The sequence below is a fragment of the Rhea pennata genome, chromosome 23 (assembly GCF_028389875.1).
Source record: "Rhea pennata isolate bPtePen1 chromosome 23, bPtePen1.pri, whole genome shotgun sequence".
Lineage (NCBI taxonomy): Eukaryota > Metazoa > Chordata > Aves > Rheiformes > Rheidae > Rhea > Rhea pennata.
This window is the reverse complement of record NC_084685.1, coordinates 4,874,761-5,010,381: the sequence shown is the minus strand read 5'-3', so window position 1 is coordinate 5,010,381 and position 135,621 is coordinate 4,874,761. Positions and strand designations below refer to the sequence as shown.

At 54.0% G+C, this 135,621-nt stretch overlaps 7 protein-coding genes and 4 long non-coding RNA genes across 16 annotated transcripts in view; 5 read left to right on the top strand and 6 right to left on the bottom strand.

Annotated features, from left to right (window-relative positions):
* The window catches only part of GPATCH3 (G-patch domain containing 3), a 4,881-nt gene extending 133 nt beyond the window's left edge, over positions 1–4,748 (bottom strand). Inside the window, exons 1-7 of the mRNA XM_062594267.1 lie at positions 4,382–4,748; positions 3,626–4,044; positions 2,066–2,240; positions 1,619–1,678; positions 1,229–1,350; positions 836–963; positions 1–216 (exon numbers count right to left, since the gene is read on the bottom strand). The exon at positions 1–216 is cut by the window's left edge and continues 133 nt beyond it. Of these exons, the coding sequence (XP_062450251.1) occupies positions 1–216; positions 836–963; positions 1,229–1,350; positions 1,619–1,678; positions 2,066–2,240; positions 3,626–4,044; positions 4,382–4,742 (1,481 nt within the window). The 5' untranslated portion in view covers positions 4,743–4,748. The remainder of the gene's footprint in view (positions 217–835; positions 964–1,228; positions 1,351–1,618; positions 1,679–2,065; positions 2,241–3,625; positions 4,045–4,381) is intronic.
* A 2,924-nt stretch (positions 4,749–7,672) lies between these two features.
* On the bottom strand, positions 7,673–8,963 carry NR0B2 (nuclear receptor subfamily 0 group B member 2). The gene is made up of 2 exons (XM_062594311.1): positions 8,432–8,963; positions 7,673–7,953 (listed from the first exon to the last, which is right to left on the bottom strand). The coding sequence occupies exons 1-2, from the start codon at positions 8,958–8,960 to the stop codon at positions 7,673–7,675; spliced, it is 810 nt and encodes a 269-aa protein (XP_062450295.1). The 5' UTR covers positions 8,961–8,963.
* A 1,732-nt stretch (positions 8,964–10,695) lies between these two features.
* On the top strand, positions 10,696–21,125 carry NUDC (nuclear distribution C, dynein complex regulator). Its single transcript, XM_062594268.1, has 9 exons — positions 10,696–10,840; positions 12,230–12,307; positions 15,163–15,366; positions 15,811–15,894; positions 16,239–16,352; positions 16,814–17,008; positions 17,610–17,693; positions 18,017–18,135; positions 19,965–21,125. Exons 1-9 carry the CDS (start codon positions 10,745–10,747, stop codon positions 20,014–20,016), a joined length of 1,026 nt encoding a protein of 341 aa, XP_062450252.1. The 5' UTR covers positions 10,696–10,744; the 3' UTR covers positions 20,017–21,125.
* A 7,474-nt stretch (positions 21,126–28,599) lies between these two features.
* KDF1 (keratinocyte differentiation factor 1) lies at positions 28,600–31,480 on the bottom strand. Its single transcript, XM_062594292.1, has 3 exons — positions 30,385–31,480; positions 29,391–29,465; positions 28,600–28,682 (listed from the first exon to the last, which is right to left on the bottom strand). Exons 1-3 carry the CDS (start codon positions 31,478–31,480, stop codon positions 28,600–28,602), a joined length of 1,254 nt encoding a protein of 417 aa, XP_062450276.1.
* Positions 31,481–41,114: 9,634 nt separating this feature from the next.
* LOC134150372 (uncharacterized) lies at positions 41,115–42,591 on the top strand. Its single transcript, XR_009960631.1, has 2 exons — positions 41,115–41,894; positions 42,055–42,591. It is a non-coding gene; the product is annotated as an uncharacterized LOC134150372 (long non-coding RNA).
* Positions 42,592–44,671: 2,080 nt separating this feature from the next.
* Positions 44,672–48,527, top strand: LOC134150373 (uncharacterized). The gene is made up of 2 exons (XR_009960632.1): positions 44,672–44,723; positions 47,703–48,527. It is a non-coding gene; the product is annotated as an uncharacterized LOC134150373 (long non-coding RNA).
* LOC134150374 (uncharacterized) lies at positions 45,812–55,733 on the bottom strand. Of its 2 annotated transcripts, none has more exons than XR_009960634.1 (2): positions 54,383–55,733; positions 45,812–46,299 (listed from the first exon to the last, which is right to left on the bottom strand). It is a non-coding gene; the product is annotated as an uncharacterized LOC134150374 (long non-coding RNA). The 2 variants fall into 2 exon arrangements; XR_009960633.1 differs by lacking the exon at positions 54,383–55,733 and adding an exon at positions 46,529–46,722.
* A 1,777-nt stretch (positions 55,734–57,510) lies between these two features.
* On the bottom strand, positions 57,511–66,435 carry TENT5B (terminal nucleotidyltransferase 5B). 2 transcript variants are annotated; one of them, XM_062594310.1, is made up of 3 exons: positions 66,008–66,435; positions 61,317–62,368; positions 57,511–59,540 (listed from the first exon to the last, which is right to left on the bottom strand). In XM_062594310.1, the coding sequence occupies exons 1-2, from the start codon at positions 66,182–66,184 to the stop codon at positions 61,349–61,351; spliced, it is 1,197 nt and encodes a 398-aa protein (XP_062450294.1). In that variant the 5' UTR covers positions 66,185–66,435; the 3' UTR covers positions 57,511–59,540; positions 61,317–61,348. The 2 variants fall into 2 exon arrangements, with proteins under 2 accessions (XP_062450294.1, XP_062450293.1); XM_062594309.1 differs by having other exon boundaries at positions 57,511–62,368.
* A 5,465-nt stretch (positions 66,436–71,900) lies between these two features.
* On the bottom strand, positions 71,901–98,050 carry SLC9A1 (solute carrier family 9 member A1). 2 transcript variants are annotated; one of them, XM_062594308.1, is made up of 13 exons: positions 97,726–98,050; positions 80,159–80,619; positions 78,387–78,637; positions 77,477–77,694; positions 76,893–77,095; positions 76,503–76,592; positions 76,015–76,085; positions 75,482–75,655; positions 75,222–75,336; positions 74,568–74,669; positions 74,189–74,261; positions 73,200–73,539; positions 71,901–72,306 (listed from the first exon to the last, which is right to left on the bottom strand). In XM_062594308.1, the coding sequence occupies exons 1-12, from the start codon at positions 98,048–98,050 to the stop codon at positions 73,217–73,219; spliced, it is 2,406 nt and encodes an 801-aa protein (XP_062450292.1). In that variant the 3' UTR covers positions 71,901–72,306; positions 73,200–73,216. The 2 variants fall into 2 exon arrangements, with proteins under 2 accessions (XP_062450292.1, XP_062450291.1); XM_062594307.1 differs by having other exon boundaries at positions 71,901–73,539.
* Positions 98,051–98,410: 360 nt separating this feature from the next.
* On the top strand, positions 98,411–103,206 carry LOC134150319 (uncharacterized). 2 transcript variants are annotated; one of them, XR_009960625.1, is made up of 4 exons: positions 98,411–98,492; positions 100,125–100,310; positions 101,600–101,738; positions 102,969–103,206. It is a non-coding gene; the product is annotated as an uncharacterized LOC134150319 (long non-coding RNA). The 2 variants fall into 2 exon arrangements; XR_009960626.1 differs by lacking the exon at positions 98,411–98,492 and adding an exon at positions 98,974–99,263.
* Positions 103,207–104,219: 1,013 nt separating this feature from the next.
* Positions 104,220–132,380, top strand: WDTC1 (WD and tetratricopeptide repeats 1). Of its 2 annotated transcripts, none has more exons than XM_062593955.1 (16): positions 104,220–104,458; positions 112,361–112,437; positions 114,683–114,766; positions 115,695–115,741; positions 116,972–117,083; positions 117,328–117,515; positions 118,361–118,543; positions 118,860–118,954; positions 120,003–120,118; positions 121,241–121,316; positions 123,063–123,159; positions 124,308–124,481; positions 127,704–127,939; positions 128,317–128,485; positions 128,895–129,087; positions 129,243–132,380. In XM_062593955.1, the coding sequence occupies exons 1-16, from the start codon at positions 104,404–104,406 to the stop codon at positions 129,438–129,440; spliced, it is 2,100 nt and encodes a 699-aa protein (XP_062449939.1). In that variant the 5' UTR covers positions 104,220–104,403; the 3' UTR covers positions 129,441–132,380. The 2 variants fall into 2 exon arrangements, with proteins under 2 accessions (XP_062449939.1, XP_062449940.1); XM_062593956.1 differs by having other exon boundaries at positions 112,290–112,437.
* The last annotated feature ends 3,241 nt before the right edge of the window (positions 132,381–135,621 follow it).

Below are 135,621 nucleotides of genomic sequence, written 5' to 3'. Positions count from 1 at the left end.
TGAGACTGGGCACTGGTTCTCTCCTGAGCACCACATGATGCCCGGACAAATGGCATGTCCTGTCTGTACTTCATGGCAGTGGGTGGCTGGCGCCTGAGCAGAAGGTCACCACTGTCCATTGGCTCGGGGTCATCGTAGATAGTGGATATGAGGATGGGACCATCCCGCCGAGGCTTCTTTACCTTGCTGAAGGTTGGCAGTTTCTCCCCATGGTACCTAGAAGGAAGCAGGAAGCATTGAGTCCAGCACTGCTGAGGGAGTAGGGAACCCCTTTATATCCCAGCTCACCTCCTTCACATTCTGCAAAGTAGGGGCAGGCTGACAGGGAAAATAAAAGGATTCCTGTCCTATTCCTGGCTGTGCAATGGCTGTAGAACAAAAGCCAGCCCTCACAGCCTAACACAGTCATGCACTAAGCATTTGGAAACCCCGCAGACAAGTTAGAGGGGAAGTGCACAGCTCCAGCTTAGATCACTCAAGTTCATCACACAAGATGACTATGGCATAGGTGACCATGACTTCAGTCAGGAGCAGAGCTCCTGTACAGCTCTGCTTTCCCTCTGTGTCTATGCACTGCATGAACCTGCAATGGTTCCAGTTCTCCTGCTCTAATACCAACAAGTCCAGAGCACTGCAAGACCCTTTCAAAGGGAGCTGGACTGTCAGACTCTGATTCAGAGATGCAGCACCCTGTGCTCCAGAGCACTGTGGCAGGCAGATCTCTGGGCCTTCCAGTTCTAGTTCACGTTCTGCTTTTTTTTGCTGCCAGTTATCTGCCCCGTCAACCAAGGGGAAGTCCTGAACATGTGCTGGCAGGACAGGGTTGGGTACTTACCCCAGCCCCCTCTTGCATCTCGGATTCTGACCCTCGTTGTCCAAAGCTTCAGCCATTCCTGAGTTGCTGCTCCCCAGCCCCAGCCCCTCAGTCCAGCCCTGCTGCTCCAGCACCTTCCTGCCAATGCCCTGGGAGGGAAAAAGGTTGATCCATGTTAGCCTGCCCCAGTGCCAAGGCAGGACAAGCCCAGTTATAATCCATGGTGACTTCAGGAGTTAGTTCATTGCTTCTGCAGATATGCTGGACAAAGTCCCACCCTCACCTGCCCAGAACCTTCTCTCCCACTACATTTCCAAGCTGTTTGCTCCCCCAAGACCTTTATCATTTAAGCATCATCACCAGAGCCTTTCTTGGCCCACCTCATCCACTCCATAGTGCATATCCAAAGCTCACCTTTGTGTATTTCTCAAAGGTCCCAATATGTTGCCCTGAAACAGACCCATCCTCCAAGCCATCACGGAGTCTCTGCTCCAGCCACATCTGGACTGAGTCTCGAGCATCTTTATCTCCACCATCTAGGAAGAAAGTAGCTTAAATCAGAGCAGCATAGCCCATGGAAGTCTTTCACTGCTGTGATTTCTCCCAGAGCGGCAAGCAGCAAGGAGGTAGAACCTGTTCCTTTTGTAAGTCTCACTCCCAGACAAGAAAAATGTTGTTTTAAGTACTCTGACATCTTGGACACTTTCAAAGGATGATAGAGCCAGAATTCCCCATTGCAGAAATTCAGCAGGCTCAGAATTCCCTATTTCCACCACTTCTCAGGAGGGTTTTCAGCTCAGGTACCTTTATCATAGTAGATGCTCATGTCCACATCCCAGTCATCTGCAGTCTGCTCATCAAAGTCTGCCAAGAGAAGGAAACAATCAGTTTGGGTGATAACTGTGTAAGCCTGACCCATAAGACCTGCCTGATAGGTGCAGAACTCCACGTTTTCTCCAGCAAAATGTAAAGGAAAAGGTATTCAGGATGCCACAAACACTAGTGCCTAAATAAAAGGCCTCCAGTAGGACCATAGGGATTTCTGGCCATTGGATTGAATGACTAAAGGCTTTATGAGAAAGGGAAGGTTTAAAACATGATGGCAAGATGCCTGCATCTGCAGTGGCACAGGAATAATCATACAGGGTTACATCTGATTTACCTGCTACTGCAGGACTGGGCCCCAAAGACCCCAGACTGTGGTGGTTACTTTGTGGTTCAGTCCTGAGAGACAAACACTATCAACATTACCTCCGTTTTCCTCCTGCCAGTACTGAGCATCCGTGTAGAAGACCAGCCCAGAGCCGCCTTTCTCCCACTTCAGCTCAATCTCCTCTTCAAAGAGACGCTCCTCCATGCGGTCCTGTTTGGTCACATCCTCATGCAGAGCCTCATGTCGCTCCCATTCCTCACAGGTATCATTATCCTGAAAAAAGAACCAGTGAAAAAGAACCAGTGAAAGGTGAGTGATAGCAATAGCACAGGGCCCAGCCTCCTCCCCATTTTCCTGACCCTCACAATCCATTGCAATGCCTTCCTTGTGAAACAGCTTCGTCAACAGAGCACGTTCCAGCCTGCTGTTTTCAGGCACTAACATGACTGGCACTGATGACTTCATTCCCCTGACTAATGCCATCTTCAGAGTCAGCAGACAGAAGTGATGAAAAATACCACATCACACCCACTTCACAGCAGCCTTTCAGCAGCACAGCCAATCCATAGCATAAAGATGCCCATTTAAGGAGCAGGCGTGTTGTATGTAAAGTCAGCACTAGCAACAAATTCCAGTCAAGTTGATCCTTAAGAGAGATTATATCAATTCAAGAGAAGAAGCTTTCTGGCAGAGCCATAGATCAGACTGACAGCTTTGCTGCTGGCTGCCCAGTTTTTGGCACAACCCTTCAGGAAGACATTAACCAACTAAAGAACAGACAGAAAAATGACTAGAGATCCACGAAACAGAGCCTGTGAGGAAAGGCTAGAGGAATCAAGTTGTTTAGACTGGAAGAGAAAAGATTGAAAGCAGCTGTTGAATAAGAAGTTTGTAAAGAAGGGAACAAAGTGTTCTGTGTCCACTGTTGCTAGGATAACTTAATGGAATAAAATTGCAGCAAAGAAGAATTGATGTCTCAGTTTATCCTGGTGTATAATGGCAAGGACAGTTAAGAACGGGAATGGCTTGCCTGGGGATTGTACTACCTCTCTAATGACAAAGGTTTATGAGAACAGGCTAGACAAGTGTCTGTCAGGTGAGGGTGAGAGAGAGTCTGTGGAGAGCCTGGCCAGCCCAGCTGTCTAGAAGTTTTTGTCAGGAAAATCATTGTTCTCAAGACACAGAATGACTAACTTTAATCACCGCGGCATCCAAGGTCAAGCATTTGTACAACTTCACATGTCATTTTGAGAACGCTAATGTGCTTCCAAATCTCCAGTCACGTCATTTACAACTAACAGCAGAGCCAGGACAATCCACCAAGTAGCAGGGCAGAGATCTCCACCTGGAGCACTATCATCAGCCTTTGTTTGTTCTTTTGCGCCAAGCGCTTTGAGCTGAACAATTTTATTCCCCTAAAATTGGCCTGATTTGGACAACCACCTTCCAAGAAATTAATGTCAACACTGTTATGTGCGTCAAAGGGCTTGGTGCCCTGATGAAGATGTGAACAACTACGATTTAATACCATTTTCAGACAAATGATCTCTATAATACAAATTAAAAAAATAAAAATAAGCTCTGAGAGTTGTATTGATCCTCCCAGCTTTGCAGCCATAATGACTGACCTCAGCTGTTAACAGAGGAAATCCACTTACATCATCTGAGTGCGACTCTTCTGCTTCCTCCTTCTCCAGTCCCTCTGCATCTTCCTCAGCAGTAACTGGATTAGACACCTCAGACCTTGCCACATGACCCTCCTCTTCTGTGATCTCGTCCCCTGCTGCAGTATACACTCCTTCTCCTGTAACCGTCTCAGTGTCTTGATATTCAAAAGGCACATTCCCATACCTACGGGATGAGCCTGTCTTGGGAAAATCCAGCTGCAACTTCTTGATAATCCGGGGAGGCAACCTGCAGGCGCGGATCAACTCCAGAAAAACTTTCAAAGGTGTTCCCACGTTCCCATGAGGCATGAACGCAGGCGGGTTTAACTCCGGCAGCCGCTTCAAATCCCCCTCAGTGACAGAATCACTCACTGCCATCTTGTCGCCTCTGCAGGGAAACATCTCCACACCTGGAGGAGAGAGGCATCAACTTCAGGGGCGCAGCAGCGAGATGAAACACACACATGGGCACACCACCAGAGAGGGGATAAATCAGGTGCCCTTCTGGACAGCTGCCAGCCTTGAGTGTTTTATAGGTGAAGATGAACGGAGCCAGAATGGACTCGGCCAAACCCCTAATGGATTTAAGACAGGGACAAAATCTTGTGAGGGGGGTTTAACCACTCAATGGAAGAGATGTGGGGAGGAATCCGGTGCCAAACGGGTCTGAAGAACCCCCCCTTCCCCACCCCGGCCCTTGAGGGGAGGCAAGGCCTAGCCCAGCTCCCCGGTGAGGCCCGGCCGTACCTGCACTGGGACTGAGACGGACCCTGCGGACGAGGCAGCGCCCGGGCAGCCAGGCCCCGCCAGGCCCGAGCCAGCGGCGCCCCGAGTACATGCGGACGAAGTGGCGGGCGCGGCCCGGCCGCACGGCCACCAGGCAGGAGCAGGTGCGCGGCGCCGCGGCCTCCCCGCCGCTGGCCGCCCGCCGCTCGGGGCGATGCCGGTAGTGGAAGCAGAGGAAAGCGCCGGCCTCGATGAACTGGCTGAAGTAGTGGCGGAGCTGGGCGGAACGCAGCGCGCCCGGGATGCCGCTCACCAAGCAGTAGTGGGCCGCGGCGGCTCCACCGCCGCCACCATTACCGGCGCCACAGCTGGGCGCCGCCATCTTGTCGCTCCGCGCGGGGGTGGCCGGGCCGGCGCGCGGCGCCGCGCGTCATTGCGGCCCCGCGCGCGCGCGGAGATGACGTTTCCCCCGGCAGGCGGCGCGGGTCGGGCGCCCCCCGGTGGCAGGGAGGCAGCGCTGCATCCCGCGGCGCCGCCCCGGCGGAGGGGCGCAGGCCCCGGAGGGGGCCGAGCCCTGGTGGGGGGGGCCGAGCCCTGGTGGGGGGCGCCGGGCTGGACGGGGGGCAGGTCCTGGGGAGAACCGCTGTGTGATCACAGGTCTCAGCGGGGTCGCAGGCCCTGGCGGTGGCCAGGCTCCAGCGGTGGGGGGCGAGGGTGGGTCGTGGGCCCTGCGGGACAAGGCCCCCGTGGGGGTCATAGGCCCTGGGGTGGCCAGGCCTTGATCACGGTGACCACGGTCCTGGGGGGACCAGGTCCTGGGGGAGGGGGGTCATGGGTCCAGGGGTAGCCAGACCTCAATGGGGTCAGGGGCTCTGGGGGGTGGAGAGGCCCCAGTGGCAGTCACAGGCCGTGGGGGAGGCAGGTCCGCCGCCCCCTCCCTCGTGCAGCGCAGCCCCGTGCGAGGGGTCTTGGCCTTGCTCTCGGTAGAGCCCTGTGACGGAAGGGGAGCGGAGTGGCCCTGTGCTGTCAGACCTGCGCGTCGTGGGCATGACTCCCCCGTTAGCGCCTGGCACTAGCCACGCTGGACAGGCAGATCCGCAGGGCTCCCCTGTCCCTGCGGATGGCCGGGCAGGCTGCAGGAGGCTCCGGAGGCTTCCCCCCCCTGCCAAAAACGGTTATGTGCCTGGTTCTGGGTAGCCATAGTGATGGCGCTGTTTGGCATCTTATGTGCCGTGACTCACGTGGGTGTCACCTGGCTGCGTAGCTGAAGGCTGCCAGTGGCTGGTGTGGGCCTTCCAAAACCATTTGGTGACTCACACACTCCATTCCTCATGGAAAATGGCTGTCACGGGGCTGAGATCATGCTGGAATTGATCCATCGCTTGTTGGGTGTTCACTGGCGGAGGTGAGGGCTGAAGGAACTCATAGACAAAATGGTCCTTACTCCCACCAGGCTGCTGACTAAATTTCAAGGTGCATTTTAACTGCTGCAGCACCCCTGTCTTCCAGCTGCACCCACACTGCGTGCACCCAAACCTGTGCTGGGACAGCTCATCCTGGGAGAAGGAGGAAACCTGAGCTCCAAGGCCTCGCTCAGCCTCCAAAGCAGTGCTGGGAAGGTGAAGGGGGAAAGGGAGGTTTTGTGTGACTTTATCAGACACCTCAGCAAAGTAAGTTATGGCAAATGGGATGGTATTTGCATCTCCGTCAGTAGCTGTGTGCACATCCAGGTGAGTCACAGCATCAGCCTCCCACATCCCCGCTGCATCTGGCTCAGAGCCCTTAGGGTGAGACTCACAGGCTTGAAAAAAAGGTGTGCCAAGTAGAAAGGCTGCGATTTTGCTGCCTCTGCTAATTTCTATCTACTGGCTGCACAAAGGATTTCCTGCTGCGGGGCTGTTAATCAGACAACTCTTGCTAGCATGATTACAAACAATACTCGCTGTGTCCACATCGCAAGGCTCCCATGTGATGACAAAGCAGAATGATTTTTATGGAGAGCCTTTGGGGAAGGTCTCTGTCCCTTATCATTCAATTGTCATTTGTATACGAGACCTACAGCAGGTTTTTCTAACCCCATAGAATGTGCAGCCGCAAAATTTATCACCATCTCCGAAAAAGTAACCAACATTTTCCAGAATGCAAAACATTTTATTAAAAAAATAATTTACTGTCTCTTATATACAAACCACAAGAACATTCACTTATAAAATACTGACATCTGAACTCATTGTGAAAGCTGTAGACAGAAGGAGCGAGCTTTCCAGACATGCTACATGTGCAACCAGCTGTAACTCAAGGAAGGAATGTTTTGTTCTACCACTAAAATAGCTCTACTTGTTTCTGCAGTGTGTACCATGGGTCACTTACTGTCATGCAAATGGAGTTAAGCTGACAGCCTAAGCCATCCTCAATATTGTGAAAAGCACCCACATCATATATAAGATGAAGTTAAGATAGTCCCTGGTGTTCCTGAAACATTAGGGCTACTCTTAAGTAATTCATTGCTCTGAGAGAAATCCTGTTGTATTTCTTGGCATCATGGAGAGAAGATAAAACTAAATCTAAGAAAAGGTAGAGGGGGTGCATTTGACTCTTTGTACCCTTTAAGCTTTTAAACTGGCTTTTTCTCTCTTGGTGTCTGAGGAAAAGGCTTTTGATGAGCATTTCTAAAATTTCATGCACAACAGACATATGCTGAGACTTCACTAGGGCCTTACTCCATGGTGTTTGCACTTGGCAATTCCCAGATCAGTGATTCCACCGAAGACATATTACTCAGCATACCTAAATACTAAATACTGCAGAATCAAGCTGTTTAGACAGTTAGTTGTGATCAAGCCTCATTCCGCTGGAGTTAACAGCAAAACAAACATTGATTTCAATGGGGCCAGGTATTCACTGACTGAAAAAATACGGACCAAGCTCTAACCTGATCTACGTTGTGTTGCAGGACTGGTGTGTTTGCAGGCAGCTGAGCAGTGCTTGCTACAGGACAGGGAAACAAACCTGTCACGCAAACACACACTCACACACACACACATTCCCTGCAGCAGCCGGCTCTGAGACTGGCACAGGCCGAGCCGTAGCAGCTGTAAACATCTGCTCAGTTGAAGTCATTTGTCTGCGTTCTGCATCCTAGCTGAAAATTACAGCCACATCTTCAGTCCTAATGAAACACACACAAAGCCAGTTTTCTGCAAAATCCAAAGCACCTGCCTAAACCCCGCTCCCAGATTCCCTTTGCTGCCCTGTGACACTTGACTCGGGGAGCAGGCGATGTCCACAGAGCTGATGGCCGAGTGCAATTGCTCAAAGCGCCATGCGTGATGAAGGAGCCAACTGCCTGCTGGTTATTTCATACAGCATTTCTGTGATGAGCTCGACAATATCTGTGTTGCCGATGACTGGCCTGAAGAAGAGGTCTGTGATGAGTGTGGGAGGGATAGATTTCAAGGTGGAAGCAATCAGCAAGATGCGGGCAAAGCGGCCCTGGTCCTCAGGGTGCAGGGGCCGCAGGACTTCTTGCAGCGCTCTCTGTGCTTCCCGCTGGAGGCTCTCGATGTACAGGGAGGCCCTCAGCCCTGGGACATCTATCGAGAGAAAGGAGGGAAAAGCCAGTGAAGAGGGGGCTGGAAAACAGCTCCAGTTTCTTCTATTCCGCTTGCCTTCAGCTATGTCTGATGGGATCTGAGTGCCACATTAATTAGACGCAGCACCGCTAAGACGTAGCCAGTTTGGGGCTGCTACAATAAGGGAGCAAGAATAGTTAACAGGCTAAACCCATGCTTGGCAAAATAAGTCCTGAGGTCCTCACCGTCTGCAGGCTAGGCCACGTTTCTGGATTTTACCACTGCATTCAACATCCCTCCTCCCCAGTTCCCAACAGTAAACGGCATTATGTAATACCAGGGATCAATGATAAGATAGCCAGCCCTCTTCTCATCACCCGTGCATACTCCTGCCCATGCTCTGAACCAGTCCAAGACAGAAGATGTGTCTTTAGATGCTCATGCACGTGGGGCCTTGTCTCCCCACTGACAGTTAGGGCTGTGAGGGTTCAGCACTCACCAGGATTAAAGAGAATAGCACCCTTCAGGTAAGCATACTCCTTTGGGCTTAGATCCAGGCTCCAAAAGGTGTTCAGGCAGCACTGCAGCCGCTGCACCGCGGCCAGCGTGGGTTGCATCCGCTCGGGCTCCTGCTGTTTGCTTTGGCCGTCGAGAAGGATCTTCTTGAGCATGCTGGGGGCCGGGGTCTCCATCACCTCAAATGTCACCATCTCCTGGACCAGCCCCAGCAGGAAGAGGGGGACCCAGCAGCTGTCCAGCAGCAAGAGCTGGTCCTCTCGGGGCAGTAGTTGGAAGGAAGGCAAGTTTTTTAAGAAGCTGATGGTTTTCACCAGCACGTTGGAAGCTGCCTGGCAGGTGATGTGGGGCGTGCGAAGGCAGACGGTCCGGCGCTGGTGGCACAGACAGCGCTGGTGGGCCGGACCGCAGCTGACCCGGCTGTGATTCAGGTTCTGGCTGAGGAGGGTGTAAAGGATGGCGGTGCGGTTGTCCTCGCTGTGGCACTGGCACCTCTCGCAGTCCATGTTCATGCTGCTGGTTGTCATAGCTGAGCTGGGCACCTGGATCTTCCGCAAAATTCAGCTCCTGCTGCAGCAGAGGGAGGAGATCCGTAAAGCAAAAGGGCACCCTCGCAACTCCACAGCGTCAGTCAAAGCTCCCTGGATGCAGTCTGTCCTCCCCGCTCTGCCAGCCCATGGCTGTTATAACCACCTCTTCTTATAAGGCTCAGTCACAAGTGAAACACCCCTTCACAGCCTTGACCGCTCTGTGATTAAGCGGTCCTCATTAAAAAAAAAAAAAAAAAAAAAACAGTCATCCCTAGACTGATTGGCTGGAGCAAGCGAGAGCTCCACATGGCGTCAATGGCCGTTTTCTCAATGAAGCGCCAGCGGGGCCAGCAGCGCCGGGACAGGACAGCAGGTTGGGCGGCCTTATCGCGATTACCCAAACAGTATAAACAAAGTCATTAACCCAGCCTGTACCATGGCACCAAGGCCCCACCGTGTAATCAGGCAGTACTATATGGCAGGTGTCACTGCCAAGAAGTTCACACACACTCACACACACACACACACGCAGTCACTCGTCTGGAGCGAGGATCCTGGCACAAATGGCCTGCATGCTCCGGCCTTGGAAAGAGCAACCTGGAAGTCATTTTATCAGCAGATGTTTGCCTAACCTTGTTGACAATAGACTCGTTGTCACAGTTAAGGAAGAAAAACGCAGTGAAGTAAAAGTCTATAGTATTCAATCTGAGGCAGGGCCCAAAGGATCTTGTGTCACAAGGGAAATATAAGGAAGAGAAGGGTCAGCTTCTTCTATTTTTGCCTCAACTTGCCAGTTTTATCACTTGATGAACAGAAGTTGGTCTAGAGAAGTTTGGCAGCACTTAGTTACTTATTTCAAGGGGTTCAGTGACAAGGGGAGGAATTTCTATAGCAGGAAGAAATCAGTGAGCCAGAAGACCTCCCCCTCCCTCGGGTTAAGACACCTCATCCTGAAGAAAGGCTAGATACAAGACTTGTGCTGTAAATGGAAGGGAAATCCTATGTAGGAGGCTGGGGGGAAGAGATGCCCAAAGACCTAAAGGAGTCACAAGGGAGACAGGGGCCATGCACGGAAAAGAGCAGAGAATACGAGAGAAGATGGATCCTTTGGCTCGTGCAGACAAGCAGTCGCCAAGGGTGGCTGCAAAGGCCTCAGGCAGTCACGGCTGCCTCGCGTCCCAACCGCCGCGCTCCTCATCGCCCCAGCGCCTCCCTTGGAGCGCGCTGAGCTTTAGGCCTCCCTCCCCAGGCCCGGCTTTCAGAGCGCCGGGGCGCTTCACCGCGGGCCCGGCCGGACCAGCGCCGGAACGGGATCGAGCCACGACGCGGCTCCGCTGGGGAGTTAAGACCGGGCCCCGGAGGGTGGGACAGGGCACGAGCCCCCTCCGGGCCAGGACCAGGGCGGCTCCCTGCAGCCACGACCCCGGCCGTGACCCCTGCCCTTTGACCCCGGAGGCAGTCCTTCTCGTGTGCCTTTCACCCCGGCGCCCTCTGCCCTTCGACCCCCTCCCCGGGGCCACGCGGCCTCGCCGAGCTTTCTGGAAAGCCGTCGCTATAGCAACCAAGCCCCGCGCCGACGGGCCCGCCTCCCTGCGGCGGATTGGGCGACGCAGCGGCCAATCCGCGAAGGGAGCGGGTTGGCCGGGCGCTCGGGACTGGCGGGCGGGCGGCGCGCACGCGTGCGCGCTCGCCGCCTTCCGCTCGCGCCGCTTCCGCTTCCGCGCGCCGGCGTGAGGGTGCCGAGGCGGCCGTTGGCGGCGGTCACCATGGGGCTGAGCGCGGAGGAGGCGGCGGAGCAGGAGGACCGCTTCGATGGCATGCTCCTGGCCATGGCCCAGCAGCACCAGGGCGGCGTGCGCGAGGTAGCGCCGCCGGGCCAGGGCCCAGGCCGGGGCGGCGGCGGGAGCTTTTACGTGCTCCCGGGGGGCGGAGCGAGGGGGGAGGGGCGGGCCCCGGGGAGGGGGCGGAGGCGGTCCAGCCTCCCGGGGCGGGGGTCTGCGGGAGCCCCAGGCCCTTCCCGGTGGGCACGTGTGCCCTCCCACCCCGTGATTTGGGGCTCCGGCGCCCCGTCCGGGGAGGGCCGTAACGGCTCCGGAGGCGCAGAGCACGAGTGGGTCATTCGCACTCGTTAACACTATGATCTCGCTGAAGACTCTGGACGCGGGCAGAAAGACAGACCCCTCTCTATATTGCAACGAAACTAGACCCTGCATGGGGAGGGTCAAGTCGATCTGTCACATTTTGTTTCATCATGACTGTCTGAGAACTGCCCCATGAGACCTGATGTGTCTCGGCTGCTGTCGTAAAATAGGCAGAAGTATGCCTAAGCATGAAAACAGTTCCCTTCTTCATTGTAAGTATATTACTAGTAGTCTTTACACTCACATTTTCTGGTGTGACTCTTGCTGGAGACTGCTCAGAGGGTCCAGGTGATGACACACAGAAGAACTAGATTACTTTAGTGCTGAGGAACATCCCCCACCCACCTGTGGTCTGGGGAAATGATGTTAGTGACAGTTCTTCACACTGCAGTGAAGCTTCTGATTGAAATACTGACAAAGATATTATTCCTGGAAAAGAAGAAAGACAAACCATATCACTAAGACTATGTATTTCTTGCAAGTGTATTCTGGCATGCCAGTTCATAACTATTAATTCATCAACAATACCTGACAGGCAGTTCTGTCTTGTCACATGTCTTGCAGTGTACAGACCACTGTCCATTGCTTCTAGGCGGTTCATGGGTAGCAAACATGTTAGGCTTTTGTAAAAGCAAACAATACACAGAGCTGGGGAAGATGAGTTTGCAAGCTCTAAAGATTTAGGTAACCAAAGAAGTGAATTTATGGTATATGTGTTTATATGTATACGTGCGTATGTATATTAAAAAAAAATACCTGAAGTTCCAGTATCAGATGTGTTTAAATAACAGCTTGGGATTTCAAAGTTGATCCATCTCTGAGGGAGGATGACTTGTAAATGAATTGCTTGCCATTTCTTCGTGTAAAACATAAATGCCTCTTCTGAAAATTGGGAATCCGTAAGATAGATCTCCACAAAAGCCCTTAGTTGTTTTGCTGGGAAACAGTCACGAGTTTGGTTTTAATGTCCTAACACAGACATAAACAGGAAGTACGGAAAAGAATAAAGACTGCTGAGGAGACAGGAGGTGGTTGGGAGTGATCTGGTCTCACTGCTCTTTTCTTTTCTCTTTACCTCCCCTCTCCACCACCTGGTGCTTCCTCAACCAGCTTGTGAATACATTCTTTAGCTTCCTGAGGCGTAAAACTGATTTCTTCACCGGTGGAGAAGATGGAGTAGCAGAAAAGGTAAAAAACAAAAAACAAAAAATACTAAAACCTCAAGCTTTTGCATATTCTAACTTAAATACTAAATGTGTCTGTGCGAAGCTAAGACTTCCCTTGCTGAACAGCTCTTAAGCATTCCTTCCAGTGCACCTGGGGATTAGGAGTTGGTGATGTTGATGAAATACACCCCTGAAACAAGGTAATAATAAGCTGCCCCTATCTGAAGTGAGGCATGATTGCTTGTTCAAATGATACCAATGGTGCAGGTTTTTGCCACACTCTGGCCAAAGGCCTGTTTGAAAAGCAAATCTGCCAGACGGTCTGACTTAACGGTGACAGACACCGCAGTATTGATAACCCCAGGTTACCTTGTTTGTTCATCTCAGAAAAATTACAAAGTCCACATCCCTGCACAGGTGGCTGCCCCTTTGTCTCTGTGCTGCAGTATTTGTATGGACTGAACGTGCCAGGGAGCAAGCCCGAGGGTCGAGGCTGCCTTGCTGGCCTCAGAGAACTGAGTATCTCTGATACGTAGGGCGTATTCTTGACCCAACTCAAGAGTTGTAAAACTAACTATTTTCACTGTAGTGAAATAAGGACTAGAGTATTCGACATCAATTAGGCAGATTTTTTGAAGTTTTCTTGCTTGTACTTAGCAGAGTAACAGCAGTTCCCCTTTCTTTCAGAATGTTGACTGACTCCTTTGTAATACTGTTGTCTAGATGCTGAATCTTTACTGTATGCCACTCACCTGCCGTCCTGGCTTTCAAACTATGGGTGACTACAGCAGGTCTTACAAGAAAGCTGATATTAATTGGGGAGGGGGTGTCTGATACTTTGGATCCTATAGTCAGTTTGCATTGTGGTGTAGGACTGAGGAAAATGCTGGAATACATGCCTTCAGTAAGAACTTTCTGGATTACTGGAACTTTCTAGACAGCAATGCAGGAACTTCTGCCATGTTGAATGTTAGCAAAGATGATTGCCAATGCTATGTATAATATACTTTGTCTAGTCTGTAAAGTGGAAAAACTAAAGCAGTGAAGGGATGGAAAGGCAGATGGTTTCAGAGTAAGAGTGGGATGAAGCCTACTGCTATTTTCCTTAGACTGGCGAGCAAATGGGGACTGTATGCTCCTGGGGAATAAACACCTAAGCATCATTATGTTTTAGTAGAATTTCAGAGATTAGCACTGGCAGATGCTGTTGGGGGTCCTGGCCACTGTTGTTGCAAATAACATTGCAAATCCCTGTCTTATTGTGCTATCTGTAAAAGAAAAGGGTTAGTGTCCTTGAGTGGTGTCTGTTGAAATGCTCTATGGTCCTCTGAAAAGGTGCTGAATACAGAGTCTCTTAACTTGCCTCTGACACTATAGTAGCCACAACAGAAAATGAAGAAGTTATTCTCCCCTGTCCTGCTTGTCTTTTGGTATCAAAGAGATGCAAAGAGGAGAGGGTGGAAAGCCATTATCTTTTATGTGGTGGCATGTTAGAAGCCTTCCTGGTGTAGAATGATGGGGTGATGTAACATGTTGAGGGAAATGCAGTGTGTGCACACTGACACACTCAGGCAAATTGAATAGCTTTGCTCACTGTGGATTGTCCTGAGTTAGGAACGGAGGGTGGGAGATGCATGTCTTGATTTCTGTATCCTAGGAGACGCTGGACTCAAGCTGTGTAAATAAATCTTGCTTTCCTTTTTAAAATCAAAGCAGAAATAATTGATGGTTGGTTTCAAACATACATGTGGTCTGGCTGCTCTGAACTACTTTGGAAAAGTGCTGATTCCTCACTGAAGTTCCTGGGATACATATAAGCCAGTGCCTGAAACCTTTGTCTGAAAATTTGCTCCACTTTGATTAGTTCTCAAATTCTATCTATATTGTCCCCTGGAGCAGAACTTAGATCTCCTACGTGCTGCTTTGCACAGTTCTTGTGGCATTATCAACCATAGGGTAATTGCTCTGGCTTCCTGCCTGTGTACGCAGCTTTCCCTCTGAGCAGTACAGCGTTTGCATCAGAGACCTGGAGATTTTGCTTTTTATAGTCACAACAAGATGAGAAGTTGGAGATATCTTTGGGATCAAGATCTATGTAGGAACTGGCTCCCAAACAGTACAATGAGCTTTTCAAATGTTTCCCCTGTAAATCATGATAGTAGTGTTAAAGCAATGCCTAACTATTTCTTCTCCCTGCCATTTGCTGTTGCAGCAGTAGCAACATTTTAAAGACCGTTATAATCTCTTTAGGGTAAAGGTCTTGTTCTCATGTTACTTGGTAATCTAAATATTAATTTGAGAAGAATCTCCCTCTCATGCCTGGGAAAAGCAGAGATGTGGAAAAGGTTTGTTATACTTCATCAGGAGAGTATGCTCTTGCAGTAGTGTACCCAACTTAGATGCCTTCCCTCTGGAAAGCTTAGAGTGCTTTGAAACCATTTTTTGAAGAGAGAGAGAGATTAAGAAATACATCGCCTTAAATCAGAAGTGGATTCAGAAACTGGGGCCCAGTGTTTCCTTGACCCCAGCTTTCCTAGACATGCTGGGTGGCTGTCAAACTGCTAGATTAGGCAACTGCTGGTCCTGCTGGGATTGCACAAAGTACAGAACAATTAGAGAATCGTTATTTTTGTTGTTGTTCATAGAAATATGATCCCTGTATGAAGAACTACTAGATAGGGTTACATTTAAATATTTTTGTTCCCCCCCCCAGTTTTTCAGTCAAAAGACTAGGGTGCAAATGAAGGAAAAGGTCACGAAATAGTATGACTAACAAATGTGCTCATGCTTCTCGGTAGATAATAGGGAGTTGACAGTTCATTTGGGTTTGAGAGCATGATCTTTTAAAACCCTTTGTTATGTGTTCTTGTTTTTCAGTTGATCACAGATACCTTCAACCATCACAACAAGCTAGCTCAGAAGGAGCGGAAGGAAAAAAAGGCTCGCCAAGAGGCAGAACGTCGTGAAAAGGCAGAGAGAGCTGCTAAACTTGCTAAGGAAACAAAGCAGGAAGCTAACGAGCCAAGGATTAAGGAGCTTACAGATGAGGAAGCAGAAAGGCTGCAGCTAGAAATCGATCAGGTGAAAGCAGCATTTGGTGGATGCATGTGCCATCTGGGTCTGGGCTGCCTCCTCAGCTGGCCTGTGTGCAGCTTGGGTAGCAGTGAGTGGTGTAAATGGCTCAGACATGTTCTTCTGCAGCATCCAGGCCAGCAGACTGGAGCAGTTGGTAGCTTAACCATTGCATTTTCATATGAGTTCTCCCACAAGTCACTTTGCCCTTCTGTCCTCAGCAAGCCATCTCATAGCAACACCCTCTGCTATGGTGATCAAGGTGTATGAGGACGAAGGGAGTCTTCCTTGGTATTAGAGCTTTCCTGTAACACCCTGGGTTCTGTCAGCCTTGGATGTAGTTCTGTCTCCTGTTTCTGTAGTTTCAGCTGAAGAGGCTGAGGCCACCTAGTGTCAGATTAGTAACATGGAGTGCTAAAGCTATTTGAGCATGTTCATTCTCTTTTTAAACAGAAAAAAGAGGCACAAGGAGAGATAAACAGCGTCTCAGTGAAATCCTTGGAAGATGAAAGAGAGTCTTCAGAGTCCAGCAAGCAGGTAAAGCTCATCTAGGGACTTTATCTTAGGCTGAGAGAAAGGTTTCAGGACAGCTGTGAGAACTCTCGTGAACATGACGGGATGTCCTGTTTGTCTGTCTTTGAAAATATGCACTGAAGATGATCTCGCCATCTTTGCTGTGCCTTTGTCAAAACACCTCATTTCCAAAGGCTTCAGCACTTTTCTTTTGTAATTGTATTTTAGCAGAGACATCTTTTCATTTTGGACTAAGTTTGTGAATATCAAATACATGCAGCTGACTTGAGAATTTCATAAAAACCTAAAACTGTTGTTAAAAGTGAAGGATGTATGTGGTTTTGAAAAGTCTCTTTACATCTGTTTAGGAAACAGATGAAGAGGAGGAAGATGAGAAGGATAAAGGAAAACTTAAGCCCAATTCTGGCAATGGAGCTGACCTTCCAAATTACAGATGGACACAGACCCTTTCAGAACTGGATGTAAGTGTTGTCTTAGACCAGGATCTGAGGAATTCTAGCTGTGAAGTATGAGCAGCGGAGCTGATACTCCATAACAAGCTCTGTATCTCAGTTGCCCACATAAGGTTGTTAAAGGTAGTTACCAGCAGCATTTCAGTTGCTGGGAGAGAGCTTGTCAACTAAGTGGAATTCCCAGAAGCTTTAGCTAACTTTACCTCAGTGCTAGTCATGTTTAAATGAGACATGAAAATTTGTTTACTTTTGTATTGTCTCTTTGAGGAACATTGGCCATCCTGTTGCCAAATTTATGCTTATATCCTTTTACCTCCTGCATATGTATCACTCAAAGAGAAGTTATTTTATGCTGTGTCTCACATTGCATTGGTGAAGCCAAGGCAGTAAGTCTTAGAACAGCAGCACAAGAGGGTAAGGAGCTACTTCACTGCTTTGCTCCTTAAGTCTGATCTGTCTTTCTGGTCCAGCTGGCCATCCCTTTCAAGGTGAGCTTCCGGTTGAAGGGAAAGGATGTAATGGTGGACATCCAGAGACGACGCCTCAAAGTTGGTCTGAAGGGCCATTCGCCTGTCATTGATGGAGAGCTTTTCAATGAAGTGAAGGTGGAGGAGAGCTCCTGGCTGATAGAGGATGGCAAAACAGTCACTGTGCACCTGGAAAAGGTATAACAATGAATCAGGGAGGATTCAGGCTTGTCTGCCACTTCTGTATGGAAATAAGGATCTGACAAAAGCCTTTAAAGCAATGAGCTTTGGAAGCTGAAATGGAAGAACTGTGCTAGTCCTTGGTACAATGTCAGTGATGCTGTTGGGAACAGGGTATTGCAGTGTGCTTGCCTGTGTTTTCAGCCTACCTTCATGTAATCTAGGATACCTGATGGCTTGTTCAGGAAAAACTGGAAGGCAGTCAGACATTTTAAAGTTGTTCCTTGTTGAAATAATGCCATATTTTGATATCTGTTAGTAATGGCAAAATCCAGGAACAGACCTTATTTCTGCTAGTGTTCTTCAAAGGCTTTTCCAGGTGATTGTTTGTAATCCTGTTTATGCCATGCCAAACAGAGGTTCTCAGATCTGCTGGTTATAGAAACTCAGGCTACCTAAAGTGGTTAGGAATGAAAGAACATATCCGTGTTCAGTTTGTCCTGAGAGTTAAAAAGCTGACAAACAAGATATGATTCCAACACCTTTTCACTGTGACTGGAACAATTTCTGGAGCAAGCCCAGAGAAAGTAAAATATTTTTTACCTCTTTGTCCCTTTAGATCAACAAGATGGAATGGTGGAACAAACTAGTCTCCACAGACCCAGAAATCAACACCAAGAAAATTAATCCAGAGAACTCAAAAGTAAGGATTCCCTCTGTTTTACTGAATAGAGCTTTCTCTTAGATGTGCTCAACCCAGCTCAATGTTCTGCTTTTAGTTTGTTGTTCTACCGGCATAAAAACAATAGTGGGAATACTGCTGAATATGATTTATCATATAATGTAAATGCCCCCAAAGCTTCAGATGAATGCAGCTGAGTCTACAGATAAGTGTCTGTGTGTGTATGTCTGGAGCCTTTGTGCATGGCGTAGTATAACTTCAGTGTATTCAGATGCTCTGCTTGAAGAGTATGTGTTTGGATTGAGCCAAGTTATTCCAGTTTTGATAGAAGTCCTTGGTTTCAGTTGTCAGACCTGGATAGCGAGACTCGCAGTATGGTGGAGAAAATGATGTATGATCAGCGACAGAAATCCATGGGCCTCCCCACGTCTGATGAACAGAAGAAGCAAGACATTTTGAAAAAGTGCGTAGACCTAATTAATTTGTGGGTACTTGATCTCTGAAACGCCTTTGTGCTTCTTCCTTCTCACAGATACGTGACAATGCAACTGAACAGGAAGCAGCTTTGGCCTTGAGTCCTACCTGTCTTCACGTCTACAGTTATATAGTCATTGAATTATTGGCCAACTACTACTGTCTATAAAAGCTAGTGGGGTTAGGAAGCATAATGGGAATTTCTGGGAACAGCCTGCCTTCAATGTTCTCTTAATCTGCTCATTTCAAGTCCAGAAAGCATGTTTGGGGCTGGAGGTACCATCTGGACTGAACTTTAACATGGTCTTGATTGTCTTCTAATCTCCCTCTATTTAGTAGCCCAGATAATCTCCCCTCCCTGCACACCTGCCATCACACAGCTGTCTCCAAGCCAATAGCACTTTTATGTTTTTATTGCCCTGTTTGGCATAAATGGCAGGGAAATTACTCATAGAGCTCCCAAGGTCACGAGAGAAGGGGTGGGGTAACTCTGGGTCAGGCAGCTTCTCCAGTAAGTGCAAACCTACATCTTATCTCAAGGTTGGAAGGAAGATTAATGTAGCAGGTTTGTCTCCTGCTCCCGTCTTCTCTTTTCCTTGATTTACCAGCGCCAGCAGAAGCTCTGCTCTGATCAGCACGCAGGGTTGAGTTCAGGGTAGGGTGAGACGGTGTTTCAGAGCAATGATCACACTTACTCCGCGTCTTTCTGTTGAGTTAGCAGAATGGGAGGTAGTCCTTGCCTCTCAGGAAGTGCACATACAGGATAGCTCATTGGCAAGGTCTCTTGTTCAATACACTGTAAGTTTGGCTTCTATGTTGCCTGGTAGAAAATGGATAGAAAGTTTAGACTTTGTCCAGGCCAGAGTGGACTCAGCAGCTCCCAGCTGAATCCTGATCTCTGTCACTAAAGCCCTCCTGGCTGCTAAACAAGGGCACTGTTCTTGCAGTGCATATTTCCATGGAAATGGAGAGTAGAATGCCATGGTGGCATTTCAGGGAAAACCATGAGAGGAGACCATGGAGGAAAGGACTCTTGCATTCCCCACGTGGTTAGGTATTGGTGAACTGCAAGGCAGAGGAAGAAGGCAGGGGCTTTTTCAAGCACAAGTCACTCACCCCCAATCATCACTTGCAGGCACAGTGTGTTGTTCTCAGAACTTTCTGATGTGGCAACTGGAATTCAAATAGCCATATCTGCTGGGATTGCAGTTCATTTGAAATCAAGTGGTACCTAATCCTAAATAAGGGAATCTGATTTCTCTGGTCACTTCCTTCATTAGTTTTTGCTATCACTGGAGATATGGGGAATGTCTCCAAAGCTGTAAGTTTAAGGTGACATATTTAAACTTAAGTCATAATCTCCCCTCTGCCCCGCGATCAGTGTCGTAGGTGCTACGTGTCTGTCCGAGAGGTAGCAGTTAAAGGGTGTGCATCTGATAATTAATAATTCGTGTGCCTGCACTTGCTGGCCTTGATGGCTGATAGGACTGCTGATACCACCGACATGAGGAAAAAGCATTTGTAGTATGCGGAGTCTGTTCTTCAAGGAGCTCAGGAAAACAGTCCCTGCTGTGGAGGGTGGGAAGGGAAGCAAAGCCCAGCTTGTAGGACAGGAACTAAGGATGCATTACCTCCATCTGCCCTGGGAGAAGGCAGCCTCACATCTGGAAAGCAGAATGTGAGAAGGCTGTAGGAACTGACTTGAATGGGGTTTGGGGGGGGGGGCACCAAGCTCTTGCCACACTGTGTCTCTAAACAGAGCTGTTTTGTGGCTACTCCTGGCTCATACTCAAGCTCCTGTCTTTGTTTTCTTTGCAGGTTCATGGAACAGCATCCAGAAATGGACTTTTCAAAGGCTAAATTCAACTGAGCCCTCCCCTTCTCCCCCTTCTTTCAGTCAGCCCATTGAATGGGACAGGATACGTATTGCAGGATATGTAGGGATCCCTTAACTTGGGCAAGTAAACACTTCCAGCATCCCCACCTGAGCTTGCTGTGGAGGCAGCTTTGTGGAGTTGTCCTCTGTTGTCCTGTGCTGAGCAGAACACAAGGCCACAGAATTGGCTTGCAGCAGTGCATGAGTCAGAGCCATCTGTGACACTTTCCATATGGCAGTTAGGAGAGAAGGAGGGAATACAGCAGCAAAAATAAATAAATAAATAATAAAAAAAAGTGTTAGGTCTACAAGAGCCAGACTCGAGAGGTTTTGGGACATACTCTTAAATATATTGCTTAGCTTATTTTCCTGGGTCTTCAGAGCTGTTAATCCACTCTTAGCCATTTTGGTTCCGGCAGAAGGTACTCTTGAATTTTACTCCCTTCCCCTTTGGCTTTCCTGCTCTCCTGTGAAAACTGAGCCTGCTTATTTTGTAAAGGGGTACTTAGCCCATCACTCTGCTTCTGCCTCCTTGAGCCTTGGAAAGGAAACACGCTAGTAAGAACCAGCTATTGCTATAGAGAAAGACACTGCTCTTCCTCGCAGTCTGTCCCATGTAGCAGAGGGCATCATACTACTGTCCAGGAACTGAAGGGGGAAACGTAAAACTGCTTCCCCTCTTCTCGCTTGTAATGAGTTCAACGGTATCTAAAGAGAGGGTTTAGCAGCTGAGCTGCACTCAGGTGCTTTCCTTTGCTGCTGCTGCTGTACTTTTGGAAAGTGGAACAGATTTAGCTCTGCAGGGCTGTGGGCAGGATCCCCCCCATCATGGCTGGAAAGGTTGACTTCCTGCCCTATGGAAAGGGAAGACTGGAGAGCCTGTGGTCAAGGACAGGGCATGGCGGAGGGGGGAGGTGTGTCTTTGAGGGATGCTGTTCTTGCTGGAGTGCGTCTCCTGCCTCTTTTCCAAGAGTCTCTGCTGACTACTGACAGGCATTGCTGCATTCTCAGAGCTCCTGCTGATGAGTGGCATTACTCTGCATGTTCGTATCTTTGTTAAAACTGCAGTGCAACATAAAAAAAATGGCATATTTCCAGGTAAAGCGTGTGATTTCTCCTGCAGAAGAGATCCAAGCGGCCTATGCAGGCTTGGATGTGACCTGGAAGGGGGTTGTGCCTGTGAATGACAGTGTGTAGCGAGCCTGCCTGGCAAGGGCTGGGACTGCGCTCTGCAGCTGCTGGTAGAGACCTCTTGGGCTCCCTGCTATGATCGAATGCTCCCCAGCTAAGGAGGGGCAGCTAGAGCTGGGTCTCTCTTGCTCAGAAGTACTGACTAATTCCAGAACCAGCTCTCACACTTTGTGATGACCAAGGCCTGTTGCTCCAGGCTCTGCATGTAGCCACATGTGACTACAGTGAGGAAGCCACCCTTGCCCTGGGTCTGCTTTATGATGAGCTAATAAGGAAAAGATTCTGTATCCAATGGGTCCTGAAAGCCTGAGCTCCCATCAGTCCTTCACAGGCTAACCCCAAATCGTGTTGCTGTGGTTGGTTCTCACCTCTGTCCCCAGGATAGTTCAGTCAGCACTGGGGTGGTGGTGGGCACAAACAGCGGAAAAACTTGCTTGGGCAAAGTCCATCCTGGCAGTGCACCTTGTTTGTTTGTTTTTATTTTTGAGTAGTAGGACACTATTTAGTCTGCCAGTTTTACAGGCCCTCTGGGTCAAAAAAGCAGCAGCCACCCAGTTGAGCAGTGACCTTGTGGGCAGGCATGACCCCAGGGCTGGGCAGCTGCTTTGGGCTGCTGTGCTTGCGGTTCCCTGCCTGAGGGTGGGGTGCAGCACGGGTCTGAGCAGAGCTCTGCTCTGGTTCCTCTCGCCTGCTGATCTTAGAGGCGCATGTTTCCCCTTCTGTGCTTTGGCACTGATAAAACAACAGAGGGTCTCATGTTACATAAAAAAGCCAGATTCTGTGCTGGCTGCTTCTCCACTTAGGCCTGGAGTGAGTATAGAGCCTGCTCCTAACCACCGGGTACCTGAGCGGGAGTGGGGTGCCCAGGCTGTTCCAGGGATGGGACAAGCCTCCTGCTCAGCTGCACGCTGCTGAGGGGAGGCCGTGGCACACAGCTCCAGTGCTCCCTGGAGTTGGAGCAGCAGGAGAGATGGGGTTGGGCTCTGCACCTGCAGTGGGATCTGCATCTGGCCTCCAGCCCCTCCTAAGGGGCAAGCACAGACAGGCACCAGGGCAGCAAACAGGGACTGGTCATAAACCTGCACAGTTTACAGCACCACCCAAAGCCCCAACAGTGGCTTTGTTACTTCCCCATTACCACCTCACCTCTGTGTACAGGAACCCTGAGTCCAGCCTGATCAAGCGAAAGCTCAGGCCAAATCTAAAGGCAGATCAGCAGTTGCCTGGATCTGGTGACACAGGCCCCAGCCAAGGCCTCTCACAAGAGCAGCAGCCATGGGATTAGCTGCTCGAATCTGAATTCAGAGTGATGCTGCCTGGTGGAAACGCAGAGCTGCCCCACGTTCTGGTGAGGCAACTCCCGAGCTGAAATCTCTGCAGCTATTCTTGCCCTCTGCCCTGCAGGATCTTGGTGCGTGTGAGCATACGGCAGCAGTTGGTGTAACTGTGTAACTTTGAAATTCCCAAGTTCTCCAGTTCAGGCTAGCATGAGTCTTCCTTCTTGTTGGCTTCACTTGCAGAGGGCTGTGGGTAATGGGGCTTGGACTGCACGTGGGGTAGCAGCAGCAGAGCAGGCTAAGAGAAGAGAGAGAAAAGATAGTGGCAGGAACCCTAGGGGAAGCTAAGGGAGATTTTTGCAAGGGAGAAGGAGTCTTTCAATCAAGTAAAGAGGAAAAAAACTACAAACAAACAGAAAAACCCCACAAATCCTCCTGGGAGAACTGGGCCATGATTTCAGCTCTCAACTGTAAGCCAGGTGACTGTCCTGGGCTGTGTTTGAGAACTGCAGTTGACCTGAGCACTACCTCTGGACTTCAACCCTTCCAGCCAGCGGAACAGAAGGTGTTTCTCCTGCTGGCCTTGTCCTCTGCAAACTACCCAGCTGTCATTGACTTCTTCTGGTCTGAGCTGAAACAAACCAACCCTTTTGCTTCCAAAAGGCAGCTTTTCTCCTGGAAAAAACTATGCAAGGGGCACACATGTAGCTAGTCACAGCTATGCTAAAAGTGACTAAAAAATTGCAAATACCCTAACTCAGCATGACCACAGACTGTGGCCTTCTCTGTGATCAAGGCAGGGGAACTCTGGATACCATGAGGGACATTGGGAGCCAAGTCTTACAAAAGCTTCTGTGTCTTAATGCCTAGCAAACGTCTCCCTGCCCAAGCCCTGACAGTCAGGGGAGGGCTCTGAACTAGGGTGGTATGAGATGAAGGTCCCTTTGCCTTTCTACAGCTGTTTCAAATTCCCCGGAGAAGCTGTTCCAGTGCTGCCACCCTCCGGAGCAGAGGCTGCCAGCACACGCCACAGGTCTTCCACGCCGCCGGGGCGCATCAGGTCTCACCTGAAGCACAGTCGGTGCGAGGGAGCCGAGGGTGCTGCCTTCAGAGATCACCCCTGAGCAAGGCAACTCTGTACTGCTCCAAGCAGCCGGGCTGGGGAAGGGGAAGACAGTGAGTGTCACTTCCCCCACAGCCTGGGGCAGCAACAGGAGGGTTAAAGCCGAGGGAGAGGCTCCAGGTTCCCCAAGTGCTGCTGCGGTCCCTGCAGCGCCGCGGGGCCTGGCGGAGGTGGCCCTTGAAAGGGGCGCTTGCAACTTTCCTAAGAAAACTCAACTTCCCCATCTCGTATCTTTCAAAAACAAAGCTCCAGAGGCATGCAGAGGGTCTGCAGAAGGCTTTCCACACGCTTCATATCTTCTCCGGATCATCTAACATCAGCTGTTGGCTCAACGTTTATTAATGAATTTTGCAGCTCAGATCATTTGGGAAATGGGCTAGGCTGCAGGATTACTTTCAGAAAAGCAATGAAACAACAAAACCCCAAAGAAGGAAACAGAGGAACTTGATGTTTAACATTACTGCTACTTTGAAGAGAAGCCAGAGCTGCTCTGCTACTGCTGCAAGCTTCTAAGAACCGGGCTGTAAAAGAATTCAGGGTAAATCCATCTGTGTTTTTTAACTTCTAAGCCACACTGAAATAAATCATTCAGTAGTTCAAGGTTTGGATAGGGCAGATGACTTCCTTTAACATTCAAAACATACGGTATGCATCTTTTCCTATCAGAGTTACTGATCTTTCCAAACCGCAAAACCAAGAAACCAGTAACAGTCAAGCGAATCGGACCGTACAGCGTGCTGGATCCTGCTAAAGGCACCTGATCTGGCATCGCCGTACTGAAAAGCGCCGCTTCTACAGCACGGCGAGGACACGTGCGCGCTGCGACGCTGGAGACCCTTCTGGCAAAACCAAGCCCAGTAAAAGCCGAGGTCTCCAGGGAAACAGAGCGAGCCGCTGGCGCTGCCCGGCGCCGCGCTCGCTCGGCGGGGCGAAGGGCTCGCGCGTTTGTCGAGGTCTCTGCCTTGGCAACCAAGTCTCTCTGCAACACGAAAGCTCAGAGCAAAAACCACCACAGTTAACAGCCGAGACAGCTTGACTGACAGCAAACGTGACTTTCAGCAGACAAAAAAAAAAAGAAAACCCTGTGGATTCATCCCCCACGTAGGTGTGAGTGAGAAAAACCATGATAGATGCAGCAAACTAACCTTCAAAACAAGAACGAGAGTTACTCAATGCAAAACGGAAAGCAGAGGGAGTGACTGCAAGAGCAGTTTTAAATGCAAAGTTTTCAGATGTTCAGAGAAATTGCAATGATCTTACAGCAGTATAACCTACATATCGAGCAGAGGTAGTTTTAAACAAGCCAGACAGTGCGAAAACAGCACTTTGGGGCAGGGAATGAGCTCTCGTGCTGTGCGCGCGCAGTTGCCCGGCAGGCAGAGCCCCACCGAACGGTAATCGGATCCAAGCCTTCAGAAACAGCCTTCTCCCGAGTATTAAATGGGCCCGAGGGAAGTAGAAACGATAATGTATATTATTAACAGCCACTCTGGGCCGTTCAAACTGTTTGAATTAGCAGTGAGGGAAGAGCAATCTCTTCCAGGAAGAGCACTGATCAAATTTAGATAGCAACTGGGCAGGCAGAAAAGTGCCTCACAGGAGTTACTAGCTAGTTACTCACAGGAGGAACTAGCAGGGCAGCTTAGGAGCATGTGGGGACAGTGGAGACGGCTGATTTTACCAGCAGACCAGTCCTAGGCACCAAATATCTTGTCCGGCAGCCCCTTCCCAGCCGAGAGCGGGCAGCGCTTGCTTACCTGCTCAGGGGGTTCAGTTCCTCCCCAGAAACGCGTCCCCCGCTGACGGGGCGGCCAGCCTGAACTGCAGCCTTCGTTCAGCAAACCGGGGCAGAACGGGCAGAGGATCGCGCAGGGGAAGAGCCAGACTTCTGCCCGTCTGCAGAGACCACGCGAGACTCGCGCTCGCTCACAGGCCTCGCTTTAGAAAGGAAAAAGGGGGGTTCAGCGCCACCACTACACACTGTGCGCCCCGATCTCTTGCAGGGGCGCTGGTCGCTCTGATCGCACCCATGCCCTTGCTGGGGCAAATGTGAGCTGAAACTGCCTCCCTGCCTTTCTCCATCCGGGGAGGGCAAGGGATGGTCAGCTGCAGGGAACGGAGCTTTGCAGATTATCTGCTGAGGCTTTTTTATCTGAATTAGAAAGTGCAAAACTGGTCCTTCAAGTCAAAGGGTCAGGCAAGCACGAGACTAAGCCAACCTCCTTCCTCATCCCCGCCAAGCAGATCCAGCCCCTCTGTTAAGGGCAGCGGCTGCTCCAGGCTGATTACAAGGAACATGTTTGTTGAGTTGCACTTTCTAGCAAGACGTGTATACGCCACAGGGAACTAATCCCAAAGTCTTCCCCCCAGGTTTTGTCCTTCTAGCCCTCAGTTCCAGCATCATCCCTCAGCGACGATCCACGCTTCCCTGCATGCAAACAGGCAGCTTCCCAGAGGCTCCTTGATTTGCAGCCAGCTTCTCCGTGCCCCAAACAGGGAACTTTGCCAAATGGACAGAAAGATTTTCATCCATGCACTGCTGTCTGCTACTGGAAGGGCAAAGATCAGTCTCCTCTGCACACCCTCCCCTCCTTGCCCAGACTCCCTCAGCAGAGGGATGCGCTCACAGATCTGTTCCAGGCAAGAATGTAAAGACACACAGCACAGGTAAGGAGCACATCTTTTGCTTTATATATATTAAAAAAAAAAAAAAAAAAAAAAAATGGATCAGATGTTAAGGAGTGCAAAAAAATCTCGGAAGACACCACAGGTGCAACAGCTTCCAGGACCAGCAGGCTGACAGTCTTCCACTCAGTGATTTTTTTTTTTTTTTTTTTTTTTTTTGCAAACTTAATCCACACACATTCAGTCTTAGTACACAGACTACACAAAAAAAAAAAAAAAAGAAAAAAAAAAGGTGCTGTTTCATCTGTAATGGCTATTGGCAGCTCCCTGCAAAGTCCCTCCTCTCCCCTTGTCTCCAAAGCTCCACTGCACAGACTGCATAGCTGTGTGTCAGTGTGACCCATGCTGATGCCTCAGTGCACAGGTTTAAGTTACCTGTCTAAATACGGATTTACAAATACATTCAGAAGCAGGAAGTCAAATGGGACCATCAGTAAATGCAGCATTCAGGAGGTCACCAAATACAGCCAAGCTGGGAATCCCAGGCTGTCCTCGCTTTGGGTCTGTTCCTTGCATAAGCAGGGCTTTTCTACAGATCAACAGCTTTAAACACAAAGCAGGGAGAGGAGGAACCCAAATCAAAGCCACAGCCTCCCTTCATTTTCAGTATCTCTCTTGGTCACTGTCTCAAGGTGTGGTCTTGATGATGTCCATGACTTATAAAAGCAGGCTCTGAAATGTGAGCAGTTTGTAAAACCAGAACCTAACAGAAACTGTAGGGTTCAAAGTGCTTTGGTCAGTTAAATAAGCTTGACTGCTTACGTGAGGAATTAAATCCTTTCCCCCCTACGCAACCTTTTGGAGAGTAAACACAGGCTATAAACTAAAGGCACATTTCAATTCCATTAAGGTACATTTCAGTTCCACTAAGGCACAAAAACAGAGTCCACACCAAAGCACAGGACCTATTTTGGCTTCCCTCTCCCCCAAAACACTGGGTGCGTTTATTCCATCGCTGGTAAATTCAGCTACCCATTTTCTGTTCAAGTACGAGGGCACTTGAATGTACAAACAAGTTCCATGGCTTCACATGTTTACTTTCTGATAAACAAGCAAGTAGCAACACCAGTAAAGCACAGCTTCCTCCTGCTGCAGCCCTCAAGGTCGTCTGGCTTCGTGCCTTCAGGGTAGCAATACCACATCTTATGCTTGTTACTGGCTGTTAGAGGAGAGCAAAGGGAAGGAGAAGGCACTGAGTTCCCACAGGGGAAAGGCAAGAGCAAGCTGTTCCTCTCAGACGATTTCACAGGGAGGCTTTGCTTTCCAAGCAAACACCTTTTCAGGAAGTTTCTAGCAGAGTGGTCTAACAGCCCAGTTCATAATTACAAAATAATAAAAATGAACTGCTTATTCCACTCACCTGCCACAACCCAAGTTCAAGGCTCTCCCCAGCAGTCAGTGTGAAATCAAGCACAAGGCGTAAACACAGAGGGCCTGGTAGATGAGTGAGAAAGAGCTGACTGGCATGCAAGTCACAGATCAACACTTGCAATATTCTAATACCTCATTCTGGTAGTTCACATCGGATTGGCAGTGACCGCAAAGCTGATCTCCATAGTCTGTTTGGTAACTGGGAGACGAGAGCTGGGTAGTAATCCAGGCACTTTGTCCCCCTTGGAACTGGCACTGATTGACTATCATGGGAGACACGCCAAGAGGCCAAAGATTAAATGAACTGCATTAACTGAACCTTCTTCTTCCAAGGTGGTAAGAGATGACACCACTAAAGGTGAGCAGGAAGACAGCATACCCAGCTACTGTAAACACCACGGACAGAAGACTTACATTTCTTGGACCGCAAAGCCAGCAATTTTAAGTAGAGATCTGGTGCCCGGAGAGCAGGGTGCTGCTAATACCTTGGCTTTCACCTCAGAGTTGTGACAAACAGAGACACTATATGATTATTCACTCCTCAAGTTAACTTATGCAATGCCAAAAAGCAAGAACTGTACAGCAGATTCTCAAAGCAGGGAAAGAGCTGGGCCACTGAGGTCGCTATGCTAGATGCCAAGTATGGAAATAAAATCTAGTACTTCCTTGTTTGTCTTCCCCTCCTAGGGCACACAGTCCACCTTCCAAGCTCATTAGATCCACAGTTCAGTTTCATGATGTTCGATATTGTCCAAAAAAAAAAAAAAAAAATCAATGCAACACAGACACAAGAGGAGAAGAAATGGCTTCAACAAAAGATAAGAGCGGATTGGAAAAAAAATAGTGGCATAGCACGTTCTGTACTGAAAGAGTAGAAATTGGATTGCTGCAAGGCCTTGTAGTGCTGGCCTGCTACTTCGGTCCTTCTCCTTAACAATACACCTGAAGTAGAGGTGCCCCAGATGAGTCAGTCTCTGTATCTTGGAAAGAGGAATCTCTGCTCGTTGGGGATCCTTGGAGAGGAAAGAGAGAAGAGAAGGTGACATCAGACAGTGTGAACTATAGCAGCCAGGTGTCTGGATGTTAGGCAAGTAGCTGCCACAAAGGCCTTTGTGTATTATGAGGGAGGAGAAAGCCACACAAAGCCCACAGGTAGGGAACAACCCTGCCTGTATTGTAGCCATCTTCCTGGAAAGATCTGTTATTATGCAGGAGAAAACTTGTCTTTTAGCCCTGGGCAGCTCTTTGGAGTGGAGCGTGACACGCAGTGAAGATCAGCGCTCAGGGGACTGTCATTCAGTCTCTTCTCCTGCTTCCCGTTTGTATGTTTCCCTTAATTCCCAGAACAATCCAGCTGGGACCAAGCTGGTGGTATCCCCAACATAACCCTGACAAAGTTTGAGGGAATGGAGGTATCTGGAGACTGAAAGCTCTCAGGCCAAGCACTGTGCACAGACAGGGCACTCCATACCTCAGTTTCACCGTCTTTCCCAAGGATAAACCCACGTGAGCAGACCCCAATCTCCTGGGCCCCCTTCATTCCTGAAGCTCAGTAGAGCTATGCACCTTACAGTAACCCAAGAGCCAGAGGTTAGCTCAGCCTTTGCAGATGAGGAAAACTGAGCTTCCAATAAGGGAAGCTTGGGCATTCCCCTCTTTCTTGCTAGATGCCCTCTTTCAGCAATGCCTCTGCAGCTAAGACCCACGGACAGGTACGTTACCTGCACTGCTATGCCGCCTCATATTCCTGGCTATCACATCTGCTGGTGTTTCCTCCGATATCTGCACAGCCAAGTCTGGAAAGAAAAGCAGGAAGGCCTGATACAATAAAGGATGGGCAGCTATGACTCAAGAGTAAAGGTGCCTGTCAGGAGATGTATAGGGCTCTCCCTCAGAAGGCACCACCCTTGGGTAACAGGAGAGGTAGTGCGGTATTCTTCAGATTGCTTCCACCATTGTCTTGGTAATCTGAGCTTTACAGCCCTTAAATACAAGGAAGGAACAGCAACCTTAGTGCTAAACTAGGAAGGACAAGAGCCAACCAGCTTCCTTTGTTATTGCTGGATATTTCCTTGCCCCCACAGTGAGCTTTTCAAGATCCTTCTAATACAGACTCTCTTGCAAGCTATTCTGGAGGTCAGTAGATTCAGGCTACTCCAGGCATCGCTCATGCTGTGGAAACAGCTCTTCACTCCTCTCTGAGCAGAGACACACTGACTTCTCTTTACCCCAGTGAATAGGAGAATCTCAGCTCTGAAAGGGCTCTGTCATGATAATCTAAGAGTGGCATTAGCAATGAGCATTGGTAAAGCATGGGGAAGAGAGCCAACATAGTAACTGGACATCCTCTGACACTAGCCAGCTTGTCTGGTCATACCAGTTAAGCTTGACTCATGGTCTCTACCTAGCTTAGAGGTAAGGAGAAAAGCCCGAACTATCACAGAAGCAGCAGAATAAGCCCTTGTGTTATTCAGTGCAAGCTTCAGTGACAGTAAAAGATAGCATCAAGAAAGCCACAATGCAATGACTGGTGAGAAGCAGAGGTCTCCAGTAATAAGCAAGCCATTCCCATTCATACATCGCAGAAAAGCAAGCTCAGCCTGAAGACAGAGATCAGTTTTCAACCCCACTCCATGGCCAACTACAAGCACCCACATCTCTATGGCTTTGATACCTATCATATTGAAGCTGTAACACCAAGGAACCTGCACATACCATCTTGGCTGATGACCATGGACTCCAGCATGGTTTCATTACCACTGTCTGGTGGGTTGCCTCTGCTGGACTTCTCCTCGTGGCTCTGGCTGGCTGGGATAGAAATATGGGGCCGGACTCTGCTTTTCCGGGTGCTGATGCGTATGATGCCTCGAACAAGTCTGCATTCAGCATCCTGCTCATCCAGGTTGTAGTCCTGAGTTATGCTATTGATGAGGTCTGAGATCTTGTTGGTCTTCTCCAGGAAGACAGTGTCTGACGTGCATTTGGCTAGCTCATCGATCTGGTGGACACTAAAGAGCTCCGTGAGTTTCTTGAAGATCAGGACGTCAATCTCCCTGCTGGACATGGAACCGTTCAGCTCACTGATGTCCAGGTCAGACTCATGGAATGAGTAATACTCCTCTGAACTCCGGTGGCTGCTGGGGAGTGGTGGCTTTTCTATGCTGTTCCTTAAGGGCTTATCTGGCAGCAGCTCTTTGCAGCATGAATCTGAATCTAGATGGTGACTGGGGCTCCTGTTCTGATAGACAGGAATGCCCTTTAGTTTCACATCTGGGTAACTGAAACTGCTACCCATGCTGGTCTTTTTGATCTGGTTCCCATTCTTCTCAGTGGGAGATATGTTGGCGGGGCTGTTTGGCAGTCGCCCATTATAATCTCCATTCTTTCCGTCATCCGTGGAGGTCTCAGCAGGCCCTGGATATGTGATACAGACACTGCAGTCCTGAAAGCAGCCCCCACAGGTCACTATACAACAGAAAACAGCTTTGTATGTGTTCCAGGCCTGAGACAGAGAGGAACAGCATAAGCTCTGGGTTTGGGGAGCCTCTGCTGTACCAGAGATAAAGGTAATTGTTTCTGCTTCTCTCCCCTTAGAGTCTTTGAGGTCAGCTTTGCGACCTTTCCTGTCCCGCATTTGCTGGGCTCTGCTGCGGCTCTGTTTGATTTCAGGTGTAGAGCCACTGAACACCTCCAGACTGACATCACTTTCCTTGGATGGTCTGCTCCGCAGGGGCACAGCCTCCTGGTAGGACTGGTTCATCCGGTGATGGCTGTTTAGGTTTTGGGGGAGTCCTGTTTTCCGGCCCAGCATGGCTCACTGCTCAGGCACCTGAAGAACAAAGTCTCAAGTCAAACAAAGCATTTGTTGCCAGCCAAACCCTAGCAAGCTATTGATCAACAGAGGGGGAGAAGGTCCTAACATTCAAATTCAGTGATTCTCAAACTCAAATTCAACATTTCAACTATTTACAGTATTATTTTTCATCAGCGCTCATGCTGTTCTCATTTGTCACATAGACGGGGGCATTTACATGCATTTAAGAGTTCTCTGACTACTATAGCTTTGCTGCTTCCTCTTGGAAGATGCTTGAATCAGAAGAGATATTTCAAAAGGGCCACTTTTAAGACATGAACACAGCTGGAAGAAGAGTCAGGCTCCAGAGCCGTTGTTCCAGAGGCAATAAATGAGCAACACAGCTGTAGGTGGAGCCAGCTGGCTCACAGGCTCTAAAGGGAAAGTATCTTTTAAAAACTTCCCCTATGTCTTGCATTCTTCGGGATTAAGCTGGGCTCTAACAACACTTACCTATTTCAAAACACATCATGCCTAAGAGGAGATGACAAACAATCAATTATTATGCAAGTTGCCAATTCAGACTCCAGATTATATGATGTTATTCAAATTTAGAGGATTTAGCAATGATGGTGCTACTAACACTGAAGATTCTGCCAGTCATGCTAAGGCTGTGTTACATTAAAGAATGAAATCTTCATCTGGGTTAAAAGATGGATCTAGTTGACAAATCAATCTCGAATCACCCCTCATGGAAGCAAAACTTTTACAAGGCCCTAACACAGACTACCAGACTATCTACTCAGTTGTTGTTTTCACTGCTGCTATACTAACACAATTACCCCAGGCCTGGACACAGGAGTAAGCTATTTTTACAGGGTACTATTATCACCATGTAGCTGCACAGATCTAACAGAGTTTGGCACATTTAATCTCCCTATTATGAAGGCAGCTTAGTACTGGGCAATAGCTAGGGAAGTCAGGTCAAGGCTGTCAGACTACTTTTACTGCTGCTACTTTCATCGTAGTCAATGATGGGCTCCTAAACTGTCCATAGTTTCTAAGCTTCTTGGCTGACACCGCTTTCAACCTGAGAGACCTTTTCTAATACTATTTAGAAAAAATAATAAGCACTGAGAGCCCAGCCATAATAGAGTATTTTTGGACTGTCCCTGCTGCTCTAGTATATACTTTCTATAGGGCACCTCAAGCATGAATATATAAATCTGTCCTACCTCACTAGAGCACTGCCATTTTTCTTAAAGTCTTGCCCTCAAAAAGAAGCAGACACAGACTGAAAATGCTCCACAGGCGGTTATATCATACCACTGCTCTCCAGGAACATTTCGGCTCCATTAGCTTATAAAATTCTGAAGTAGCACATGTCCCAAGAGTTTCCTTTGCACATTCCTAAACATGTTAAATATAAAACTCTCAGATGCTCCAATTCCTCTAAGTGCTGAGCAGGCAGAGCTCTCTGAAAACAGCATCAGTGGAGAGTTTTGATTCCTTTTACATCAGAACAGCAGGTTTTTTCCTCAGCTTCATCATTTTTTAATGCAGTCAAAAATAAAACCAATCACATTTGAGCCAATCTGTGCACAGAACCCCTTCCTGGGATGCTTGTTGTAATACTGAGGTCTCTTCGAGAGATCCAGCATATGCACTGCCTATGAACAGTAACAGTCATTTATATAGCAATACTATCCTGAAATTTCAAAGCATCTTTGATATAGGAGAGAATATTATCTCTGGTCTACACAGACTTGCAGGCACAGAGATTAAACAACTTGCCCAACACTGCAGAAAGCTCCAGCTGCATCAGACATCACATACACCTCCAACTTCAAAAGCTGCACTCGCCCCCTTTGAATTGCAGCGCACGTTTCTCGGACCACCAGATCCTGAGTCTGAGAAGTTCTCAGCAAGTGCACAGAAAACAGCTCAGGGACTCGGCAGGTTTGTCTTGACGCAAGCAAAAGACTAGACCAAAACACAGAGCCAGCTGCTTAACACAGTTACACACAGAAACTTGGACTAAAATTCACAGGCCAAACTTAATACTTACAATATAATTGGGAGCTTTCTCTGTTCTCACACAGGCACTTTGTCTGAATCAAGAAGATCCTTCTAAAGAACTTCAGCATCTGTTTCAGAATAGCAATGTGGAGATTCACATAGAGTTTGCGCCTCTAGGAATTACCCAGGATCTAAGATCTTCATTGTTCAGAGGACAGGATTTCCTTTGAAAGATTTTAGAAAAGCTAAATTAAGTTGCAAATCTTAACAAAGCTACACTGGCTTGCCAGTAACCATATCAGCACTGTTTTAAAAGCTAGGGAAGTCAAAGCATTCAGTTAAAAAGGGATCAGACTACCTAAATACATGACCCAAGATTTATGCCTTTCTCACCATTTATAGATATGACTTCTCCAAAATATATAGAAAAAACAATGTCCTTTACACTCTTCTAGCCAGCTTTGCTGCTGCCAGGAGCCCAAACCTGCTCCGCAGTCGCTGGCTCACAGACTCCTAACTGCTTTGCTGACCCCAGGCAGCGACATGGGCCCTGGCCCTGAACAGCACAGATTAAGCCTCTGTGCAGCCGTTTCCTCTCTCCTGCCTGTTTAGGATATAAAGAATCCAGCCAAGAAACTGCCTCTCACCAGATGCTTCCACAGCCCTAGCATCAACCCTCCCCACCTCCCATTTTAGCTGAAAACCAGGGCTCCACCGTAGCACAGAGAAGCAAAAGCTGGCAGTTCCTCCTGACAAACAGAGCGCTGCAATCTGCTGAGCTGCCTGCACGGGGCCCCCCGACGCCCCGAGACCCCCGCCGACGGCTTGGCTTTCAGAGAGGGCGAAGCTGGTACAAGCAGGAGGGAGGCAACAGCCCGTGTTGATCCCGCTGTGCGGGACATGCGCTTCCCTGGCACGGGACTTGCCACCAACGCTCCCCCCACTGCTCTTGGGGCCCAGAAAGCCAAAGAGCAGGGGCCAGGCCCAGCCAGCCTCCCCCCCCCCAGCTAACTGGGGAAGGGGCAGGGCAGGCCTCAAGGACAGCAGGAGGGGACAGAGCCAGAGGGAATGGGAACAGCTGGGGTCGGGGGGGGGGTATTAAGTGAGGGGAAGGCCGGGCTCACCCAGAAAGGGGGGGGGGGGGGGGCAGAGGGAGCCCGGCCTCACCCAGGGTGTGTGGGAGGGGAGTCGGGGGGAGCCCGGCCTCACCCAGGTTGGGGGGGGGGGGGAAGGTCGAGGGGAGCCCGGCCTCACCCGGGTGTGTGTGTTGGGGGGGAGTCGGGGGGAGCCCGGCCTCACCCGGGTGTGTGTGTTGGGGGGGGAGTCGGGGGGAGCCCGGCCTCACCCGGGTGTGTGTGTTGGGGGGGGAGTCGGGGGGAGCCCGGCCTCACCCGGGTTGGGGGTGGGGGGGCAGAGGGAGCCCGGCCTCACCCAGGGTGTGTGGGAGGGGAGTCGGGGGGAGCCCGGCCTCACCCGGGTTGGGGGGGGGGGGAGTCGGGGGGAGCCCGGCCTCACCCGGGTGTGTGTGTTGGGGGGGGAGTCGGGGGGAGCCCGGCCTCACCCGGGTGTGTGTGTTGGGGGGGAGTCGGGGGGAGCCCGGCCTCACCCGGGTTGGGGGGGGAGTCGAGGGGAGCCCGGTCTCACCGGGCCCCGCCGCCCCCCGCCCCGGTCGCGGCCTGGCGCTGCGCCCGGCCTGGGGCAGGCCAGCCCCAGCGGCGGAAGCGCCGAGCGGCGGCGGGCGCTGCCGAGGGCTCGGGGACGCGGCGGCGGCGGCAGGCTAAGGCCAAGGCCAAGGCCCGGCCCCCGGCGGCGGCGGCGGCGCCCCCCGCCCCGGCGTTACCTGCCGAGCCAGGTGAACGGCGTCCGGCCCCGCCCTCACCTGAGCCAGGTGGGCCCACGTGACCCGGCGCCTACGGGCCGCCGCGAGGGACAGGAGACCTCCGGAGGCGAAACTCCTCCCCCCCCCACCATGCCTGTCGCCAGCGGGGCTGCCCCGTCCCGAAGGATCCTCGTCCCACAGGCTTCTTGTCCCAAAGGGTCCCCATCCCTAAGGATCCGTGTCCCCGAGGGTCTCTCTGTCCCCGAGGTTCCCCATCCCCAAGGATCCTCATCCCTGAGGATTTCTGTCCCCAAAGATCCTTTCCCCCAGGATCCCCATTCCTCCAAAGCCTCACTCCAAGGATCTGTATTCCTATGGATCCCCATTCCCAAGCATCCCCATTCCCAAGGATCCCCTTCCCCTAGGATCCCCATCCCCAAGAATTCTGGCCTCCAAAGATCCCTGCCCCCAACGACTTTCCCATCTGCATTCCCTCGTCCCTTGCAGGCAAAACCATCAAAAATATAAGCAGGGCTGCACAAGGCACCTTCCCGCGGCACTGAGATCCCCGCTGGGAGCCACTGCACAAGGGCACCGGGACGTTCGCTCTCCGATGCGCGTCCTCACAGAAATTACTCAGAAAATGCATTTTTTCCTTCCCCTGGTTTTGGCCGAGGACTTGTGGCGCCTTCCCGGGGGGAGGGGAGCATTGCAGCGTGCCGGGATTGCAGCCGAGGCACGCTGTCCCATGCGCGCCCCGCTCCCCATCCCAGCCCTCCTGCCCAGCCGCTCCTCTGGAGCCGGGCAAACACCGCACCGTCGGAGAACGGATTTAAATCAGCGCATGTGTGAAGGCGGGAGCGAGCGTGCATCCCTCGAAGTCCCGCGGGGAGCATGAGAAATGTGCCCAGGGAGCTGCAGCTTCTTCCGCTGCAGAGAGGAGTCTGGACCCCTGGTCTCGTCCCGTTCCCGGAGATGCGCCGGCTGCTTCGCGAGAGGAAGCGGGCGAGCAAGAAATCAATGTAGAGGACGTGTCAGCACCAAGAAGCTCATTCCGTCTCTAAAGAGCACAAAGGCCACGTTTATTTATTTAAACCTCTGGCACAAGAACATTGCACTTAATTCCAGCCGGTGTCTTTTCCCCGGCTGCGGCTTTGTTTGCTGAGGAGCCAAAGCACTGCTTGGAAATGCCTCGGCTCCCTCTTTGCCAGGTGAATCAGAGACAGATCCCGGCTGCAAAACGTCTCCCAGCGCTCCGGCACGAGCCCCGCTGCTCCGCTCAGCTCCCGGGCTGGCGCCTCGCTCCGGGCTCTGCTCCGCTCGGCTCCTGCCGCTCCCATGGCCCCAGCGCCTGGGTCCTTGGAGCCGAGCTGCCGCCACGTGCCGAGGCGCTGGCCGCCGTTCGGAGGGGGACGGGACTGCCCGTGCGTTGGACGCTTTGGTCCTCATCACCCACACTCACCCTGCACCACGCAACGTCCTTGCTGCGGACCACAATGAATCTCAGTTTTTTCCAAATTACCTCACTCTGGGACACCTCGGCTCCTGCCGTCTACCCCGGCTCCCTGGGGAAGTGCCAGGCTTGGAAAGACGGCCCTGGACTTGGAGCAAACAACTTTGCTCTGTGCCGATGGCCCCTTGTTAGGAGACGGGAGAATCGGTTGTGCGGACCCGGTGCTCCCTGGACAGGTGCCCCGGCTGAGGCTTCATCCGCGAATGAGGATCGCATGAGGAAGCGAAGCAAGCGGGATGCGTGGGAGCGGAGCGAACGGGCCGGGTTATCGCTGAAGCACAGGCAGCTGGAGCAGATTAAACGCATTCCCACGAAGCACCTAATCTCTAAAGGCCGATTTACTCGAAACAAAGCAGCTAAGCAACTCCCCTGCTTGGAAAAGGCAATGCCGCGAGGGCTGGCGGCGGCCCCGAGCGCCGCGGGGCGCCGCCGCGGGATTCACGGCGGTGCCTCGGCTCCGGGTCTTTGCCGCCCGCGAGCTGCCGCGGTCGCGCGCGGAGCAAAGCTCTCAAACTGGCTTTTGCATCAAAGAGGTTTATTCTGAGCGCTGCTAAATTCAGACTCCTCTGCTAAATTATTAATAGCTCGTCAGCCCAAGGAGAGCTCCTGTAGCAGTGTGGGAGGGTTTCCAGGACTTGGGGAGTAACTTTTCCCATCAGGAGGTGGAGGGGCAGGGGCTATTTCTTGCGTTTCTCTATTATTTGTGCCTTGCTCTTGTGCAGCCCACGGGCAATGCATGGTCCGTGATCCCCCCCCGTCTCGGCCCGCTGCGCCACCACGAGCTGCTCGTAGAGCTGCCCGGAGCCCCGGGCGAGTGGGCGCAGGAGGCGCTGCGATCTGTGAGCCCCTAAACGGGGTCGCGTCGGGTGCCTCCCTCTCCCAGCGCGGCGAGGCGTGAGGCATCCCGCAGGAAGAAAACGAAAAGAGGTACCAAGTGGGAAAAGCATTGAACAGCAGCAAAAGCAGCCCTAGTTTTTGCTATTAGAGCATTGTCCCTTATCAACTGGTGTGGCAGGAGAGGGAAAAAGGGTAACGGGAACGTTTCCATGCTGGATTTGGATGCAAGCGCTGGGCTCACTGGCCGGTGCTGCCTGCCCATCCGCTGCCAAAGGGGAAAAGGAAACTCCCTGCGCTGATGGAGGGATCCCCTCTCCGGGGAGCATTTTGCTGCACGCTGCCAACCTCCCTTTCCTCTTGCAAGATCCTGGGATCCCCACATGGTCCTGGACAAATACCACATCCGTGGGGGCTCCCCCCTTCCCTTTGCCTCCAGCACGGTCCCTGGGCAATGAGAGCTGCTCCCTATTTCCCTTTGCTTTCTCGCTCCCTGAAGCAGTGATTTGAGCTAGGAAGCGAGAGATGAGCAACATCCTAGAAACCCGCAGCGCCGCGCTCCAGCTCCGGCAGCCAGCCTGCGACAAGCGGTTCTCGAAGCCTGAATTATTAAAAGATCCTAGCAAAAACCAGGCCAGGCGCAGCTCGGGACGCCCACCTGAGCACAACCAGCAGCAAAGGGATTTCTTGCTCTTCACCTTAAGAAAAGCGATCAAAACACAAAGCAAAAGCAGCACCAGCTGCTTCTTTTCCCTAAGGTGGGACAAGCGAAGGAGTGACCGGATCATGCGGGGTGGGGGCGGCTGCCCTTGCTGTCGTCCCTGCTGCTTGGATGCGAAACACGAGCAGGCTTTGCGCGCCCGTACAGTGGGGCGCACCGGAGGAGCGGACCCCAGGAGCGGGCAGCGGCGCTGCGGCTCGCCCCAAGCCCCCTCCCCTCGCGACGGGCTCTGCCGTCTCCTTGCAGCTCGGCCCGCTCTCAGCTCTGTTAATGACGCTTTACGTAACGAGGACGCTGGCAGCACCGCCGCTCTGACGGCAGGAGCGTCCGCCACCAAGGACGTGCTGTCCTAGCGCTGCGTCCTCTCCCCCACGCGGGCACCAGCATCCCCGAACAAGCACCAGAAGCTTCTTTAGCTGCTTCTCCAAGGGGCTTCAAGACACAAATCCAGCCTTTCCCAGTAACCCTTCCCAATAACCTGTCCCTTTTCCCAGTGCAGCCTTCCCCAGTAAATATCCTGAGCCTCACTTTTCCCAGTAACCCCTTCCAGTAACCCCCTCACCCAGCCTTTCCCCTTACCTTCTCCAGTAACCCTCCCCAGTGACCCCCGCAGCACATCCCATTAACCCTTCCCAGTCCAGCCTTTCCCAGGGACCCTCCCTGATCCAACCTTTTCCATTCACCTTCTCCAGTAACCTTTCCCACTGCGGTCTTTCCCAGTAGCCCTCCCCAGGAACTATTCCTAGACCAGCCTTTCCCAGTGACCCTCCCCAGCACATCCCACTAACCTTCCCAGCGCAGCGCTTCCCAGGGACCCTCCCCACTGCAGTCACCCAGAGACACCCCAACAGGGCAGAAGCTTTCTAGAGCCCCGGGGCTGCTATGGGCGAGCCAGGCCGAGCCGGGCCGGGTCAGACCGGTGCCATTCCCGGGCCAGTACCACCTCCCACCGGGGCCGTCCCCGGTGGGGCCGTGCCGAGCCCTGCCCGGTGCTGGGGCCGCTCCCGGCGGGGCCGAGCCGTGCCGTGCTCGGTGCGGGGGTCACCCCCGCCGGCGCTGTGCCCGGTGCCGGGGCCGTGCCCGGATCGTGCAGTGCCGGTGCCACCGCCCCCGTCGGGGCCGAGCCGTGCCGCGCCCGGTGCCAGGTCGTGCCGTATCCGCTGTTACCATCGCCACCGGGACAAAGCCGTGCTGCGCCTGCTGCCGGATCGTGCCGTGCCGGTGCCACCGGCCCCCTCAGGGCCCTGCCATGCCCGGGGCCGGGGAGGGGTCGTGCCGGTCCGGGTCCGGGTCCGGGTCCGGGTCCGGGTCCGGGTCCGGGTCCGGGTCCGGGTCCGGGTCCGGGGCCCGGGGCCCGGGGCCCGGGGCCCGGGGCTGGGCCGGTGCCGCCCCCGTCGGGGCCGCGCCGCCCGGGGCCGCCCCCGGGCTATATAGCGGCGGCGCGGCGCGGCGCGGCCCCGTTACCATGGCGGCGGCGGCGGGCGGCGAGCGGCGTCCCGAGCGCGGCGGCAGCAGCGGCGGCAGCAGCGGCAGCAGCAGCGGCAGCCCCGGCGGCGGCGGCGGCGGCGGCGGCGGCGGGGGGGGCTCGGTGGAGCTGGCGGCGGCGCGGCGGCGGCTGCTGGCGGCCGAGGGCCGGCGGCGGGCGGCGGCGGAGCTGGAGGGCCGCGTGCGGCAGGTGCACTGCGCGCTGCGGCTCGCCGAGCTGCGCCTGGCCGCCCGCGCCGAGAGCCTCGGCCGCCTCGGCGCCGGCGTGGCCCAGGCGCAGCTCGCGCTGGCGGCGCAGCGGCAGCGGCTGCAGAAGGGGCCGCGCCGCCGCCCGCCGCCCCGGCCCCGGCCCCGGCCCGCCGCGCTGCTCGCCGCCGCCCGCGCCCTCCGCAGCTGCGTGCCCTGCGCCGCCGGCAGGCTCCGCGCCCCGCGCCCGCCGCCCGCCGCCGAGCCGCGCAGCCCGGCATGAGCGGGGCGGGGGGGGGGGGGGGAGCGTCCTGCAGGGGCTCGGGGGATGGGGGGGGGCGGTCCGGGGGGCTCGGGGGACCCTGCAGGACCCGGGGTCCTGGGGGGGGCTCGGGGAACCCTGCAAGGTCCGGGGGGCTCGGGGGACCCTGCAGGACCCGGGGTCCTGGGGGGGCTCGGGGAACCCTGCAAGGTCCGGGGGGCTCGGGGGACCCTGCAGGACCCGGGGTCCTGGGGGGGCTCGGGGAACCCTGCAAGGTCCGGGGGGCTCGGGGGACCCTGCAGGACCCGGGGTCCTGGGGGGGCTCGGGGAACCCTGCAAGGTCCGGGGGGCTCGGGGGACCCTGCAGGACCCGGGGTCCTGGGGGAGGGGGGGCTTGGGGCACCCTGCAAGGTCTGGGGGCTTGGGGGACCCTGCAGGACCCGGGGTCCTGGGGGGGCTTGGGGCACCCTGCAAGGTCCGGGGGGCTCGGGGGACCCTGCAGGACCCGGGGTCCTGGGGGAGGGGGGGCTTGGGGCACCCTGCAAGGTCTGGGGGCTCGGGGGACCCTGCAGGACCCGGGGTCCTGGGGGAGTTCGGGGGCTCGGGGGACCCTGCAAGGTCCGGGGGCCTGGGGGGTCCTGGGGGAGTTCGGGGGCTTGGGGGACTCTGCGGGGTCCTGGGGGAATTTGAGGGTCTGGGGGACCCTGTGGTGTCCAGGGTTTGGAAGGGGGCTGTGAGACCTTGCAGGGTTGGGGGGTCCCTGGGAACCCTGCAGGCTCTGGGGTCCTGGAGGGGTGGGGGTGCGCTGAGAGAGCCTGCAGGGTCTAGAGGACCCTTTGGGGTTGGAGGACCCCAGGGGATGCAGCAGGGTCTGCAGCAGAGTCTGCAGTGTCCTGGGGAAGGTTCCTGAAGGACTCGGGGTCTGGGGTCCCTCTCAGAGACCTTGTAGGGTCTCAGGTCCTTGGAGAGCTCTGAGGGGACCTTTGGGCTTGGGGGGGACCAAGGGTCTGGGGTGCCCTTGGATGGGGTTTCTTGAGGGACCCTATGGGGTCTGGGGTCCCCTGCTAGGGGATCTGAGGGGGACCCTGCAGGGTTTGGGGGCAGTACAGGGGATCTGCTCTCAGCACCCCACTCCAAGGTCACCTCTCAAAGGCAGGTGGGTTGAGAGCAGCCCTTCCGCCCTGCCTGAGCCCCCTTGCCCCCCAGGGACCTCAGCCCTACAGGATGCTGGTGGAACCCACACCTCATGTCGGGGCTCAGGGGCAGGAGCTTAAGCCCCTGCCACGCAGGAGGAGCTGGGGGGCCATGGGCTGCCGTCCCCGGACGGTGTTTTTCAGCTGTGGACTGTGCAACCTCGCGGGGACGGAGAGCTGAAGACGACCAGCTCTCGCCACGTTTGCCTCCCAGGGGGCTTGGCCCAGGGCCGAGGGATTTTTAAGATCGGGTTGATGACGCTCAAAGCTGCTCCGTGCTGATGTTTCCGCTCCGAAGCGAGTCTGGCCGGGCACCCCGGTACCTCTGAACGTAACCGCGCAGCAAACCACGGCCTTGCAGCAGCGGCACCAAGGGCTCTGGAGGCGCGGCGAGGCGGAGGTAGGCTGAGGACTCAGCATCCCCCTCTGGACGGGAGGCCACGGCCCCGCTGTCCCCCTGCCACCGGGACCAACCTGCACCACCGGCCCCGAAATGGCCTCGCGAGGGAGGGCTGGTACCTCGAGCCGGCCCAATGGCGAGCATCACTTCCATGCCGCAGCGGCTGTGCTGGCAAAACCCTCCGCCAGCTTTCGCAGGACACGCAGAGCTGCAACGTCTGCAATGCCCGGGCGAAAAGCATTAATCGACCCTGCAAACGAGCTGCGGAAATGGGGGGGCTCGGACACATCTCGCTTCACTGCACCAAGCTTTCGCGGTGGCTTGTCCTCGACGCTGCATGAATTCCTCCGTCGTGCTGGAAGATCGTCACCCACCCTCTTTTTTTTTTTTTTTTTTTTTTTCTTTTTTAAACTTGAAGACTTGGGGGATTTTACTGACTCATGAATGTGCAGAAGCTACCTTAATATGAGAGACAGCAGGTCTGTTATGTAATCCTTGCTTCTCGCGGCCGTGCCGGCTGGTGCTGCAGCCGGACTCGCGTGCCCACGCGGCGCTGCCCATCCTCTGCGGCGGGAGATGCTGGCAGCGGGCACCAGCATCGGTAAACTTTGACATATTTTATTCATTCTATGCAGCATCTTTAGGTGTTGGCTGAAATACGGTGGAGAGGGTGATTATAACAGGGATTAGCAACTAAGCCTCAGTAATGACATGTAATTAATGCTGGAGTGGATTTCTCCAGTAACTCACCTCTTCCTTGCTCCATTCATGCTGGGGGCTTGGAGAATGTGGTATGAACTTCCCTGCATCAGAAATTCCCATTTTGGGCGCCTGCACTGCTGGGGTCTCTGATGGGCACCATGCATTTGTATTTAGATATATATGCATGTGTGTGTGTATATACATATATACACACACGAGTCTGTCCTTCTGTCCTGTAAGGTCAGCAGGGACATGGAAGGGCAGCAGAGCCAGGAGGGGCCGAGCTATCAGCTCAGCTTCAGGGTGACTTCCAGGCAGGAGACAGTGCTGGGTGGGAGTTTATCTTTTCCCCGTTAATCGCCGCTTTTAGGCGATGATTTCCGTGCGCGCGTTCCCTGGTTTTAATGCCATCCTGCTCTGAGCTCACAGATGCTCTCAGGCGAGGGGGAGTTAAATGCCGCTTTCTGGGCAGCGCATCCGTCATTCAGGTGCAAATCTCATAGCGTAAAGCCGAAGGGAAAAAGACTCCCCCTCCTTGCAGTCACCTTTTCTCGGGCTTTCCCTGCATCCCACATCCTATATCCCTGCTCTTACACACCAGGGGATGTACCACCTCCTGGCTGAGCAAGCGGTAGGAGAGCTGCCGTTCCCCCGGCTCCGTTTTGCTCAGCCCTCGCCCCCAGCCTTTTACCAAACCCTTCGCACCCCAGGCTTTGCTGTGCGTGCACAGCCCTAATCCCGAGCAGGCGGCGTCCTCCTGGAGCCGGGTGGAGAGTACGATGCTAATAGCAGCTTACAGGTTTCAGCCAGGAGTTGGGGACACATTATCTCTCTCCCAGGCTTTCAATTAATAGGAAATGTACAGCTTGGGCTTAAAGCCTTCATTTTTTCCCCCTCCCTGGTGATTATTTGCAAATCAGCTTTTGACCTGATTATAGCAGAACCTGCTTAAAGGAATTGCAGGGAAAGACCTTAAAAAAAAATCCATTAAACCAGCAAGACCAAAATCATTCAAAATCCTTTGATCAGCGACTCGTCCCCCCTCCGCTTTGGTCTCGGTACAGTTGCCATCTCGTCACAGTTTGCGTTTCTGCAGTAGCTTTTTGCTGGGAGACTGAACATCACATTCATTGCAATTCCCAGATGGAAGCCACACGCTTTTTTCCCATTTCCCTAACCAAAGAGGAGGCCGATGCAGTTGGTGAGGGTGGGTGGAGGAGCAAGGAGAGTCCAGGTGTCCTGAGGGCTTAGTCCCTGCAAACAAGCACACTTCCAGCTCCGGCGATGACGCCCTCCTGCTCCGGGGAGCTGCCGCGCTCGGGCACCGGGGATTGCAGAGGATGGGAGGTGGCAAGTTGTGGTCCTTCCCGGGCCCCCACTGTTCCCACCCAGGGCAGCAGGACGTCCTTTCCGTTTTGCAGGCAGAGTTGCCTAGAGAAGATGCTCTTAAAATACCCGGGGTGACAGAAGGGAGGTCGACCATGGTTGCATCCACAACCCGGTTTTAAGAGCAGCCAAATAACAGCAGCATCCCCAGGCTGATGCTGGGAGCAATTACTGTTTTGGGGAAAATAAATAAAAATGTGGTCCTGGGGGCTGGGGGACAGTGGGAGAATCCAGCCTGCCTGCAACGGTGCCACGGGGGTGCAGACGCGGCTCCCGCGGCGGCTCCGGGCTGCGCTTGCGCCCACGCCTCCGCGTTTGCTCTCCGGAGGGGCAGCGAGGAGCCGTGCGGCAGCGCCGGCCCGGGGCGCGTGCCGGTTTCTGGAAGCAGCCCGGATCCACCTGGGATTTGGGAGGGGGAGCCCACGGCAACGCCAGGCCAAAAGGAAAGCGCAAGGCGGGAGCCTCCCCGGCCGAGGGCGCGCGGGGCTTTACGTAACCCGCGTTTGCATTTCTGCCCCTTTGCTGACAGCCACTAATAATGTTACATAAATAGCACCAACGCTCGCTGGCTTTATGAGATTATTTTCCCCCCTTTCTGAGGTGGGGGGGGGGAAGGAAAAGAAAAACCTGTGACATGTTAATACCTAATCCAGGATTTTCTCCTTTTTGCTATTAACTTCTGCGGGGCTTGTGCCAGCGGAGCCAGCTGGGGGAAGCCCGAGCAGGGCAGGGACGCGACGGGTGAGTCCCCGGCAGCAAACGGTCCCCCGCGCCGCCGCCGCCGGCGAGGCCCCAGGAGGAGACGGGCCGCGGCGCGACGCAAGAGGGCAGCGTGCGAGCCGCCGTGGCACGGTCCGGCACCGCGCGCGCCGAGCCGGGCGAGGACGGGAGCCGGCGGCCGCCCCGCGCCGAGCGGGCCCGCTGCGGGGGGCTGCGCTGGCACTTAAAGGACTTTTCCCCTCCAGCTGCCGTTAACCCTTTCCACCTGGGCCACCACGGCCCGGAGCTGACTCTGTCCCAGCCCTGATTAGAGGGTGGGAATTGCCCTGTGGTGCCTGCCCGACCCCTGCAAGCGCCTGAGCCCAGCCTGCATGTCCCCTCTCCCCGCCCCAGACCCCCTCTCCGGGGTAAGCTGGAGGCCAGGCACCCGCTTTGGGGCCTTTCTGCTTTCCCACGGCCAGAGCGGTCGGCCCCGGGGGGGGGGGGGGGGTCGCCCCGTGCCTGGGAGCCGCTGGGCTTTGGGGGGAAGCCGGGCCGTTCTCCCGGCAAACTGTTCCAAATTGCACTCTCCGAACGTGCGGGCACGGCCCAGGGGCCGGATCCAGCCAACCGTTTGGGCGGGGTTCAGCACCCCTAAGCACCCGGGCAAATTTGCCAGACGCAGCCGCGCGCCCGCTCCCCCCCCCCCCGGCAGCGGTCGTCCCCGGGGGCACTCGGGCGAGGGTCCTTCCCCCGCCGCCTCTCCCCGCGTGGGGCCAGACCCCGTCCGGCCCTCGGCCCTGGCCGCTTTCCAGGTCTCGGCAGCTTATTTCCGCCGCTCGCGGCTGCCCGGCTCGTTCCCCCAGCCCGCGTTACTGTGGTAAGCTCATCTTGGTCCAGTTCTCCCTTCCCCGCTAAGCTCTTTAAGTCACTGAGCTGGTTAAACCCCAGCAATCGTTTTGTTTTGCCCCGAAAGTTAATGTATCTAATTCTTGGCGGTCCCGCTCCTGGCGCCCACACCGGGATGCCGTGGGATAGCCCCCGGCACGCAGAGCCGGAGCCCTCCCCGCTCTCGGCCCGGCTGATTTTGACCGCAGCAGCCCCACGTGGTTTTAAGCAATTAAAGAGCGTTTAAATATTAAAACCATTTTTTGGAAGGAGACTGTGCGAGCTGCGGGCTTGGGACCGCCGTCCTCGTGGCCTCTCTCCTCCCAGGCGGCCGGTCCGGAGACGGCCGGATGGCAGCGGCGGCGTGAGTCCAAGCAGTGATTTTCCAGGGTTCAGATATCCCGTCTCTCCCCTCGGAGCCGGACTTGGCTTGAGCACCCCCCCGAGCCTCTCGGCGGGGAGCAGCCGCCTGCCGCCGCTCTATTTTCAGCCCGGCTGCCCCGATCCGACCCCGCACAACCGGGCTGCTCCTTCCCGGAGCCCGCGGGCGCTTCCCATGACGTGCTCCTTGGTGTTGTCCGGTGGCTCGTCCTGGGATGTGGCCGGAGCGGGTGCCGAGGCTCCCGTGTCCGTCCCGGTGCACCTGCGAGCGCCGCTTTCCCGGGTCCGGGCTGGCTGATGGAGGAAGGGCTGAGCCCCGAAACCACCCTGAAACCTAGACGACAACCTGCTGCAAAGGGCAAAGCGCGTTCAAGCAGCTTAACCTTGGTCCTGGCCCTTCTCGCGCACGCCGGGGCCTGCAGAGCTGGGAGCAGACCCCCCCCACCCCCCCGACACACATATTTCTGCAAATCCCCCTCCCCGAAGCAGGGCCGGAGGGAGGCTCCCCCGCCCCCGGCACGTCTCGTTAGCCGTCCCTGCTAATCCTCGGCGATCCGGCATGCCGGGAGATCTGTAACCTGATCACGGTTCGTTGAAGGTTTTAAAGAGATTAATTCCCGGGAGCACCGGCCATCGCAGGCGGCGGGCTGCCAGCCCCCCGCTCCCCGTCCTCGGCTTCTTACAGCCTCCCGCCCCTGCCACCCTCCGAGACGCGGCAAAAAGCAGCCCGAAGGCTTCGCGCGGTGGCGCGGACGCCGGCGGCTATATCGGTCGGTGACGGGCCGGAAAGGAATCCGTGGAGGGGAGCCAAGCGCCGGCTCCTCTCCGCTCCTCTTATGGCGAGGAGAACCGGGCGAGAGGGGCCGCGGCGGCCCCGGGCCGGAGGAGCAGCCCCGGGAAGCCCCGCGCGGGCCGAGCGCTCGCTCGGCGCCTCCGTCCCGCCGCGGGAACGTCGCCGTCCCACCGCCCCCGGCTGCTCCGACGCGCCCGGAGGGGCGACGGCGCGGGGCCGGGGGAGCGCGGAGGCGCCGGCGGGGCGCGATCGCGAGCGCTCGGCATCTCGGCAGCATGGAGGAGGAGGAGGAGGAGGAGGGGGAAGCGCTCGCACCCGGCTTCGGCGACTCGCTGGGAGCAGCGGGGCCGTTAACCCGGCCTAACCTCGGGCCTTCCCGTTTTCCTGACACCCGCTTAGCTCTGACCCTCGAGGCAGGCTCCACCGCGCTGGAGGAGCGTGCAGCAGCGAGCGCCAGGGCTCGGGGACGCGGGGTTTTGCACCCAAGGCAGGTGCTGGGGACATTTGGGGGTGGCTGCTCGTTGCCACAGCTTGCACAGCCCCTTCCCCACACACCTCGGTCCCAGCACCGCTCGCACCCTGGCAGGCCGAGCTGGATGACATCCCTCTCCGCTGGAGCACGGCAAAGGTGCTGAAGGCAGAGGCCGACCCTGCTCCGGCGCTGCAGCGCCCGTGGGACGTCCCGCGTGGGTGCCGGGCACCCGGCTCGGCCTCCCGCGGGCGCCGCTCGCCCCGGCGCGTCCGGGCTGGTCCCGGTGAATCAGCCCTTGCGCAGGCTCCCTGCCCTGGTCCACCGTCGCTTCCAAGAAAAACAGGGCGGATGGGGAGCGCGCTGTACCCGGCTCCCCAGCCCGGGGCCGGGTGTCCCAGGCTCCGCGCCAGCTCCGGCAGGAGCAGTGACATCCCCCTCGCCCTTTCCTGCAACTTCCTTAGGGTTTATTTCTGATTATTTTTCACAGGATCCTGACCTCCCCCAGCCTGTCTGTGCCCTCGTTCATCCTTACGGCACACGCACAGGCTGCAAACTCGTTACCCTCGGGGAGAGCAGTACCAGGGAGCAGGAAACACGAGCAAAGAAGAGGAGAAGCAAATTGCTACCCAGTGACCGTGAGCAGGGTGCACCGGTGTCCCGGGCAGGGCGCAGCCGCCCCGGCCGGAGCCCGGCTTCCCCGGGAACGCACCCCAAGCCGCCGCCGCTGCTGCCCGGCCGGGCCGGGGCACCCACCGCCCCTGCTCTTTCCCACGTGCTGCTGCTCTGCTCAAATATTTGCTTTGGAAAGCGCTGCCTTGCCCCGAGCCCCGCAGCCAAGGCTGTCCCTGGCAGGGAGGCTGCGAGCGCCTGGCGCCCAGAAGGATCCCGCTCCGGTGCATGATCCCAGGCCGATTTAGGGAAAACAACGCTCGGCATCACCGGTCCTCGTTAACCCCCTCGGGCGAGGGGCCGGCTCGCGCCCGCCGGGGCTGGGGCACCCCGGGGCCCCCAGCCAGCCCTGCTCTCCTTTGCTTTTCAAAACTCGCTTTTCAGCTCGCCTTGCTCCGGGCCGGAGGACAAGGAGCTCCGGAAGAGCTTCCCGGTTGGAGCAGGGCATGCTTGGATGGTTTTGGAGGAAAAATTTGGGGCAGCCCCACCGCCACCCGCCACTTGTCGTGCTCTCGCAGCGCTCCCCGGCCCTGGCCTCCGCGCTGCCGGCCGCCGGGAGCTGGAACAGCCCTCGGCGTCTGGGACACTGGCTTTTGTTTCGGAGAATAAAGTTAGAGCTGTTACTCAGCCTGTCGCTATTCCAGCAATTCCAGCCTCCACTTTCACTCGGCAGCAGGGAAACATTCCTGCCCGGGACCGCTGGTCCTGCCAAGAAAAATATGCACGGGGTGGGGGTGGGGGGGAATGCGCTCGGGGCCGGGGACCGCCGAGGTGGGGGGACACCCGCGTCCCCCGCGCTGCCAGCCGCGGACCCCGTAAGGGACCGTTCTCGGCCCCATGGGACAGCAGCTCGGCGGATCAACACGCAAATCCCTGCGGTGGCCAAAGCGCGACCGGGTGGCTCGCACACGCGGGGCTTTTTCTCCAAGGCAAAAGCAGGGAAACAGAGGCAAGGCCGAGCTAAGCAGCTTGCCCAAAGCCACACGCGCCGGCTCTAGCAGAGCTGGGAGGCGAGGGCTGGGGGTCTGCAGGTCTTCCCGAGTGCCTGCACCAAGCAAACCGCATCTGTGCTTTTTGCCATCCCAAGGAGAAGGGAAACACAACGCTGAGCTTTATCTTAAATTCCCAGGCCCGGGCTTGAGGCAGGTACAACCGCCCAGGCCATAAAATGAGCTTCTTTGCTGCCAAATGGTTTAAACACATGGTGAGTCACCGGTGGACTTTGTATGATGCTTGAACTCGCACCAGGAGGAGGGGGGGGGGGCGCGTGCGGGGCCGGACCCGCGCGCGGAGGGAGAAGCGCCGCCCCGGCCGCCGCAGGGTGCGCGGGAATCGCACGCAAAATCTTCCCACGCTTCCCCAGACACCCCCTCCCCCCCCCGAGAGCCTTGCCACCCCTCCCGGGGCGGGGGGGGGGGGGGACGGGACATGGGAGGGCACCGGGGTCCCCTGCGATGGGTGAGGACAAGGTGCTGGAGCCCGGAGGAAAAGGCGCGTTTGGAGCCGCGGGAGGAGGTGCCCGGCAGCGGCTTCGTCTCCACGCTCGGGGCACCACGGTGGCTGCCCGGGAGGACGAGGATGAGGACGAGGCAGCTGGGGTGCCGCCGCCACCGCCGCGCATCCCGGTGCCGAAGGGCTATCACCGCGGGCCGCAGCTTTCCATGGAAAGTTTCACGGACGCCAGCAGGGCTGAGGCGACGGGAGCCGCGGGGATCCGTGCGTATCTCTCTGCCCCAGCTCTGCCCTTTACCCGCCAATAGGTAAAGCAAACAGCCTCCCCCCGAGGGACCCCGCATCCCCCCGGCCCCGGCGCGCGGGCACGCCGCTCCCTGCTATGGCCCAACGGAAAAACGCCGCCGCGCTGATAAATTCCCTTCCGAGGTGTTAAACAGCAGCGCGAACAGCAGCCGTCGCCTCTCCCAGCTCCCCGTTTGCCGAGGCCGCGGCGGGCCGAGGCCGAGGTCCGGGCACGAGGCTGCCGGTCCCGCTGCGAAATCCCGGCCTGACTTTGCCAGGAAAGGGGCTGAGCGAGGTGCAGGCGGCTGCGGTTCCCCCCCCCTCCCCCCCGCCGAGGGCAGCGGCTCCCGCGGCCGGGGCTCTGCCGCCCGGCCGAGCGCCCGCGCCGCGGCTCGGCGCCGCCCGGCCCGCCGCGGCTGTTCCCCTTTCGATTCGCCCCAGTGCTGGCGGGGGGACAGACGGACGGAGAATTGAAACCAAAAGCCAGGTTGCGGAGCACAAGCTGCGGCAGCTGCAAGCTGAGGCTCGACCGGCTGAGCCGAGTGTGCCGGGCAGCACGGCCAAAGAGAGGAAGGAAGCAAGGGAGGAAAAACCCCAGATGGAAGAAAAACGCCTTCCCGAGACCACGCAACCGGTCGTGCCACCATCCCCGCGTCCCCTGTCCCCAGGGACGGCAGCTGGTCCATGGGTCGGCTCCGGCCCCCGAGCGCCCGCCTCTTCCCCACGCTGCCCGGCAGTGAGGGCTCCGACTGCGCAGTCAGGCGGTTTCACGCGGTTTTGGGTCAGGGGATCCGGAGGCAGCGGGAGCCGCAGCCCCTCAGCTGGCCGTGGCGGCCGGCCGAGGCCGAAGGCCACCCGCGGGCACCTCGCCCTCCGCGCGGGCGCCGAGCCCGCGTAGCCCCCAAGACGCGGAAAGCTCCTGAGACACGATCGCTTTTACCCGGCTGCCCTCCGGCTCCCGGGAACGCGCGCGCGCGGAGCAGAAACCCCGGGCGCCGCGGCCGGCGAGAGTCAACACGGGAACAAAGCGAGGCCGGGAGGCCGGGAACGTCCATTCCCGGCCCGAGGGACATCAAACAAACCCCAGCGGACCGTTGTGCCTTTGGCAGGCCCGCGGGTTGCCCGCGGTTTGATCTGTAGCCCGGCGCCGCGCATGGAAAAATCCACGCTGGCTCCCACGGGCGCTGGGTCGGGTCCCTGCAAAATCCCTTCCAGCTCGGGACAGGGGCGAAGCCGCTCGGAGCCCACGTGCTCCGATCGCGTTATAAAAGTTTGAAGCCCAGGAGTTGCAGGTGGATCCCGGCACGGTCGTCAGCTCCAAGTCGAGAAATGGCTTAAATTTAGGCTCACTGCAAGCGTGTCTGTTGGGAAACCTGCACCCTCCGACCCCCAAACGTCTGTCCTGATTTCAGCCCCGCAGGCTAGTCAAAATCCCGCTTGCTGCGAAAATTTCAGCCTGGATAAACCTGTGTTTTCAAGGCTGAAACCTTGCTGAGAAATCTTCGCCAAGCTCTGCCAGAGCCGCTGCACGTCGGACTCGCCTGGGGCATCCTGCCGGACCAGGAAAGAAATCACGTTATTGTCCTCCTGCCACCCTGGCCTTTCAAACCAGGCAGTAACGTGGCCATTTGATTAGCGATAAAGCCAATTAAAAATGAAAACAGGTCACTTGGCTTTGCGCTGCTGCAAGGTTGGCCCGTTGCAAGCGCAGTCGAGAGTACAATATTTGCACACTTTGTGGCTTATGCTCTTTAGAAAACTGTCAATTTAACCTTATAATTGCATTATAAACTCAAGCTATTTTAATGTTACTATCTCCCCTCTCCTACACTCTTCTGATAACCCCAGAGTTATGTACATAAATAACACTAAATTGCTGAAATCTCCTGTCCTGCGCACGGAGCCCGCGCTGGGAGAAAGCAGCCAGGACACAAAGGTTGCTGCAATCTGGAAATACTTGAAGAACAGGGCACGGCAAGGTGAATTTATTACCTGCTGCCTAGCTCTGCTCAGGCCAGGGCCGGCACGGTGGCCGAGGAGAAATTCAAACAGCCCCAGAGAAAGCAAACAACCTCGGCGGAGGCTGCTCGGTGCGCGCAAGCCGCCGGCGCCGGCGGCCGGACCGCTCAGCCGCCGCCGCCCGAGCCCGGCCGCCCCGTCTCGCCGCGCTGCCGCGGGCGTCGGGCTTCCCCGGCGCTGGGCTGGCCGCGGCCTCCGTGCTTCAACGGGGCGTCGGAGCAGCCCGCAAGCCCGAGGCGGCTCTTCGGCAGCGCGGGCGGTTAGGGGAATCGCCGGGTTTGGCCTCGCCGCGAGCCCCGGCGCAGCTCAGTCCCACCGTGCTCCCTGCCTTGCCTTTCCTCTAAGTCCTTCCAGCAAAATATCTCAGGATCGTGTGGAAACGAAGCCCCTCTGCTAGGGGCTTTCCCTCAAATTCAAACGTCCCACAGAGCAGCAACGTGCCCCAGCCCAGACGCGACCATCCATAAGACATTCAGAACAGACCGAATCCACCCAAACCAGTCTCCTCGGCCAGCAGGAGCCTGTGCGCCGTGGGCGCTCCCGGGCGCTGCGCGGGCTGCGGAGGCAAGCTTTCCGGCCGAAACTCTGCGCCCGGCTGGCACGAGGCCTTTCCGAGCCCCGAGACCGGGCAGGGGGCGAGCAGGGCTCGGCAGCGGCCGGGCGCTGGTGCGGGCGCTGCCGTCCCGGGCCGGACCCCTTCGCGGCCGGCGAGCGGGGCCGGCCCCGACGCTGCGGGCAGCGGGGGCTGCAGCGCGGCCCGGAGCCCCCGCCGGGGCGGCCCGCGCTGCTCCAGCCTGCTAACCCCCCCCCTCCCCGATCAGCGTTGCAGCTCACATCGCTGCCGCCATCTAAACGGAGCGCTTAATCCCTGCCCGCGGCTCTGCGAGGTTTTATGTACACGCCTGCGCAGGAGCCCGCGCTCCGCGGCACGCGGGAGACGAGCGGTGGGTGCATTTGTGGTCGTGTCGGCGAGCGTCCCACCGCGCCGGAGAAAGCCACTGCGAAGGTCTCCGGTCTCCCGCCTCGCTCCCTGCGGGGATCAGCGGGCGAGCGCCGGCCCGGCCCAGCCACCCGCGGCTTATCGGGCTGGACCCGCTCCCGGCAGCCTGGCAGAGTGCATCCAGGGTCAGGCGCTGCTCCGGGTCGGAGCGGCAGCGAGACTCTTGCTGCTCCTCGGCTGCGGCGCTCTGGCCCGGCCCTCGCTCCGCTCAGCTTCCCCGCGCTGCATCCGCCGAGCCCGGCACCGAGGGGCCCGGGAGCGCTCCAGTTTCCTCCCGATTCCCGCTCGCGACCGGCCGACGTTGCTCCAACGTGTTTCCCGGAAAGCGGCTTGGTCCGGAAATTGCAGGGCAGGACAGATGCCAGCGAACCCCCTGCACGCGGCTTGCACGTGCACGCGCCTTGTCCTGGGGGCACGCGCCCCCCGCACGCGCCCCCGCTCCCCGCACGCCCCGTGCCAGGCGCCCTCCAAGGCCAAACGCCGGACGGGCCCCGGCCCGGGCGCTCTTGCTGCAGCGGCACTGGGGCGGCAGGAGAAATTGCAACACCTCTTAACCCCCGGAGAGGAGGCAGCGCGGCCGCGAGCGCTGCGGGAGGCGGCGGCAGGCGCCGGGAAGCAAGGAGGACAGCGAAGGAGGCAGCAGCCGCCGCGGAGCCTAATGAGAGGGTGGATTTCCTCAATTATAGGATAACGCGGGTAATCCCGGCTTTCGAAGGTTTATGCAAGCGACAAGCGCCGGGGGCTGAGGCTGCATCCCGGCCACCCGCGCAAACCCAGCGCCTCCTCCGCGGCGCGAGCCGGGAGCTGGCCCCGCTCCCGCCTCCCCTCCGAGCGCCGCCGAGGGCCCCGCGGCCGGACGCGCGCCCTCCCGTCGCGAGCAGCCCCTCTGCTCGGGATCGCCTACGAATTGCAAGGCGGGTCGCAGCACGCAGCGGGGGAGAAACTCCACTCGCAGCTTTATTTTTCTCCCCAGCGCCGGACCCGGCGGGAGCAGGCTCCAGAGGGGAGCGGTCGCAGGGGTTACACGCGGCATATCAGCACCCAGCGTGAGCACCCCGCCGCCCGGAGAGCAGCACGGGCGAGCTCGGGTTCAAGCCCAGACTCGCGGCCCGGCTCAGGCTGCCTTGGTCCTCCGGGAAATCCACGAGCGTTTCTTTGATTCTCCCCAGGGAGCGAGGGAAGAGCTGCTCGTGGATCCGAAACCGAGATTTTCCTCCGCTGGAACCCGGGTCCCTGCCCCGTCACCTGTGAGGCTGGACATTACGCTGCAGCCGGGCTGCATGAAACAAATCAGCAATTAACTAACGAGCGGCAAATTATTGCTATTAGGCCTGACCTTCAGTAACGCCTGCAACGCCCTGCACGTTTCGGGGAGCCGGAGGGCGCGCGGCCCCTCCTGGGGTTGGGTCGGCCGTGACGCACGGCCGCCGCGAGGACGTGCTTGCTCACGCCACTCGGCACCCGCCACGCATGAGCCGGAATATCTGGATCCAACCCCAAATTAGCGCTGCTGGTTCAAAGGCTGCATTCGTCCGGGGAGCGCAGCACCAGGCTGCCGGCGGCAGGAGCGACCCCGGGGCGGCGGCGAGGACGGACGCGCCGCGGCTCCGCGGACGGCGACGGGTCCGGGTGTCCCTCCTGCTTCCCGACCGTTTGCAGTTAGGAGGGGTTTTTTAAGCTTCCCAGGATGGCAGCACTGCTCGGGAGCTCCCTGGCTAAAACACACCCGGGTGGGGAATTACCCTTTCCTGGAGCAGAGGCCGATTCCTCCGGAGCCACGGCGGCAGCGAGAAAACCCCTCTCCGAAGGAGGATGGCTCCGGCCACACTCGTACTTAGCAAATTGCCACGTCCAGGCTGGCATTTCGGGACTGCTGCGGCTGCCGGTGCTGCACGGGAGGAGGGGCGGGGGAAAGAACTGGCTGAACTCGTTACACAGGTGATGTTTGGAAAGGCTGGTTAGTAAGTGGCATGTTAACAGCGTGTCCAGTCTTTCAGGAATGCGTCCAGGCTTCATTAGGGGAGCAGTCGTTAGGTGAGTCACTCCGCGGCCATGCGGATTTAGCTGGGATTTCGAGATGAAACGACCTATAATTGCATATTAGCGGAGGGATGCTTAAAGCAATCAGATGTTCCAGCCCCGCCGCCCTGCCAGCTCCGAGGGGGGAAGGAGGAGGGCGTAATGCGTCCGTCCAGCCCCTCCTTGTATTACAAGGCAAAAATGTAGGCCACGCAAACACCGCGGGAACGCGCCGCTCGCTGCTTTTCCTTTGAAGGCAGGGTGACACTGCTCTTGCTGAAATTGCCTTTCCACAGTGGCAAGATAAGCAGGGTAAATACACCGTGGTGGCAGGACAGGGCAAGGATCAGCCGGGGCTCCGCACGGATGCTGAAGGCAGCTGGTCCCACGCAGAACTAACCCATTTTCGGTCGGAAAAGCCTGCAAGCACTGCAGAGATGTTCCCCTCCGTCACCGGAGAGAAATCTCCCTCTCTGGCCAGAAAGCAGAGCTGGGAGCAGCCTGCTCATACTTGGCGAGGACGCTCGGGAAAAATGATGTGAGCTTTCGGGAGTAAAAATGCATGTTCTCTCTTGCTGTGCCAGCGAGAGATAACGCACGATGCATCACCCTGCACCTCCCCTGGCACAGCTCCATCGCCAAAACCGTGGTCCCATCCAGAAATCCTCAGCTCCTGCGAGCGCCACCAGCACAGGGACACGTGCTGCGCTGGCGGGTGATCTGCGGGGACACCCCTGCGGCTGCCGCCGCCCGAGTGCCAGCCACAACGTATCTCGCACCCTAGTTGTGCAACCGCTGGAGGATGCCACAAGATTTTTGCTCTCCTAAGAAAACGTGGCTTTGTGATGGCTCTGTCTGTCATCCCCGTAATAACTCTGCATCTCAGCAGCTGATTGCAATCAAATTTGTCAGAGACATCAAGTTCCTGCAAGCTCGGGCAGGGGGATGCAGCCAGCTCCCGGAGGAGGGGCCGACCTCCGCTCCCCGCGGCACGTGCACGACTCGGAGCTGGCCACCGCAGACGACGCTCCCCAACACCAGCAGGTACCAGGAGAAAGGGAGCCGGGAGGAACGCAGCTGGGTACCCGGGGAGCCCGGCAGCGCTAGCAGAGCAGCGCGGGGTTTCGCCGGGAGCCCGGCCGCTGTCCTCGGCGGAGCAGGCGAGGGGCTGCACACGCGCCGATCTCTTCTCGTGGCGACTCAAAGGGAAAATCTGCATTTCCAAGTCCAGGCCGGATGTGACAAGTCAGAGGAGGAGAAGGTGGTCGAGCCAGGTGAGGAATGGAGCTTCCCGCGGCGCCTCCTCGTCACCAGCCTTGGGGTCTCCAAGAAACTGCAATTCTGCCTGAACAGACAGTGCACAGGCCACATCCAAAGAACAGGCAAAAGACTTTTAAATGACCCCCCTGCCCAGCGCTAATAGAAGCCAAAATTTTATCTGCATTTCTTTAAACCTAAACCAGAGCCTCAAGCAGACAGCAACTGGGGCCAGAAGATAAGATAGGGGAGCTCGATGAGACAGAACAAGCCACGCGCTGCACGTTTCTCGCTGCTGGCCTCTTCCCCCACAGATGATCAGCCCTCGTGCCCCGAAGGCTCAGCTGCTCTCCGCAGCAAAGGCCCGAGCTTGTGCCATCCTCCAGCAGCGCAGCTCCGTCCCGAGCCGGCTGCCGCAGCTCCGTTGGGAGCAAACTGCCCTCCCGGTATGTCCATATCAATGAAGCATTTGTCTCGTGCTTGGCACCAGGCGTCAGAGCACAAGGGTCCGCGCGCTGGATCGCCTAAACACAGCTATAAATGGAAAGAGGAGCCGCACAGACAGCCTGTTCTCTCATTCGGCATGATCTCAAATAGCGCAGTTAACACCCGCGCTGCCCGAGCGGCTACCGAGGAAGAGCAGGGCTTGGTGGAAACTCCAGCGTACTACGAGAGATAGGCTAATTACAGAGATGAAGATACAGTCTGAATGCCACACTGGCTCTAATTACTAGCATGCACAATGACAGCGTCACCCTCTGTGCTGAGCCAGGAGGCTAAGGACAGCCGAGAGCCCCAAGGCTGGAGCCAGATGCTTCTTGCCTTCTGGAGACTCAAAATACAGATTCCTCACCTCTCACTGATTTTGCAGCTTAGGCAGACCACCTTCCAGACCAAAGGCTACTGTGGGCAACTCTGCAGATGCAAGCCCTCCATCTGGTTGATACAGTGAGCCACTGTACACCCGAGGCTGCATCTTAGGGCATCAGGCACCCATGAGAAGATCTGCAGGACATGTGCCATACTACTAGCAGGTTCATGCACAGGCTTCAAAGTGGGCCATTCTGCTACTGGCTCAGTAGGTCACTTGAGCTGGGCAGTGCCAAGCATAATCCAGAGCAGACTACCATGGGCATAATACTAATGGTCTAAAAATAGGGAATTACTAGGACAGAGTGGAAAAAAACACTCCCATTAAAACCCATGAGGAGTTGGAGAGAAAGGAAACGCACCCTCTAGAAAGTCTTGTCTGAAGCTTGCTCTACTGAGAGCAGGAACTACCTGCAGCTCTCCAGTAATTTTCACCCATTAAGCCCTCTCTGTTTTTTTCCTGCAATCAACAGTTTAGTAGTGTTAAACATGGCCCGATTCTGCTCTCTAACCACAGCTAAGCTCTGCGCACTGCATACTGTGTGCTTCTTCCCTAGCAGCAAAGGGCTAGAGCCAAGGTTCAGTGGAAGCACTTGAGCACTCAGCAAGTTAATGCGCTCATCACTGGAGTCCATTATTTCTTACACAAATCAGATACTTGGCCACACCCTGACATGTCCATCGCCCTCTGATCAGAGCAAAAATAATGACAGACTCCACACAGTGAGAAAATATATGTTTTTATTTGACAATTAACAAAAGAGGGATCCAAATCTCAGTTGTAAACATTGATAGCTCCTTTCTGATCACAACTAGTGCTTTCCACTAACATCCTTTTGTATAGTCTGATCCGCTCCAACAATGACAAGCTAACTCTGTCAGGGATTTTGCTGCTCTGCTCAGAGTCACAAATTCAGAGGCAGCTTATTCACCAGGGCATTAACAGTCACTCTGCAGGACGTACTCCCAGCAGTGAGAAGGCAGCATACCGACCAAGCAGGTGTTTTAGAGCCACTGCCACATGTACGATGCATTCGGGGAAGGCAGGTGCCTTAAGGGTTGCACACCAGCAAGTGAACAGCAGGCAGACATCCCATCTCCCTGTCAACAGGTCTAGAGGGAAAGCCAGCCCAGTTCAAACAGAAATCAGCTCTGCAGGAGCTAAGTCCTACTTAGGCAGACAATAGGGACACATTCTTACATGAGTATCCCCGGTGCCAGCCCAGCAAGAACAATCCCAGACTGTTGTCAGAGGGAAGCTTGGCCCCTGAACTGTAGGAATTTGGAGAAGCAGAGCCAGCAAGTTCATCCCAAACAGTGACTGGCATGTTGTCAAGTCTGATTGTTGCAGTGGAACAGTAGAACCAGAACTGCCTGTAGCTTAACAAGGGGAAGTGAAACTTCATCTTAGGCTGGAGGGCAGCCAGTGCTTTCAGAGGAGCTTGCACCCAGCTACAGGCAGCTACCATTCAGCCATCATGCAGCAATCTGGCCTGAACATCAGTCGACCTGGAAAATTAGTCCTTTTAGAGCTTCTCACTCTCCCCTTCCAGGAAGGATCACTTTGCAGGTGGGCTTACAAAGTAAGACTGAGTTACTTGAGCCTTTTTGCTGTTCACAACCATCAGCAGAAGAGAATAAAGTTGTGGAAAGCCAGTAGCAGCAGTGGGAGACTCCCAGTGCAGTCTCCAGCAGAAGGGGACCTCAGATAACCATCACTGATCAGGCAGTCACAGTAAGACTCCCTCCCCCACCAGCAACTTGACAAGCCACTAGAAAAAGGGAACATGCCCAACACTAAAGAACAGTGTTATAAATAGAAGCCTCTCTCAGCCCTAGGAGTAACCTGCCAACAGCTAGGCAATGCAAGGCTTTATAGCTGCTTCAGTTTTAGGGACTGAGCAGTCTGAAGTACAAGTAGTATTTGGACAGATCAAGAACCAGGAGTCCAGCAAGCCTGTGCAGAACAGCCTGTTCTTTTCTCAAGGCAACCAGTTGATTTAGAGCTTGTTCTTTTCCTGGGAGTAGGGGTAGAAATCTTAACACCACACTACCCTGATGGACAAGTAAATAAAAATCCAACAATTTTGAATACACTGTATTTATTTGTAACAGATTCTAAAGAATCTAGTGAGTCTATGTCAAGCCCATTGCATGACAAGTGATACAGGTGTAGGAAAAAACATTTAAAACAATCAAGTGCCATTCAAGCCACTGGAATCTTCCACTTTCCCCCTCACAGGAGGCAGCACAGTATAACTGCGAGCTCTAGAAAATTCAGATTCAACCCATTCACAAGAGTCCCACCACACACACTCCATAAATCAAAAGTGCAATCTCAGATTGCCCTATCAAGCTATTGGCTGCAGGGAATCTTTGCATCTTAAACAGGAGGGAGGGAATCTCAGCTTAGTGCATCTATATGTTTGTGGGTACAGAGTAAGCAACCTGTAAAAAAGCATGCTACATGGCATCTATGTAGATCTGAAGTTTAAAATGCAAGAAAAAAAAAATTTCTCTTGAAGCCGTGAAGGTGGCATACTTAGGATCTCAAAAGCAGCCCTTAAACCAGTTTACCTTGCACTGAAAAGTCTCAAACTCCCATCACAGGGTTCAGGCTCTGGGCACCAAGTTGTTACTGGACTGCCGTGGAGTCCACATGCAAGCCTGGTCCATGAAGGCAAAGCCGTTCTGCAGGAAGTCACTGTTAAACTCATAACTACAGCATTAGTGACACTTCCTCTTCAGCTCTTACTGCATTGGAAGCAAAGCCGGACCAAATTAAAATTAGTTTACCTTATGTGCAAAAGCCCCCAGATCCTTCCCCCCCACACCCCTTACGCCCACTCCACATCACCCCTACCCCAAAAAAGGTACCATTCTGGCTATACACATTCCAAGTAGCTAGTCTTTATTAGAGTGTTCAGTCTGCCCAGCTATTACAGTTTTGTCACAAAAACAAAAACAAGTTAGTAAAGATACTCAAGTATGTTAGCCTTGGAGGAAGCACCATGAAGTCATAGTGTTCCCAGAGCAGCATATCTAGGAAGTGCCTGTTTGCTTTCCCACCTCTCCATCCATGCATAGTTAAATCTGAGATGATGTTCCATGAGAATGGGCTTTGCAGACCAGGCATCTCAGTGAAGGACTGTTTGTGCTCTAGACACCCAACAACTTCAAAGTCATGTTTGACTAAGATAACCAAACCCTCAACACACAAGAGAGTTTGTTTGGAGAGGACATACTTTTTTCCTAAGGCCAACTGACTTTTGCACAACCCCCCACAGGTTCCTTTTCTAACGAGAGAATGAATTTAAAATGCTATCTGTTGTGCACATGTGGAATCACATAGCTGAAAATGGGCTGCTTTTGAAGACAGGACCTGCTCAAGGGAAGAGGGAAGATTTCAGGCCACAGGAGGCTGGAATCTGGAAAAGTTCTGCAAATCTCACTTTCAAGAATACAGGCTCCAGCCTCCATCTCAGCAACTGCTGGAGACAACTGACTAGTTAACTAGCTGGTTTGTGCTTCAAGGGCAAGCCTCATCTTCCCAGACAACCCAGCTGGCCTCTGGCTTTGTGCATTAAAACCACACTGCATGCCAAAAAAAGCAGCATTTCAAATTCCCCTAGAAAATATACAGTTATGTACAGTAGCCTACAGCAGGCTCCTGGACAAATCTTCTGCCTTATCATTTATGTACATCATTACACTTTGGCACTGCAGACTTGGGAGCTTTAATAAATTCATGTGTAGGTCCCTGCTGCCTTTTCTCCAGAAAGCTCTGCACAGCATTCTCCACCATGCACTCCCCTCCCCCCCAGGTGTCCCCAGTTTTAGGCATTTGCATGTAGTCATTCAAAGCCCACCCCTGCTTATGCAACTCAGCTTTGACAGCTATTTGCTACAGCTGGTCCTTCACAGGCAGCAAGCCATACCAGAAACCTCAGCAACATGTAACCTGCAGTCCCATTCTTGCTTCAGCAAGGTTACTAGAAATGATCTTATGACCCTCCCCCCTGTTCAACAGAAATATTTTCCTCAAGACATCCCCACTCAAGCTCTTGGGATGTCAACCCCTGCAAAAAAAAGGTTTACAGTACAGTTGTGTTTATATTGTTACAGGCACTTAAACAGGATTCTTTGGTCCTTCAAAGGAATTAGCCACTCTGGCTTCTATCTTCAGAAACCACAAGTCTGCACACACATAACACCTCCTGCACTAAGAAAAAAAATCAGATCCATTTCAGGGCAGTGCAGCTCTACCTTACTGTAATTCTACAATCTCCCCTCACACACACCCACCCTCCCCCATTGTCTACAGAATTCAATAAGCGATCAAGTCTTCCTGTAAACGTCCAAGTAATCTAGTTTCCATAACACTGCACATCCAATCACAGTGTACAGCAGACAGGCCTCGTTCCAAAAAATCCTAGGAACAAGACACTGGAGCAAGAGTCCAGGAAGTTTCCTTTTGTTGCAGTTCTGGGAAGGTCCCCTCCCCCCCTACTCCCCAAGGCAAGAAAATACCTTGGAGGACAGACCCTGAAGTTTGTCCTGGCTCAGTTACAGGGAAGCCACGTCGGGTAGGACTGATTGCAAGGCAGGAAGGGCTGCACGTGGGTGACATAGTAGTTGAAGTTTATTTCGCTGACATAGGGAGCTGGCTGATAGAAGCAGGTAACATTTGTGACTGTGGGGATGATGTTCTGCTCAGCCAGGACTCTCACAGCCAGCATGGCAATGAGGTTCAGAGTCTGCCTCCTTTCATGTCCCATCAGGCAGACTGTACTCTCATTGACCACCCTGTGAAGGGTCATCAGATAGTCATATCTTTTGCTCTCCATCCCAACAAAGTGGCTCTGAAGGTAGCACTCTAGCTTTCTCTGCTGCTCACCGATGTCAGAGAAGTCTATGAAAAACCTGGAGCACATATATCTCTGTAGCGCCTTCATATCCACTTCTGATTTGGGCTTAAACCCCCTCACCAAGAGATTGCAGTATTTTAGAAGCCCCCCACCTCTGATCTCCTCAGGGTTCCTTGTGGCGATGACCCTGTTCCGGAGATGGTCCATTGCCTCCTCAAAGTCCCCATACATGCTTTCCCCAGTGACTGTGGGGTGGAAGTTCTCTGCCATGGGGTTCTCTGAACACTCCCCAAACAGCAAGAGCGAATCCAGGATGATCTGAAAGGAATCCACACTGAACTCAAACTGCCGTCTGAGAGAGTCCACGAATTTGAGTTCCACATTCTTCCCGCTGTTGTTGGATAGCGATATAAGGCTCCAGCGATCGGTTTCATTGCAAACTTTCACCAGCTTCTGCACATAGGCCTCTTTTAGAGTCATAGGGGTGATCTTGTCTTTGTTGACACCTTCCGGGAGGAAGTCAAGAAGGCAATCCATGACCACATCTTTAACAAGCTGGAAGACATCTTCAGTCTTCAGATCTACACCAAAGATGAGATCTAGGTCTTTGTACCCCAAGCCACTGTCTTGATGGAGAACATGGCTAGCTGCTGAGCCATTCAGCCTTACATTATGGACTGCAATTCCTTTCTTCTCCAGACGGCTACGGACAACCTAAGATATGAAGAGAGTCTTAGTGTGAGAAGCAAGAAAGCACTCGTGGAATAGACTGGTTACAGAAACCAGATTTGCTCCCTGCGCTTATACAGGTCACTGCAGTGCAAAACCAATGAAATAAAAGCTAATCCATTAGAAATAGGTCACTTTGGAAGGCATCTAGTCTTGCCAGCAGCTACAGTGGGTATCATTTACTTACTCTTTTGCATTAGGGGGCTCTTACTGAACACCAGCAGCTGTTTCCACTCCCAAAATTTCCCCTACTTTCCCTCACCAAAGCCAAAGTTATCTGAACCGATTCTTTAGTCCCTGCTCCCTTCACCCTTGCTTCTTGGTTTACTCAGGAAAGATGCAGAGAACCATTATAATGCATTAATCTTAAGAATGGCTGATCCAAGGGAGACTCTAAATATGAGGCAGCAGTAGTCTGCAACAGTCCCTGTTGATTTAATCAGGGTGTCTCACTCATTTTAGTCATCCCCTTTGCCTGTCAAGATTCATTAAAAGCAAATCAAGATGCCAGACTGCTCAAAAGCTTGAGCCAGGCACATACAAGTTCATGTCCTAACTAGTAAGTGTATCCTAACAATTTCCAGTGTGTCAGAGCTTTGTGCTGAACTTGGCATATTATCAAGCACAAGAGGCAGCTTTCATCTTACGGGTGTTACTTCAGTGATTTTAATGCTGCCTGCTCAGTCCTGACACACCCACCACTACCTCCAAAGCTTTGTGCACTTAGTATGAAGCTGAATCACTTGCCCGATTACTTAACATGCAGGAGGCTAAAATACCCTTAAGACCATAAAATAAACTGATTTGGACATCAGCTTGTAATTTGAGTTTAACTGAGCTCAAAGATCTCAGGAAGATTAAGTTAACATCTTCCACCAGAAGCTCAACCCGTCCCTCCTCCTGCTTTCATGTCTCTCCAGCAATTACCCACTCTCATAAAAGGTCCTGTAAATCTTAGCTAGCCTGCCTGTTCATCTGGTGTTTGAAGCAAGGCTGAAAACAAACCTTAGAATCCAAATGGACAAGTTTTATCACTAGAAGCAAGCCTGACTGAGCTTCTCAGAGTTCTGTGAGGCTTTCCTCGTTCAAGAGAGGTCCCACAAACATATAGAACCTTAGAGGGGCTGAAACTGCTGTTGACAGGGCCCTGTTCTGATCAGGCAGCTCTCTGGGAGCACCGCAGCCTTACAGCAAGACTAGGCAGCTGTAACACTGTCCCCATCCATGAGCTTTGTTTAGAAAAAATGATACATACAAGGTGAAGGACTCCAAAATGCAACCCTTTCCATCTTAAAAACTGCTGAGTGACAAAACTAAGACAGGCTATATGTCAGCTAGCTTCTGCTGACCCTGAAGTGCCCTTGCAAATACAAGATATTTTGGTACAAATGTAGGAATGTTTTTAAGCTTGTTAAATAAGTTCAGGAGTTTAAATCTCATGATGCAGCTTCTCTGCTGGCTTTTATCAGTTTCTCCCTGACACTAGCAATTGCTGCTCAAGCTAGAAGTGTGCCTGGGCTCTCTGCCAATCCAATGGCAATAGTCACATGCCAGGCAACGGTTAACCAGTGAGCTATTCACCACCAGAAGTCCCAAGTCCCCATCAGCACATCCAATCCAGTCATGGACATACCTGTTTTCAAGTACGCATAGGTAGCTTAGCAGGAAACTTGGATTTCAGAAGAGACACTGATTTATTCCCACATACAGAACAAGAGTATCAGACAAGCACTCTAAAGGAGTGCAAAGTGTGAAATTCCAGTAGAGTTACTGCCAACTGATCAGTTAGTAGTCTATTAGGCTGAAGTTACTCACATGAAGTACAGCTCTGCACAGTGTTACTTGTGGAAGCAAGTTTTATGCTACTAGGCTTAATGTGAAACAGGATATATAGGTCACAGAGTTAGGACTACTGTTCAGATGAGATCCCATTCCAGATTAATTTCACAGCCATGTCCAAGGAATGTCTACTTAATCCCATTTTGGTCTTTGCTCAGGAACTACAGCATTTTAGGCCACAGGCTTCAGGCTCATAACCCCACACTGAAGCTCCCCAAGTTCTGGGCTTACAAGTCCAGCTGAGGTGAACAGTGCAACCCCTCAAGTCAGCCTTGTTCCAATCCAAGTCAGTCAAGCAGCTCCCATCTAGAGGAATAGGGAGCAGACAGCCTCGCTTCTTCGTGAGGGTGGGTGCCCTCTCTGCAGAATCTACAGGGCCCGTTAGTACACGGAAGGCTTCAGTCTACTAGTCTCAACCTGAAACACATCTGAAGTCTACTCCCTCACTGCAGCTAGTGGGTTCAGGAATGCATTTTCCCCAGAGGGCGAGATATTTAAAAGGTTAGACAGCTACTGACCTGCTTCCCAAAACAGCACCTCATGCTAAGTGCGGTTCAGATAATTGATTCTGACAGCCAGGCACTGACAAAACCTTCCTGTGCTCTGACCTGCCATTTCCCACCTCCTACAAAAGCACTGCATGTCTAATAAACAAAGTCACTGCCTTTTGGGTTCCTTGTTTCAGATTAGTCAGACCTAAATACAGGGTCTGCCAGTGTGGCCAGTCAGAATTACAGCCCTTAGTATTTGGTGTTTGAAGTTGCTAGTGGCAACATCCTTTTCAGCAGCTTCCACACCAAGTCTCCTCAGCCTCATGGAACCAAGCTATAATAAATGATGGAACATCTGATGCTGCACCGCGCCTGGCTTTTCACAATGCCATGTTTCGCTACTAAAAACCAGGCGCAGCGGTCCACTAGTGGCACTCATCTGTTGTTTGGTATTTCTTTAAGGCTTCACAGAAGCACAAACAGCTGATATTTAGCATTTCAGCAACAAACAGATGCAGCAGGAACTCTAGGAATTTGAAACCAGCTGAAGCTTTACTACAAAGGAGAGTCTTTCAAGTGTCATTCGATTATTTTTCCAAACTCAAGCTGAAATATTTCTCAAGCAGCTAAGGCTTCCAAAAATCCCAGTGATTAGTTTGTTGTGAAAGCCAGTTTGGTTTTCAGCTGGTGAATAGCCTTTTTAATTAGAAGCTAACATGCCTGATTTTACATTTGATGAGTCATGACTGAGGAATGAAGTTGCCTCCCAAGCATGAATATGCATCAGCTTATTTGAACTACACTGTCAGTTTAATATTAAACATCGTTATTACTTTATGGTTAAACAGGAACACTTAAGCAAGATCAAGCCTGGCACAGGATACAGTCAGTTTGACAAGAGCCAGAAGACATTTGAGTTCAAACTGCAAAGCGGCTCTCGCGATAGACGAGGGCTGCATTTCCACCAGGGAACGCTTCTGGGAAAGCTTACTTCTGCCTCGGCCACTCCGATTTTGCAGCCCCAGCTCGTCCGGCAGGGCGGGAGGGGGTTAAACGGGGACAGGGCGCAGATTCCTGCCGCCGGTGACCTCCCCGCCGCTTCCCAGGCGGGCCCGGGGCCGCCCCGCGGCTGGCCGCGGGCCAGGCGGGCCGGATATCACCGCCTCAGCGCGTTTTATTTCAGCCCGCGGATCCCTGGGCCCCGCGGGGACGGCGGGAGCGGGGCAGAGTCCGACGCCGCCTCAACCCCCCTCCACCCCCCGCGCCGCCAAGGCCGCGGCCTACCCGGCCTCACCTGCACGATCCGGCGCGGCCGCACCGCCAGCGTGGGGAAGTTGCCGCGGCCGTGGATGGGCACCGCCTCGCCCAGGATCTGGTCCAGCCTCTGCACCTGCTCCCACGTGAGGACGCTGAAGCGGCCGCCGCCGCGCTGCTCCGGGCCGCCGGCCCCGGGTGCTGCCGCCGCCAGCATCGCCCCCTCCCCCCCCGCAGCCGGCGCCGCCGCTGCCGCTGCCTGGAAACGCGACCGGAAGAGGAGCCCGAGTCACCTGGAGACTGACCGGAAGCGGCGGGACTTGGAGGGGGGCGAAGAAAGACAAAAAAAAAAGAAGAAAAAAATTGTTTCTGAGGGGAAGATCCGCGCAGGGGGAGCGGAGCGGAGCGGCGCGGCCGGTGCCCGCGGGGGACGCTGCAGCGAGCCGCCTCGCCGCGCCCGCCGACCGCTACGCTGAGCAGTGAGCTCGCCCGCGTCCTGGCGCCGCTTTATATAGCCGCCCGGCCGCGCCCCCATTGGCCCAGCCCCGCCGCCAATCCCCGCCGAGCCCCTGCCGCCTCTCCGGCGCTCTCATTGGTTGAAGGTGAAGGCTCGGGCTCGCTCGGTTTCCAATCGGAGGGGAGGACAGGGAGGGAGGCGGGGTGAAGCGCGGAGTGGGCGGGGCAGGGCCTCACGGCCCCGCCCCCGGGCGCTCGACTGCGTGCGGGAATCCCTGCTGTGATTGGTCAGGAGCGGCCGGAGATTTAAAGGGCCAGGCGGCCGCGGGGGGGCGGGGCCGAGTGGGGCGGGCGAGGCGTCCTGTGGGGCGGCGGGGCCGAGTGGGGCGGGCAGCGACCCGGCCACGTCCCGGCCCGGCCGCCTGGTCCCTCGCAGCCTGGCGCTCCGCGGCCTGGTGCCCCACGGCTTTGTGCCCCACAGCCCAGTCCCTCGCAGCCTGGCGCTCCGCGGCCTGGTGCCCCACGGCTTTGTGCCCCACAGCCCGGTCCCCCGCAGCCTGGCGCTCCGCGGCCTGGTGCCCCACGGCTTTGTGCCCCACAGCCCGGTCCCTCGCAGCCTGGCGCTCCGCGGCCTGGTGCCCCACGGCTTTGTGCCCCACAGCCCGGTCCCTCGCAGCCTGGCGCTCCGCGGCCTGGTGCCCCACGGCTTTGTGCCCCACAGCCCGGTCCCTCGCAGCCTGGCGCTCCGCGGCCTGGTGCCCCACGGCTTTGTGCCCCACAGCCCGGTCCCTCGCAGCCTGGCGCTCCGCGGCCTGGTGCCCCATGGCTTTGTGCCCCACAGCCCGGTCCCTCGCAGCCTGACGCTCCACGGCCTGGTGCCCCACGGCTTTGTGCCCCACAGTCCGGTCCCTCGCAGCCTGGCGCTCCATGGCCTGGTGCCTAGTGGTCTGGCACCCCATAACCTCGTGGGCCTCACGCCAGTGCCCCACAGCCTGGCACTTTGTGGTCCAGCACCCCATGGCTGGCTGCCCCAGAGCTCAACACCCCCCAGCGCAGCACCTCACAGCCTGGTGCCCACCAGCCTGGTGCTCCACTGCCTGGCACCCCATGTCCTAGCACCCCCTGCCTCGATGCCCCAGGCCTGGTGCCCCACAGGCCAGCACCCCATGGCCTGGTGCTCCATGGCCTGGCACTCCACAGCTTGGTGCCCCACAGCCTGGTGCCCCATGGCCTCGCATCTCACAGCCCAGCACTCCATGGCTTGATGCCCCGCGGCTCGGCACCTCGTGGCCTGGAGCCTGGTGCCCCACAGCCCGGCTCCCCCGGGCCCAGCACTGCCCAGGCAGGAGCGTCCCCCGGGAGCGGCGGTGGGGCGATGCCATGGGGCGATGCCGTGGGGTGACGGGGCCGAACCCCGTCCTTTCTTTCCCGGTCCCTTACTTCAGCGCGTTGCATTAGCCCTGCTGAACTCGGCGCAGCCCCTCGCTCCGGCTGCGGGAGCTGCTGCAGGGCTCTCCAAAGCTGCTGGTTTGTCCCCAAAACGGGGGCATGGTAACGGCCATTTTTGTCTTTATTTTTTAGGAAACTCTCTGTGCAGGGAGTCTTCTGGTGGGAACTGCAACTAGCTGGAGAAATCGCAGCTCGGCAGCGGCGGGGTGGTTTGGGTGGAAAGGGCTGGTGCAGGATGCGGCCCGGCTGCCTGCCTGGGTCTCGGGGCGCTTGGCAGCGAGCTACGGAGCGGCTGCGCGCCGGGAGGGGGAGGCGAGGCCAGATTGCAGGGCAAAACCCCATTTTTTTCAGGAAAAAAAAAGGTTTCCGTCATGGCTCCCGGGGTGCCTGGACGGTGCTGAGCCCCCTCTGCCTGAGCCCTGCCGCCGTGCCGCGGCAGGGGTCTCCCGATGGCAGCCGGGCAGGCGCTGGGCGCCCCGCGGTGACTGCTCCCCGGCTCCGATCTGCCGGGGGGAGAGTCCCGGTGGGAACCGGGGCGGGTGGGAGAAGGGAAACTCTGAGGGAAAGTGATTTTCTGAAGAACTTGATGAAAAAAAAAAAATCCGGCAACCGCCTCTCGTTGCAAAACCCTTTGATCGCCTCGGCGAGATGGCGTTATCGAGAAGAGTTTCCCAAGAGATCGGGACGCGCCAAATCGATTGGGAAAGCAGGAGCGCTCGCCCTGCGCCGTGCCCCGGCTCACCAACCCACTTTGGCGGCTCGGGCGCTCTCGCGGCACGGGCCATGTGCCGGCGGGGGGGTCCGGCGCGGCGAGGAAGGCTCCCCGGGGCCGCGACGCCGGCGCCGGCGGGGTTTTTTCTGGCGGAGGCGGCAGGGAGGCCGACGGCAGGAGGGTGCGGAGAGGTTATAAATGGGAGGAACAAGGCGTGCGGATTCTCGGAAGAAAAGCGAGTGTCCCGGCGATCCGCCCGGAGATGGGCGCCGGCGCTGGCTGGGCCGCGCGGGGCAGAAGCGCCGGCCGGGCCTGCTAAAAAGAGCCGACGCGCTCCGGCCGGACTGGCTGGGCGGCTCGTTAACATCCATCGCCAAACGATTGCCCCGGAGAGGTGCCGGGAGCCAGCCGGGACAGGGAACGGCACTGCGGCGATTTCCTTCCGGCTCGGCAAGAGCCGGCCCCGGCTTTGCGCGTTCGTTTTGCCGGCAATTAAGCAATAATCATCGTCTTGGGGTGAAGCGCGGGCGGATCCTGCCGGGGAGAGGATGCCCCGTGCGGCGGCGCTGCGAAGCCCCCCCCTCGCCCTGCGCCGGCACCCAGGGCCGGCCGGCGCCGGCGGCTCCCGTCGGAGGGTGCCCCGAGCTGACGCACTGGCTTCGCCCTGCCGGGAAACGGCCCGGGGGGCAGCCGGGGACGTGCCCCGGCGCTCGTGCGGGGAGCCGAACCGTGCCGGCGGGGCGCTGAGCTCCCCGGCGCTGCGGGGCCGAAGACCGCCCGGCGCGGCGGGGACCGCGGCGGGAGGGTGAAACCCAACCCGGAGGGGAAGCCTGGGACCGGCTCCTTCCCACCCGCCGTCAGCACGGAGTGCGAACTCCCTGAACGCGCGCGAGGGACGCGGCCTCCTCCCAGGGCCGCCGCCGCCACCGCGCTCTCGTTCGGGATGCGCGAGTTCGTCCCGCCGCGCTCCGAGGCCAGCCGGCCCTGCCCCGGCACTGCCCCCGTGCACGTGCCACTCGCCCCCGCGCGTGCACTGGCCACCCGGTGCACGCACCAGTTGCCCCGTGCAAGCATTGGCCACCTCGTGCACATCCCAGTTGTCCCGTGCATGCACCAGTTGCCCCCATGCAAGCATTGCCCACCCCATGCACATGCCAGTAGCCCCATGAACGCACTGGTTGACCCACGCAGATACCAGTTGCCCCCGTGCATGCACTAGCCGCCCCATACCTAAGCCAGCTGTCCCCATGCACACGCCAGCCGTCCCCGTGCCCCCGTGCCGCCAGCCCCGTGCCCGTGCCCGCCATCCAGCGCTGCTGTGGACTTAGGAGCTGGAGCCCTTGTCCCCGGCTGTGTGCAAAACCTCCCTCAGCAGACGCAGCTCTCCGACACCTCCTGTGCGTTCGTGCCCCGATCCCTCCCCTCGCGGGCCCGGGGCTGCCGGGGACCGTCCCGGCCGTGCCGCCAGGGCAAGCGTGTGGCCACCGGCACGGGTCGAAGGATCCCGCCGACACCTCGCACCCCGCTGCACGCCGGGGCTTCCTGGCAGCGCGAGCCGCTTCTCCCAGCAGCTCCTCAGCGGAAAGCCCGCGGTGGTGAGGATGAGGAGGATTTTATTTGCTCTGCGAAGAGTTGCATTACCCAAGCTGTGGAGCAGGTCCTCGGGGTGCTCGGGGCTGCACAAACCCCGTGCGGGGTGCAGGAGGGGCGCGCTGTGTCCACCGCACCCCCGAGGCGCGTTGGGCTGCCGCCGGCCGGGACCTGCTGCAATATTCGAGCCCTTCCCTAGAGGCTTGTTTCCTTTTCCCAAACGGCAGCGATAACTGGGATGGGCCAGCAATTTTCTTGCTAAATCCAGTTTAGCTGGAAGGTGGTGCTTCATCAAGCCCGAGACGTGCTGAAAGCGCTGTGGGCCGGGTGAACTGAGCCGGAGTCGTGGCGGAGCGTGGCAAAACCTAGAAATCTGGAAGAGCAAATCTGTAACTGCGAGACAGCCTGGCGCGGCCGCGGGGAACCGTCTGCCCCCGCGCCGCTCGGGGCTGCGTTTTGCAGAAGCGCAGAAGCAGGTGAGAGCTTAGCTAATTTCTGGCTAATTCAGCCTAAAAGCCGAAAGCTTCCTGGAACTCGCAGCTGGCTGCCAAGGGGGCTGCCGTCCCCCCGCGTGCATCCCAAAGAGGAAGGCGCCCAGCGGGTCTCAGCCCCTGGGGGCGGTTCTGCTGGTGCGAGCTGGCCGGGTTTGCTGCAGCAGCCCCGGCGCGAGCCCGCGGCCAGCGGCGGCCGTGCCCCCGGCCTCCCCGGCTGCATTGCTAATTCTGCACCGAGCTGTGCTAGTTCTGCTCCCCGGCACGTCTCAGGGGCGCGATGCTCAGGCGGTGCCGAGTCCCGCATCCCGCCTCCAGCATCCCACGTCCTGCACGCCCGGGGAGGGGGGGGGGGGGGGTTGACCTGCTGGCCGAAATGGCCTGAAGCCCACGCAGGGTGCCAGGCTGGCACCCACCGAGCCGGCAGTGCCGTGGGCGCAGTCCCAGCGCTGCTGTTTGCCCTCCAGAGCCTCCTCGGGCTGGCTGGCAAGGGGGCTGCCCCACGGCGTCGCCTCCCGGCGCGGCCCCGCTCGCTCGGAGGGACCCTGGCCGCGGCGGAGCCCGCGGGAGCCCCGGGTATTTTAGGCGCATTAGCAACGCCAGCCATGACGCGCTGGCTGGATTTTCGGCGCGTGAGTCACTGCCCGCTTGAAGCAGAGCTGTAATTTGCAGCGATGAAACACGTTCGGGTTGCAATCGGCTAAAAGCAGGGAGCCCCTGGGGCACCCAGGTCCCCGGGGGGCTGCGTGGGGGACCATGGCGCCTTCGCCATGGGGCGCCCGGGCCCCCCGCAGCCCCCAAACCCGCTGCGCAGCCCCCGGGCCGGCAGTAACCGCAGGCTCACGCCGCCTCCTGCGAGGACCGGCCGGACCGGGCGGGCGACACGGTCCTCTGCCGTGGCCTTCCCTTGGCTCAGCCGGATCCACGGAGCCTCCCGCGGCCGCCGGCACGAGCAGCCGAGGAGGCGGCAAAGGGCAGATGCGGGGGAGATGCCCCAAATGCCCTCCTGTTCCAGAAAAAAATAAAAGGGAGGAACATTAGGACTGCAAGCTCAGACAGCTGCAGGGCTCGGAGGACTCGGAGGACACTGCATCCAGCACACCCTGGCCGGCACGGCTCTCCGGACACCCAAGGAGCGGGATGTCCTGCGCGGAGCAGCGTCCCCAACACCCCCAAGAGAGAGCTGAGCCCCTGCTGCAGGGGGAGGACACCCGACCAGCCAGAGAAAAACCTGCTAAAAATTAACATTAATTTATTAGAATATTCATGAAAAAAACAAGATTCTCTTTACATGTGGTTTTTTCCTTTTTTATACAAGAGAGAATTTTCATTGCTTTTTTTTTTTCCCCCTTTTTCGTTTTTGTTTTTCCTCCTGGAGACAGAGCGGGCGTGTGCAGACAGCAATGGCAGGCTCGCGCCCCGGGCGCGGGACAAGGCACAGCGCGGGGGCCCCGGGGTCCGCGCCGGCCCAGGGGGCCGCGGTGGCACGCGGGAGCACAACGCGGGCCGCGCGCGCTCCGGGCAGGGGGCTGCAAGTCACCTAAACGCCGCGGGGGCTCTTTGCAAGCTCGGGAGCCCGGCACCCCCGGCCGTCCCCTCCGAGGGCACCCTCGGCTCTTCCCAAACTCTTGTAGGTGATGGCTAAGAGAAAAAAAAAAAAAAAAAAAAGTATGGCGTAAAAAGCAAAATGCAACCGCCTGCTGCTACGGCCCCGTGCACGTCGAACTCGGTGGCTGTCTTTGGTTAAGCAGCGCCTGGGGCTTTTGGCATCCCCTGCACGGGGCGATGCAGGCGGCGAGCGCGGGGAGCAGGCAGGCGCGGGGCAGGGGCCGGGCCGAGGCGCCGGGAGCCCCGCCGGGAGCCCTCGCAGCGGGGCCCCCGCGGGGCCGGGCGACCCAGGAGGGACGGAGCGGCCCGGAGGGACCGCTCGAAGCGCGGGGGCACCTGCGTCCCCCTTGCATGGCTATCGGATACTTATTTAACAAGACCCAGCGTGAACCGCGGTGCTGGAGGAGACGATGCTGGGCAGGGGGAGGCGATCCCGGGCGAGGCGAGGGAGCACCGGCACGAGCCCGGGGTCCCTGGCAGGGTGCTCCCAAACGAGGCGAGGAGGCGGCCGAAATGCAAGCAGCGGAGGGGCCAAGCGGGGCCGCCGGGCAGCCCCCGAGGAGGCCGCGCGTCCCCCGGGCAGACGCGCGCTGCGTGTGCCCGAGCCGCCCCGAGAGCCGCGCGCGGGTCCTGAGTCGATGGGGGCCCCCAGCAGAGCCCCCCCAGCCCGTCCGCCGCGGGCGGGAGGCCGAGGGCCGCGGCGGAGGGCAGGCGGCGCCGGCCGTCGCCGTCCCCTCCGCGCCCGGGCTCCCCGGGGCTCCTTCCGCGCTCCTCGGGGCCGGTTCACGGCTCGCTGGGCAGAGCTGTCCTAGCAGTCCCTGTCCATCCAGGATGGTCTCCCCTTCCCAAACCCGGTGTGTAGTGACGGAGGAACCAAAAAAGCGGGGAAAGAAAGAAGAACGAATGAAGAAAGAGAGAATCCATACGCAGGCGAGCGAGGCTGCTACTGCCCCTTGGGGATGAAGGGCTCCCCTTCCTCCGGCTCCGGCCGCGGCCCCGGGTCGCTCAGGCATCGCAGCATCCGCTGGTTGCTGGGGCTGTCGCTGGTCCCCGGGGTGAAGACGTCGTCGGTGCCGGGGGACGACGGCTCCTTCACTCGCATCACCAGCCCCTCCTCATCCTCCTCGGGCGAGGACGAGAGGTGGCCGGAGCCCTTGAGCTCCTCGTTCGCCAGGTCCACGGACTCGGGGGACTGCGGGGAGGCCGGGTCGATCGTGATGATGGGCAGGTTCTCCGAGTCCGGCTTGGGCTCGTAGGCCAGCGGGTCTGGGGAGGCAGAGGGGGGTCAGGCAGAGCCTGTTTGGCGGGGTGCAAGCGGCGAACAAACCGGGCCAGGATAACCTGGGGGGCTCTGTCAGGGAAGGGGGGGGTTCGGGGCTGCCCAGCTAACGCGCCGCAGATGTTCGGGCTCAGGACTCCCGGGCGCTCCCTCAAATTCCCGAGCCTGCTGCGCGGCTTCTTTTTCCGACCGCCGCAGCCCGCTCGGCAGAGCGCAGGGTGTCTGCGCGGAGCCCGGGACGGCGCAGGCTGCGAGGGGCAGAGCCGCCCTCTGCCGATTAAACGCCGTCTCGACGAGCGCCGGGAGCAGCGCGGACGGCAAAGCAAATCCGCGACGGAGAACCCAGGAGCCGCGGGCAGGTCTCGGTGTCGGGCGCTCCCGATCCTCCCTCCAGCAGCCGCCGAGACCGGGTAAGAGCCGGGAGAGCCACGGCCAGGAAACGTGGCCGCGCGGAAGAAGCGAGCCCAGCTCCGGCCGGAGCCGCCGACCGACCAAACTGACTTCCCTGCCGGGAGCGCGGGACCGGGACGACTAGGGATGGAGGGAGGGCAGAGCGGATGCAGGACGAGGAAACCCGCAGCACGGAGGAGCCAACCACGGCGGCGGCGCTCGCCCGACCGCTCCGTCCCACCATACCTGAGCCTATGCGAGCCCGGGACATCGTCGGCGAATCCAGCTTGTGAGCCGGCACCGTCAGGTAATTATTCATCTGCAATCGGAGCAGAGGGAGGGCGGCATGAGGACGCTCCGTGCCTGGGAATGGCAGGCAGGGAATCGCCCCCAGGCCAGCGGGGCGAGCCGCAGCGCATGGACAACCTGCGCGCGCGTCCTCCCGGCCGTACCGCAAGGACTTGCCCTCGCGCCGGGGCAAAGGCCCCCCACGGCTCGGGCTCCCCTGCCACCATCTGAACCCCAGGTCCCCTTCCCCGTGCAGGACACCAATGTCCTTCCCAGGCTGGGAGCCCTGACCGCCCTCCACCTCCTCCACAGCCCTGCTCCGGCATCCCCTCGACACCTTCTGCTCCAGCTGCCGGGCCTTCTGCCTCCGCAGGAGCATCTGGTTCCAGGCTTCCTCGTAGGGGTCGGCCACCAGTGTGTGCCGGTTGTAGGACCGCAACTGGGAAGGGCCCCAAGAAAAGGAGAAGAGGGTTAAAAAATGCACAGAAAGGCACAGGAAGATCACGGCACTGTTTCCCTTGGAGATGGGACGCTGCCTGGGATGAAACCATTGCCGGTGGGCACAGCGTGCCTGTGCTCATCTCATACGTGTCCACCACGGGGACCGCAGGACGCCCTGTCCTGACTCACCTTGGACAACCCTCTCTCTCCCTTGGTGTCTGGCCAGGCACCATCACCTCCCCAGCCCGGCAAAGCCCGTTGAGCAGGCAGGAGAGGCAAAACCTTACGGTCTGAGCCCAAAAGACATGCTTGCTGCCCTCCACGCTGAGCACTGATGCAGGGGGCCTGAGCTCAGCAGAGACCCCCCTGCGCCCCTGGAGAGCCCCCCAGTGCAGAGGATCGCAGCCCAAGAGCTGCAGGGAGGCTCGCTGGCCCCCCGACAGCCAAGAGAGGAGCTGATACCGAGGGGGGACACAACAGGGTTCAAACACCAGGGAAGGCATGGTGGGGGGGGCAGAGTGCAGGGGCCCAGTGCTGCGGGACACTTCACCCTCTGCCTGGTTTTCTGCAGGTTGTTGCGGAGGATTTTCCGGATCTCCTCCTCCTTGTCCTTGGACAGGGCTGGAAGGGCGCGCTCCACGGGGAGGGTCTTGGGCTGGATGTTCCTGCACGGACAGAGCAGAGTCAGATCATCGCATGATGGCTCCAGGCAAGGCTGAACGGTTGCGGCTGCAAGCAAGGAGCATGCAGCCCCGAGCAGGGCCGGGAGCCGTTCGGAGGTACAGGGTGGGCAGAGGCCAGGGGACTCACTGCATGGAGACCGTGGAGACAGCCGAGGGGATCTTGCCTAAGCCCCCGCTCTCCACCAGCTCAATCGCCTGCTTCATCTCCATCTTGTGATAGAAAGCGATGAGCTGGGGCTCCTTGGACCGCTCCCCCGCAATCAGGCACTTCTTCACGTACTTCTTGTTGAAGCGATTCAGCCTTTCCGAAGACATGGGGGAAAGGAGAGGCAGGCGATACGTGAGACCTCCCTCTGCCCTGGCGTTCTGCCCCCCTCTCCGAGATCGGCCCAGGCCACCAGGAGACCGCTCCCCTGAGCGCAGGGCCAGAGCAGCTGGGATGGTCCTGAGTTCCTGCAGGCCCCGCAGGGCGGGCGCTGGCAGCTCCCTCATTGCTGTGAGCAAAGGGGTGCAGCCCTGCAGCCTCATTCCCCCCCAACCCAGGGCTGCGATTCCTCGGGGGGAGCGCGTGGGGCCGGGACAACGTGGGGGGACGCACTGGGCACACTGCTCCCCCCATCTCAGCCACGCGGGCCCCTGTCATAAAACCTCAGTGCTCACTTGTCTTTCCAGTGGTGATGCCCGTAGTGACCGCAGATATCCTCAATCCCGGTCAGAAGGTGATCCAGGAACTGGAAGAGAAGGCGCAGGGCGGAGGCGGCTCGCAGGGCTGCCGGCCGCCCTCTCCCCGCCATGCCCCCTCTCCCCGCCATGCCCCCGCCCCGCCATGCAGGGTGACGGCACTCGAGGGGTGTGAAAGCAGGGGTGCGGGTCCAGGATGGGCCTCGGGAGGGCAGCACGGTCCTACGCAGCCGTAGGCCACCACACTACCAGTCACACGGGAGCTCTGGGTCGGAGCAGGCACCAGACGACACAGATGGGGAAGAGCCCTCGCTCCGTCCCCCCTTACCTCGGCACCGACTTAGGGGCAGCTCCCGCTCTGTAAAGCCGCCCAGTTACAGCGGTGGAGATGGGCAGAAGCAGAGAGAAGAGGGCTAAGGCGGCGAAGCGAAGCGCGCGGGAAGGGCCCGCTGGGCACAGCGGGTTACCTGTGTGTGGATCTCTTCGTTGATGGAGCGTTTTGTCTCTTGCTTCTTCTTCACCGCGAGCAGGTCCACCAAGGGCCGGATGGTCATGCCCTAGGGAACGGCCGGGGCATGTTAGACCTCTCCTGGTTGCAGAGGTTAAAGCACACAGGCAGGAGCAGCCACTTGGTTCAGCACAGCCAAACCTCAGGGCTCTGCTTTGCCAGTGCCACCTGCCAGTGAGCCTAAATACCCTTGCAAACTAGATGGGGGACAGGGACAGGGTCAAGGACAGAGGTTGGGCACATGCTCCTTGCTCTCCACACACACATGCTACCCACTGGAGACCCCCTTCCCATCCGCAACTGCACTGTGACCAGCATGGTGCCCTCTGGGAAGTGGAGCGCCACCAACCTGCACGAAGACGGTGAAGAAGATGACAGTGATGATGGCGGTGAGGAACATGTCCCTCATGTTGAAATGCTCATAGTCCAGGAGGTAACAGAGGGAGAAGGCAATGGCTCCCCGCAGGCCCCCGTAGGCAATGATGAACTGGTCTTTGGGCGTCAACTTCACAATTCGGAACTTGTTGATGAACCAGGTGAGGCCCAAGACACCTTGGGGAGCAGCGCAGTGGCCTCAGGTGAGTGGATGTTGGATTACACCAGCCCCAGCTTGCCCCCCCACCCAGGCACTGCCATAGCCTTGGGGCCACAGGCGCAGGTGGGTGCGGCCCCGACAGCTTCAGTCCCACAACAGAGGCCACATCTGCTGGATCTGAAACTGTGGCCGAGCACAAACTTGGTTTCACCCCATTCTCCCCACAACGCCAAGGGCCAGCAAGGTCTGAAGCCCATGGAGGAGCAATGCCCACTCAGTCAACCCCTCTACTCAGCTAGGACAGGCTCCCCAGAAAGGTAGACTTGGTCCACGTGGTGTGAGAGGAGCCTGGGACCTAAACCAGGCCCAAAAGCTTCACCACAGTGCCAGCATCTCACCTAAAACTCTTGCAATGAGGCAGAAGAGCAGCGTGCTGATGACAAAGGTCCAGTTCCAGTAGTGGTGGCCAGCCACAGTGGAGACACCCAGGAAGATGAAGATGAGGGTCTCGCTCACACTGCTCCACATCTTGAGGAAATACTTGATGGTGGTGTGGGACTTGTGGGAGATATTGGCTTCCACATAGGGTCGCATGACCACACCAGAGGCAATGAGCCTAGGGGCAAGGTAGGGGCACTCAGCAGCCATGGAAACAGCCCCAACACTGGGCCCTGCAGCATTTCAGGCTCTTGTACCAAACTCCAGTGTGGGGCAGGGCTTGCAAGACACTGAGAATTAGTCAGGGCCTCCAGGAAAGGCAACGAAAAGCTTCTCTTTCCCTGTGGCAGGGTGGAAGCGAGCATTGGAGCCAGGCAGTGGACAACCATGGCATTTTTGAGAGCCCAGCAAGCCCTGCCTGCTACTGTGGGCCCAGGAGACCGGAAAATAGGTGGCTAGTGCTCCAGGCTCTGCGGGACAACTCAACAGAGTTGTTTCCCTCATCTACTTTCCTGAATATCCCAAACACACCCCCGGCTCTCACTGGGTACGTGTTGACCACACTGGGACAGCTGCAATGATGCAGTTATACCAGGGTAAATCCCTTGTCTCAGCCTGCCCTGGGGACGCGAGAGCCCTGGGCCTGCAAAGGAGCTGCCCTTGTGCTGTCAAACCAGCCTGGGCCCAGGGCAAGAGCCACCATCCTAGAGGCCACCAGGGTGGAGATGGCACTCACTGCAGGGTGAGCTCCTGGGGCAAGAGGGCAAAGTGGGGAGTGGCTCAGAGATCACAGGGAAGATATGGGGCCACTCCGTCTCCCTGCATCCTCAGCACCCACTGAGCCCCTCATCCCACCCAAGCCCAACTCACGCCATGATGCCAGAGAGGTGGAAGAGCTCGGCAGAGAGATAGGCCATGTAGCTGTAGAGGAAGACGAAGAGGGGCTCGATGACTCGGATGTGGGAGGTGAAGCGGGACGTGAAGGCAGCGATCACCCCATAAATGACGCCCACGAAGACGCCGCCCAGTGACACCACGAAGAAGCTGAGGAAGCCGAGGATGATATCGATAATGGTCACCTGTTCGAAGTTGGCAAACTCCTCAAAGAGGTGGTAGAGGACCTGGGAAGAGGAATGGAGAGAGGATTTCAACCCACCCCATCGGCAAGTGACACGCTCACCTCGGAAGACACCTATTCAAGGACCGTCCTTGGGAGAGCAGCAGCAAAGGACCTGTGCAGGTACCCAGCAAGGCACACACACACCCCAGATGAGCCTTGCTGTGTGCCACCTCTGGTAGCACTGCCCTGGGCTGTGTTTGATCAAATCTCGCAAAAAAAAAAAAAAAAAAAAGCCAGTGATGCTTTGCTATGCAAGACATGGAAACCTAGAGCTTGCCAAGGAATCCAGCTCCCTGTCCTCCACGGCTTGCAGGGACATGGTGGGGCTGGAAACGCTGCTGGGACCGCTCTGCTGTCCAACAGCCCTGACCACTGTCCCAGGAGGGGCTTTGGTCAAGGTCAGACCCAGCGAGAGCCTGTTCCTGCTTCCCAATGAGCAAGTCAGGACAGATCCAGGCTGAGGACACCCGAGAGCCACATGCAGAGAAAATCCCACATCTGCCCTGCTCTGCATAGCTCTGCAGAGAACAGCCCCAAAAGCTGTTTTGTAGCTAAAACGGCAAAGTCCTAGGAGGAGCCCATCTCGGGCTGTATCTCCCACCTGCAACACATTTATTGGACACATTTTAAAGGAGAAGCCATTGCAGCAGGGTCAGGAGTGGGGAATCAGTCTCAGAGCCTCCCGCAAGGCTTGCAAGGGGGCAAGGTGCCAGCTCTCGCCAGCCAGCGCCAGTCCCCGGAAGAGGGGCAGGGACAGACGTGGCAGCAGAAGGCAAAAGCATTCTCCAGAGATGGGAGAGGGGCCACAGACCCTGCAGAGAGCCCCCAGCCAGGAGGGGAGAAAAATGCCGGGGAAAAGCCCTGTGCTGCACGGCGTGTTCCTCGTCAGCCTTTGCAGCTTGCTGCGCAGCCGGCTCCGAAGCAGACAGATGGGATACGGGAGAAGAGCCAGGAAAAAGCAGTGGGTTGGAAGAATATTTAGAGGTCAGCACTGCGGAGAGGAGGACGCTGCACTGTTGGCCAAGCCTGCACCTGGACACGGGCGTCCCCCAAAGCTCCCAAAGGTCCCTGCAAAGGTATTGCTCCCTGCACCCGGCCCAAAGCTGGGGGCTGAGGAGGGCCCCCGGGCGGGACGCAGCCTCCGCGGCTCTCCCCTCGGCGCAGCTGGAAGGGGAGCAAGGAAAGCCGTGCCCGAGGGCAGGCCTGGGGAGGAGGCAGGCGGCAGGAGGGAGGGCAGCACCGGCTGCCTCGGACACCCGGCCGCAGGGCAACCTGCGTCGGCCGGCGCCGGCCCCGCCACGCTCCCGCTTGCCTCCCCGGGCAGGTGGCACGGCCACAGCAGCCGGCAGCAACAGGGCCGAGGACGGCGGATCTCCTCGGCCTCCGGCCGCTCTCCCCTCGCCCCGCAGCCGCGGAGGACGGGAGAGGCAGCGCGGCATCGCGCGCAGCCAGGCTACGCCGGCCGCCAGCCCCCGCGCGCCAGCCGAGAGGCAGGGGCTGCCTGGGCGCCTGCTCCACTTACAACGGTGACGGCGTCGTTCAGCAGGGACTCCCCGAAGACCAGGATGTGCAGCAGCTCGTTGATGTGGATCTCCTCAAAGACGGCCAGCACGGCCACGGGGTCCACGGCTGAGATGATGCTGCCGAAGAGCAGGTTGGCCAACAGGCCGATGTGGTTGAGGCCGGTGCCGCCGATCTGGCACACGGCGTACATGAGGCCGCCCAGGAAGAAGGCGTTCCAGAGTGTCCCCACCACGGCGAAGATGAGGATGGTGCCCAGGTTCTCCGTGAACTGGCGCAAGGGGAGGAAATAGCCGGCATCCAAGATGATGGGCGGGAGGAGGAAGAGGAAGAAGATTTCCGACCTGAGGATGGGGGGCTTTTCCCCCACTCCTTTGATGAGTCCCCCGACCAAGAGGCCCACCACAATGAGCAGGCAGCTCTCAGGAACGATGCTGGACACTGAGGGAATCACATGGAAACCTAGAGAGAAGGAGAAAGCGAGACACGTGCTGGCTGAGCGACCGGAGGGCACTGTCTGGAGAAGGACACCCTCGCGGGAAGCAGGGCCAGGGCCCAGCCCAGCCGCCACCTCCCCACGCGCTCCAAAATCATTTGCTCCTTGCGTGCCTCAGTTTCCCTCTCCCATCCCTCTTCTTCCCCGTGCTCCCGAGCTCTACCACGGAAACTAGTCTCACCACGCTCACACACCCTGGCATCGCTTAGTCACAGGCCAGAAATCACAGGCACTGCCCGTTCAGCAGGCAGCGACCGCTCTCCGTGCAAGCCGGGCTCTCTCGGGGCGCCCCGAAGCCCCGCGGCAGCTGCCTGGGGCACGCGCAGCTCTTGCACCGCTGCTGCTGGCTCCAGCTATTAATGCCGAGCCCGTGCAGGCCCTGGTGTTATCTCCCACCCAGGCGAAAGGATCCGGCTTTCTCCTTTTCCAACTTTCCCCTGAAAGTCTGAGCACCCCGAAGCGCCCGGCGCGGTGCGGGCGATGATCCCTCGTCCCAGGACAGCTCGTCGCGAAGGCGCCGGCGTGCGGCCCCCAGCCACGGAGCAGCCCGCGGCAACTCCCTCCGCGCTCGCTAAATCTGCTCAGTCATGAATAAAACACAAACACCGACAATTAAGCGTCTCTCGCACAAAACTTCTTCCTTTCGAAAACGAACTCCAGCGGGGGCAGTTCCCCCGCTATCAAAGGCATCAGACAACATCACGGCAGTAAAATACAAGAACCGTTGAGTCACCATCAACCCCGAGAGCTTGAGCAAACAACGAAAAGGAAATCCAGAAGTTCGTATTTTCTACTAACGGGCTCCGTGCCCACGTCACGCACCCCGCAGGGGGGCTGGCTCCCGCGGGCCGGGACAGCCACATCCCCAGCAAGGCGAAGAGGGCGACGGTGCCCCACGGTCTCGCCTGCGTTTCGGCAGAATCGAGCCGGGAGACTGCGTCTCCAGTCCGGACATGAGCAGAGCTCAGCGCAGCCCAAGCTCCTGAAGGGCAAGCAGAAATTGTAGCCCTTCAAATTGAAGAGATTTTAGGCAACGAAAGCTGCTGCAAGGTTGTAGCTGTGCTGTGGAAGAAAGCGGATTGCAGCTGGCAAACAGCATTTGTCTCAATTTCAGTGTTAACAGATTTGCACGGGGCCATTTTTATCCAAATGCCCCCAGTCTGGGCCAATGTCAGGAATTTTCCTCTGCTAAACACAGCAGAGGCAAGAACCACTGGGGTTTGTCAGCATTCGCATTCTGCAGCAAGACAGAGATCTGTTTGCCCTGGGTGCATAAAACAGGCCTGTATTTTGCAGGCCAGGGAAGCTGAAAACACACTGGAACAAGGACCGAGCCCTGCGAGCGGCCTGCGGTCTCGGACGCTGCCGCGGGCGGGATGCAGATCGCAGGCGCCGGCATGGGGTTGCCGTAAGCAAGGGCCGGTCCCAGCCCCGAGCTCCTCTCCGCACGGACCTGGGTGCAATGCTGAGTGCAATGCCGTGCAAATATTTACTCCCGGTCAAATAGCTTGGGAGAGACTCCAAACCTCCAGGTGATTTTCTCCTTCTTTATCAGCAATGGGGTTGAACCAGCCCTGTCGGATGGAGCAGGCTGGCGTTAGAGAAGCTCCATAGAAGCGGCTGAGGGGCAGAGCTCGGAGGGTTGTGATCAGCGGCGCAGTCTAGCTGGAGGCCTGTGGCTAGCGGTGTCCCCCCGGGCACCACCTGGATATAAGGAAGAACTTTACAGTGAGAGGGGCAGAGCACCGGGACAGGCTGCCCGGAGAGCTTCGGAGTCTCCTCCTCTAGAGACATTCAAATCCCGCCCGGATGCGATTCTGCGCAACGTGCTCTAACGACCCTGCTTGAGCCGGGGGGCTGGACGAGATGATCTCCAGAGGTCCCGGCCAACCTCAACCACTTGGCACGATCCCACCCAGCAGCCAGAAGCGCCTGCTCCGAATGACTCAAAAATAGCTGTATCTGATCAGCCCAAGCCGTGGCTTGAAGGGATACGGGGGAAAGGGATTCAGGAAAGGTGCTGGGGACCCACACCAGCCCCAGCACCCATGCCCTGGGGGAGCGTGTGGCCCGTTACTGTCAAACCGACCCGGGACCCACAACGAGCGCTTTGGCGCAGCGATGCTTCTTGCGCTGCAGCTGAAATGGCAGCGAGCTGATTGCCACGAGCTGCAGCCTGGGAACCCTCCCTCTCGGCTCCGCCGCTCGCACACCGCAGGCAGCTCCCGAGCTCTTGGTGAGCTGCTCCAGCACCGGGTGCCAGCAGCAAAGCGGAGCAGGGGACCCCCCCGTTGGGGCAGCCCAGCCTCGTCCCACAGCAGAACCCCCCGGCATCTGCAGGGTGGCGGGCCTGCCGGCACTCCCCTCTCCCGCTCCTTCGGGACTTCTCTCCCTCGCCACGGCCCAGATGTAGCAGCAATCCGGCTCCATACGGCACGGGACCAAGGTTAAGCTTAGTCAGAGCTCTGGCACCACTCCCCTCACGTGAAGACCTCCCCCAAAGCACTGTGGAAAGAACATTTTAATTGCATTTTAATAAAACATGCCAAGATTTATAGGGAGAGGAAGGAGGTGAAGCCTTTGGGCACTTCCCTGCCCCAGTCCAGGTCTGGGAGACGCCCAGGTCTCCCGCCCCGGCTCCCGCCACGGGAACGTCACTGCAGGCAGAGCTGCAGAAGCCCCCTGCGACGGCCAACCTCGTCTCGCTAGCAGGGCAGAAAATTTCACCCTGCACCAGCAAGGAGCCACGTCCAGGGCGGGCTGCGGCAGGGCTAAAAGAGATCGCAGTGTCGCAGCACCAACTTCACACTGCAGCTGCCCTCGTGATGCCGCTCCAGAGCACAGGATGACTCAGGCCCTAAAAAATACTGCTGCTTGGAAGTAAAAAAAAAAGAAAGAAAGAAAGAAAAAAAATCCCAGGCTTTATTTTCACATCAGTTGCAAGGACTCAGGCGCTCCTTGCTGCAGGAGCTCAGCAGGATTCAAAGCCAATTCCACCGCCCAGTTCAACCAGCAACCCCAGCCTGTGGCCCCAGCTCCCCTGGGGCCAGTCAGCAGCCCGGAGAAGGAGGAGGAGAACGTGGCTGCGACCCTGGGGTTAATGTTCCCTCCTTTCACAAGGGAAAAAAAGCAGTAAGATGAAAGAGAGAAGGACACCCATTTCACATACTTGGCTCGTTTGAGTTTGAACTGGATAAACTGCTGCAGGAATGCGGAGAAAGCAGGGGCTGGGGTGGGGAGCCCGGGGAGCAGAGATCCGCGGGGATGGGGAAACGGTGCCGCAGGGAACCCGACCGGACCCGTTTGCAACCCTCTGGAGGCAACGCGCCCCGGCCACCTCCGCCAAGGGCGGCCCCAGGGACCGCCGGCGGCCGCGGGGGCTCGGCACGCTCACGGTTAAACACCGTGCCCTGGCGGCTTCACCCCGGCTTCCCAAGCTCCCACGCACTGAACCTTGCGGAAAAGCCACGCTGCTTCCAGGAAGACGTCTGTCTGCTACGAGGAGGCAGGAGAAATTGGAGTTACAAAAACAACCGCCTCCCCCCCACCAAAGGCTTCCAAGGTTTATTAGAGCTGCTGCAGGCAGGTGGCAGCCCCTGCGGAGAAATTACACAATTATTAACCAAGGGATTAGAGAGCCCTTCCGCCCCCCTGCGAGATTTCTTCTGAGGGGAGGTAAACGATGGGTTAGCCCAGATGAGCAGTAGCAAAGAGCTAGGTGATGCACCCACATCCCTGCGCTTGCTGCAGCCTTGGGCACCCGTGGGTGCCCGCCCGGGCTGCAGCGGTGCTGTGCTGCCGAGCGTGCCACGGGCCCCGAGCTGGGGAGGAGGCAGCCAGGGGGAGCAGACATGCTCAGAAGTGCTGCCCTTCTGAAGGACACTGCAGAGAGCACTGGCTGGAGGAGACCCACGTGTCTCAGCAACACCAGAGCCCCCTCCAAAGGCCACTTTAACCCTTTCGGAAGCAGAGCTGGCAGCGTCCCAGCGGGCCATATGGAGACACAGAGCAGCCCTGCTTCAGCGTGAACACATCAGCCATGGTGGTGATGGACGCAGGAGGGTGCAGGCACCTTCCCGCACTCCTGCAGGGCCAGGGGACTACGTGGAGCCCGGACAAGGGGATGCTTTGCTGGCGAGCCAGATACAGAACCAGCACTGGTCACCTGTAAAGTCACCACCCTGACCCACCCCAGAGCAACCGAGTGCCCAGTCCAGCATCTCCCTCCTCTAATGGGAGGGCTGGAGAAGCTGCTGTCCATGTGCAGATGGTCTCTCTGCCTGGGGAGACGGGGGACAGAGAATGTCTTGGCTGGAGTTTCCAGCTCCCAAGTTGAATTGGGCAAGATTTCCCACACTGCCCTCTCCAGCGATCCCAAACCGCCCCACAAAACAGACCTGCACCTCGGATCATGCGAATCCCTTGCTGTAGCGGGGATGTCTTTGGTGAACGGAGATGGTGGACATGGAGGGGGACGCTGGGTTCGAATCCCAGCAGTCGCAGACTCCCTCTTTCCAGAGGCAGTGACCTCTCTGTCTGCTTAGGAATAACCACGGGGCCACCAAGGAGGGCTGGCTGCTTGGGGCAGGGTCTGGGCCCCCAGGACCACCCTGGCCTGGCTCTGACACTGCTCTAATCTAGGAGCAGGAGGTGGCAGAGGGTCAAGGACGTGAGTCTAATCCCCGGGCAGGGTGAAAGCCCAGCGTGGATGGAGAAGCAGGAGGAGAAAAATGCTGCTGCCAGCTCTCCCAGCACGCCGATGTCTCGTTAGCTCTTGCTTTACCGGCCAACTACTTTCTAAAACAGACCTCTCGCACTGGCAGGACACCGCGGTCCCTCCTCCGCGCCAGGCCGTCCCCAGCCCGCGGGGAGGCCGCCCGGGGAGACACCTGCCCGGCGCGCGGCGCTGCCCGCGGATTCGGCGCCGTTTCCCGCGCTCTGCCCACCCTTCTGGATTCGAGCGGGAGAATTTGGGGCTTCCCGGGCTGCGCGCCACCTTCGGAGACTCCCGAGGGTCACGGAAACAGCCGGGCCTTGCGCTCGCTGCTCCTCCTCCTTCCCGCCCTGCCTGGCTGGCTCCGAGCGAGGAGAGGGCTCGTCGCGTTCGCTCGGCGGCGGAGCAGCGCCGAGGCTCTGGACCACGTTTGCAACCAGCTCCCGGGGCGAAAACGCACGTCACGCTTCCAGCTTTTGGCTACGGCTTCTTTTTATTTCTTTGACTGCCTAAAAGGAGCAGGAGCTTCTCACCCCCGCAGAGCCGGCGCTGCAATTGCCCAAAGATCAGCCAGGCTTTGCCGGCTGCTGCCGGGGCCCTCCGGCGCGGCCACCTCGCGGGGTGTCTCGCAGATGCTTTAACCGCGTCCCGGCCCTGCTGCGCAGCCTCGGAGAAAAGTCTCCCCTGCGAAACGGAGACGAACCGTCAACCAGTCCGCAAAGACGCGGCGCAGGGAGCCCGCGGCGGGGGCACGGCGCGAGCCACGCGCTCCCGGCCCCTGTGCAGGTAGCGGACGTAACGGGGAAGTCTCGAGGGAAAGGGATGAAAATTGAACTCGCTGTAAGGGAATTAAATAGCTGATGATTTCCACCTAAAAATAGAGCTCAGCCACAGCTCACGTCGCCCTGTAAGGGGAGCTGGTAAAACCGTGATACTTAAATTACATCCCCGGCGTCTCACGAGCTGCAACGTCATCAGCCGCCCTCAACCTTCAACCCGCTGTTGAGCGCAGCCGGCGCTGGGAAGCTGCCCGGCCGCTCGCCGGCGCGACCCGCTCGCCAGCACGGGGCCCAGCGCCAGGCTGCCGGGACGCTGGTCGCAGCCAGTTTGCTTTGCCTAAAACGCTTTCTGCTTTAGCGAAGAGCAGACAGCGTTTGCACGCCGGCGGGGCTCTCCCGAGGGCGCCTGAGCGGCCCCGTCTGTACTGACCGCAGTAATTCGTCGTGGTTGGGGGCAACCTTGCATCCGATGGCCTCAACGCACTGGGTGGAAACGCTCTGATTTTGCACCAGACTGCACCTGACGCCCCCAGAAGCCGCGTTGCCCCTGTGCGGCGGTCACTAGCCGTTAAGCCCCGTTGCTAATTGCCGAAGGCAGGGCCTTTATTTCCTTTAGGTCTGACGCTGCCGTCCCCCTCGCCGACGGCGCTTGCTCAAACAGCCGGGTCCCACCTTGCAGCCGCCCAACTGTCCCTTGTTTTTCCTCCCTTTTGCAGAGCAAACAAGCTGCCGGTGGCGGGAGGGCGAGCTTCCTGCGATAGGAGATCAAGAGCCGCCTGGTACAGCCTCCGGCTCGCCCAGCTCCGCGCACTCAACCCGAACGCCCGCGGCGAGGCGAGCGGGCACGGGAAAGCGACCCGCCGCGGCGCGGGAGATAAGAGCGGCGTCGATAGCGCCGAGCCGACCCACGGCCGGGTCGAAGCCCGAAAGCGGCGGAGCAGAGAGCGGCCGCTCCCAGGCGCCAGCCCGCGACGGCGGCGCCGCGGCCGAGCCGCTCGGCCCCTCCGAGCCGCGGGGGCTCCCAAACCGGCTTCCTTCGAGCCCGTTAAAGAGCACCCGACTGTCAGCGAAAGCTGTCGGCGCCGCCGGCGTCGCCCACGCCGACCCGGCGGCGTCGCTGCTTCCCCGCGGCATCGCTGCCGCGGGGTGCTGCCGAGGACTGCTCGCGCGGCAGGGAAGAGCCCTTCGCCCCAGGCAGAGGCCGAGAGCTCCTCCGCAGTAGCACAAGACGGCGCTCGGCGATGCAGGAGGGAGCGCAGCCAGAGGCACGAGCTCCGACGCTGCCGGCCGCCCTCCGCGCAGCCCCCCAGCCCCGGCGCCGACACGCTCCCCTCCGCAAGGCGACTCTCGTTGCCAGAGCCTGCTGCAAGGGCGCGGGGCGCCGCGCCGCAGCCCGGGGCAACGCCGGCGCCTCGGGCCCTCGAAGGCTGCGCTCCCCTCCGGGGAGGACACGGCCTCCGGGCAGCGCGACCCAGCACCCGCGCGCAGGAGCCTTGAGTAGAGACGCTTCAGGTTTTCTCCCCGAGTCAAGTGATGCAGCGAAAGGCGCATACCCTCATTTTATCTCCAAAGCACTCAAAAGAAATTAACAGATCAATTGGGACTCTTTCACAGAGCCGCTATTAATTTCCTCACGGCTGCAAAAAGAAAATGAGACAAAAGACATTAAATGGACTTGCCCGAGTCCGCGAGCGAACAGCGTGAGAGCCGGTGTCAGAACTCAGCAGCTCCCAATTTCCAGTCCTGCGTTTAGATAAGGCTTCTCCTTCAAACCGGAGGAAAAGCCAAGGACACACTCGGAGAAAAGCAGATACTAAGAAAGATCTAATTGCCAGCTAGAGAAGGAGAAGCCCTCTGCGCCCTGGAGCGCTACCCAATAGCTCGGGAACTTCAAGCAGCGAGAAAAATGCTGCAACTCGGAGATGCTGCTGGAGCAAGCAGTGATGGCACCTGGGCTTAACCCCACCGCCAGACGCCGGGCTCCCCGAGGAAGCCTCTTGCCGGCCCGGCCGAGGACAGGCGCGAGCACAGCAGCGCTCCAGCATCTCCTCGCGAGGTGCAGCGTGGCCGAGCCCCCGCGCGCCAGCGCTCCCGCGTGCCGAGAGAGCGCGAAGCAGCAACGTCCTCCTTCGGATGAGCTTTGAAAAACTGGCTGGGGAAGGGGAGGCGCTGCAAAAATCAAAGAAAAGACTAGAAAAAAGCAACCTTGACTTTGCCCAGCTATGTGCCAGGCTTGTTATTAAAAACCTCCAGCGACTGCAGGGCGCCCCAGTAGCTCCGATCCCCGCCGACTCGGTGATCACGCTCCCCTTGCACGCACGTTACAAGGCCGCTCCCAAACCACGGGCTGAGATTAGCAAACCTGTTTAAAGCCTCCAGGCCTGCTCCGTGCACGGTTTTTCTAAGGCGTGACTGTACGACCTTTACCGTCTTATGGCGCTGGTCCAACGAGAGACAGGCGTACCGGCAGGCAGGCACGAAGGGGCAAAGCACCACCGCGGCTTCTGCTGCTGCTGCTCCGAGACGCAGCCTGATCCTTCCGCAGCACCTCTGGCCGGGTCCATCGCAGGCTCACGGCTGCAAAGCTGGGCCCTTACTAGCGGGGCTCACTTATCCCTGGGAAACCGAGCTTTCCATAGAGCAATAGCATCCTCATCCGGGGTTATATCCTTCAACCACATCAGAACCATTAAAGCAGCTGGAGTTGCATATTTTGGGAAGGTCTAATAAAAGAAGGTCTAGAGAAAACCGCTGAAGCACCAGGGAAAATGGCCAGGAGCTAAACATAACTGCTCACCGGCCATATTTTTCCCAGATTTCTTCAGCTGTCGCAACGGGTGCTGGATGCCACAAATAGCTGGGCTAGGAGGGGTCAAGGCAGCGCTGGCTGAAGCTGTGGGAGTTCTGCAGCAAAACTGCCCAGATCACTGTCGGCACAGTGCAAAGCTAAACTCTACACTGCTTAATGCAAAGATCTGGAGTAGGAGATACTCAAAACGATGTCCAAGTCTGGAGTCTGTATTCAGATTATCCCCAAATGAGACCACAATTGCTTTCGCAGCCTCTTGCCTTCACATATGGCGCAGAGTTTAATAGCTCCTGCTGGGCTTGAAGCCACAGGAAGAGTAAAACCTGAGCTACCCCAGGGCCACCGCAGATAAACTCCCCAAGCAGAAGTGATGCCAATCGCCCTTCCCAGGAAGGACAAATTTCCTACTGTGAACATGGGCAGGAAAAACTAACAAAGCTTTTCAGGAAACAACCTGTCGGTCTCCACTCTGGACGAGGGAGGAGGCAACTGCAATATCACTGATTACTACCGGGCTTTGCAACTCGAGACAAAGCAGCACCATCCGCAGCACACGACGGCGGCGAGCCGAGCGCCAGCACGAGCATCCAGCCGCTCTTCCTGAGCTTGCTTTCTGCAGGAGCTGCCGTGACGCAGTTTCACGGGGAGATTGAGCTGGCTGAAGCACCTTGGCGAGACCCAGGGGCTGCAGCACCATCCTTTTCAGACAGTTTCAGCCTTCCTGCACTCAAGCAGCCTTCCAGCATCTTTTTCCAGCAGGGACACAGGCGTCGCTATCCCACACCCCGCCAGTCTACGTGCGTGCTCCTGGAAGCAGATGCTCTCGCACGCAGCGCTTTGCAGACGCGGGGGGAGCCCGTGTCTTTCAAACGCAACCCCTGCCGAGAGTCGCGCTGCAGTGGGAAAAGCACTCCCGAAGGAAAATGAGGCAGTAGCCCAGCTGGGTACACCAGCTTTTCTATTTAAAGGCCTACGTCTGCATAAGCCTGTGGCGTTTGTGCTGTTAAAAATCTCCAGCACCAGGGTGAGAAAACTGCCTTCTCTCCAAATCTGTCATTAAGATTTAGCATGTTGTGCCTCCTAAATGTAGGATAATTCCAAGTCCTGGAAAAAAAAAAAAAAAATCTTGCTGTAAATCTGCAAGAGAGAAGCTGCGTTGACAAATGTGCCTCTTGCAAGCTTGATGGAGAGCGGAATTATTTCCTTACCACCACCCACCATTAAGCGGAATTGGAGAGCCGTCCCTGGAGGTTGTTTGCATTGCGACTTTCATAGCCCATCTGGAGACAAAGAAGATTGCGTGCTCTGGTGCTTATGAGTCAGTCCCGGGCAACCTAAGGAAACGCGTTCGTTCTCTTCTGACTGCAAAAAATATACTTTGCATTCTCCAGCTTTCCAACCAAGCATCTCCAAACATCACACAAACTTCAAACAGGCCCTTGGTCAGTCCCGTCCCTTAAACGGAGCGGGGCACGGATTCAGCACGCTGCGGAAGTAACGCCAAGCCATGTGGCAACATATCGACGAAGCCGGAGCCACGCAGCGATCAGATCTTTGATCTCGCCTCTTCCAGCAAACAGCAACGTGTGCGTGCACGCCCGTCCCTACAGATTTTAATTTCATTTCTTCGTTCCCAGGCAGAAGCGCGCACACGTCCTTCTGCCCGGGGAAAGAGCAGGAGAACAAAACGTAGCAAGATACCCATCCCTCAATTAACACACAGCTGGAAGATGTTTGAAAATTAGAGAGATAAGCTTGACATCCAACGCCGCGCGGAGGCGACGGCGATTAGACGGCTTGCCCAAAGCGGCGCGTCAGCAGGCGCCGTGAAGCAAGAAGCCCGAGCGTCGATGCTCGGTCGAAGCCAAACCACTGCCGCAGCTTCCCTGCTGCTTCACGTGCACTTTGAAGTCGGCCAGCACAATTTTAAAGCTGTGAGGCTGTTATCAAACCTGCAGCAGCATCTCGGAGCCCCGAGAGGCGAAAAGAAGCCACCGAGAGCCAGGGCAGCCGGCACAAAGCCGGGACACGGGGCGCTGGGCGCTTCCGCTGCAGCACCAGGCACACGGGCTCGGGCTCGCCCCAGCAGGGCCGGGTTTTCGCTGAAAAATCCTGATGGATTTTGTTTTTTATTTGAACAAATTAAGCCTTGGGGAACCAATGGGGGAAAAAAAAAAGAAATCAAATGTTTACAAGGCGGCTGCAGTAATTCATCCTCATTATTGCTTGCTTTTAGCATTTCCTCCCTCGGTGCCCACGCTCTGTTCGGGAAGCAGCCGCCGGAACGACGCTCGCGGGAGAGGACTGACTCCCGCAGCGCCCCGGGATGGTCTCAGCGGCTCCGACCGTCTCCGCTGCCTCCGGCCAAAACCCGGACAAGCCGGGGGAAACAGACGTCAACGAGGGAAGGGGGTATGTTCACGAAATACTCTTTTTCAAGCTAAACAAGCTTCTAGTTTATGTACCAGATCAGTTTGGTGCCTGTGCCTCTCTTCCAGAAGAGGAACTCCGGTCGCTCAGCATCACAGATTTACATATTTGGAACCCAAAGAACGACCCTCTCCCCTTCCCTCCACCACCCTGCAGATTCCCTTTCTCCCATGCTTTCTCCTCAAACCCCAAAGCACTCGATTTAGCCGTGCTCCCTGCAGACCAGGGACAGCTTCTGCACCCCCCTGACTTCCTCAGGAACCCCAGCACCTTTGGGTACCACAGAAAACCCGCGGCTCCAAGGCGAGACGAGCTCACCACGCCTCCCGGAAAGCGAGGCCAGCGCTGATTCTGGCTCTGGCCTCTGCAGGACTTTGCTGGTGAGATGGGCACCGACGCAGGTGGCAAGGTCCCCGCGCTGGTGGAAGCCAGAGCTGCAAACCAAGCGTCTGTCAGTTTGAATGGACATCACAGCTCGCCAGGGAGGTACGGGATGTGATTAGCAGCACCGTGCTTACAGGCACACTCATCTTTTCCAACTCCATCACCACCCTGTATTTCGCAGCAGGAACCTTTCACTCTTCCAGCCCTAATTAATCTAATGGTTTTCTTGGATCCCTAGAGGGAACAGTTTGGTTGTTTTCTGCTCAGACACCTGCAATAGGCAGACCAGAAAGGGGGAAAAAAATCCACCATAGCTGTTCTCTTTGGAGATGGCAAACTAGACAGAGAGCAGAAACTACAGCAGGTTTTGGATTGCTCTCCGGTAAGGAAGCGGGAATGCAACAAGTCTGCATTAGAAGAGACTTATTTAAATTCATTAGCATGACAATTTCTACTTCTATAGCACCAGCTGCATCAGTATTTCAAAATCCTCTACTGATGGTTATTTATCAAGCCTCAACTCCCATGCAAAACAGCCACTGGTTTGCTAATGCAAACAGGAGAGAGGAGGAGGACGCACACGAGGGCTTCGGGCCATCTCGGTCTTTCCACCATCTCTGGTTCCAAGAGCTGGTTTCTGCATCCTGAGCCTGGATTCCCCCTTCCAGCCCCTCTGCACCTCCATCATGACGTGGCCGTGACCAGGCTCAGCACTGCTCAGCCAAGCAAATCCTCTCCCGCACTGCGGGGGTTTGCCTCAGGTCTCTGCAGTGGATCCTCCAGGAGCACCCGGCCCCGGCTCCAGGCCACGGATGCAGCCACTAAAAACCAGAGGGCGGCACTGGAAAAGCTCTCAAGGGTTTTAGCACCCAAATCTCGCTGCCAGACAGCAGCAGCCAGGTCTAAAAATGCTCCTTTGCTCATTTGGAGATTGTCCCTGCTCCCTCGAATGCAGGAACCAGCATGCTCTGCCCACAACCCCACTTGGACCAGTCACATTTCGCTGTCCTTTCTCCAGCTCCTATCACCCGCTTGCAGACCCCCGTGAGCTTCCTTGTTCTTATTCCTCCCAAGAGAGCAGCACCCAGTGTCAGCACGGGGACGGACTGCTGGAATCGGCCACGGGCACCCGCTCTGCACGCTGGCAACCCACGGGAACATCGTTAATACAGGAGCCAGACGCAGTGCCTGCCCCGTGCCACGCGTGCGGGGCTGAGATGCGTCGTGTCCCCGTGTCACGCGCTCCCGTCCCTTTCTGGCCAGGCAGCTGGCTCAATGCCTCGCTGCAAAGACGGGCTCCCCCGATCGCTTTGCGCCAGCCTGACAATTACACCAGCGACGACAGTGATATTTCTCTAAGTATCGAATTGATGCCGGCGGCTCTCGGGGAGAGGCTGGAGGGAGGCAGAGAACCCCAGACAACGGCCCCAGCCCCGACACATGGAAAGACCAAGGGCTGTGATGGTGAAAAAAGGCAGAGCAATGACTCAGTGATTACTACAGGCTCCAACCAAAAGCGGAGAGCTGCATCAGGCAGGCAGTGTCTAGCACATGCTGGGCAGCAAAGACAGCATAAGAGAGCTCAGCCATGAAGCATTGCCTCCCAGGGACCCTCCGCAGTCATCTCTTCTGCAGAGATTTAGGAACTAAGGTCCTCAATACCTGCCTGAGCTTGTCCACTGCAGTGGGCAAGGCATGAAGCAGGACCAAGGGGACTTGGAGGCTCTCAGCTGCAGAAGAGGCGTTTGGTGCAGACAGACGGCCTCGCAAGCGACAGTCCTCGATCGAACCAGACTCCTAATGCAGGCTGGAAATACTACTTCTGTGCTTTTTTTTTTCCTTTTGGAAGACAAGGCCTGAGATGTGCTTTAGAGATGAAGGTAACCCTGACACTTCTCCAAGGTCACGGGCGTACAGGTGCGTACGAGCTGCTGGCTGGTGATAAAGCTCTGAGCACAAGGCCCCAGCCTGTGTCCGGATGACCAGCAAAGGGACTGCTAACCACAATCTGTTATTTACATTACTGACTCATTCCTTCCCTTTCTACCAAAATGGAAAAGTGTTTACAGTTGAACCCGAATTGTCCCGAATGTCTCCTGGCACCATTTGAGCTGAAAGGTCAGTCCCCACCCCTGTGCTCAGATCAGGAAACCAGGGTTGTCCACCCGATCTGAGGCTGCGAAGTCCCCTTCAGCAAAATGCCAGGGGAAACCCTTGCAACGCCCATACAAAACCCATGCAATGCCTGTACAAACCCTTGCAATGCCCTACGGAGGCGAGGAAGGCGGCAGGGCAACCGGGCCCAGAGGGGGTCTGGTTCGGCTGCATTACCAAGGTCTGAGCTCCTGGGGCAACGCCGAACCACGAGGGAGTCGGCGAGGGGAAGGCTCCTTGCAGAAAACAGCCTCTCTGCTGGTTTCTCAGCGAAGCGAGCAAAGCCCCAGCTGCCCCGCGGTACACCACGAGACTCTTCCCACCACGTAACGTATTGCAACAGGTTGAGGCAAAGTCTTGTTATAATCCTCTTACTCAGCAGCAGCTCAGGTTAATGCTTTTACTGGCAAAGCCAAATCATCACCGCATGTGGTCTGCATGCAGCTGCTGGCGCTTCGGAAAGGCCCAGTTGTATCTAACCACCGTCCCCTCTTCTCCTACACGGTATTCAAATATGGCATGAATATTAAGTAAAACAGCCAGCACCAGCCTCCCACTTGTGCACTGGGATTAGGCGAACTAGCAACAAGCCATGTCTGCAGAGCACGCTTGGGTCACGAGCCACCCTGCCGCGCTCTGGCCCACGAAGTCACCTCTCTGCAAGGTGGCAGGTGGCAAATTCTCCAGGAACCAGCGTCCTCCGAAGCCCTCTGCAAGGACTGCACTGAGAGGGGAGGGCGGCTCGACTCACGCCAGAGAAACGAGGGCCCCCCATCTCGCACCGAGCACTTAACGGCTGCCGGGGAGGGGAGAAAAAAATCACCTCCTAAGGACATCCCCAGGTCTCGCTTAGGCCTGGAAAGCTTAATGCATCTCCTGCCCTGGGAATAAGAAAAGAAGCCAGAAGGCGCCAGGCTGTAAGGCAGAGCTAGCCCCGGCCCAGGCCGCACTAATTCGCCCTCTTCAGGGAAAGGTGCCTCTTTCGCCCCGGCCTCTCCGGGTTTTGCAAGGGGAGCCCGAGGCATCAGTGTCTGCACGGCAGCCAGGGCAGGGCGCAGAGAGGGAGTGCTGCAAATCACTGCCCTGCCCGTCAGCCCCCTTCCCCTGCCCGCGCAAGCGGGATCCCCCAAGCGCCCTCCGGTTTGGCGAGCGCAGAGACGCCCGCGCCTCCTCCTGCCGCCTGACACCGTTCTGCACAACCGGCCCGGTTGTGTAACAGCTCTCCCGGGAAGGCTGGCGGTGCCACAGCCGGCTCCGGCGCTCGCCGAAAACACGAGGCGCCTTCGGCTCCTCTGCTCCCGGATGGCATCGAAGGGGCTGGTGTTCAGGCAGCGAGCGGGGAGGGGGCTTCGCAGGCCGTACGGGGAGGGCACCCGCACATTCGGGTGCAGCAGCAGCTTGGGAACGACGAGCTTGCAACGTTATCCCCGTCAATCTGACGCGGCTTCAAAACCCCCGGAAAGGAGGATGCGGAAAAGGACCCTCCACGACTGCTCTGCTGCCCGAGCCCCTACGAGATGCGTAGGTAACCCAAGGTATGATTCGGGCAGAGCACCTGCAATCCCAAGGGCCCCTCAGCCCACGCCGCGAGGCTGCTCTTCCTAAAATACACCCCGAAACACGCAGTCTTGCATAATCGTTTTAACGCGTAAGAACCGACCGGGCTCCAGCTCACGACCAGAAATAACTTTCTGAGCAGCGCGACCAGCTTTAGCTCCAAGCAAGGCTGGCAGGAGCGGCGCAACGCGGGCGCGGAGCCTCCCCGGGGCCCCGCTGCGCCGAGCCCGCCGCCGCCGCCGCCGCCCCGGCGTTTTCCGGCAGCAAGCGGCAGCGTGGCCGAGCGCGGCTGGAGCGGGGCACCGCGGGCCGCCCGCCAGCGCCGCTGGCCCCTCCTTTCTCCAGCGGCTTCCGCACAGATCCTCCCGCTCTCACCACTCCTTGCTCTCCGCGGCAGACGCCTGAAAATGCGGTGCAATAGCCCGAAACAGCTAGCAGAGGTCGCTTAACATACGCTAGCGAAGCCCCAGGAAAAAGCTTTCGCGGCCGCATTTCCTGCGGCGAGGCACCTTTTTGTTGGAAAGGGGTTTTAAGCCGCTTGCTCCGCGGGCAAAGCGGGGAAGGGCTAAAACCCCTGCGTCCCACCTTGTCACGCTCCATCCTGCCCGCTGCTCTTGCTGACACACAGGAAGCTGCTGGGCCCAAGACGTTTTACATACAAATAAAACACTCAGGGCAGATTACGAAAATGGGGTTTTACCTGCCACATTCGTAGCAGGCTGGGAAGGGGATGGGGTTTGGGGGGAAAACTCAGGGAGCGAATAAGCTCTGCCTTGCTGGCCAGGCTGGGGGTCTCGTGTCCTGCTGGGCCAGGACGGAGCATCACCACGAGGTTTCCCAAAGGGGACGTGTCAGGGGCGAGAGCCCGCAGCGGGATCCCCGCGGCGAGTGCCCACGTCCGTTATTAGATCTCTAAAGAGAATTGAGGAGCAAAACCAAGGAAATGCAGATCTCCCCCCCCCCCACACGCACACTCCAAAACGGGAGCAGGCAAACATTTCAGCCGCGCTCTTTTGGCTTTATCGCTGCCTTCAAACAGCAAAATCACTGCCCGGACCTGGACGAGTTTGACCTCTGCACCGGCAGAGGCCAGATGCACCGCGCGGGTGTCAGCGGGCGAGCGGCGAGTCACATCACGTCATGCGTTTGGGTAATTCAGTTGGTATCGATCCAGCTGCAGAAGTTCGGAAAACACTTTGCCAATGCTGCCCCCCCCCCCCCCCCGCATACCGATGCCTTTCCAGAGCAGTCACGCCAGCGGGTAACTTCTCCCGGCCCTCCAACAACCCTCCGACCCCAGATGCTCGCTATCGTCGATGCCCGAAACCTGCGGCCGCCTTGCAGCCGAGAGGCCGGCTGCCCACCCCGCTTTGCGCTTCAGGGAAGGCAGAGAAAGCTGAAGCCCTGGCAAATTTTATGCGACTTCTCCAAGGTTACAAAAGGTGTCTGTCACAGAAAGGAAGCAAAGAAACAAAGCTGCCGGTTCCTCCCTAGCACTGCCCGGCTGCCAAAGGGAACCGAGCAAAGCCGAAACGCCCCCTGCCCCAACAGCGAGCGGGCAGCGGCGGGAGAGCAGCTTTACCCGGCTCCCGGAGAGCCGCCGGAGCAAGGGCTGCCTGGCTCACAGTGCAGAGCCAAGGCTGCGGGAGAGAGCAGTGGGATGCTCGGGGGCCCCATGCCCGGGTGCCTGTCCCGGGATGCTCGGGGGTCCCTGCCCTAGGACACTTGTGGCTCCTGTGCCAAGACGAGGGGGCCCATGTCCTGGGATGCCTGTCCGCATGCTTGGGGGTTGTGCCCCGAGATGCGGGGGACCGTGTCCTGGGATACTTGGGGGTCCTACCCTGGGGTGCTCAGGGGTCCTGTCTCAGGATATTTGGTGGCCCTGCCCCAAGTGCCCAGGATCGCACCCTGGGATGTGAGGAGCCCTGTCCTGGGATGTTTGGGGGTCCTATCCCTACTTGGGGGTCACAGTCTGGGATATACAGGGGTCCCATCCCAGGATACGCAGCGGGGCCCTGCCTTGAGTGCCCGGAGCTTGCACCCCGGGATGTGGGGTGCCCTGTGCCAGGATGCTCAGGGCTCCTGTTCCAAGTGCCTAGAAGTCCTGCCCTGGGATGTGGGGAGTCCTGTCCGGGGATAGTTGGGGGTCCCGTCACAGGATGCCTGGGGGTCCCACCCCGGGATGCCCGGGGGCCCTGTCCCGGGATGCTCGGGCCCCCCCCGGGCCGCGGCGCCGCCAACGTACCCAGCTTCATGAGGCAGGCCAGCAGGATCCAGAGGGAGATCTCGAAGGGGATGCGGACGTGCGCGTAGTCGATGCCCAGCACGGGGAAGGCTTTGCGGGGCTTGGCGGCGCCCTCGCCCGAGTGGTTCCCGGGCTGCTTGTGCAGCGGCTCGATCTCGTGGGCCGCGGCCGGCGGCGCGGCCGTGACGCCCCCCGGCTCGGCGCCCGGGAAGCGCTGCAGCGGCTCCGAGGCCGGCACCGGGTCGGCCTGCAAGCCCTGGCCGGGCAGCAGCGGCCCCAGCAGCAGCAGGGCCCAGGGCAGGGCGCGCAGCGCCGCGGCGCCCATGGCGGCGGGGCTCGGCGGGCGCCGGGGCTCGGCGGGCGCCGGGGCTCAGCGGGCGCCGGGGCCGGGCGGCCGCATGGGCGGGAGCCGCAGAGCGCCGGCGGCCGGGCCGCGCCGGGCTGCGCGCAGCGGGGGCGGCCGCGGCGCTGGGGCACGTCCCCCCCCGCGGGCCGGGCCGGGCCGCGCCGCGCCGCGCCGCGCCGCGCCGCGCCGGCCGGGGGCGGCGCGGGAGGAGGCGGGCGCGGGGGCGGGGGCGGCGGCGGCGGCGGCGGCCCCGCAGCGCCTGCGGAGTGCGGCGCCGCCAGCGCGGCCGCGGCGGGCGGGGGCCGGGCCGGGCCGGGCCGGGCCGGGCCGGGCCGGGCCGGGCCGGGGGCGCGGTGCCGGCGCGCGGTGCCGGGCGGGGAGCGCAGCGCAGCGCAGCGCAGCGCGCGGGGGGTGCGAGCAGGTAGGGGAGCGATGCAAAGTGCGGTGCAAGGAGCTGGTGGGGGCGCGGTGCCAGCGGTGCAGTGCCGGGAGGGAAGTGCCGTGCAAGGGGGAGCACGGGGCGGTGAGGGGGCACAGCGCAACGCCCGGCGCCCAGGGAGGGGAGGGAAGTGCAATGCAAGGAAAGGGGGCAACTCAGTGGGGGTGCAAATGGAAAAGCGGGAAGGGGGAGCAAGGAGGCAGGGGGCACAATGCAAAGGGGAGCTGCATGGAGGCAGAGGGTGCTAACGCAAGGCCGGGCACCATGCGAAGCAGAGTTCAAGGGGGTGCAGCGTGAAGCAGGGCACAACAGCGGGGGCTGCAAGAAGGGGAGGGAAGGGCAATGCGAGGCAGGGTGCAAGTAGGTGAGGGGTGCAAAGCAAAGCAAAACACAAGGGGGTGAGGGCGGTGAAACTGCAAAAGGCAGGTGGGGGGGGCAAGTGGTGCTTATGCAAGGCAGGGTGCAGTGCAAGGTGGAGTGCAAGGAGGGGAGAGGGCTGCAATACAAAGCACAGGGCAACCACAAAAGAGGGTGCATTGCAAAGCAGGGGTGCTAATTCAAGGCAGAGGGCAGGGAGCTGTGTGTCAGTGCAGTGCAAGGGAGTGTAAGAAAAAAGTACAACAAGGTGCAAGGATGTGGGGTTATATGCAAAGTGGGGTGCTAGGAGGCAAGAAGAGTGCACAGAGGTGAGAGTGCAATGCAAGGCAGGGCACAAGGAGGCTGGAGGTGCAATGCAAAGGAGAGTGCAAAGAGGTGAGGGGGTGCAATGGAAAGCAGGATACACACCAAGGTGGGGAAAGTGCAGTGCAAGGGAGAGTACAACGGGGGTGCAAAAGGGAGAGAGAGAAACTGGATTAGCGGGCAGGCCTGGTGGGTGGCCGTCACAGGAGGGGGTGCCATGAGGTGTTGCAGCGGTGTGGGGTGCCCCACAGGGGTGGGAGCGTGGCCGGGCTCCATGAACGGAGGCAGCCCCGCTGTCTGCCTGGGGTCTGCAGGGCCGGGGTCAGCCAAGCGCCCGGGCCCGGCCGGGGGAGCAGAGCAGCCGCCTGTCTCCGCTGTGCTTGCTGCATGGGGAATTGCAGCCTCTGTGTGAGCCCGGCCTTGGCTTGGGGACAGAGCTCTGGGGACAGACACAGGGTGGTGGGATTTGCAAAGCAAAGACTGCCAGCGGAGACCAGCCCGGTGGGCATCAGCTGCTGTTTCAGGCTGACACGCTGTTGTGACCAGGTGTCTGTGCCTGTCCCCGTGGTACCTCCCTGGCCTTCACCTGGGCACCGGGGAGGCCTGAGTCACCCGGAAATCTGATAAGGCTCAAATAAAGCCCCGGGAGGAGCGTGGGGGGTGGCTCGGCACCATGGCTCAGCCACCCTCGTTTCTTGGCTCTGCTGTGGACTTCCTGAGCGTCACATGCACAACCGGAGCTATCGCAGCCGGCGGGAGTTTTGAAATGATTTAATAGCTAAATGTTACGCACATATTATCCTTTAGGCAAAGGTGCGGTCCCTGATCCCCAGGGAACCCGGTGCAGGGAGGGTGCGGGCCTTCGGCAGCTAAAAAATGAGGGCTTGACAGGTCACGCTGGCTGATCTAAAGCAGTTACATTTTTGTTTTAAGATGGCATGGGCTCCTGAAGCGCTGGAGATCGGCCGTCCTTGGGGAAGGCCGCTCGGTTTAGCCTCCTGGCGGAGCTGGGTGCGAGGAGGAAACGTCAGTTCTGCTGCAGCAACGTGGTGGAAGTGATCAACAGCAAATGTGACTGTGAATTCCAGTGAATCACCAGCGGGAGCAGGAACCAGCTAGGTGTGTCAATTCCCCTTCCGCTTGGTTATGCTCTGAACGATCAAATTAAGTTGGTTTAGCTATTAAGCAAGAAATCCTGAGCGCTTTTTGAAAGAGTTCAGTCATATTTGGGTGAGAGGCCTGATCCCCGGCGATTACACTTAATACTTGTTCGGGTTGAAGCAGGGCTGTGTGCTGCAAGCACAACCGGATAGTTGTTCAGGAGAACATACTGGGGCTGAGTTTACTTTCAGAAACAGTTCCCAGAAGCTAAAACCGGTACAATGTTCCCTTGAAATAACTGGGTCAGATTTTCCACCTCCTTGCGTCTGGATCAGTCAGCAGCCGTGGGTCGGCCTGAGCTGTCTAGTTCCCGACTATTGCACGTTTGCCAGTGGGGGATGCAGCATCAAATTAACTTCTCGCTACTTTGGTAGCCTACTTTCGTGGCCTGCTTGGCTGAATAATACTGGCAGGACAGAGGCCTTCCAAGCTATTGAACAGGCTGGTGCTCTGGGGATGAGTTAAGTTGGTGCAATTTCTAGAAGAAGTGGAAAGATACTCCTACCTCCTCCTGATGGGGACGTGAAAATTTGGAGACACACTGTTGAATCTGTGTCCTCAAGTAAATTAATCAACCCTGCAGTGCTCTGACAGTGGCAAATATCCCCAGCAGGGCCCTGAGGCCTGAGCTGTCTTGGTGCTCTTTCATTTATTCAAACTCATGTGTTATGAGAGTAGTCCAGCTACCTGTGGCTCCTTATTAGCCAGCAGAGATGCCCACTGTGAGTCTGGGAACTTGCACCACTTTCGCACCAGGAGGGCACGTAATTAGGTTTAAGCCTCTTAACCCAAAAAGGGAGAGCAATACAACTGCATGAAACAGGCAGATGGAGCTTTAAAAATGTCCAATCAAGCAAATTATGTAAGTTACAGTACACCAGAGCTTTGCTTATTGTGTCTTGGAGAGCAAAATCAGACGCTGCGTATATAGTTGCCTCCGTATCTAAGTTCATCATTATCTTTCTTGGGCCCTGGAGATGCACACTGCTCTCCGTTGAGCAGCTATGCAGCTGGGCAACTTTTCTGACGCAGACGCTAACAGTCCCCCTCTTGCCTCCAGGCACACTGATACAGCATCCATCAAATGCCAGGAGTTGCGTTTGTATATCAATCATGCAGAAGTCAGCCCTCATATTGAGTGAATCTGCAGCAAAGCTTTGCTCTCCCATAGTGATTTTGATCAGAGGGTCTCAGTTTTCCAGCAGACGTTAATCAACCAAAAGGTAATTATCATTTACATTGCACAGAGAGGTAAACCCAGACAGAAACACCAGAAGGAGGGCTGTGTTTTCTGAAGTCGTGCAAGGAATGAGTAGCTGATTTGTTCAGAGAAACCTGGAATGGGGACCTTGCTGTACCTGCTGGCTGAAGACCATATGGCTCCAAGTATGTTTTTATACATTTATAGGTCATTCCTACATTAGACCGTGCTGTTTCCTTGTCATCCTTTGTGCATTTATTTGATAAAGATTAACTGAGCACCTCTACCTCTCTCTTTACACTTTCCCTCTGTTTCCTCATCCCAACTTGCAACTCACAATTAGCTGATCAAAGTGGATGAAGATCTGGCTTTTTCTCTCAGTCAAATGATTTTCTTTCTAGTCCTTTCCCAAGTGTATTAAAAATGGTCTGCCCCAATAAACAACACAGAGAAGTGGGAAGTAAATGCTGCATGACACCAGCTTTTATCCTATCCTAGGCGCAGCTCCAGCGCTCACTGGTCGGATGTCTGTAGGACAAATCGTGTTGCTTCTCTCTCACAGAATACAGTCTACATCCGTGTAGCTGTACATGTGTGCTGTGACTTCCCACCTGTGGCACGGGGTGTGAAACTTAGCTTTTCCATGAGTTTCCTAATGTTTATTTTTTTAACACTGAAATTCCTTTTTTGCTGTGTGTAACATAAATTGAGGATAGTATAGAAGAACTGGGTGTTTTAGTGAGCACTGGATTTAAGTAATGCCTTCTGTATGACTTAAATTATTCTTACGCAAATGTTTTAAGAGGGGCAAGCTCAACTCTTAGGCACTTTCATTCCTCGCATGCTTCTTTGCACTGAAAATTCAGTAACCTTACTCCGAGAGGATGCTATCAAAGGTAGTGTTTATATGGAACGAAGTTGGACACTGGGAGAATACCTTATTTACATTCTCGACCGGCTTCAGTTTCTTCATGACTGCGGGTGAGTTGCTTAAACGCCACAGATCTGACATGCAGAATGAGGAAGTACCCACAGCTCTCCTTGACTTCAGCCACTGTTTTGTCTGTCACCAGCTCTGAAAAAATCCAGCCTTGCATGCCCCACTTTCTTCACTGTCAGCAAGCAAAACTTGTATGTCAAGGGCATCTGAAGCCTGCTTGATTTTTGTGGAGAGTTTTAGATCCCCCTGAGGAAGGCAACTGAGAAAAGTAGATAAAACTCTGTTGTAAGAATGATAGTGAAACTCTGTTGTAAGAATGATAGTGATGGATCCTGAGTATTATTTATTTAATTAAGAGTCTGGACAGATGCAGAAGCAACAGTTAACAACTATCTTTTCTAAGAAGCTGAATAAATTAATGGGCTATGAGGTGAAAACAAACCACTAAAGCTAATGATTGGTCTGTTTTTTGTAGGTCTAGAGGTAGTACGGAGAAGTCCTCAAGTTTATAAATAATGTTGGATTTAAGAGGCTTTTTGCTCCTTCCGCTAAGGCAGGAAAGGGAAGTAGCCATCTTCTCCTGTTGTGCTGCTGGGATTACCCGGGAGCTGCAGCCTGACGTTCTAAATGAACATTTAAGCTGTTCATCACACTTTATTAATAGATGTCAAAATGTTTAACTGTGGAAGTAAATGCTATTTTAGAGAAATGGATTTATGAGCTCTGAAATATTTATTTTCTGTTCGCCTTGTCAGGAGGGTGTATGTTAGATAACTAGGAGCAGTGGTGCCTCCAGCCTTGCCGTCACCCCAAAGTCTAGCCGTGCTGCCCGAGCTAAACAGCGGTCGGGTGTCCTCAGCCCATGAGAGCGGAGGGAAGGGAAGGTTTCTTGCAAACACTGCCACCCCCTGGCTCTTTCCACAGAGTTATTTTTTACTGGAAACTTAACTTTTTGGCTGCCTGCGGAAGCCTGTACATTGACTTCTGGGATAAGCTGGTAGCAAGACCAAACGTTTAAGGTTTGATAATGAAATTTTCCACCGGGACTTAGTCATAGCCTGTTGCCTGACACTTGGGAGTTCATGAGATTAACTTCCTGCTGCCTGGGGCCTGCGGCAGCTCCGGCCCAGCCCCGGTTTGGTTCAAGTTTGGCGGAACTGGCTGCAGGGCGAGCGGATGCAGGACGGCTCTGCGCCGCCACTCGCGCCCTGGCGACAAGACGGTGACAGGGCCCGGGGCCTGGAAACCACCGTGAAGCTGAGGGGACCCAAGCAGAGTGGCTGGTTTTAAGTAGCCCCCAGGCTGGACGAAGGAGGAAGAAGGCACGAGAGCGCCCCGGAGAGAGCGATGGGGCCGGGCCCCGACGGCTCCAGCCCCGCTGGCCCGGGGCGCGCGGGGCAGGCGAACGCCTCCTCCCTCAGCCGACTACGACTCCCAGCAGCCCTTGCGCCGCGCGCCGCTCCCGCCCCTGCCGCCTGCCTCTCTGCGCGTCGATTGGCTGCCCCCCTCCTCACGAAACGCTCTCCACTCCCCGTTGGCTCGGAGGGCTGTCAATCAAAGGGTAGCGGCCGTTGTGAGCGCAAGACGGGCAGGTATTCCAGAACGCAACTTGCGCCGTTTGCGCGGCGCTGAGGCCGCCGTGGGTGCGAGGCGGGTGGTGGCGCAGTTGGCGTGGCGCATGCGCGGAGCTGCGCTGGGAGAGCAGCGGCGGGGGGGGGTGCTGCTGAGCCCCAGACAGCTGGAGGGGGTAAACAGGGGAGGGGGCGGGGGGGCATGGCCAGGGCCTAGGCCGAGCCGAGCCTGAGGGCCGTCCCCGCGCCGTGGGACCGACGCCGCGGCCTGCGGGGGCCCCTGTGGCTCTCCCTCCGCTCGGTCCAGCTCTTCTCCCTCCCCCCCCCCCCCCCGCATGGATGGAGCCTCGCAACTTCCAGTGCCCGCTGCGCCCGCACCCGGGAGGCCTGACAGGTAACGGTGCCCCGGGCCAGTCGGCCCCTTCCCGCCCCCACGGGTACCCCCGGCCAGGCCCCCCTTTCCCTGACAGTTATCCGCTTCCCTATCCGTTATTCCTCCCCAGGACCCCCCCCCCCCCTTTCCCAGTCAGTTATTCCCTCCCCCCTGCCATGTATCCCCACCCCTTCCCTGTCAGGTGTTCCCCTCCCCACAGGTAGCCCGTCTCCCCTTCCCTGCCAGTTATTCCCTCCTTCCCCTTCCCTGCCAGGTTTCCCCGACACACCTCAGGTATCCCCTCCCTCCCCCTCGTCAGCTGTCTGCCCTGTCAGATATCCCCCTCCCCACTTTGCCTGCAGCCTGGCCCCATCTCTTTTAAGAAGTGTGCCCTCTCCCTCTGTCCTCTCCCGGCCCCTTGTCCCTGTTTCCCCATCCCAGCTGCACGTTGGCCACCTCTTACCACGCACCTCTTTCCTCCAGCCCTATATTAGCTGCCTCTTCTAGTTGCTGCCTTCCTCCCCTGCTAAGCTCAGCCTCCTGCCAGTTCACTTCTCTGCCTTCTCCCTCTCCCACCCCTGCCCCCAGGCAGCAGGCATTCCCCTGTCCTTGCCTTCTTCTCTTTCCTGTGGGTGAACTCTGCCCTCCTCCCTCATCTGCTCACCTTGCCCTCACTCAGGCCTTCATGAGAAACTTTCTTCTGCCCTGGTGGGTGTCTTGCAGCCTTTTTACTTGTAGAGGAGATCAGCGTTTGCACCTTTACCAGTGTCTGCTGACTAAACTCCTTCCTGGGGCTGCTAGGCCTTGTGGGTCTGGGCATCAGGCTGCTTCTCGTGCTGGGCTGAGGTGTTGTCTTGCATCTCCTCTCCTCTTTCATCCTGTGGATGGCTGTTTCAGCTGAAGGATGAAGGGTAGTGTTAGGATGCCAGCTGAGAGGGTTGCTGTCTGAGGTACTCCGCCAGTATTGCTCTGGGCATGTCAATGCTTCCCTGACATTACTGTCCATTTGTGCTGGGTCTGTCAGATCTCAGACCCTATCTCTTCTCCTGTGCACCCCACCCCATTGTAACCAACTCCATCCTCTCTGCTGTTGGCTGTCTCAGTGTGGTGAGCCATCTGTCTTAGGGAGTGAATGCTGCTCCTGGCAACTCCTTCAGCTGTAGAAAAATCTTCTTGTTACTAGGTGTCTATTGCTAACCAAGTCACTTCCTCTTGGGTTTTTTTAGGTTTGTTAATATTATATGTATTTTAATTTGACCCATGAACCCTTTGAAAGTCAAGGTAAAGAGGAGGGTAGGGAAAGTAATCTGCTGAGTGACTGAGTTGGGTCCCAGGTGATACTGGATGTATGAAGTAATTTATGGATGCTTAAGGCAAAGGTTGTGAGAATCTTCCTTTGGAATGAATTGTGTATGCAAAGATTTGTAGTATATGAAGTGCTGCTTTTCACTGACCTTGAGTTTAGAGGCTGAGAAATTTAGACACATTCAAATGCTTAGGAATTACACAGCCAGCTTAATGATAGGTCCTACTGTTTTGTGCAGATTCTTAGTGTTGATGGAGCTTTTCTGAAGGGCAGTGGTTTTGAGGTTTGAACTTTGAAGTGCAAGTCTGCAGAGCAAATCTCTGTGCCAGTGTACTGCTGCGTGCGTAAGTGAGATAGGGATGTGTATGTATGTGCGTAGGTGGTCCCGTGAGGAGAAAATCCATTCATGCAAAAAATCAGCCCCCCCCAAATCCTAGCTGTACTGAGACTGCTCAACAATAAAAGGGCTGAATTGTTTACTTTATGAGTGTAGAGGCTTTGATTCCAGATATGGAGCAAGTGCTTCAGGAAAATTAGAAGAGCTAGCTGGGGAAAGTGAGAAAATCTTGGTACTTCTCCCCCCATCCCCCCAATACTCTGAAGCACTCTTTCAAAGAGTACTTTTCCAGAAGCTGAAAGGGTTGTTAAGTTACTGTCAGTATAAATACTGTCCAGCAGATTTTGAAGCCATAACCTGTAGAAACCTGTGACTTGTTAATTTTTGACTGGAAATTTAAAGGCCAGGTATTGCGAAAGTTCTTTTTCTGCTTCTAGAGTTATGTATTGCAGGAGCAGAAGAAATGGACCAGAGAACTGCCACTAAACACAAATGAGATGATCACCTTTATGCTTCAGAAGGGTTTTTTGAGGAAATATGTACTGTGAATGAGGTGGCAGCTGTAACTAGATCCCAAATTTGCAGTCCTGTCTGTGGTGGTCCAGACAAGTTTGGAAAAGTGTGGGACAAGGGAAGGATGATTCTGGCTTGGAATTGAGCACAGAGAGACTCCTGAAGTGTGAAGGAGAAACATGCTTCCGTGTCATCTGATAAATGACTGAAAAAAAGTGAAGATGATCCTCTTATGTGGCCAAAGTGAAGCTGCTTGTGAGACCATTGCTGGTAGCAATAGTGCAGATTTGTCTTAAATTGTTCCTTGAAACGAGAGGATTAAATCCCCGTGACATGAGTTGGTTGTGCTGGTTTAGTTAAGAGCTGGAAAATTGTATGAATAATAGGGAAACAATATATTTAAAAGTGAATGGAAGTTATACTCTGGACAAGTTTGGTTGAAAAAGAAACCCATTTACATTCCCTTGGTGATAATAAATGGACAGATCCTTTGGAAGGACTTCAACATTGTAAATCTACATGTGTCCAAGGAATCAGAGCATAATTTCTTGTTCTCCAATTGATAGTATGTATTTTCCAGGAGATCTACAAAGCTGAGGAGTCTTTATTCAAACTTCAAATGTGGAATCAGTTTCTAACTTAATTAGAGACTGTTGATCTACTTGTTTGATGGTGTGATCAGTGTAATCTTTAATGTTTAAGAATATTTAATGCTTTTCAAAGTAGAAGCTCCACATACCTTACATGCAAAGTCGTGACCTAGGTAAGCATTATATAGATGGTGAATGTGAGTCTGGAATTGCAGCTGATTGTGGCTAATGGGCAAAATCTGACCTGAAATGAGAATTTGGGAGTTCTTGATCCTTAGTCTGCTGTTCCACAGTAATTTAAGCTTGCCAAACTCTTTGCTGCTGTAGTTTCATACTGCCGAGTTCATATTGAAAAACAAAGAACAGCATCACGAAAGCAAGAAAGTCTCTTAGTATCTCCTCTGCCAAAGTATGTGTGCGTATGCTGGGAAGCCTTTAACCACCTTAAAATGTTCAGTTGCCAAACCAAGTTCTCTATAGGCAAAAGAGAAACCTTAGATTCATGGGTTCCCATTTGACCATTTTGTTCCAAGCCAGTCATTCATTTAATGGTCAAATGCTACGAATGTGCGTCGTCTGGTCAAGTATGCTACACACTGAAAACTTGATAGTATACAGCCTTAGATATGGATATTAGTTTGTTTAAAGTCAATTTTGTATCAAATTTATTTTGTTCTAATACCTGTTTTATTCTAGTTTCACCAACCAAAGGGCCAATTTCATAGGTGATTTCCTTGATCTTTGACTTCTAAGAGGTAAAGTTAAGGTGTGTTGATCTCCTGTTAAGATCCACTGAACAACGATCTTTTGGGATACCTGAGTTATTGCAGCTGTCAGTGAGATGTCCAATGAGTTGAGAAGCTCCACAACACATTTCTAATCCTAAAAGCCAGCTTGCCCTCGCAGAGATGGCAAACTCCTGTGTATTTCTGTGCTCCCTCGGTGAATATCTGTTTTGGAAACCCAGAATGTGTAATATCTTGTGGCAGAAGATAAAGGACTTGTAGATGGAACTTCAGTGGGGAGACCAAGTGACTTTAAGGCTCTCCTAAGGAGCAGTAGGATTTGGGGGTTCTGATGATCATATTTGCCTCTGAGCATCCTGTTCATACAGTCAAGGAGTAGATTTATAATGTATTAGCAGTTTTGTAGAAACTGTCTGTCTAGCAGACATTGCAGGAAAGGAAAGGCTGTTTGTCATGTAGAAGTTGAATAAGCTTTTCTGCACCTAACACAAGTTAAAAGCGTACATAGGCAATATATGCACCATGTAATGTGCTGTAAATCCATACTTTACCTTATTTCACAGTAACTTGTTTATTTAACAGAAGGTTGGCTCCTGGGTGTAGGTTATTTACTGTCTTCTGTGTGTAGAATATAGAGGATCCGTATCTTATGAATGCGTATTTCCCTATGTATGGGGAATGACCTTCAGGTCATCTGGTGATCATCTTTCTTGCTGGATAGACATTGAAAGAAGAGGAGCTGCTTGAAAATTGCAATGACTAGAGGTAAGAGATCTGACAAAAATGCTTTCAGGGGTCTTAAGAGAGCAATGGGTCAGTTATCAATTGGGAATTGTCTGCTTGCTTGGCTCCAGCTTGGTAGAATGCCTGCCTGAGATCTTAAGATCAAAAGAAAACTAAACTGTTCTTAAAGAGGAAAACATTCCTCTTCCCTGTCTGGCAGGGAAGAGGAATGGTTAATCAGATGCTACTTGGAGAAGGGGGTATGAATGGGTAGAGTCTGTGTATGTCGTAGGGCAGTCAATCTGATAGCAGAAGCATTAAGATAAGCTGACCTGAAAAAGTAGAGGATAGGTATCAAAATCTGATAGCTTAATCATCTCAGACTAGACTGAGATGCTTGGCTTTTCAGCAATATTGTCTGTCTTGTTTCTTTTCGTACTTCGGGGTAGTGCATCGTTCAGCTCTCTGGAAGGAGCTGTTTAACTGCCATCAGTCACTAGTCACAGGTTCCCGTATAAAAAGTATTCTGCAAGTGCTGTATGAAGTTGGGCAATTTATGTGTTTTATTAGGGTTGTACAGAGGAGGAGAGGAGTCTGTAGCCTTAGGATTTATGTCAGAAGTGAGAAGATCTTGGGTTTCGTACAGCGAACACCAGAGTCCCCCACCTGAGGAGTAAGCTACTGAGGCACTCTCTGCCCTGTAACTATGACTGGAGAAAATACTTGCGTATCCTGGAGGCTCCGTGTAAAGACACCAGCCTGTGGGGTTCCAGACTAGGAGAAAAGTAGGTGGAGACTTGTTAGCTGGAAAAGGTGTCAGTGGAGAAACTAGAGGTGAGATATCAGAGATACCATTTATCCCCAAACTTTTAGTCTATCCAAACATAAAGCTACTTTTAAAGTTAGCGGACCTCTTGTCTTGTTTCAAGGACTTAGCAGAAAGTGTGCCTAGAAACAAAATCCTCATGGATGTCCGTAGTAACGTAGCTTATTTTGCACTGCTGGCAGGTTTATGTAGTGCTGGCCTTGGACACAAGTAACAGCTTGGCTGTCCTGTTTTCCCATGTTTACTTCTGAGCTGCAGAGTCAGCACGATCCACCTGCCCTTGTGCTGGGCATTTACAGGGGCAGGCTGGAGCAGACATGCTGGTACCTGCCTTCACTCCTTCAGATGTTTGTAAAATAAATGGTATTTTGTTATTGTTTGCTGCTGTGTTATTCTTAAAGGCAATTATTGTTGTGCTATGGACTTGGTCTGCATAAATAGGCAAAACAATACTGATGGCAAGCTGGTCTGAAAAAGTAGAGGATAGGTATCAAAATCTGATAGCTTAATCATCCTACTACAATGATTAGTATAAAATATTGATGAGTAAATACATTCACAGTACTACCTCTTGTCATTAAGCCTGGGAGTGGAGCAGGTATTACTTAACATGAGAGTGAGTAAGGTTAAAGGCTTCTAAAACATGAGGTGCCTTCCTGGACATGCATGTTATCTTTTTTGTGCTACTTTTGGAGTAAAAGAAATACATATTAAATATGTACATGATGGAAAATTGGATAAATAAATGCATACCAGCTCTGGTGAAAAGGACAATTTCAGGCTAGTAAGTGACATGGGTTCTCCAGGAGCCCTGATTTACATGCTCGAACAGATGCAGCCTAACAAAAGCTGAGCACATTGCGCCAGTGTCTGAGTGGAGCTTCTTCTGAGGCAGTGAACTTGAGACACGTATGACAAAATCTTTTGGCTTACTGGACGCTTCTGTTGCAGAAACTAGAGTTGGATTGTGATGAATTTGGCCTGCTGTGTTTACATTTGAGAGGAATTAGTCCTGGTGAAAGTAAGGCCTCGTTAGCACTGGCTGTGCTTTGACTGAGAACAGACTTGCAGTGCAGAATCATCTCTTTGTCCTGACTTGCCTTGCATTCAAGGCCTGTATTCTCGTTGTGTGAATTTTATTAACTTAGTTCTCATAATACATACAAAATAGGCCTAGAATACTACCATAAGGGCACCTTATCTTGTGTGATCGGTAGTAAGACATGTTTATCTTCACAGACCTACAAACAGCTGTGCCTCTGGTGTGTGATGTATTTCTGAGATCCTGTGGCTACCCTGAAAATTCTGTGTAGGAGCTCACTACAAGAAAATATGATCTTGAATTTATATAGCTTCTCTTCCTATCTGTAGATTTAATGAGATTGCTACCTTTGCTTTGGAGAGCATAGGAGAGTCATCTATTTTAGTAAACCCATCAAAACTTCCGCTTCAGGAAGAAGCCTGAAAACTGCCTTCTGTAAAGAAATGTGAATTCTTGGTACTTCCTACCCGTGGAGAAACATCTGCGTCGTATGCACGCAAACAGCTTTTTAAAGCTAAATTGAACCTGTCGTCCAGGGCTTTGGAGAGACTGAGGTGCAGGGGCTATGGAAGCTGTGTTATATCTGCACACCCCTGAAGCAGCTAACCATGGACGTCCTGGTTTTACAGCAACTTGCCAGATGAACAGATAGAGAAGCAAGCAGGGTTCATGACAACTTCTGTCTGAACTCAGTGGAGTTATTTGTAACTGTGTTTCTGTGAAATGTTCTTGTTTCAGTGAATCAGCATTTCCTCATTCAAAAGAGGATTCATTTGAAAATTGGGCCTTGTTCTGCTTGTAAATGCTTGTTAAAGAGCGTTTAAAACTACTAGCTTATGTAGGACAAAAACAGATATTTAAAATATGATTTCCCTTTAAAGGGAGCTTTAGAAATATCAAAATGGGATAGTGCCTGGTATGTGGTATGTAAATAGGGTGAATGACATCATTTCTCGGAGAATAACTGGTACTTTGCTGGGCAGCCTGTCAGGAGCATGGTTGGCAGAAATACTTTGCAACTGGAATTTTTTCTACCAGGTATGCCTAACTTCGTAGGGTTTAAATTATCTTGGTTAGTGTATGAAATACGTAACTTGACTAACAATGTGGAAAATGCAAGTTATTCTTGGAAATACAGATCTAAAAGATCATCCCTTTTCTGTTACTGATATAATCAAGTGTTTAAATGATAGTGTTGCTTGGTCATTGGCTGTTATGATTTCTAAGGAATGCTTATGTTCTTTTGGTTATCTTACTTGGCTGATAATCAAATGCAGTAAATGAATTTCTTGTGTTCAGTTGCAAACTTCTTTTTGGCCACATCTTCAGACAAGCTTTAAAGTATCCATGTCATGTAGACTGTCAGTGTAGTTAAGCTTGTTGGTTTTAGAGTTTGGGGAATGGGAAAAATGGGATTGAACAAAAGTGGGCTGCACATGTAAAGGTTGTAAAGGAAAGAAAGGCTGTGGGACAGGATGTGGTCCTAGACTTGCAAGTTCTTTGCTGATTTGGAAATGCTTTTCTATGCACATGTGGAGTCCTGCAGTTCAATCTGAATTTATCTGTAAGCTGGGGGTGGCCTCTTAAGTCAGCTTTTCTTCACTCTTATATTACTGCTTCCCATTCCTGAATTTCTTCAAGGACCTTTGTGCAAAAGTTTTCGGTTCTTAAACACTTTTTTTTTTTTGAGGAAAAAGTGCTTAATCTTGCATATGAATGGCCTAATATGTCTGTATGCTTGCTTTTGTTCACTCCTTCTTGTCCTCCAGGTAATTGAATGCCCTTAGTGTGGATCTCTGCTCTGTTGGCATGCTTGGTTGCACAGCAGCTCTTCCCATAGCTTCTTTTCCTCTGCCCCACTGGAAGAAGATGGCAAAGGTAAACATCACTAGAGACATCATCCACAGGCAGATCAAGGTATGTGTTAACCAAAAGTTCTCTTGGTTGGAGAGTGGTTAGAGAACTGGTGTTCATGCTGGGTCAGGGAATAATCATACTGTTGCCTTTTACTCCTGAAAAGATTTCTACTACTTGCATATTGATAAGCTGTATAAAAGCTTAAGAGAACAAATGCACAGAACCTATTGCCCTCATTAATGAGGAGCTGGGATGAACTACAACATGAGAAGAATATGGTCCTTTTCCCTAGCAGGAATGCATCTTGATAGTTTGACATCAGCAGGTCTGTTTCTTTTTAATATAAAGTTGAAAAGAGAAATCTGGCTACTTGTGTTTTTGGTACTATAAAGGAGTCTAAACTAGCTTTCCTCATGAGTTTTCTGGCTACTTTATATTTTATTTCTTTCTGTGTGATCTTGCCATCAAAGATTGTCTGGCTCTAGTAAAGCAAAGATCTCCCCCCTTCTCCCCCCCCCCCTTTTTTTTGATTTGAGCAATATGTTTTGCTTCCTTTGTGTAGGCAAAAACTTCTACTGTGGTCAGATCAGTCATCTGATGGTTGCATTAGTGAAATATCCCTTAATGTGAAAGGGCTAGCTGCAGCGGGCATGATAGGCAATTATTTGGACTTGGAGGCCTCAAATCATTTGCAGCTTTGCTGATAATCAGCACTCACAAAAGTGGTATGTTAGTGGTCAGAGTTAGGAACTGGGAGCTTGGATGCCCCAGCTCACTTTGCAATTTGGTAACTGGCTTTGTACAATAAGCTTGTAATTTAATCCTTTTTTTTTTTTTTTTTTTTTTTTTTTTTTGCGCTACTCTGACAAGGAAAGGATGGTTCTGTGGTTAGTGTTTGCCTGGGACTTAGCTTACACTATTTGCTCTGTTAGACTCCTGTGTGTGACCTTGGGAAGGCTGTTAAGTCTGTCAGTTCCCTGTAGGAAAAGCCATATCCCATTGCAGAGACCTCACAGAGTTACTGAGGTTGCAGTAGCAAGGCAGTTATAACTGCAGCACCTAGCATGGGATCTAGTAGTGTATTGTGAATGCTGTCCATAAAAAAAATATGTAAAGGAGGTTAAAGTTTGTAATCTAAGTTACTAAAAAAGCCTATTTTGCTTTGTGTTCCTTCTCCGCACTCCCCATCACCTTATGTCTCTCTCTTTTGATTTCAAATAGCTTTTAGTATCTGGAATTGGTTACTTTAACATTAGTCTGCAGAGCTTTAGCTTGGTACATTTGTTCCGTTCTTTGTCTGCTCTGTGACTACTAACATGTTCCTAGTACCATAAGCACAGTCTCTCAGATATTAGTATGCTCTTGTATAAATGGTGATAACAAAGGCTTAAACTGTCATCTTGGACCCATGGCATGCCATTGGACAGGACTGAGACCGAACCAGGTGTCCCAGGAAGAACCTCCTCCAGTCATTAGCTGTTCCATCCAAAATGACTTGCATTCCCTTTTCTTCACTTCTGCCTCTGCAGTTGTCCTTCTTTCATCCAAGCCATCTGCTAATGCATCTGTGAACCCTGTGAGATCACAGGGGAAACAACTGTCCTGCTTTTCTTCACCTTCATTTGTACTGACATGGTTATGTGGCAGCTGTTCTCTTCCCTGTAGAATAGACCGTGCTGTGGTACTGCAGCTATGTGCTCCTATTCAATTTCTGTTGAAACAAGCCATCTTTAAAGAATACTGTCCAGTTATGTTCCTCAGCGCTTTTCTTCTTGGTGGTAGTGGGCTCTGGGAACAGGGAGAATGACCTAGGAATACTGAGATTACAAGTGTTCGACTCTGTTTCAAGGTAGTCTTTGATGCTTCAGGACATATTCTATATAATGGCAGACTTTTCTCCTCTGCAGCTGTGGTCTACTACTGCCTTCTCATATGCGCATTGTTTTTGAAATCCTTGCCAGGGGATAAAGACAGGCATCCTAAAGCTCTTTTGTATCTTCCATTTCTGGCCAAAAGCAGGCAACTTATTTCTGTCTTGATGTGGGCCTCTCCATCCTTGGCTACCCAGGAGCTGGCAATAAGATAGATGTCATTTTTGAACCAATTCAGGGGCAGGGGTTATGGAGTCCTTGCCTGAATCTGATGTTAAAGATGTCCCCTTACTGCGGGACTGGTACCTGATGCCATGGATGCCCCAACATCTGGCAAGGTCCCTGCTTGTTTTCACAGTTTTTGAGTCTTCTCTTAAAGGGGAAAATGTGTTTTGTTTGCTGTAGTCAGTGTGACATTTATTTGCTTCATGCAGGAGAGGGGTGCGCTAGGCTTTGAACGACACTATCATGTCACTGATCCATTCATTCGACGCCTGGGCCTAGAAGCAGAATTGCAAGTAAGTGGGCAGTGTTTAAAGAACAAATTGAGCTACTTGTCCTACAGTAAACTGTAGGAAATACAGCATGCTGGGCAGTATGAACTTTTTTCTCTTGTTTGGGAGGTTTACTGTTTACTTACTCCCCTATTCTGCATTAGAGGCAGGAATAGCTCAGTGAAATCTCGCGTGAGCTTTGTGTGTTAACTAATAGACCTACGGCAGAGCCTTTAACTGCTGTCTTTCAACTAATCCTAACAGTAGTGCCTGAAGAAGGCAAGCCTCTCTGAACAGTCAGCTAGTCAAGATATTCGGCTCTAATAGTGAAGACTGTAACGTGTTGTCTAAAGAACCAGTTGTTGTAGTGCAATCTGACACAGCTTAAGAAGATCTTAAGATTATCTTGGTTTGGGGGGCAAGAGAGTTCTTCAGTCCCCTTCTCAACCAGGTTTCCCATATCAAATGCTATTCAGTGCTATCCTAGTCTTTTCCTGTTACATTTGTTAGTTAATTTGTCTGAGGCAGTAGGATGTAGTCACCCAGCAGCAAGGTGTTTCTAAAAGAGCGTTATCAAAAATGCATTTTCCCTGAATTCTCAGAGAACCTGTACATGTAATTTGTCAGTCTAGCCAAGGGCTTTAGAAACAAAGTCACCTTTCCTTGTGTACAGTAGGATTTCACCAGTAGCCTCTGAGACTGAACTGCCATTTTATTCAACTTTTTTATGTTTGTTTCATTTTGCCTTTTCTCCCCCAACTGCTACAGCATGTCTGTCTTTTCTGGATGAGCTTATCTGCCATGTGGGTGGTTTTTTGCAGGGTTGGAATAAAAAGCTGCTTGTATTGGAACAAGTTGTTATGTGTGGGGAGCTCACTTTGTCCTTGTCTTAGAACAGCCCTGTTTGATAAGTCTGAAGTTTGTGTAATACTCTCTTCCCCATTTTGCTCAGGGTCACTCTGGGTGTGTCAACTGTCTAGAATGGAACGAAAAAGGAGAGTAAGTATATGCCTTTATTCAGGGGATCCACAAACCGGTAAGCCAGATTCTCCCAAGAGTGTAGAGTATAGGTCACCTTATTATAAGCATTCCTTTCCCATTCCTAGTAAATGAATAAGGGATCACGCTCAAAGTTTTGAACTATACTAGAAGCTTGCACTTCAAAAGAGGTTTTATTTTGTTAAATATATCTAGATATTATTAGATGTGCCCCTTTAATGAGTTCAGAAGGGAAATAGGCTAAGAAGTGGAGATTGAAGGCTAGTTCTTTTCTCTTAAGTGGTATTATGGATTATAATGAATCTTTAGGATTTGCCCAGCTGGTTTGAAGTGACATTTCCCTACCCCCTGTGCTGTTAAAAGCTCTTGCTGGGGGACAAATGTATAAGGGAGGGAGGTAGAATATTCATCCCGGTTTGCAACTTTAGAGGGAAAATAAATGTAAGAGTTTTTCGGTTAGCCAAACGGAGTAAACAATATCTACATAAGAATAACTGGATGGAAAGGAAGGTCCTATAGTTCTTGACATACCTCCTATAAGACCCAAAGTCTGCTGCCTGATAATCTGCTGAATTTTTGGTTAGTGAATGTTTCATGCACTTGAAAGTGAGGTCTGACTCCAAAGAAGTAAGTTTAAAATAGCTGATGGTTGCAGATGTCAGATTTATTTGCTGCAGCAGAAGACACATGTACAAGGCAAACAGTTCCTTGCAGTACCACTGGCACACCCTGCACTTAAAAAACAGTCTGTGAATCTCTGAATAGGTTCTGGCTTGGGAGTGCTTGGGTACATCTGAAGTCCAGGAATGAATGGCTTGGCTTGGGTTTGAGGTTGATGTGGAAGCAGTTAATGCAGCCAGGCTAACAGGGAAAATGGAGATCCTGCTTTTTGTTGTTGACCACATGTTCTTATTGTTTCCATTGTGCCATCTGAACCTCTGGTGAGCTGGTTCAAGGAGCTAAAACCACTTGCTTTATATTCTATGGTGCTGACATTTGCCTAGTTTAGCTCCCTGGACTGGCTGCATGGGATTGGCACATGGGAAGCAACAAGAATATATAGCTGAGAAAAAGAGGGGTGGGGGAGGCTTCCTGCAGCTGAGTTGACTTGATGGCTGACTGTAGTCAATACCACTCTAGGGAACTAGTCACAGCTTGGAATAGAAGGATACAGACTGTAAGTTCTCCTCTTCTTTTTTTTTATTTTTTTTTATTTTTATTTTTTTTAAGCTTGTTGGCCTCTGGATCTGATGACCAGCATACCATTGTCTGGGATCCTCTGCATCACAAGAAACTCCTTTCTATGCACACAGGGCACACTGCAAATATCTTTTCTGTCAAGGTATGTGATTAGGAGGAATAAATGGCTAGCATAAAATATTGTAGCAAAAGAGGTTTGATGAAAAGACCGTTACTGTAGTTTGTGACTCTTGAGTGTTCCACTGGCATGTATTGGGAATGTAGGTAGTCATGTGGGTTATCCTGCATTCCTAAAGCAAGCTACTTTGTGACCTGCCAAGAGGGTCGGTGACATGTGAGGAGCCTCAGCACTTCTCCACTTTGAATGTCAAGTCTGTCTTCCACAGTTCTTGCCACATTCAGGGGATCGGATCCTCATCACAGGAGCTGCAGATTCCAAGGTGCATGTCCATGACTTGACTGTCAAGGAGACCATCCACATGTTTGGAGATCACACCAACAGAGTTAAGCGGATCGCCACAGCTCCCATGTGGCCCAACACTTTCTGGAGTGCAGCAGAAGACGGACTAATCAGGTACAGGACTATAGTCGTTCTGCCCCAAAATGAATCAGATCAGGATCTGTTGCAGTGTGTATTATGTGTAGACCTAATGAGAGACTGTCTATATTATAAACAGCCCGGGGCAGGCTGTGAAGTCTGCATCCTTGGAGATGTTCAAAACCTAGTTGGACATAGTCCTGAGCAACCTGTTCTACACTGACCATGCTTGAGCAGGGAGCTTAGACCAGGTGACCTCCAGAGATCCCTTCTAACCCCAGCTCTTCTGTGATTCTGTAAAGAGCTTAAGCTAATCTCTCCCTTTCCTGAAACTGGAAGACTTCATCTTGAAATGTAGACTCCTTTGATAAATAGAGAAGCTGGGGAAAGTATTCTCATCCACTGAAAAGGGAGGCCAAGAGAGGAATAACCATATCAAAGGAGAGAAAGGCAAACACAACAGAGTGAAGTTTCTTTCCAAAGTCATTGAGACACTAAAATGAGCAGATGTTTCCATCAGAATCTGTTCTAGTTTTCATACTAGATACTATTTGTGAGCCCACAACTTGGAGTTTCATCTGGAGCTTGAATAAATCTGTGCACATTATAAAGTTGTTTTTAGTGATTATTCTGATATTGAGACTTAATACATATTGAACTGAGGTGCTCCCAGTAACATGTGATGCAAATGACTGTTTGTAGCTAGTGCCATCTCTTCATACACAAGCCAGATAATTAAATGTAGGTTACCGCTGAGCGGTATGAATGTAGCAGCTTGAGTCATTTTCAGTTTGGTCGCCATGGAAAGCTAAACCTTCCCTTACTGCTACTTCTGTTACCTACTAATGCAGATCACTTAACTCTCTTTCTTCACTTTACAGACAGTACGATCTGCGAGAGAACAGCAAACGTTCAGAAGTCCTAATAGACCTGACAGAATACTGTGGGCAGCTGGTGGAGGCCAAATGCCTCACAGTCAACCCCCAAGATAACAACTACTTAGCGGTGGGGGCAAGTGGGCCCTTTGTGCGGCTCTATGACATTCGCATGATCCACAACCACAGGTAACGGCAACTGGTTCTTCTGTGCCACCCTGGCAGACACGAGTGGTGCAGAGACCTGCTAAAGGCTTTGGGAAGGGGATGTTGCAAGGATCTGGTGCTCTCTGGTCTCACTGTGCAGTTCTACCAAGTCTTTTCTCTCAGCACAGAATCTTTTTGATCTATGTACGTACACTTAGGTGGTGTGATGCAGGTTTGTGACTGCACCATTGTTTAAGCGTGTGGTCTTACCCTTGTGTGTGAACAAGAAGTGTCAGGATATATCAGACTTCCAGCAGTTGAATGCTGTGATTATAAGACTGCTCTTCTTTTTGGCTAGAAAAAGCATGAAACAGTCTCCTTCAGCTGGAGTACACACATTCTGCGACCGGCAGAAACCCCTCCCGGATGGTGCAGCACAGTACTACGTGGCAGGTATGGGGCCCAGTGCTGGGGGTGACTGGTAGGGCTTTAAAAATTAATTTAAAGCCTAAAGAAACTGATTTCTATCCATCACATCAGAAACCACTGCTTGAAAGAGCTTTTGCCTAACACAAGGATATTTCATGGAACTGTAGGTTATCTCACTTCTATGCTGTGAATTCTAGCTTGAGGATGTTACCTGCCCACATTCCCTAATTTGGCAGCAGTATGTGTTGGTGAGCTGGCCTCTCGTCTAGCATAAATGTTTTTTTGTCAGCTTTATTGGAAAAATCAAGGATTGGATAACCTGGAGGCTGTAGACTTTCTTCTGTGACTGGTCCCATCAAGGCTGCTGTTTAAAATCTTCTTGGCAAAGAAGACAACTGGCTTGTCTTCATCCTGTAAAAGAAAAATGAGATACAGATGTTGGGCAACCTAGATAGCGTTCTTCACCGGTACTGATTATTTACTATCCCCCCCCCCAAAAAAAAATATTTTTAAGTGTCTTAGATCAGCATGTTCAACAGACTAGTTTTGGCAGTCTTGCTTATGATGAGTGCCACTAGAGGATTTCTTAGGTCCCCTGAATTAGTCATGCAACACATCTCCAGTCTGAAGCAAAAGAGCCCTTATATGAGCTGAATATTTAGGAGGCTGGATCAGGAAACCTGATTAGAGGGTTGAAGATTGTGATGTGTGTTTGCAGTTGGCCACAAATCACAGAAGCTGAGTCCTTAGTGAATCCCTAAACTGAGATTTGCTGGATTCTGCAAACTTGCCTGTTAGTAAGCTAGCTAGAACCCAGTCTTCTGCTCATATGGAGATGGCCTTGCAAAAATGATATCTAGAATTTGTGGAAAGACAGCTGTGTACATCGAAGTGTTTCGGTGGCTGATGAAAGGATTTAGTAAACAGCAGTAGAAAAGTGAAAAATCACTTAGGTGCTTGTATTTTGTGACCTTGCTCTCTTAACAACCTCTTGTAAAATGGAGCAGCTGGAATAGGTCAAAGATGACAGTTACTAGTTACACTAATATGTATGGACGTCTTCCCTCCTCAGGGCACCTTCCAGTGAAACTTCCAGATTACAACAATCGGCTGAGAGTTCTGGTGGCCACGTACGTGACCTTCAGTCCTGATGGCACTGAGCTTTTAGTCAACATGGGAGGGGAGCAGGTAAGAAGACAGCTAAGGTTTGACAGAAAGCTTCGCATTCAGGTGTGTTTGGGCCAGCATATGTTGTTGTACATTCTTCAGAACAGGTATAGCAACTTCTCTGTGTGTAATTTGATTTTTTTTTTTTAACTGTTTTCTGATTCATTCAGACTAGATGTCTGGTATTAGGGGTTTAACTGTTATTATTGATTAAACTTGAACAGCATTTTGATCTGGTTTTGCAATTCACATTTCCCCTCTCTGGAAGAGGAAGAAAATGAAATTCTGGAACTTATGTTACCCGATCTAGAAAAGATTTTGTAACTGATTCTTGAAACAGCAAACTGTTTCTGTAAATACAGAACTTATAGAAGCAAAGGCCTTCACCTGGGTTATTGATTGCTTTAATTTTAAGCACTGGGTGATATTCACGAATCATTGTAAAGCCTATCAGTGAAATGAGAAAATCCTCTTGACAGCACTAATCAGCATGGATTAAGCAGGAACCTCCCTTGTAGGCAGGTTACTCTGTGGTTGTCCCATACAGATCTCTTTCTCACACTACATTCACATTCTTTGAGAGAGGATACTGAGTTAGATGAATTGTGGGTCTGATCTGGACTGTCAAGTTTTATACCAATTCAATTTTAAATTAGAACTTTGCAGGGTTGATTTTGAAGTTTCTCTGGAAATCTTGGCCTCTGCTTGAAGATGTCTTTGCCTTGGTTTAGTATGATGCCTCTTTTCTGCCCATAAATGTTTGATTTGTGTATAATTGATATGTTAATAGAATAGTTAATATTCATGGAGTTGACATTTTTGAACAAGTCCATTTTTGGTCATTTTTAAGCTCTCTAGAGGACTTTGTTATCTTACGAGAAAGACCAGGCTTCTGTTTCTCAGTGTTGCTTTTTCTGAACCTAATGCTAGAATGTAACAGGACACTGTACTACTGTCATCCTGTGTGTACGTGCCCATAAACAAGTCACCCAGTTAGAAATTTGGATGTAGCAAATGACGAAGAGTGTGTGGAGCTGTGTACTCACCTACCCCCCTTTTACTTCTCTGACTTTGGCATCTATTTCACTGACTTTTTTTTTTTTTTTTTTTTTTTTTTTTGCATTCTCTTCCTTTTTTCCTTAGGTCTATTTGTTTGACCTAACTTACAAACAGCGACCGTACACTTTTCTTCTCCCAAAGAAGTGCCATACTTCAGGGGGTAAGTATGATGCTGTCATGAAAGTTAGTGGAAGACACAAACCACGTACTCCACAACTCTTTGCAGGCTATAACCTGATCTGGGCAGGAACTAGGGAAATAAAGTAGGGCATGGCTGTGCCTGGACTATTTCTGCAGTGCGGTTCATACCCAAAGTTCCAAAACCCTTCTACAGAGTGACAAAACATGTGTTGTAAGGGGAGAAGTGAGCTGTTAAGAGCTATGTATGTATGTGAACTAAGGAGGATACTTAAAACAGTGCATAGAGAAAAAGTATACTTTGTATAGTGGTTATGGTCCTAGTATCTTTCATTCAACTTCAGGAAATAATTTTGTGTGGACAGATGTGGAAATGTATGAGGAGTATGTGTCTTGGTTGTGTTTTTTGTTGTTGTTATTTATTAATAAAACATAGAATGGATCTGTTATCTCCTTATATACCCGTTAGGGAGGAGCTGTAAAAATCTATTGCCTAGTCAAAGAATCTGGTCTAGAACGAACTTCCTTCTGGTGGTAGGATAGCTGTATCAAAAAGTAATTTCTTTGATAAAAAAGGTTCTTGGATTTATTTACTTTATTCCTGGCCCTGTTTCTTACAGGGCCTATTCATATACAGATACTGTGGGCAGTAAGCAGTGAACTTCTAGAGCACTATCCTGGAGACAGAGGCTGACTCTTATCAGGGAGTGTTCCCTGCTCAGCCCCTTCCCTTTTCTCAGAGCACTCTCTGGCAGAGTTTGATCTGTGTACTCAGCTTGCCTTGGGCCTTAATCTAAAGCTCACATCCTGGTAGCAGATAGACTCCTAGCCCTGCCTGCCTTTCTCTTCTGCCTTGAATGCATGTGAGTGATCTACATTGTGGTGTCTGGTGAAGTCATGCTTTAAAGGCAGGACAGAGTTTGAACAGACTCATAGTGGTACAATTGCAGCAAATGCTCCACCCTGGCAGGCACAGAAAGTTCGAGCGAAGGCTGTGGGAAAAGGTAGCATCTGTACGAAGAATGAACTTCACGTGCATGTGAGTTTCTGCACACTTAAAACTTCTGTACAGTTCTGAAGACTGGTTGGACACTGTCCCTAGTTTCCCAACTTCCAGAATGGCTGCAAGAACACTCCCAGTTGCAACATAAATGCAGGGTGGTTTCTAAAACCTGAAGCAGATGATGCACTGCATGACCTTCAGCAGGTTACTTTAGCATATAACTGCTTGGCTAAAAAAAAAGGAAGAAGAAAAAGCATCTAGAATTCTTTCATTGACTTCCTAGATTGAGTCCACTCATTCTTCCTGTTCTACCAAATGTTCAGCAATTTAGCTCCATGATAATTTGTTTCAATACATTGAAAAAATGCAAAGGCATGTAAAAATATATTCATTTCTAAAGCTACTGTTTTAAATGTCAAGTTTCTGGTAATCAGTCAGGTACTCTGATTATGGCCTAGGTTCAGTCTGAAGGTAGTTCCTTTCAAACTGTTATCTCTTTGGATATGTGTATAGTTCTATGTGTATCTGATTTTTTGTTTCCAGAGTTCTGTTCTGAAGGATATGGCAGACATTTTGTGTAAATACAAGCTGGCAAATCAAACCTAGGTGGTAGGAGAAGCAGAGGAGTAACCTTGGCTCTGCTGTAAAATAAAACCCTGATATTCCAGATGTCAGTTTGTGTATTCTACATTGATCCATAGCATGGTTTGATCCTTGTTTTGTGTTTTTTTTTTTTTTTTTTTTTTTTTTCTTCCTAACCATCAGAAGTGCAGAATGGAAAAACCTCCACCAATGGAGTGTCAAATGGCATCCATCTCCACAGCAATGGCTTCCGCTTGTCTGAAGGAAGAGCACACGTGAGGTAAGAGGATAAATCTGCCTAACCCAAAGTCCTATGGCTTTGCTCACAGTCTCTTCCTCTTGCTGAGGTTAGGTGCTGCTAAACAGGGTGTGAAATGCGTGTCTACTTGGTGTGCTGACTTGAGTGTCAAGGGGTCTCTGTCCTAGGGACTGTCTTTGCTGCTGGTAGATGGGCAAGAGTCAGATCAGGCAACAACATCCTAAGAGAAATGTGATCCATTAGGATTTGTCCCTTTTTTATGGTGAATTGTTGCTGACAAAACTAAGAAGTGACTTTTCAGACCTGGAAACAAGGTCTTTTTTAGTTGTCCTAAGTGACTGTTACCTCCTGACCTGCAGGGACTTTGTGGAGACCATCATATCCAAAGAGTCTGTCTGTCTTTTGCTGTTTACTGGGCTCCTGCCTGCTGCAAACTGAACTGGAGTCACTGAAATTGCTTCATGATAATGACACTGGAGTAAACGACTCCTGCAGTGTGCATTTCAGCTAAGAATGGGTGGAGAGCCCTCTTCTGCTGTATCTGCGCTCTGCTGCTTTTTTCTTTACACCTAAATGCGGTCGCAGGGGAAGCAAAGCAGACTTGCAGCACGTCTTGCTGGCTGGTTTTCCTCCATCTGATGAGGTGTGGTTAACAAGTCAAGAGGCAGTTGCTTAATGCCATATATGGGTAGTCTAGGTTCCACCAAAGTCGCTTTGCTGAATGTTTTCAGCTTGTTTCCTCTAGGTGGCCCCTTCATCATGGCAGCAGAGTTGCGGGTGGAATTTCAGCTGGCTGAGCCTGAGCCTTGTGCAGCCCTGTGAGCTCAGATGCTTGATTTCCTTCTGAATTTGCTTTCTGTTATGTGTTGCTGAAACAGGATTGGAAATGTTGTTTATGCTGTCAAAGCAAATTGTACCATTGAAGTTCGAAGGATTAGATGCTTAGAATAGTCAGTATTCAATTTGAATTAAAAAAAAAATATCATAGACCTGTAGCTGAATAACCTGTATTTAGCAGGAAAGTCTCTTCTGCCTTTTTTTGAAATTTCTGGCATTAGCTAATGCTTGCTAGAATCTGTCATGTTAAAGTAAAACCCTTCAGACATTTAGCTGGACCAGAGTGTTAACGTGTGATGGCTGACTGTGTGCCTTTCCTTCTTTTCTTTCAGTCCCCAGGTTGAGTTGCCTCCATATCTGGAGAGAATTAAGCAGCAAGCCAATGAGGCCTTTGCTTGCCAGCAGTGGACTCAAGCCATCCAGCTGTACAGCAAAGCAGTCCAGAAAGCACCCAACAATGCCATGCTGTATGGAAACAGAGCTGCTGCCTACATGAAGCGCAAGTGGTAAGGAGGCAGAGCTGTGTGGGATACAATATTGGAGAGCTTCGTGTCACAGGCAGTGCTGGTGTCTGACTTCTGGGTACCACAGATGCCCTGTTGTCCATGGCAAGGCACCCAGCCCTGCTACATGTGAAACAGGGTTGGGGTTATGGGATCAAGCTGTAAGTGGGTCACTACTAGCGTAGAACAAGTGGATTGCACAGCAGTGTCAGTTGGAGAATCATGGCCACAGATACCACATAGACAAGCACAGCTGGTGGTAGCTCATCATTTTGCCTACTGATGGGCCCAGTAATGATCTAGTCCTTTTCTATTCAAAAGGAAACCAAGAATCCACTTCTGAGTGATAACATTATGAGTGTCTGCAGGGTGCCTGTATTTCTTTGTTTAGTTCTGGGCTACATGAGAGTTTGTCCCTAAATATGCTGTCAAAGGATGAGGTGGTGGTTACCCTGCTTCCTAATTCATATCTCATGATCTAAGGTTGCTGCAGGACTGCCTGGAGTTGCTTTAGTTGCTGCTAAAGCCTGGTGGCTAGTGTTGCAAATAAAGACAGGTATGACCCGGTTGTTCCCTTGTTACTGTAGCTTACCCGTATTCTGATCAACTGGAAACAAACCTTTTGGGGGGATCTGGCGAGGTGGCAACTTGTGCCTCGGAATCTGCAGGGGGGATCTGTCATGATTGTTGTGAAATATGCTGTTAGTCTCTGCAGTAGCTAATGTCTTTTCTGACCAATAGTCAGAGCTGCATCTGGAAGATACAGCTGAGCTATTTTAGTGTCTGTCCTCTTGAGCAGAGTAAGACTGAGTTACATGACTTACTATTAACATATTTAAAATAGCTGTGGTCCTTCATCTACATTTGCTTTGTGAGGATATCCTTCTCTCCCTGTTGAAATCCCCAGTATGAGTTCTCCTATCTTGTTGCCAAGACAAAGAGCAGCCAGCAGTTGCTGTGACTGTTGGTAACTAGCCTACTGGCTGTTTTGCAATAGCAGAGATTTGGGAGCTGCCTCAAAAAGACCTCAGTGTTAAGAGGGAGAAGAACAATAGGGTGGGATTAAAGAATAGAAGATAGAAGCTGAGTGCTGATCTTATGAGTGACTTCTTTCTTATAGGAGTCATTTTCCCCAAAGGATGTTGGCAGATCTGAAAGTAAACTGCTCCTTTCTGAGTGTCAACTAGTGCTTGCTACAGTTTTCTGTAGCTGGCAGATGTGAAAATATATGCATGATGGGTTTCCATGACTTGTAATGATTAGAGTTGGTACTTGGTACTAAACTGGTATCTTCTCAGAAACTGAAAAGATAGGGCATTTTCCTGCTAGGAACAGCTACTGATGTCTGGCAGGTGAGGGCTGGGATGTCACAGGGAGATGGTGAAGGGAGTTAGACTGCGACCCATTCTGAACCATGCTGCATCTTTAAGGTGTACATCACATTCAAGGAATGAAAGAAGCCACCCTGTAAAATGCTGCAGGCCTTGCTTTGGCCTCAGTCCCTGAATAACAGAGCTGGAAAGAGGAAGATCTGTAATTCCATAACTTCCCCTTGCTCACTTCCCTCAGATTGCTACCCATATTCTGTATCACTTTAAACACTGTACTCTTAAAATCTGGTCATAAGAACCGTCTGCATCACTGTCCAGATTGCTTTTAGCAATCTATACTGACAGCACTTCAGGCGACTTGTAGCTAATGCATTTGTGCACAAGCCAGGTCAAAACGGTACCCATGGGAGAAATCAGCACCTGCTTCACATCTCAGTGTGTGAATTTCCAAACCAGTCTGTTGGGCTGTCTGGAGCTGAAGAATTTGAGTATGGCAAAGCAGCTAATGACCTAGCCAACTCTGAAAAATATGAGATACCTGTCCGTTATCGTAATGGATAACATGTACTACCTCTTTATTCAAATAAAAGTAGCTTGATGCATCCAGCGTCCTGCATCAAAACTGACACAATGCTGAATAAAGACATCGAGAACCTTTTCTGATGCTGATGTCATGCACAAGCTACTTTACAGCTCACTAGCACAGTAAACAATGTAATTTCTGGCCAGTATCCGCCCAGAGGAGTGAAAGAGCAATGGGATGGATGGTTTGCCGAACATACTTGTAGCAGTGCTCGGCATGTAACCCAAAGATTTGAGGTTCCCTTTAATTAGTACAGATACAGGGATACTCCCTCCTGACAAAGCCTCCACAGGATCCAAAACTAACACCGTGTGAGAAGTACAAGACAACTTGCACACCTTAGGGCTGTTTCAGACTTTGGCAGACCCCGCGCACGTGGGTTACAGGTGTGAACACTCATTGATTTATTTATTGCTGTCATATGCAGACTTGGCACACTTGAGACTGATTGTGGTGCCTCTGGACAGTTTAGGCTTGATGCTAGTGTGCTAGGTGACTGCCTGTCAGCCCTGACAGACTTCTCAGCCTTTATCAAACTGAATTGAATTCCAGTCTGCAAGCCTTGTCAAATCTTAACTGCTTCCAGAGCACAAGCTGAGGCACAATTATTCCCACAGCCATGGAGCACAGGGAAATCAAACATAATCTCCAGTAACTGTAAATAGGTTATAAATATCTACTATGGTATGAATTTGCCATAACACCTAATTTCTAAGACTTTATTTTATTTTATTTTTCCTAGGAAGGTGAGAAAAGGCTGCTACTTTAGATCTATGCCTGTGGTTTATGAAGTGTGTGGTTCTATAGCTCCTTCTTGAGAGCTACAAGTGGCTGTGGGCAGGGAAACATGCTGCCACGCTGTGCGTCCACAAAGGGGCACGCGTGAGCTACCGTGCTCTGAGGAGGCCCTGCTTGCATTGCAGGAGAGGCCTTGTGTCTGCTTGGCCAGAGGCCTTGTGCATCCTCCATCTTCAAAGGACTTCCCTAAACCTATTATGTCAGTGAGCTCTGCTCTGTAGGATTTAAAATGGCAGGTCAAGACTTGCTGGGCTTTGCTGCATGGTCATGTTACGGGGCTGCCTGTATACAGGAAAGGGGCTCTTTGTGGAGGTGTATTCAACAGGCTGGGCTTGGTCAGGTGGTGCCCTGGGAGACAGCAAGTGCTGTTAATACATGAACTCATGGATTGTCTGCTTGAATAGAGAGAGCTGGAAACAACAGATCTCGGAGTGAAGCAAGGGCTGGGAAACGGCAGCAGAAGACGTGTTGTTTCTATGTGGACTATCTATTTCACCTCTCCCCTTTCTTCAGGGATGGGGACCATTACGATGCTCTAAGAGACTGCTTGAAGGCCATATCCTTGAATCCATGCCACCTGAAGGCCCACTTCCGTCTTGCCCGCTGTCTCTTTGAACTCAAGTATGTGGCAGAAGCACTGGAATGTCTGGATGACTTTAAAGGGAAGTTCCCAGAACAAGCACATAGCAGTGCCTGCGATGCACTAGACAGAGACATCAATGCAGCCCTCTTCTCCAAGAGTGACAATGGTGAGTGCTAGTGTTCAGGGAGGTTCTTCCTTGTATAGATTTTACTATAACCTTGATTTTTATCCTTAACCTGCCCCTGTAAAGTAAAGCTTGCATTTCTGAGAGAAGTTGATTGTTATGGTGCACAGAAACTGGCTCGAGCCTGTTCTTGCCTCAAGTTTGGTTCTGGCTCACTCTCAAGTGAGAGCATGATAAAAAGAATCCCCTGTATTACCCAAGAGGTAATCTGGAAGGAAGATTGTGGTCTAAGCCCTGTTCCCTCCTGAAACTGTCCTTAACTCTCCTCTAAAACTGGTGGGCTCTCCTAGAGTGCTTTCTTTTTGCTGGGAATGTGTTCCTGCTCGAATTGTGATGAAGAAAACCTGTTGCTCTTCCAGCTGAAGACAAGAAAGGGGGTGGCCCCATCCGGCTGCGAGCCACAGGTCGTAAGGACTCCATCTCAGAGGATGAGATGGTGCTGAGGGAGCGCAGCTATGACTACAAATTCCGATATTGTGGCCACTGTAACACTACTACAGACATCAAAGAGGCCAACTTCTTTGGCAGGTATGTTGGTACAGTGTGATATGGCTGCAGGACAGGAGTGTGAGCAGCAGCAGAATGCTCTCTCCCATCTGATAAAGCCTCATGATGGTCCCACGTGACCTGCTCATAAAATGATGCTGGCACAGGTTTGTGGGTTGAAAAAGATAACAGAAGTTCTGCTTTTTGTGTAGCTGCGTGAATAGCAGGTTCAGTAGCCAATCCACAGAGCGCTTGGTTGGGCTAGCTTTTCAGGAAAAAAACATTTGAGATCAAAAAACATGGCTTCTGGGGTGGAAGGGAAGCAACACAGAAAGCTTTGTCTCGTTCTGTAAGCATGCACGTGAGGAGTGGCAGCTGAGATTCTCATGTCTGCTACAGACTAGCTTTGGCTCTGAGCTGTGATCTCCAGTCTCTGCTCCTCTCACCCTAGCAATGCACAGTACATAGTCAGTGGGTCAGATGACGGCTCATTCTTCATCTGGGAGAAAGAAACCACCAATCTTGTTAGAGTGCTGCAGGGAGACGAGTCGATTGTGAATTGTCTCCAGCCTCATCCCAGTTACTGCTTCCTGGCTACCAGCGGCATTGACCCCGTTGTACGGCTGTGGAATCCCAGGCCAGAGGTAAGAGCCACAGTAAAAGACTGTGTCTTGGTGACATAAGATGTAACACTGGCTTGTCTTTCTGACTGGGATCACTTGATAGCTACAGCAGCAGTAATAACCTCTCTTTGGTCCTAGTGCTGTCTTGCTGAGTTTTGTCCCTTCTTGTCTTGCAGAGTGAAACTCTTAATGGCCGTGTGGTGGTAGACATGGAAGGTGCTTCCCAAGCTAACCAGAGACGAATGAATGCGGACCCGCTGGAGGTGATGTTGCTGAACATGGGGTACCGGATTACAGGACTGACAAGTGGTGGGGCTGGAGGCTCAGATGATGAAGACAGCTCAGAGGGGCAAGTCCAGTGCCGGCCCAGCTAAAACAGAACTGCCTCTCCTTCCTCTAATTGTTTGGTTGAAAGGGAACGTAGTTTCCTTGGTCCTGGAACTTTCTCTGATGAATGACTGCACTGTTTCGCACTATGCACAGAGTAGGACAAGCTGGCAGGGGCAGGAGCGGCCGTCTCTGTAAACCACTGCCTCCACCACCGCCTCCTCCCGTCACACTACTGAGCAGCATGGCAGTGCAGTCTGGGGTTTGCCTTTAGCAGAATTTAGTCCCAGCAGGGATCTTTGAGATGTCTGTAAGCAGTGTAAGCTGGTGACTTTTTCCAGAGCTGCTATATGACCTGGTACAGAGGGATGTTGCCTGCAGTCATGCATTTGCAGAGGGGATGTTAAATTCCTGAATAAAATACAAACCTAGGGCAGGGGTTATGGAATGATTTTACTGCAGTAATCTTGATCTTGGAAGCTTGGCTTAGCTATTCTGCTGCCAGCTGTGCAGGGGCCCTGGTTTAGGGGTTTTGGCCATGAAACACCTGTTGTCCTGTAACATCCTTCTTCTGGCTTCCATCTCTATCACGTCATCCACAGATGTATCTGTGTTGTGTTAAGGACTGGACATTGCCTGTTCTTGTCCCTGGGCATCTGTCTTGGTTGATGAATCAGTGGAGGCACTGAGTATGTGCAGCTCGACAGGACAGGAGATGCTTTCCCAGCTCTGATACTTTCTTCCACAAGTTATGAACTTGTGGAGAAAGGTGGCAGCAATGGGAGGGGCTTGGTCAGAGGCCTGAGATTTAATGTAGCTAAAGCTACTGAGGGAAGAGGCTGGTAACAGCACTCTTCCAGAGCTTCTCTCTCTCTCTATTGCCCAAAATGTGTGTAGCTATATTCACCTTCTCTCTGTGTCACCTGTGCTGCAGCTGAGAACATTGCCACCATGTATCTGTTGCAGCTGATGTTTTGAGCTTTTAGACAGCAGCCTTTTAGTGCAGCCAGCTGCTCTGTCTTGGCCAAAATGGGTCTTCTCTGCCTCGTTATTGGTGTAACATCTGATGGATTAGTGGTCCTCTCAGGAACCCTCCTTCCTCTTCCCATTCCCCTCCCTCACTGGCTCTGGCTGCAAAGCCAGAAATGCACCCAGAAGTGCAGCATTGTACTTCCATTTCTTTCCCTCTTGTGTAACATGCAGCCCTGATTCTCCACTCTTGCAGTTGCCAAACACTAAATATCAAGTAGATCTTACACAGCTATGCTACAACCGAAGCTGGAGAGGTTGTTTTTTCTAGGACTATCAACTAAGACCAAAGAGCCCCTGGAGATCTTAACTGCTCTGCACTGTCTCTTATCTCTTACTGCTGAAGGTCTGAACATGCTAGCCTTGGTCCCAGGGGTGTAAGATGTGTGTGGGAGTGTGTGCGCATGTGTGTATGCTGCATTAGGGTTGTTCTTCCATGTAGTGCAATCCCTGGTCTTCCTGTCCCTGCTGTGGAAGTATGAGGTCTCCTTTTCCTTTTTTGGCTGCTTCTGGCTGCCAGGTGTTGATGAGAGAGACTGCACAGTGCTGGCTGATTGAGGTAACTGGCTTCCTCCCCCTTCCAAAATGGTCTTTGAGGTGGATGAGTGTTGTACAAGGGGGAGAGAGGTCACAGTCTCGTAGTGGGCAGCCTCTCTGAGTGCTGTTCCTTGCATAGAGGGACATCCCCCCCCCACACACACACACAATCACAGTGGGGCTATCGGGACTTTGATCTCTGCTCCTAGGACGAAGATTTCCATCTGCCGTCTCATGTTTAGGTGAAGCTGAGCCGAGCAAGCCCCAGCACTTTGGGAGCATGCCCCACACCACCAAGGAAAGACCAGCTACCCTTGTGCTCTGCTGAGCTGTGATGGCGGGCTTGTTTTGTAGTTCAGTCAGACTTACTCTCCATCTTTTCCTGTTGAAGCAGAGCTCTCCTGGGACAGATAGTCATGTAGTGGCTGAGAGCATGTTTGCTTGTTTTAACACAACACCAGCGTGGTAGATGTGCTTGCTTGATCAGTTTACCCATTTGGTTGTGTACATCCTCCCACCCCACACGTACCCTGGCACCTAATGCTCTTCAGAACCCAGAGGCAACTGAAAATCCTTCTCACTTGCGTGGCTTTTGACGTGGTCTGGCCTTTTCTTTTTTTGCTTAAAGCTTTCCTACTAGACACGTCTTTTTTCCCCCCTCTCTTCCCACTCTAATTTTTTTTTTCAGCTTTTACTAGACAATGTCTGCAGACTTTGATTTTAAACTGAGAGTCTCAAATTGCAAGCTCTGAAAGGAACAGACCTCTCCCTCCGCATTCACCTTTTGCTGTGGCAGCTATTTTTTGTTGGTTTTTTTTACCCTTGTGAGACAGCTCTTTTACCTGCCAGTTGCAGAGTGAAAGCTACAAGATTCTCTGCCTCTGCAGTGGATTGCTTTTTTTAATGGCTGCTTTGGTTAAAAAGATAAGTAATAATGGGAGAGAAGGGGAGAGAAAAAATCTGTCTCTAGCCCCTTTTCCCCTTCTTGTGGGCAAATTGCCTGCTTTGTTGCTTGTTAATGAGGAATTTGTATTTATTGGTGAAGGAAAAATGTGCTGGGGAAGTAGGGAAAAGATGTTGCTTTATTGACCTCTGCTGTTTACTTTGACCCCCCTTCAGGAAAGCTTCTTCCTGCTCTTTCTGGTTAACTCTTTCTAGCCTGGGATATGTAGGGATGCCTCCTTTATTTTTGTATTTTAGCAATGGGCTCTCAGTTCGGAGACTCTAGGATTCTCTTGGTGTTGCAAAGACCATTGCTTCTAGTTTTTTCAAGGATTAAAGACGATCATCTCGTAAACTCTGCCCCTGCAGTTGTAGAGGTAACACACAAGCCTTACTGTCCTCCTTAGAAGGAGCAGAAAACTTGTTTCTCTAGTCCCTAGAAGAGAAAGGGTTAAGCAATTAAACAATTCTTTGTTCTAGTTCTTTCTTGGTGTCATTTTGTTTGTGGGGCTGCTCTGGCTTTGTTTTACCATCCTCTTCTATGGAGGTGGCAAGGGTGGGCTGAGGTGGGCCTGGCTGGGCTGGATGTTGTCTGTTCAACATGCCGCTTCTTGGAGAACGGAGCTCACTATAATGTTGAGTGGGGAGGGGGCTGGAGACCCAGAAACCTGTCTTGCAAATTATGGTAGTTATGAGTTAATACTGATGTTAGCTTATCCAGGTATGGGAATTCATAGCTCTCCTGTCTTTGGAGCAAGGGTCTGTGCTGTTTTGGGAGCAGAGTCCACCTCCTATTTGCTTTAGAGCTAAAGCAGCAGATGCTGGGGTGGAGATGAGAAAGGCTGCCTGGGGTGTTCTGGGGAAGACAGAATTGATGCACGTGTTTTAAGGAAAGATAATAGTGGTGTAATTAAGTTATTTTTTTCTGAGTTGTGTCATATGGAGCAGGGAGGAGTGGAGGATGAACTGATCAAAGAGATGGAGATGAGTAGGGTGGCAGAAAGCTGAGTAGGGAGAATAGCCCGTCCTTGGCTCTTAGGTCTTCTCGAGTTGGCTCTAGCCCTGAGAAGCAGAAGCCAGGTGGCTTGGGCTGTGAAGCAGACCCAAGGCCACCTGGCTGAAGCCACCATGTTATTGATAGATCTTCTGAAATGTTTCTGTTGCCTTTAAAGTGTCTTGTACTCAGCATTGACTGTTGGACATAAACATTTAGACTCGGAGATGATCCCTTGTTAAAGGATATCACAAACTTTCTTTCTCCTGGAAGAGCTCCCAAATACTTTCCTACCCTCCAAGATGCAGAATTACCAGGCCTTAAGTAGGAGTCTGCTATTTTCAAAATCTGTTTGAACTGTTTTCATAGAAATTCCTGTTAAGACACTTTTCAGCTGAAGGCCTTTTGAGGCTTCTTCACTTCAAATCCTATGTGAGCTAAACTGTTGCTCTAAAAGGCAGCTCTGCCCTAACAAAGTGATGTGCATCCACAGCTGGAATTGAGGATCGACTAACTAATTAGGTCAGATGTTGGGGCTGGATGGCTGGACAAAAAGGAAGCATGGAAGGGGAAGCAGAGTGACTGAATTATGGGTAGAAATGATTAGAAGTGCCCAGAAAATGTGTAGTGGTGGGGTTGGGGGGGTATTTTTGTAACTTGGGCAAGGGAATAGGATCAAAGTGGCAGAGGAGTGATCTGCCCTTGTAAATGGGGAGAGGGACATCAGAAGCCCTACTGATGAGTTCACTTTTCTCTAAGGTAACTGTCTGCCGTGCCAGGAACGAGTCTATGAAGGGCTCAAAATGGCTCCTATCTTAGAGCAAAATGGGAGCAGGATGTCAGAAAACTGCCTTCTGGTGCAGTGAGGAAGTCAGTCCTCTGCATGCTGTGCTCCTTGTAGCTTGTCCAGGCCTTGCTGCTGCAGGAGATGAAACTGCTGGGAAGCCCTTCTGGAGCTAGCGAGGAAATAAGGTGGGCCTTTCTGTGACTTCTCAGTGATGGCTGAGAAAGCATCATGACCTGCACTTGGCTCTTGCGGTTCTTCCAGCTTGTTCCCCGGGTCCCTGAGAAACTGGTGGCTTTTCCTTTAAGCATAAAAGTTGCCTTGTGGATTGACTGTGTTGACTGGAGAGGGAGAGATAAGGAAACGAAGCTTTCAAGTGAGAGGGAAGCAGAAAAGACCTGAAGGTTAAAGCTGAGGGGTGAGATGGCTCAGGGGCATGCTTTGGGGTGGGTGGCTGAGCTTGCGCATGTTCTTGTGGTTCTGAGTAGCACCACCATCAGTACAGACGAGAGTGACGTTTCTGGTTCATGCTGAGTGATTAGAGGCTGTCACATTGCAGCAGGCGCAGACCACAGGAAAGGAACAACAAAAATGCAGAGCAGCCCACCCCAGCGTCACCTCCAGGGCGGGGGAAGGACGCCTTGGTGTCCTCCATCAGCCCGTGTCTCGGTGACATTTTAAATAGGCTCCTGCACGCAGTGGTGCCTGCTGCTGCCTTGGTTGTCAATGTCAGAAGGGGGAGGGGATCTCTTCCTTGAGTGGTTTGGTTCTGGCAGTCCCTGTAATGTTTGAGCTGTCACAACAGGGAAGGTTCCCAAGAAAGCTGCTTACCGAACGAGAGCTGGCTGGGTGCCTGCTTCTTTCAAGCTCAGAGATGAGCTGGGGTAGAAGGGGAGGTAACTGATTTCCTTCCAGCCCAAGTTCCGGCTATAGCAATGATGGCATGTGTTTGGGCAAACTCATGCCCATGTGCAGTCTGGACTGCTCCTTCCCAGAACGGATAGGCTCTTCTCTCAGAAAGGCTCCAAGTCCCTGGGGTTGAGCGGCTGCACTGGCACCTGCAGTAAGTAGGCAAATATCATTGTCCTGAGGAAATTTGGGGCCAACAGGAGGTAGAGCTGCTTGCTTGCTAGCAACAGGAGAGAGAGGAGTCATTGGTAGCAAGTAGCTGGCAGAAATGGGAGCAAACCCTTTTGTTCTTCCTCAAATGAGAGAGAGGTTGCAAAAACAATGATGGGAGGATTCCTGCTCTGTACATCGATCCAGTATTGTAGTCAGACAAGATAGCTGCAATAAAAAGCCTCCCCTTTAATTTTATGCATGGAGAACTTCTTACCTGCTCTCTTCCCCCACCACCTTCCTCCCCCATTTTCTTTTCCAACTGCAGCTATTTTTCCCTGCTGACTTCAGGTGTTTTGTATTCTGCTTAGATCAATAGCAGAGGAACAGCAGCAGCTTTCCAGTTGTCACTAGGAAGACCCTGCTGTCAGCTACAGCTCACCTGTTTTCTGCCAGTGCGGTGCTGGGGATGGAGAGCCCTTCTGCTTGCCTGACAAACACAAAAGAGCTATGCAGTACAGGAGTGCTGTATTGATTTTTCTTTTTTCTTTCTTTTTTTTTTTTTTTAATCCACGCTGGCGAAAGTGGTGTTCTTGCTGTATTCAGGTTTGCCCTCCTGTGCTTGGTTTAAAGGGAATAAACTGGGCTGTTTGAAGTGCCCCCTGCCCACGTGGGAGGGAACGATGGTGAGATAGCGCTGCAGGGTGACTAGCCTTACCGTGGCTGTTTGGTGTCGTCCTTGCTGCAAAGCTGTGCCCAGGGAGCTGGTCCCTGGTGATACGCTGCTGAGCAGCCTTTGAGATGCAAACGAAAAGAGCAAATCCGACAAACATGCCTAATCTGACAAACATGCCAGGACCACATGAGCCGATGTGAACATTGG

Excerpts from the sequence above, each read along its gene's own strand:
- TENT5B (XM_062594309.1), bottom strand. The coding sequence starts at position 66,184 with ATGCTGGCGGCGGCAGCACCCGGGGCCGGCGGCCCGGAGCAGCGCGGC. Across the intron at positions 62,369-66,007 it reads GGCCGCGCCGGATCGTGCAG|GTTGTCCGTAGCCGTCTGGA; the intron begins GTGAGGCCGGGT and ends TTCATATCTTAG.
- NUDC (XM_062594268.1), top strand. The coding sequence starts at position 10,745 with ATGGGGCTGAGCGCGGAGGAGGCGGCGGAGCAGGAGGACCGCTTCGAT. Across the intron at positions 16,353-16,813 it reads AGACCCTTTCAGAACTGGAT|CTGGCCATCCCTTTCAAGGT; the intron begins GTAAGTGTTGTC and ends TTTCTGGTCCAG. Across the intron at positions 18,136-19,964 it reads AAGCAAGACATTTTGAAAAA|GTTCATGGAACAGCATCCAG; the intron begins GTGCGTAGACCT and ends TTTTCTTTGCAG.
- SLC9A1 (XM_062594307.1), bottom strand. The coding sequence starts at position 98,050 with ATGGGCGCCGCGGCGCTGCGCGCCCTGCCCTGGGCCCTGCTGCTGCTG. Across the intron at positions 76,086-76,502 it reads ACGAAGAGATCCACACACAG|TTCCTGGATCACCTTCTGAC; the intron begins GTAACCCGCTGT and ends CTTCTCTTCCAG. Across the intron at positions 75,656-76,014 it reads CATCACCACTGGAAAGACAA|GCTGAATCGCTTCAACAAGA; the intron begins GTGAGCACTGAG and ends GTCTTCGGAAAG.
- WDTC1 (XM_062593955.1), top strand. The coding sequence starts at position 104,404 with ATGGAGCCTCGCAACTTCCAGTGCCCGCTGCGCCCGCACCCGGGAGGC. Across the intron at positions 104,459-112,360 it reads GCACCCGGGAGGCCTGACAG|CTTCTTTTCCTCTGCCCCAC; the intron begins GTAACGGTGCCC and ends CTCTTCCCATAG. Across the intron at positions 114,767-115,694 it reads GCCTAGAAGCAGAATTGCAA|GGTCACTCTGGGTGTGTCAA; the intron begins GTAAGTGGGCAG and ends CATTTTGCTCAG.
- KDF1 (XM_062594292.1), bottom strand. The coding sequence starts at position 31,480 with ATGCTGGGCCGGAAAACAGGACTCCCCCAAAACCTAAACAGCCATCAC. Across the intron at positions 29,466-30,384 it reads CATGGTCATCAGCCAAGATG|ACTTGGCTGTGCAGATATCG; the intron begins GTATGTGCAGGT and ends TTTTCTTTCCAG. Across the intron at positions 28,683-29,390 it reads GAGGCGGCATAGCAGTGCAG|GATCCCCAACGAGCAGAGAT; the intron begins GTAACGTACCTG and ends TTCCTCTCCAAG.
- NR0B2 (XM_062594311.1), bottom strand. The coding sequence starts at position 8,960 with ATGAACATGGACTGCGAGAGGTGCCAGTGCCACAGCGAGGACAACCGC. Across the intron at positions 7,954-8,431 it reads TGCTATTCTCTTTAATCCTG|ATGTCCCAGGGCTGAGGGCC; the intron begins GTGAGTGCTGAA and ends TTCTCTCGATAG.